The 113,205-nt window shown below is 40.2% G+C and overlaps 6 protein-coding genes across 14 annotated transcripts; 3 read left to right on the top strand and 3 right to left on the bottom strand.

Moving 5' to 3' along the window:
• Window positions 1-4,208: 4,208 nt before the first annotated feature.
• rnf14 (ring finger protein 14) lies at window positions 4,209-11,038 on the bottom strand. Of its 2 annotated transcripts, none has more exons than XM_035905350.2 (9): window positions 10,838-11,038; window positions 10,057-10,215; window positions 9,223-9,284; window positions 8,948-9,101; window positions 8,024-8,409; window positions 7,699-7,927; window positions 7,301-7,473; window positions 5,350-5,480; window positions 4,209-5,237 (listed from the first exon to the last, which is right to left on the bottom strand). In XM_035905350.2, the coding sequence occupies exons 2-9, from the start codon at window positions 10,205-10,207 to the stop codon at window positions 5,174-5,176; spliced, it is 1,350 nt and encodes a 449-aa protein (XP_035761243.1). In that variant the 5' UTR covers window positions 10,208-10,215; window positions 10,838-11,038; the 3' UTR covers window positions 4,209-5,173. The 2 variants fall into 2 exon arrangements, with proteins under 2 accessions (XP_035761243.1, XP_006785039.1); XM_006784976.3 differs by having other exon boundaries at window positions 9,223-9,353; window positions 10,838-11,035.
• A 1,625-nt stretch (window positions 11,039-12,663) lies between these two features.
• On the bottom strand, window positions 12,664-24,953 carry hspa4a (heat shock protein family A (Hsp70) member 4a). The gene is made up of 20 exons (XM_006784978.2): window positions 24,877-24,953; window positions 24,611-24,766; window positions 22,716-22,773; window positions 22,459-22,599; window positions 21,502-21,624; window positions 20,144-20,243; window positions 19,695-19,828; window positions 19,155-19,399; window positions 18,916-18,992; window positions 18,524-18,675; window positions 18,135-18,241; window positions 17,422-17,555; window positions 17,137-17,318; window positions 16,609-16,692; window positions 15,525-15,683; window positions 14,975-15,100; window positions 14,729-14,836; window positions 14,487-14,606; window positions 14,199-14,360; window positions 12,664-13,724 (listed from the first exon to the last, which is right to left on the bottom strand). The coding sequence occupies exons 2-20, from the start codon at window positions 24,715-24,717 to the stop codon at window positions 13,512-13,514; spliced, it is 2,532 nt and encodes an 843-aa protein (XP_006785041.2). The 5' UTR covers window positions 24,718-24,766; window positions 24,877-24,953; the 3' UTR covers window positions 12,664-13,511.
• A 2,000-nt stretch (window positions 24,954-26,953) lies between these two features.
• Window positions 26,954-35,793, top strand: zcchc10 (zinc finger, CCHC domain containing 10). The gene is made up of 4 exons (XM_006784979.2): window positions 26,954-27,019; window positions 30,741-30,902; window positions 31,056-31,097; window positions 33,617-35,793. Exons 1-4 carry the CDS (start codon window positions 26,979-26,981, stop codon window positions 33,858-33,860), a joined length of 489 nt encoding a protein of 162 aa, XP_006785042.1. The 5' UTR covers window positions 26,954-26,978; the 3' UTR covers window positions 33,861-35,793.
• A 920-nt stretch (window positions 35,794-36,713) lies between these two features.
• On the top strand, window positions 36,714-66,215 carry aff4 (ALF transcription elongation factor 4). Of its 2 annotated transcripts, none has more exons than XM_087847416.1 (21): window positions 36,714-37,014; window positions 51,707-51,836; window positions 54,716-55,489; window positions 56,308-56,346; window positions 56,495-56,581; window positions 56,836-56,863; window positions 56,959-57,022; window positions 57,184-57,276; window positions 57,890-58,034; window positions 58,237-58,990; window positions 59,128-59,279; window positions 59,763-59,848; window positions 60,188-60,410; window positions 60,768-60,865; window positions 61,283-61,346; window positions 61,964-62,100; window positions 62,468-62,539; window positions 62,699-62,792; window positions 62,939-62,982; window positions 63,129-63,346; window positions 65,113-66,215. In XM_087847416.1, exons 2-21 carry the CDS (start codon window positions 51,711-51,713, stop codon window positions 65,238-65,240), a joined length of 3,426 nt encoding a protein of 1,141 aa, XP_087703542.1. In that variant the 5' UTR covers window positions 36,714-37,014; window positions 51,707-51,710; the 3' UTR covers window positions 65,241-66,215. The 2 variants fall into 2 exon arrangements, with proteins under 2 accessions (XP_087703542.1, XP_087703541.1); XM_087847415.1 differs by lacking the exon at window positions 36,714-37,014 and adding an exon at window positions 46,029-46,831.
• Window positions 66,216-71,565: 5,350 nt separating this feature from the next.
• shroom1 (shroom family member 1) lies at window positions 71,566-103,501 on the top strand. 4 transcript variants are annotated; one of them, XM_006784980.3, is made up of 10 exons: window positions 71,566-71,774; window positions 90,127-90,167; window positions 92,640-95,550; window positions 95,640-95,826; window positions 96,022-96,074; window positions 96,651-97,271; window positions 97,460-98,050; window positions 98,623-98,725; window positions 99,359-99,631; window positions 101,005-103,501. In XM_006784980.3, the coding sequence occupies exons 3-10, from the start codon at window positions 92,852-92,854 to the stop codon at window positions 101,257-101,259; spliced, it is 4,782 nt and encodes a 1,593-aa protein (XP_006785043.2). In that variant the 5' UTR covers window positions 71,566-71,774; window positions 90,127-90,167; window positions 92,640-92,851; the 3' UTR covers window positions 101,260-103,501. The 4 variants fall into 4 exon arrangements, with proteins under 4 accessions (XP_006785043.2, XP_035761162.2, XP_087703543.1 ...); XM_035905269.2 differs by lacking the exon at window positions 90,127-90,167 and having other exon boundaries at window positions 71,569-71,645; XM_087847417.1 differs by lacking the exon at window positions 71,566-71,774 and having other exon boundaries at window positions 89,842-90,167; window positions 97,463-98,050.
• A 5,577-nt stretch (window positions 103,502-109,078) lies between these two features.
• On the bottom strand, window positions 109,079-111,317 carry sowahaa (sosondowah ankyrin repeat domain family member Aa). Of its 4 annotated transcripts, none has more exons than XM_087846896.1 (2): window positions 110,680-111,317; window positions 109,079-110,484 (listed from the first exon to the last, which is right to left on the bottom strand). In XM_087846896.1, the coding sequence occupies exons 1-2, from the start codon at window positions 111,276-111,278 to the stop codon at window positions 109,659-109,661; spliced, it is 1,425 nt and encodes a 474-aa protein (XP_087703022.1). In that variant the 5' UTR covers window positions 111,279-111,317; the 3' UTR covers window positions 109,079-109,658. The 4 variants fall into 4 exon arrangements, with proteins under 4 accessions (XP_087703022.1, XP_087703021.1, XP_087703020.1 ...); XM_087846895.1 differs by having other exon boundaries at window positions 109,079-110,527; window positions 110,666-111,317; XM_087846894.1 differs by having other exon boundaries at window positions 110,611-111,317.
• Window positions 111,318-113,205: the final 1,888 nt, after the last annotated feature.

Consider the following 113,205-nt stretch of genomic DNA (forward strand, 5'->3'; position numbering starts at 1 on the left):
CAAAGGTAGCCGAAAGGAACAAAACCAGATTTGACAAACATGTGACCACATCTACCTTGGAAATCGGGGACCGAGTGCTGGTGAGGAACATACGCATTCGAGGAAAACACAAACTCGCCGATAAATGGGAGCAGACCGTCTATGTGGTGGTAAAACGAGCTGGAGACCTCCCCGTCTACACCGTTAAACCAGAGGGCGGGAATGGCCCCATACGCACCCTACACAGAGACCTCTTACTCCCTTGTGGGTTCCTCTCTGCAGCCAAGGAAGTGAAACCTGAACAACCAGAACCAAAGAAAAGACCCAGAACGCGACAGACCACTCACAAAGACAAGGAAAGAGCAGATCACCCCTTGGATGAGGATGATATTGTTTCAGTCCACTGGTTTGCAGATAGATCAGTGCCAAATGACTCGGTGTACATTGTCAAGCGAGATGTTCTGCTGACTCATAAATCAAGTGTTGGTCGGGATGATGTGATTGTAGATCAAGACAAGTTGGCTGGTAATACTTCAGCTTGTACAGACACCATATCCGATGTTGTTCCAGCCAGTCCTGCTGACCATAACCAACATTATGACAATCAGATCGCAAGTTATGGAGAAGCCTCGTATGAGGAAGACTTACCTGAAACGGAAAGAGACTTACCTGGAAATGACGAATCTGAAAAGGAAAGAGACTTGCCTGGAAATGACGAATCTGAAAAGGAAAGAGACTTACCTGGAAACGACGAATCTGAAAAGGAAAAAGACTTACCTGGAAATGACGAATCTGAAAAGGAAAGAGACTTACCTGAAAACGACAAATCTGAAAAGGAAAAAGACTTACCTTCTATGGATCGCCCTGACATGAGGGATGAACAAATCCTACTTCTCTCAGACATGTTAGGGAGTGATGAGGAAGGAGAGGACTTGATATTTGACAGGGAAACAGTAAACAAAGAGAGAGATGAGCAAATAAACAAAGAAATTCCTGTCCGACGATCTGAAAGAAGTCGCCAGCCACCAAAAAGGCTAGACTATGCCGAATTGGGAAATCCCCTTGTCACTGTGGTCAAATCATTATTTCAGGGTTTAACCACAGCTTTCATTGACTCTTTAAATGCTAAAGCTGAATTATTGTTCTTAGATGATGCAGTTCGCAGTGGACATGCAAAGGGACTTGCATGAATTCAAGAGGGGAGGGTGTAACCCAGTTCCTAAAATCATCTCAAACAAAAGAGAAGAAAAATTAAAACATTTAATGTTCATTGTTCTGTTCTTACTGTCCCTGTTAATGAAAGAGAAACAAGATCAAAATATTTATTTAAACATAGAAAGGACGCAGATTATATATGATATGCTCTGGTCAAACAAGGGTTAAGTTTTTTCAGAGGGTTGATGAGCTCTGATGAGAGCCTATTGTTTTACTCCACTCCTCGCATGTCAGCCAATCGGTGAAGCTCTGGGCAGCTCTTGTCCCTCCTTAGTACCAGCTCCCAAGTTTTCAGTCTCTTGCTTCTACAGTCAAACAGAGCAGACGGACTAAAACTTTGTTATCGGTAAGCTGGAGAAATTAACATCTAATGAGTTAAAAAAAAATACCATCTAAACTGATATTTTTTCACAAATTATGGTTTTGCACTTGTTGTCGTCAAGGGCAGAGCGAAACCGGAAGGTTTACTGAGCTGTGGCTTCACGTAACGCTGAGCATCCACTCGACGGCGGTAAGCTAAATGTGGCTAATCAGACACGTGATGTGCGGAGTGTGGGTACAGTTGTTGGATGTCTCTGAAACGCACTGTTGTTATGCTAGTTAGTTAATAATCTAAGTTATTAACATGTGAAAAGCTGTAAATGGTTAAAGCAGCTAAAAATAACTTTATGAGAGATAATTGTAAGCAGACCTTATCCTGCTTCCTGTTTAATTTTTGATGTCAATCAGTTGTTTTACTATACTCAGTATTGAATACTTGGAGGTAATTTTTAGTGTATTTCCGCTTGTACTAGTAGGCCTATGGTACAAGTAGGATTAAGCACGTCTATTTAATACTCCTATTTGAGTCCTTGTGTTTACATGTTATTGAGATTGATTATTTGCACTTTGTTCAATTTCTGATAAGCATTTGCATATTATTCCATTTCTTAAAAGGGGTAATATACTTATTTATTTGTGATCATTTATATATATATATATATATATATATATATATATATGTACAGTGAGTATTTTGATGGATGTAATTAATGTTTACAATGAAAATGAATTATATGGTGACTATAATTCCTGAATGTTTAAAACCTTGTAGATAATCTTTAATGTTACTGCAGGTTACAAATAATTGAACCTTGATACTGTGAAATTTTGGATATTGACACTTTGAACTTTGAAACTTGATATTTTAATGTTGTACAACATGACTGAATTGAATTGATTGATGATTGAATTGATGATAGCTGATCTGAATAGTTGTTACTGCACTGTGACACTACTTTAGTTTAATTTGTGAGAGTTATCCTTAAAGGGGACGTGACATATATTTGGCCATTGTTTATAGGTCAGGTTTTTATATGGGACGAATCCAAAGACCAGGTCAGCGATTCCAGAACCCAGAGTGTTCCAGTGTTCATTGGATGGCGAGCCAACCCAAGATCCTAGGAGACGATATACATATACACGCACACTCACACGACTACAATCCTCTACTGTACAAGTAGTACGGTAGGACAGACAATCACACACACTCCTTGTCGGACAAATTCTATTGCCATACACCCGTTTGTCATGGGCCCCACCGGTATCATTTGGACTTAAAAACAAAAAAAAGACTAATTCTTTTATTTGTGCACAATTTTATTTTATTCTATTTTTTTGCTACTTTGGGGGAATTTTTTTTTATACTTGACATTCTGTTAAAACCTATTGAAATACTGTGTTGTTTACAAATTTATTTTACAAGGCTTAACGTCACTAAAGTACTTTTAAAGCCACACAACTGTGTTTGTCTGGTTTCTCTGCCATTCGTGTACCAGAGCTCTAAGAGTCGTTCTCAGTCTTCTGATACTAGCCCAAATTACTTATCACCTTGGTAATTATCCATTGGTACTTTATATAATTCTATGTAAGTGCTACATAAGAAAGTAAACGTTTTTTCTTTCAAGGAAAGTTATTTAATCAGTTCACTTTTTTTAAAACACAATTCAGTACCAGTGTGACATGTTTCCATTCAGGTGTTCAATCTGTGGGCTTTTGCTTACGTGACCTAAGTCAATCTAGAGCAAGTGTGGGCAATACTTTCTTTCCAAAGAGCTGCTTTAACCTAACCACTTTATGGTAAGAGTGTAGACTTTTACCACTCATCTGTACCAGAAACCTGAATTGTGTAATACACGTGCAAAATATGTTTTTTTCTGACCTCTCTGCAGAAACAAGAAAAATATATACCCTACATTTAAATATGACACTGCTGGTCATGTGAAATCTCAAATTCATTTTGTTGTAACGCTGTAAGAGAAAAAGATTCCATTGAAATAATAGCGATGATTTTTTTTTAAAAAACTGAAGCCAACGCAGTCACAAGAGGGGTCACACCAAGACTTTCAATAAAACTTACCACTGTGGAAACAACCCTCAGCCCTGACCTCAGTAAGCAGTGGACAGATGAGCTTGTGCGCTCAGTATCTTATTTCAGGTCATACTGAATAAAACATCAAGTTCATTTTGTAAATTGTTTTCAGGAACCTAAAGTCCAGCGGCTTTCAAGCACAAGACTGTCAGAAAGGAGGACTAAGTCAGTAGCCAACAAACATGCAGTTTCATGGGTACATCAGGTTTCAAAAGACAGAGACGGTGTCAAAAATTCATCCTGAGGCTTCAATATAGGACTTCACAAACCTGAGTAATGTCACAGTACTTTCGTCCATCCGTTATACTGTATATGCACTTTGCCCACAGTAATGATGGCTCATGACATGCGGGCAAAGTGATACACTGCAAGACAGTCATGATATTTACATTATGTTTAGTGCATCAAGAAGTTTTCACTAAATTACTGACAACAGAGGCAAGCATTTCAAATATTAATAACCCGTTAAACTGTTTACACTGTGGTGTTTTCAGTATTACTCTTAAGGTCAGCGTTCAAACCTCAACCTACAGTTGTGTCTATTCATGTGTAGTGAGGCAAGAATTATGCTGGCACCAAGACATGAAATGAAACAGACAAAATGTTAAGTAAGAATTTTTACTTTGAGGAACAGTTAATTGCAATGCAATTCCACATGCTTCTGCAGGTAGGACACATGCTTTGCAGGACAGACCAAATCATTCAGTGCTGAAAAGGAACAGATTTGCTGTAGGGTTCAATTCAGAACAGAACTGCTTGCATTAGAAATTTGCCCTTTCATTCTAATGTAAATGAAGTAATACAATACAAACTAATTTTTGTATCTGTGGATATAATTAAACTATTTGGCCTCACTTTGACACTAATTAGTGGCAACATTAAGGAGTAGATCTATTCGATTATATCATTTCTCACACCAATCCCTGAATGAAATTAAAGCAACACATACCCTAATGAGCAATCGTTAAACCATTGATTCTCAAAAGTATCTAAGCCACTTTCCTCTATTATTTAGTTCTGTACAGAAATATAATAAAACCAATACCAACCAATCCAGTGAAATAAATTTTAACCTGCTTTGACTTTATGCAAGGATTCAGCTAAACTTGTTTATGAAAGACTGCGGAGTAGGCTCTGTAAATAGCACCCTGTGTCTTTGGGAGGCAAGGGGGGTTTAGCCCAGTGACCCAGTCATGTGCAGAAAACTGTGCTGCCAATCAATAACCACATATCTAAGTACCTGTTATTGATGTACAAACCAAAACAGCAATTTTAATGTTACCATTAGCCAAAGTTATGACAGCTGTGTCTTTCCATAATTCTTTATATCGCAATACATGACATGTCAGGTTTACTGAAAAAAAAATGTTGTCATCCAAGATCCCTGACCCGCTTGGAAAAACAAAAACAAAAAAACAAAGACATAATAGTGACACGGTAGGGTTCTGGTGGCTGTAGTTGCACTGTTTGGCCAATGCAGGCATAGTGAGAGTCACAGATGAAGTGGTGGCTATGTGAGAGATAAAGTGCGTTCAAATTGAGCATACAGCAGTGAAGCACTGCACAGTGTCAGTCCTCCTCATCACTCCAGAAGGCATCATCATCTTCATCAGGATCCACACCGAGAAAAAGCCTGCAACAGGAAAGAAAAGATGCATTCACAAACAATACGTAATGTAAATATAATATCAATAAGTCTAACTTGGGGAAGGGGGTTAAAAAAAGAAGAAAAAAAAATCTCTTACTGGTTGTAACAAGGTGAATGTGGGTTGTTAAAGTGACTGTATGGGTTGACTTTGCTGAGGACGCCCAGGCACAGCCAACAGAAGTACTGCTTACAAGAGGTGCAGGTCATTTTGTTACAGCCATCAACTTTCTGAAGAGACACAGAAAAGATACATTAGCTACAACTGAGATAATCTGGAAGTGAACACAAGATGTTTCACAGACAGAACAGAAAAAATAATGACATATGACGCCTCAGTCACTGGCCTAAAGATCACTAGGCAACCTGATTAGACAGTGGTTTCCAGGTAACAAAAAAGGTTGCTCTGCGATTGCCTTGGCTGCCGGCAGATTGCTAGAGTCTCTCGTCAAGGATTTCATAGACTTCAATGAAAGCGCTTAACAACTACTCACCGAGCATTAACGAAAATAAACACGTGACAAAACGCAGACAATGATTCCAGGAGTAAACATTTCCCCCTAGCAAACATGAGTTGCTAGTAGTGATGTGACGTTCTGTATCGAGGCTTCGAAGCTTGTGTCGAGTAATTGAGGGGACGTTTCCGCGAAGCGCGTATCGAGGCTTGCTTCATTTATGGGAGGAGCTGAAAATGATGACGTCCGAAGCCTCGCTGCCCGGCTGTACCACGTGACTGGTTCGTGAAGCGGTTCGAACTTTGCCGCGAGATATGACAGCGATATAAACCCCTCAGACTTCATTCAAAATGTAGGTGTTTGATGAAGAGTTGCGGTTAGTGAGAGTTTGGAGACAGTTTGGAGGTTTATGAGAGTGAGGAGAGAAAGTCAGGAGAGAATGGAGCCAGCTAAGAAGAGGAGGATGTCCTCCCCTGTGTGGGAACATTTTGATTTTATTCCTCCCAACAAGGTATGTAAATTTCTACAGAAGATGTATTTTCATAATACTGATGGTGCAATACAATTTATGTTAAGCTGTCTGTACTTTTGTACAAGGTGAAGTGTTTACTATGTGCCAGGGAGCTGGGATATAACAACAACACCTCATCCATGCTTAGGCACTACAGAGCTTTGCATGAGAATAGGGGGAACACCGATTGTGAAGCAAGACCAGGTGAGCCATCAAATACCATGATAATATAGCATGCTGTAATGTTACTAAATGATATAACAATATTATACAACTGTAATAAGTTACATGTGTGATATTTATATTTGTGCTTTGTTTTTGTTGTCTTTCCTCAGGAGAACAATCTCAAATAGATGAAGACCTGGTTAGCATGGTGATTGAGGACTCCCAGCCATTTAGCATTGTGGAGGACAAAGGATTTAAAAGATTTGTTAAATTATTAAATCCTAGCTATGTTCTCCCCACTCCCCAGAGGTCATAAAAGCAGTGAAAATTTAGTTTTTACAGAATAAAATGTGAACAGGCAGGACTGAGGCCTCAGTGTGTAGCTGTCCATACCTCAACATTACAAAAGCACAACCACTGTCCACACCCCAACCACACCTCACCTCTCAGTAAATGATCATTTCCATTTTAAGCATTTCCAAATGATCATTTTCCATACTGCCAGTATAAATATACACAGTATACTGCCATCACTACAATATACATGTTTTACACACTCCTTTTGTTGTTGACATTTACAGGCTGTGTGCAAAAGGCCACACTCTTCAAATTCATGCCAACTAATATTTTTACGTCCAGTAGGTGTCCTACTAGAGCAAATGAAGCTTCAAGAAGCTTTGCACTGGGGTGAACCAATTGGATGAAAAGCTTCAGTGCTTCATGAAGCTTCATCTGCCCATCACTAGTTGCTAGGATGTCTCTAGGCCAGTACGTTTTAAGGAGCAATTTTTGACTGGTGGCTGCAGTTCATTTTGGAGACCATCTGATGACAATAAACATTCAATTTTACAAAAATCTGAACCATGATGCTCAAGCCAAAGCCACTTCTACTTCACTGTTAACAACAGGGAAAGCCCAACCTGTATATTGGTTCCACAGCGCGGGCAGCATTTGCAGTTCTCACTGAGCCAGTCTCTGCTAAAGGACTCCTCGACTGCTTTCTGGATCACCCTTTTCCCATAGCGTTGCTCCATGAACTTTTGCCCCGAAGCAGTAGCCGACAGGTACTCGTCTCTCAGGTTACGCAGTTCCTCTGTAGGGAAAAAAACAAAACAAAACACTGGTTTGAACATGAAGATGTGTTGATGGCATGTCTTTAAACAAAGAAATCTTCACACCGATGTACAGAATCTGGTGGACAAAGACAACATCTTGATATTGGAGACTTTCTGGTTTCTACTACAAAATTTGTAGGTCGAGTTAACTGACCAATCAGATTTGCTTCTAAAGGAAACTATTAAAGTTTCAGTGGCATTACCTGCACGAATTTTACAGTGGGAGACACCGTGATACCCGAGCTTGCACAGTGTGCAAAAAGCATACTGGCATGCTGAGCAAATGCCCATGGTTGTGTCTGGCTCCATCATTACAGCAGTACCACAGGACTGACGGGGACAGTAGACCACATCAGCCATAAGGTCCAAACTGGACTGAAGGAGCAAACGGTCATATCTGGCAAACAGCTCCTCATCCACGAGCTGTTTCACCTGAAACATAAAGGCAGACAGGAAAGGAAAGCAGGGTAGGCACTGACGGTAGGGTGAGTTGGACTTTAATTGAACTGACTCATAAATCACAAATACCTGTGACGGTGTGGCTAAAGAGGTACATTTGGGCTCCGGGCAGTTAAGGCACTGAACATTGCCATCCCTTATTTGGATCTGGAAGTATTCAGTCATGCAGGCCTTGCAGTATACATGTTGGCACTCCTTAAAGCAGAGACAGTTTGAGCCCAGCTTCTCTACAAAGCAGATTCCACAGCAGAACACTCTGCTGTCGAACACCCTCTGCCGCTGCGCCTTGTCAAAGTCTAGGAGCTGAGGTAGAAGGTCGGCACGCGGGTCCATCAAAAGGACAGTCCTCGGGTCCAGCTGAGAAGACGATGAAAACTTCTGTTCAGACTTGGAATTCATCAATTCTTTTTTCTTTTCTTCTGCTTTTTCAGGATGGCCCGCAAACTGCACCATAGCTAGGACAAAAAAAGCAAAAGACAAATTTACACCATTTATAAACATAAAATGCAATCTGTACATATGAATTACAAACAGAAAAAAATGCCTGAGATGTGAACAATGTGTAAAAGTGTGTGTACCAATGCACATGACAGGGAAACAATTAATAGCTTTCAACCTTCCATCTTTCCAGTTCAACTTTCAGGGGAAAAAAGTGGATACCACCAATGAGATGTTAGGGAGCCATCAGCAAAACAATGAAAAAACTGAGATCCTCACACCCAGAATGCCTACGTGTGCACCAAGTATTCTGCAACTGAGAAGCATCCAAAATGTTCATTTTAGGCTTAGTGCAGCTAAAGCACTGACAGTGTCCATGTTATGCTATTTTGGAATGTGGATCATTTCAGCTAACGGCTAAGAAGACATGGCGAGGTTAAATAACATTAACAAATCTAATGTTTTGAGTCAGTTTGTCCCAGTGTGCATAGTGTGTGGTGTGAGGTATCTATGCTCTAATTTTCACTGCACGGTCGGGTTTTCTTCACTCATTACCTGCCTTACTTCCTCCCCTTATGATTTCAAGAGGTGACTGGATACCCAGAAAGCCCAGAGCCTCTTCTTTGAGGAACTGGATCCATGTGAAAAGAATCACACAGCCCTGATTCTCCTCCCACAGCTCATCCAGTCGTCGGCATAGAGAGCTCATCTGAGGTGAGAAATGTTTTGATATTTACGATGTACTGTTGACTCACAATTTGAATATCCCAACATGTCCAGTACTTCTTGTGGCACAATAAAGGATTATCTGTGTTGTTATGAGTCCGTACCTGTGCTCTGGTCATCCATTTACAGCTGAGAGTGAAGAGCGGTGGGGATGTAGAGGGATAGTCTGCAGGAATCTCAAAGTTGACCACCAAAGGAGGTAGGAAGGAGACATTATATTCAGTTTTATTCTCTCCTGTGATAGACAGAAGAGACTTCATTACATTTCTTATTAGTGCATGATTAGGAGGGAATAATTGAATTAACCCTCTGCACCCCATATTAGCTGTGGATAGCCAAACTCGCATACGATATGAAAAGGTAATCAAATATTTATATAAGGGAAAGTTGAATTTTTAGGACACTTGAGTCCAACATGTTGTTGTTTAGCGAGCTTGTTGTCAGCTACATGGAGACCGGGGAGAATTGCATGTCTAACCTGCTGACACTAACTGTGACAATATCGGTAATAAATAAGTATGTTTATGCAGGTTTTCTTATGTTAAAGTCCTGACTTCAGCATAGATGAGGCTTGAGGTGAGGAGGGGGGTGAGATGGAGGAAGGAGAGAGTAATTCTGTAGGACGCAAATGAAAAGATGAAAATATCAATGTAAAAATCTTAAATGGCCACATGCAGTTTGAAAAAGCTATCTCTAATCTTTGAATAAAACAAACTAATAATTACTTAAGCTTTAATCATGTTTATCACCATATACCCATTGCCATTTCTTTCAGGAATCTGGACTATCTTAATAAAATTATATTAAGGTACAGAGGGTTAGGGTTAGCCCATCTTCTCCAACGCATCCTGAAAAGTGCTTTATTATTATGAAACCTGTCCGATTTTTTCCCCACAGCTTGCTTTTCTTTCTTTGCAAAGCCTACCGGACAGCTGTACCTTTGACTACCACTTTGAAATCTGGAGGGAGCTCCAGACAGAGCTGGATCTCTCCCCCCTGTGCAGACTCTGCCCGGTGAAACTCCTCTTCATCGTAGATACTTGCTAAAGCAAGCAGCTCATCCTCCTGGGCTTCCTTGTCCTCAGACATTTACATTCCTGCATTAACAGTGTGTGACAAACATTTATTATTAGAAATATCATAACAAATCCTGACAAACCGCTAGCACACGTTAATACTGACAGAAAGCTAAAAACCAAAGCAGCAACTTGCATTTTGTCCTCAGAAGCATAACATTTTCCTGCATTCACAGTTTGCAGCTTGGTTAACCGTGGGTTTCCCGGGACTCTTTTTATATAACAATGACTAATCACCTGAGAGCAAAGTACAGTTTCCTGTGATATAACGTCAGATTACCGTAGCTAACGTCATGCTACAGTGTGGCCCAAAAGTTAGCAAGCTAGCTAGAAAAAGTTTACTTATCTATGTCAGACGTATTCCTAACTCCATCCTAATTTAACAGCAACTAAATCTGAACCGTGAGTCAGCTTCAAACTAGAGGACAGCTCCGTAACTATCAAAGTAACTAGGGGAAACCCATCCAGGCTAGCTTGCTGTGCTAGCTCAAACAGTGGCTTCTTGGGGATCTCGGCCGTCCTCTAACTTTCCTTCTGTAGCAGCAACACAACACTTTAGCTCGTCTACGCAACTAAGAATCCCTGCATACGATCCCTAAGCTTCTAAGTACTAATTAGCTATGGAAAAGTCAATGTTTCTTACCTTATGCGGCCAAAGCACTAATGACTCCTGCCCTGACTTCTTTCTGTCATGGCGCGTCACCTTCAGGCTTGTGAGTGTATGACATCTTTACTTACAATTTTGTTATGCTAAGAAGCAGCAACCTCATGGTATTTAAATAAATATTGTACCTCTGTAAGACTGTACGAATCTTAGTAAACACACCACTTCATTAGGTACACCTGTTCATTTACTTGCTGATACTAATATCTAATCAACCAATCACATGAAAATGCAGTGCTTTTAGCCATATAGACATGATCAAGATGACCTGCTGAAGTTCAAACTGAGCATCATAATGGGGAAGAAAGGTGATTTAAAATATTCCCAGTACGAGTATTTCAGAAACTGTTGTTCTACTGGGATTTTCCTACAAAGACATGTCTTGGGTTTACAGAGAAAGGTCTGAACAAGTGTAACCGGTGTGATTCTGCGTTGTGTCTGATAACAAAGGTAAAAGAAAGAAAGGCCAAGTAAATAATTTGCCCACTCCAGCTCCTCTCCCACAGGGGAATTGTAGAAAAGGGCTGGCATTTATTTTTACATTAAACATAAAGTATGGATTTACACGTAACATATTTGACATAAGATGAAACAAAAACAACAACACAAAATCCGACATACCTGATAACAAAGGTAAAAGAAAGAAAGGCCTCCAAGTAAATAATTTGCCCACTCCAGCTCCTACGACCAAATACAAACAGTGGGGAAGAGGGTTACCTCAACCCACCACAACTTCCAAGCTAGCAAGAAGTATATATTCATGCTAGCATTTATGGCGCCTAAAACATATTTATGATACACACATACTACACACTTATAACATCTAACAAAAAACAGGCTTAATAATGACAATAATTGAACTAAAATCACAATCAGAAACATCCAGGTGGCTAAATATGCATTATATGAGCGTTTTACAGTGTTGGGAAAGAAATGACACCCACCTCTCCCACAGGGGATGAGGGGAATTGTAGAAAAGGGAAGAGGCAAAAGGGGTACACTGTATTTATAGGGTTGCACCAAAGAAGAAGAAGAAAAGAATGAGGAGGGGCTCTAACTGATAATGAACATAACTAAAGGCTTGGAGGTCCTAAAAGTCAGGTATAAAAGGAACAGTTTGGGGGTTTAGGACACATTTTGTGTAATTATAACAATGTGATTTATGACGCTGTTACACAAGTAAAACAATATCCAATGAACAGCAGTTCTCTGTAAGTAAATGCCTTGTTAACACTAGAGGTCAAAGGAGAATGTCCAGACAGCCTAAATTTGGTGTAAAAAATATGAAAGCATGGATCCATCCTGCCTCGTATTAATGTTTTAGCCTGCTGGTGGTATAATGGTGTAGTAAGCGCATGGCCCACTAGAGGAGGCCAGGCCCTCCTCACAAAGCATGTTTTTGACTGTATCAGTGGACTGCTGAAGGTCACTTTGTAGGGCTGTGGCAGTGCTCATCCTGTTCTTCCTTGCTCAACAGAGCGGATACCGGTCCTGTTGATTGGTTAAGAATGGCCTTCTGTTCTGCCATCCTGGTAGAGTTGGACTACCTCGGCCACTTCTACGGGTCGGTCAAAAAGTAGCAGCCCTCTCCTACTTAACTGACCATATCAATATTCAAGAAGTTTAAATGGCTTGAGGTTATATTCTGCTTAAAAAGTGTTTAATCTTTTGGAGCAGTGTATTGTGCAAGGTTGTAGGATGTTTGTAGAGTGTTTGCAAAACTACATTTAAAATAAACCTTATTTTCTTTCTGAAAACTGGATGTAGGATATGCAATAACTACTGTGTTCAAGACAAAAAAAAACTTTTTTCAGCTATAAGTCATTTTATTTTTTTTAAATTTTTGCTTCTTTTTGGTGACGTGGCAACAACAGCAACACCCAAAAAGGTGATTTGTTGCACCAGCATTCACTTTTAAGTAAAAAAAAAACAAAAACAAAACAAAACCCCTCCCAAAACAAAAAATTCAAGGCTACCAGAGAACAACAGACACACCAGTGCTTTTGAATGAGAAAAGCTCAACAAAGAAATACTGCATGACAGTAACTTGTTGTATATAGTTCAAACATACGGTACAAGTAAACTCAACAAAAACTCCCTACTTCCACTTAAACGAAATAACATTATAATCCGAAGTTACAATTGTTTGTGGTGGTGGTGGGGGAGCACAATTTTGTCATGTACAACTCTGAACAACCCGTGTTAACTACCAGTGCCTCTGTATGTATACTTAGACTCAGACATACTGCAGTAGTTTACATTTTCAATAATCTCAATTCTCTCCTGAACAGCTATTTTGCTTACAAATTTTTCATATCTGACATTCATAGTTTACATTTGCTCTGGAAATGCTGAAGTCATTTTTAACAATACAGCCCACCAAAGCAGTACAGAGAGAAAGCAGTTTCCATCCTACGCTCACAACCACTGTCATTAAGTAGTCCGTTCAGTATTACTATTATGCAATATTTTTTGTATTCAAACAAAATGAGAAATGGCATGCTGAGGAGGCTGGTTGATGCGTAGTGTTGATTAGAGATGCTGTCGTCTGTGTCTTTGAGAGAGGCTACTCGGTCATCAAGAACAATCTCAGAGGAAGGACAGAACTCTGTTTCAGGAGGAAAGTAAAACTCAGGGGCTGCAGTGGAAACAGTTAGTCAATGTCCATTTCAGGGAGATTTTTCTCTGGCGTTTGTGTCTGCTGTTCCGTGCCCGCGGGCGTCGTTTTGTCCGGGTTGCACGGTTGGGTCTCTGTTCCTTCCTGTCCGTTAACCGGCCCATTCTCCGTCTTCTCCTCATTAGGAGGCTCCACCTTGGGTTTGGGCTTGGGTTTAGACAACACTGGGTTGCAGGATGCATAAAGCTCCTAAAGAGTAAAAAGATACACATGCTTAGAACATGACATCACAACTTTTAAACTGAATTACTTCAGCTCATATCACAATGACAAATTACTTCAAACTGCTTGGCAGATACTACAAGACTGTTGAGTGTCGTTTTTGGCGTTGGGTTTTTTTGAAATCTTCAGATGCTCTTAGGCCGTCAGTATAAGGAAAACAAAAGATAATGATGAATAATGATCTTAATGATTATTAAGGTAAAATAATAATAATAATTCATGTTTATTCTGTTAAGATTTTTTTTAAGTTGATGTTACTTTCCTTTCCAAATAAAGAGGTTGTGATTTGCAGAAGTATACTGGATAATCTTTGCTAATATGTTCATATTTATATTACTGTCTACTAATTGTAGACAATGAGCCCTTAAAACCCTAAGGAAGCCCATAATGAAGCTCTCGTAAAGAGCATGCAAGTGGTGTGTGTGTGCTTTTAATGTCTACCTTAGTCTTGGCCTTGATTTCTGTAACTTTGACCACTGGGTCCACGGTGAGGTCCTGATTGTTCTGCTGGTTCATCTTGCTGTTCATCCAGACCATGGCATCGTTTACCTGCTTGTCCACCCTGGTCACCTCCAGCTCATCCAGATGATCATAGAGCTCATCCTGTTGGGGCACACAAAAGTAAATTTGACAAACGTCTGGGGATTCTTGAGCTTAGTCAGTGATACGTCTGACCTACAGCTGTTCTTAAAACTTTGTATAAAGAGTTCAACAACAAACCCTGGTTACCTTTGCCTTGTAAGCTTCAATTATCTTCATGTACATCTGGATTTGTCTCCCATGCTCCTCAAACGCTTTCGGCCTCTCCTCAGCTTCCACGTATCTGTCATGGATAGGCTGGCCAATTTTCTGTTAAAGCAACATTGTCAGTAAGGCCGCAAAGTTATTCCAAATATCTGTATAGTGAACCATTTTATGTCTTTTTTTCCCTCCCATAAAACTGTCCAGTCATACAATGAGTGCGTAGTTACCTTGAGTTCAGCCAGTTTGTCGATATAAACTTGCTTCTGTTGGTCTTCTCCATCTTCATACAGCCAGTTCTCTGTGTCCTCCAGTTTTAATGAGAACAAATCGCGATCCTGCATGTGAAGATTCATGTTTAACATTAAACGCATGCATTTCATCTGAACTGAAGGTTTACACTTAGTTTAAATTGAACAGAATCCAAATGTTACAGAGACGATCAGTGTATGATGACGTGTCCGGTGTGTACTCACTGCTTCATTCACAAACTTCTCCAGGATGCCGTGGAGTTTGTCCCTCATATCATACACGTACTCCTCCACGTTGTTCTTTGCATCATTCCTTTCCTTTTCCAGCTTATCCTGCATGATCATCTTACCCTGGAGGAGTCACAGTAAAGTCTACATTAGTTTAACTACTTAGTTAAGTGTGCACCAAAAAAACAAACAAAAAAAAAAAAAACACCCGAGGATGAAGCAAGACAATATTTACAATTTCAGGTATATTCCTGATGTTACACATGTCAAAAGAAAAAGAAAAAAAGGTGATATTATGGTTTGATTAACTGATTAATTATCAAATGATCAAGAGTTGTCAATTTTTAGGGGCTGTTAATATGTCCGTTTCTATCTTTTGCTGCTTAGACAAATACATGTAAACAGCTACACTATGGAGCCACTTCTTTAAATGTTAATGGTAACAAGGACAGCTTAACCCAGGGCCAGTGAGCATCACTAGGCATTACTGCTTGAGACAACACTGTGCATGCACACCACACATTCCCTGTGATTTTTACAGCATTACCTCATTTTCCACAAACAAATTTAGTTCTTCTCCGGAAAGCTGCCAGTCCAAGCTGCTCTCTATGGGCAGCTCCAGTGTCTTCGTTTTTACTTTGGGCTTCTTGGCCTGAGGAGGCTGGTCGTTCTTCTTCTCCTGCTGCTTGGCATCCTCTGTCGTTGTCTGTAATAGCAGAGATGAAACACTTTTTTCCCCCACCAGACAAATCAGCAGTATTTGACTTCAGCCTTTTTGAGTACTTGAACAGCTCCAATTTCAAACATGCTTTTGTGTTTCACCAGTTTCACAATTTTACCATCTGTATATTTTTATTGTGCTTTATTTGATAGGTAAATTCTGGCCTCTATTGACTGTAAGTTTCTATATTGTTAGTTTATAATTTCTTCATGAGCCTATGGCTTTTATTTGTTATGTCAAAAGCAAAATTCCACATGATAAAGTATGGATGCGTTTGTCGTTGTAAGTGAGAGGAACAATTATAGTTTTAGGCTCTGGGAATGACGACACTTTTGGAAAGTGATGACACCTCTGACCTTCAGAGGGCCATTTGAGGTTTGCTTAAGACATGGTTTTAGGAGTTAGTCTTTACAAATAGAGAAATTTATGTGTCAGTGGCAAATCATGTTTCTTAAAATACTAAAGAAAATAAAATGTATTGGATGTATTGGTAACCTGGTGCTGGGCGATATGGTTAAAAATTACAATAATGGCCATATCTTGCCAGACATATATTTCACAATAGACACTGCTGGAGTAATACATATCAAATTTTACATTAGCTCTGCCAAATACTTTTTCCCCAGTGGCAGAAATAAGCTTCCATAAGTATCCATGTACATATGTGTCAGTCTATTTTGGGTTATTTTTGTATTAAACACTGTAAATTGTGTCTTTAGGGGAACAAGGTTTGTTGAAGAAAGTGAACTTCTTTTACATTTTAAAGTCTTCGGGTTGCTGTATTTGTAGTACTTATACAGAGCAATCTAACTTTTCTTCTATATGAACGTATGTACCCATGTATGTACACATGTATGTATATATGCATGTATGGGCATTAGGGTTTCCTTATCGCCCAGCACAAGGTTACCTCCATTTCTTCTGTCTCTGTTTTCTTGTCTCCGTTGTCTCCAGCCTGGAGTTTCTGATCCTCCTGGTCCACTTGCATTTTGCTCTGACACACAGCAAAGAAAGAAAGAATATACATACAATTAAATTAAAACAACATGTGCTGCTCTGTTGCTGGTGTCATCTATTAAATCTGGTTTCAGCCCATTTTAAAATGGCAGTCCCCAGCAATTATTCAGATGTTCACGTCAAGGTTTTGGAAATGTTTGTGTCATGTGCACTCCTGTTCAAGACTTGCAATCAGTCTGTATGCAATAGTGTAGTCAGAAACCTTCATTGCTAAAGCTCTTAAAGCCATCTAAAGCTTGTCAAGACAAAATGCCTAAATAATACAGTAATGGGGTGGGGCTAGAACTGGATCACTGATTGAAAGGCTTTTTCAGGCACAACACAAAGCAAACATTTCTCCCATCTCTTCCTTACTCATATACACATACCCTCTCTATGTCATTAGTGTCTAACAATCAGTGCAAAAGCACATAATACACACCTCCTCTTCCTTCACGATCTGGTCTGTTTCCATTGGCTCCTCTCCTTCAGCTGTTTTCACGACTTCAACCAACGAGGCGCTTGATACACTGAACACACCGTGAACGTTCACCCGAACTTTTACCTTGACCTTTGCGCTCTCCCCTGATGCCTGAGGAACCACATTCTGGATCAGAAACTGGCCTGCGGAGTTAAAAGTTAGCACTGATGAGAATACCTGCGCATATATGAACAAATAAATAGAAACTCACAGAACTGCATCTAAATCTGAATGAAGTTGCTGTACCTATAGTGGCTTTAGGGTAAGGCAGCTCCTTGAGATTGTTGTAGTAGGCTTCAAGGCTGAATGGCTCTTTCCGATAGAAGGTCAGTACTTTAGAGAAAGGAGCTGCGTGGTTCTTTGGGAAAACCTCACAATCACTGCAAAAAACACAGAAAGAGCAGGTGATTGAGACAAATATACAGGGACAGGACTTCAGAATGTAAACTCAATTTTCTGTTCATGTCATCGATGGTTTGAAACAAGCTGTGCTAGCTTACAGTTTTTATTCCAACAACGCAACTGGTGAGAGAACTGACACGAAGCCTACCATTTGTCCTCTGAAGGTTTCCACCTACTCAACCACCCACCCACCTACCCACCAGCACTCACCAATCTGTTATTTGGCAACAGTTTATAAAACACATCTGAAGTCTTTATCAAACTCAAAGATCATTTATGAGAGGGTTTTAGGTCTTGAAACAGGATCTGGATGTTATTTAGCAAAACCTGAATGAATCCAGAAAAGATTTTTGATACTGGATCTGCGTGGTACATGGGTGTGGGCAAGGTGTGGCAGAAAATCGTGAAGGCAGTCAACAGTACAAGTTTTTGCTAAGCTTCACACTTCAATATAATAGGAGCAATGTAAACAGGAGGACAATACATTCAAGTATTAAACCAGCTGCATTAAAGGGATGTTTGTGCTACTTTCTGTTAGATTCAAGCCTAAAGAGTACCTGAGTCCTTCCTCTGCAGCTGAATTCCACTTTAGGGAGATGGAGTAAGGGACAACATCTGTAATTGAGAACTCTCTCACTTTGAAAGCTGGTGACAAGATGGCACACTGAGGGAAAAAAACACAACAACAACAAAAACCAGAATTTTAAGGTTAAACTTTTGTGTTCTTCATTTTCAGGCCAAAAATAAAACTCCACACATTTCATTTGTATTTGTGAAACTTTTTTGTTTTGTTTTTTAAACTGTCACCAAATGTTTCACAGATCACAGCCTTCAGCGATCCTCTCATAGGTCTCCCTCCTGGTATAACACAGCTGTTACTGTATGAGTCTGCTGCCTGAGTCACTGTGGGGATCAAAGTGTTTGCCGTGTGACAGGCAAGCTGTACCTGCAGAGCACAGCCCCTGGCCACGGCCTCGTCTGCATTTAGGGTGGTGCTCAGCTCTTTGCCGAAGAATTTGCTGATCCGCTCTTTGATGGCAGGGATTCTGGTGGCGCCACCCACGATCTCAACTGCATATATATCCTCCTTTTTCAGCTCTGGATACAAAAAACAAGAGACAATCGCGAAACAAAGCAGGTTATTTAGGTTTACAAAGTAATACGTTTCATATTTGTTTCATTTTATTTTTAAAGTTGAAAAGTAATGATTAAAGTAAGGCTGACATGCTGCTATTGTCCAGGGGGAAGGGCTACCACAGCAAAGCACATGACTGAATGTGTGAGCGTGCACGTGCCTACAGGGATAGTCCAGCTGCTATTACAGTCTCATGTACTCACTGGCTTGTTCCATGACGCTGCGCAGGGGACCCTCGACTTTGGCCAGCAGCCCCGAACACATCTCCTCAAACTGGCCTCTGGGGACACATGATCATAAATTATTAATAGGTGCAGCCAATATGCACACTATGGAAAACTCCATTAATTTAAGAAACAACACTATTCCCTTTTTAAAATACTTGTGGTTACATGCTATATGCTGATCTTATTCTCTTATTTAATTTAACTTTACTTCTTACCTGTTTAGTTTACTGGAAACATCAATATCATTCATGAAGCACTCAATGTTGAGAGGGAGGTCAGAGGAGTTGGCACTCATCAGCTTCTTGAGCTTCTCGCACTCCTGGTAGAGCCGCACAAGTGCACGGGGCTTGGACCTCACATCCAGCTTGTACTTAGTTCCAAACTCCTCGCAGAAGTGGTTGACAAGGATATCGTCAAAGTCCTTGCCACCAAGGTCTGAGTCAAACGCAGTGGCCAGGATCTAACAGTAGAGAAGGTAAATATATTAGTAGTAGGTAGAAGCAAGTTTAGGTTTTGCCTCTGACGATTTTAGATCCCTCCTTATTTTTCAACAGCATAACCCAGAACACCAACATCACTGATAGTCAGAAGTGTTCACCACTGACCATAAATGCTGTATTTTTTTTTTTACATTTATTTAATAGTCAGGCCTGTTTATTGACATCACAATATCGTAAATATAAGATTAAAACAGAATCCACTTTAGTAAACTTGCTAACTCACATGAGCACTTTCAGTATTTATCCATCACTCACCTTGAGCTTTCCCTTATTGAAGGCACAAACTGACACCTGGTAACCAGAGTGGCCCAGGTCCACAAACACCACTATTCTGGGCTTCTCTTCTGGAGCTGGCAGGTCCTGCTTGTAGATTCCATATGCCAGAGTCACTGCAGCAATCAGACAGAAGCTTCAGGTTATTTTCTGCTCACCGCTGCATCCAAGAACTAATTAGTACTCCAAATTCCAGCTGCACTATGCTAAACTAAATCTGCTCGAACTAATAAAATTGTTACTGCAATGCTGCAAATGTATATAAATAAAATGTAGGGCAGGTTTAATGCTGTGCATCTATTTCCCTGTATCTCATGGTTAAGTTATAAACTAATGCAATAACCATTTTCAACGTGTTTCTGAGTAGTATGAGATTAAAAGCTCAACAACAACACAGCAGACTTAAAGATGATCTAGATGTTTCCATATACCTGCAGTAGTCTCGTTCATCAGTCGTAAACAGTTGAGGCCAGCGATCTGAGCTGCGTCCATGACTGACCGTCTCTCTGCGTCAGTAAAATAGCTTGGTACCTAAGAGCAAAACAAAACAAAACATTACATTACACTAGTCCATGTTTAGGATCAATCTGGGCCCCTCAAAGGAATAAATCACCCATCTCACAAGATTCATAACCTCCCTGGATAAAATTACCAAGTTAGTTACTCAGGGTGCCAAAACAAAACAGCTCCTTGTGGAAAAGATCACAGGCTAAATTTAGCTATTGGCAACAGTACTAATAACATGTCATCCATCTCCAGAGCTGATGTAAACCTTAAGTTTAGGCCCAGTGAAAGTAAGGGCCTCAAAGTGTGAGCTCTGTAACATTACGTAACAGATCCTTATCCTGTGCTAAAGAAACACACGCTTCCCACTCTTCAGCTTCGAGGTACAAGAGACGAAATAAAGCTTTCAGACAAGACGTGTGCTGAAGTGCTCAGGGCTCAAAATGTGACAAGAGCAGGTGGCAAAGCATTTCTACACCTTGCAGGCAGCTGTCAGCCTGCATATTTAACCTGAGCTGGTAGAAAATTCAACAGGATGACATTAATCGCTGGCTGTCAAATGACAGGATGTAAATCTAATGCAGTGTTCTATTCAGGTACAGTACACAAAGTCACTTTATGGCAACTTAAAGCCTCATCATGCAACGTCACTTTCACCAAATAAACAAACAACTCCTAAGACATTTAAAGCTACCTCCATAAGATCTGTTGTTACAAACTTAAGCCTGAAAAACCATCTATTGAGACCAGGGTAACCAGGTGGATTAATAAAAGACCTATCCAATCCTATTTAACACGTCTCATAGAGCTTAAGTAGGGTTGTGCCACATTATATCATCCAAAATCTGGAAGTTTTAACATGATACAAAAGTATTATATGGGAAATCATTGCTGTAGCAACGCCATGTGTTTAGGTCCTCTAGTGCAGACAACAATGAGACAAGCCCAGGAAAGTCTGACAGTAAAAGCCCTGTGTCAGCCTCTAATGATGATTTAGTACCTAAAAAGGAGGTGACTTCAACATCCTCTGACACACCACAATACTTTGCAAAATATGCAAGAAAACTGTTCCCGCAAAAGGTACTTGAGGAAGAAGTCATCATCACAAAAGCTACGAAGGAGCTGGTAATGTGCAACCCAAATGCAAACACGTGAATCAGCCAGGCGCGCTGGCTGCACTCAGTGTGACAGGACGAGCAATCAGTGGATGCAGTTTACATGACGGAAAAGGAGGGCTATAAGCAGCTGGTTAAAAACCCTGAGCCAGGATGCAACTAATGCTTACCGAGATGACACAATCTACTACTGGTTTCTTGAGTGCACTTTCAGCAGTCTCCTTCAGTTTGGTCAGCAGCATGCCAGTTACTTGCTCAGTGCTGAATATCCTCTCTTCTTCCATGTACATCACCTAGAAATTGGTAATGAGGTAAAAGATTACTGTCAGGACAAATCATAGAGCTATCCAGTAGAGTAAGATGTTTGCGGCAGTGTACACAAGACAATTTATGTTAATATTTCCATTAATAAGACAACTCATTAATTATTTAAATGGCTATCTCAGTTCCATTTAGGGTTTTTAAGCTGAGAAAAATATGTATATGTGATAAAATATGGAAAAGATGCAGATTGCAAAGCCTTGTGGTTTAACAGGCAAAACCAGGTTTATGTATTTTGATTTGATTTGATATTTCTTCTGCTCTTATTTATCCTGAGGACTGACATTAATCATCTCCACGGGGACTCTACAACATGCCGCTCTGTGCCTTTGCAGTGTGCCAAGCGAAGCATTGTCATTTATGCACTTGCAATAACTTTGGGTATTTCTGGAGTCTCACAGTCATCATCTGTTAGTGCCAGAAATGTGTACATTTTTCACATTTAGGCAGTCAGCAAAGCGTACGGTTCATATCACCAACACAATTATCATTTTGCCCATAGGATAATATTCCAAGAGACAAAATCCCTGCAGAAATAAATACAACATACTGAAAGTGTTTTTAGGATTAAATGGGAAGATGAAGTAGGAATGCTATGAATCAGAGCAAAAAGTATTACATGACACACTTCTTAGAGCACAGCATGTAGTGAGGGGAGGATGCAACATAGTCAGAAATAAGCTGTTGTATCTACTGTGCGGTCTCTCAGTTAATTTTCTTTTAATGGTCTTTTTTTTCCCTTTTGATTAATTATTTCCCATCAGCTAAGCTGAGGGCAGAAACCTGGTTAGAACATACAGTCTTACTTTTATACCGGTGGCCCCAGAGGGCATCGGTGCCAGCTCGTACACCAAGTTAGACTTGGCCGACTGGATGTAAGGATCTGTGAACGCTCTGCCATGTAATCGCTTGAAGCTCTGCACTGTGTTCTTATAGTTGGTCACCACCTGAATAAAAAAAGAGAGACAAAACAGGAGGAAACAAAGCCAAGTATTAACCACTTTTTACATTTAATTGTAAATAATTCTCCCAAATATGACAGTATCGGTGACTGAATTTTTACCTGGCTCTTTGCAGCTGCACCTATCGAACGATTTCGGGGTCCAAACGATACAAAAGACCTGGACACACACAAGTCAAAATATTAAGCTACATTAATGACATAACTAGCAGAGCTTCACATGATAGTTCAGTGACCAATCTACACTGGTTGCAATTTTTAACTAGTTGATCTCAGCACTTCTCTAAATAATCCTTGTTGAAACCTGGACTGAGGCTCCAGACTGGCTTGTTTAAGTTTTGCGTTGTCTGTACTATATAAACACAGGCTGAAGTGGTGTGGTAAGTCCACTTAAATCACACAGGGCTTGCCTCTCATCACCATCTCTATCAAACACAGATGCTGATGACACAGAGTAAGCGTTGCTATGAACACACAAGTGGAGTGTGGTGATGTCAACAATACAAGTCTCTGAGGAGAGTCACTCAGCGGATGCTGATCTTCAATCAAGAACAGGACAGGAAGTTGTATGGTAAATGGACTGGTTGTTATAAAGTGCTTTTCTATTCTATTTGAGCACTCAAAGGACTTTTTACAGTGGTGTTTGTGAGGTTTATGATGTAGTAGAGAGTAAGTTCACAAATACAGTTCAATATTTGTGAAAAAATGTCCAATATTCATAATTTTTCCAAATTTAATGCAACATATTTATGTGGGCAATAGACAAAACATTGTGCAAGTTACCAGGAAAGTATTTGTTTTCTTTTTACTCGGTAAGTATAAGCCTTTACAGAACAAAGTGTGTTACGAATATTCATGTTTGCCTTGTAAATTTGAATAAAATTAAATAATTTTTAAAAAGTCCAGGTTGATTCACAATAAAGACAGCAACCTAATGATGTATACATATTTCATATAACCATGACATAAAACCCATTTTATATATATTATATTAAATTTTTCTGACTTTCTGACTAGTAGGTGCACATCTAAGCATAAATTGGCCGTTAATGTTTATCTTTTTCTTTCCCTGTTTAATACAAACGTTATAAATAAATTACAATATAATAACTGGTCTTATTTCATTTTATTAATACTCTTTGGCAGGGAATTCTAAATTGTAATGATACATCTATAAATATACCAGTTAATCATTCAAAACCAGTGACAGTGTATAACATTCAATAACGCTTGTGTGCTTTATATTAACGTTGAATTCTTACAAAAGAGAAAATACTGTAAAGACTTTAAAAAATTAGTCACGATGACTGAAATCTAACTAATGGAATTACAAAATGCGCCATGAACCCAAATAAGCAGAATTCAAACAATATTTTTAAAAAAACCCTTTCTGATAACAATATGTTTTTCATGTAATAAATACTATATAACCTTACACCGTTTAAAACATGAAAGGCTAAAAGACATAAAAATTTGCTAGAATATTCCAACAAGAGATTGGCCGCTGTCGTCATCGTACAGAGCATAACGCAAGGCGTACAATTTGCCACACGGGGCACACCGGTTGGTCGGAGTTTACGCCTTGAAGACAAGTACAACTACCTAAAAACGACAGGTGGCAAACACCGCCCGGTCATGTTTTAACCGGCGAAGCCACACCAATTCTCCAAACTGTCATTACCGTTAATAAAACTATGAGCTCAGCTAACTTGCTTAGCTCACCGGAGCTTCATAATCGGTCTTGGAAGGCGGTGTGAGCCTTATGAGTTAATTTCTAGATGGTTCCATGCTCACCATAGACAGGCTGAGAAATGTGTCACTAACTTACACGGAAAAGCAGTTCAATTTCCCAGTAATGAGCACAAATGGTCGCTGAAAGCAGAGAAGTTGCGTTCACGTGTATTACAGTGATACAGGTGAGACAACACTTATAAATGAAAACCTGTCCTGTGTAGCTATCCTTCACAAACTATAATAAGATTTTACTTGGTACTTACGGTGTACATCTGTCGCTGTACTCATTGGCGATTGTCTCGATTCCTCCAGCTCGGGCTACAGCTACATAGCAGCTTTGAAAGCCCAAGTCAAATCCCACCACTGACATCTTCAGCAATATCTGTCTCCTAGGTTTATCTTTGTATACAGTATGATTTCTGTAAAGAAAATAAACCTGTAACTAGATTTTAAAACATAAAAAAGATGCTCCAGTCAAGTGAAGTTGTAAAGCTGCTCTGTCTTAAATACTTCTACTCATAATCCATACCGCTGATTGTTGCCGGTGTCTCTGATGTGTGCTGGCAGTCTGCAGCGGCAAGGTCTGCTTTAACGTCTCGCCCGCAGACATCGCGAGATTTACAGGGTTCTAGCGCTCTCTGGACTTTTCCATATCCACGTGAAAGACGGTTCTCCAACAGTCGATGTGTAGGGAGCAAGCTCCATAAATTTCTTCTTATTTAATAAAAAAAATAACCTCCAAGTTTAAGGTTTACAGTAAGTGAAATCAACAAATGACTAGCTTGATGAATTCTGGAATCGAATCAGGGTGGGGAAACAAAAATAGACTGTGATGCAAAAAGTGATGAAGTCATTTTTTTGTCCCCTTTTGTTTTTTGTTTTTTTGTTTTTATTTTATTAGAAATAAAAAAATGTAAATGACCCAGCTCAGAGCGAAGTTGTGAGGAAAATAAGAAAATATAATAACATTAAACAAATTAATTATAAACAACTAAAGCATAGCAATTTTTAAAGTTGTTGTTACTGAAAAAGATTTGTTTTTAAATACTCCTATAATTCTTAGTAATTTTCATGATATAAAATTACCAATCATTATAAATAATTAGTGTAAAATAGTAGCTGACATAACACTTTTTTGGTTTGGTTTGCAAAAACAAAATGTCATTTATTTAAGAATCTATGAAACAGAGAAGAGAGCTAATGACATGTAAAGGCAGCTCTGACAAATCGTAAATGCAGGTGGGTGTGGTGACACTTGACTGCTGAAAGTGTGCACTGTGTTGGTGACAGATAACTGAATGCTTAACCTCAGTAACTGTTTCCACAGAAAGTGGAAATAAGAAGCTGGGGAGAAATAAACAGAATGTTTATATGCCATTATATGCTGATTGTAAACGAAACATTATTATGTGAGGCACATTTTTTCCTTTAATGTAGTATAAATGAATCACATGTATCACAGTACTGCACTAAACTCTAATTCATTTATATTTTATTTGAAACATAGGAAATCAATGCACCAAGATATTGAAACATGTTCAAACCAAATGGAAATACAAGAAAAAACTGAGTTTGTGAGTTTGTACACATATTTAGATAATGCTTTTGCTGTATTGGTAGGGCATTTGGTATCACTGTCATGCTTTCCAGACTGTATTGCGTGGGGGATCAAACTCTGACTGTGCTTTTCTGCAGTCATAATTTATCAGTTTTAACAAGAACTCCAACACCATGAGATTTACATGACGGAGGAGACTCATATCTGCATTTTGTTTTACAGATTCTGCAGACACTTACAGATTCTGCAGACACTCACAGTTGTACCTCTCTCCTGACCTCTTCTGCACAAACTGATGACGATTCGAACTGATGACGATTTCAAATTTCAAATTACACTGATTTTCAGACCACTTTTTTTTTCTAATTTAGCATACCTCGGGCTGTTTCCCATTCTTAAGAATGGCTTCTTGACACTCACTTGGCACTCACTGAGACCATTTCGTCAAACAGTAGATGGATTAAGAGAAGGGCCAGTGGCCAGGTCTTTACTGGATTTTGTCCTGTTTCTTAAGGATGACTTTGAGATACTTCTCATCTGCAGAAGAGAGCTTTTTTTGTAGTTGTCATTACAATTTAACGACATACAATTTGAAATTGTGTCTTTAATTGTCTGATCTGTGTTGCCACCATACTCATTTATCCCTTAGATGGCTTTTTTATGTTTGAATGATTCATAGGTCAGAGTTAAGTGTCTTAAACAAAAACAAAACATTCCTCCGGAAATGGTTGCATACACAGACTGGACTGAAACGGAGGGAAAATAACAGCGAATGTCCAAAGGAAAACTTTGACAGAATTCAGGAAGCCTGCAGAACCATTGCTCAAGAACACTTAGAATAATATCCTGTTCCTTATAAGCAAAATATCAAGAAAAATGAGGAGTTGCTCAAGACTTTTGCATAGTATTATTAAAAAAACACACAAAACGTCAGGGCTGCTGTGAATTAAATGTTAATGATTACAAATACATGCAGTAGACCTTCCTTACCCATAGGAGGCGATAACGGAGTTGATTGGGCCGGAAATATGCGCTGATTTAATGCCAACAAAGAAGAAAAAGTAACCTGCAACATGGCGACTCCCATGCATAGATTAATAGCCAGGAGGCAAGCGTGAGTATAATATTGTTAATTGACTGTAGCGCTGTGGGTTTTGTATATTCGTGAGTACTACAGGCTGTTGAACAGCAGCGAGGTTCAGCTGCTCGAGCTCCGTGTCAGACTCAGGGGCCGGTGAACAGTGAACGCAGTTCCAGCGCGCCTCTCTGTGCTCCACACCATTATTAGCTTATTTATTCTTGTAGAGGGTGTCTGTTCAAAGCTGGTTGACGCCGTGAAAGCCACTGTTGTCACACTATCTGTTTCAGGAACGACAAATAAAATGTCGGGTGTCTGTCACGTTTCTGCGCTCACTTGTTTATAAAAGTCAGGCGGATTTTTGCCGCATTTTAGTGTCTGTGAGGAAATGTTGAAAATATTTTTGCATTGAATTGTAACACAGGAAACACAGGAATCTCCCGCTGATGCTCGTTTTTTCCCCCAGCCATTTATCACTGGTCTCGAGTTTGCACCTGAACTTATTCTGATACTTGAAAATGATTTCATCTCTTCTTGAGCAAGAAGAACTGCAGGGTGGTGCCTCTTTTCATTACTGTTTTTCTTTAATGAGCATTTAAATTCGTATAGGAATAAGAGGTCAGCCAATCTTCATATACTCTGCATATTTACTCACTGTAGAAAAATCACCTTTAAAGCACTGATAAAGTTAAAACTTTCCACTTCTTCCGCAACTACAAAGCTGTACTTTTGTTCATTAACATTTACAGTTGTGGTCCAAAGGGGTCATGGTAATTTTGGGCTTTTAATGATTGATTTGATCTGTTCTTTCTCTAGGGTGGGATTACTGTACAGTGTACTTCTTTAATGATGTTAAAAGAAAGCAAGAACAAGTTTCAATTTATTATGAAACCCCCCCCTCAAAAAAAACAAAACAGTTTTGATGTTTGCTCAGGATCAATGTCCGCTTTGAACATCTAATTGTGTCCAACTCTTGATTTGAGGGGAAGTTGAAGAATTTGGAAGTAGTCCTCCTCTTTCATTATTCCATCCCCTTTGTGCAATGTACTGGTAGCACTTGCACCAAAACAGCCAGAGAGTAGGATGCTACCACCACCATGCTTGTTCTTAGGTTTAAAAGCCTCACCTTCACTCCTCCAAACATACATCTTGTGGTTGTGGCCAAATAGCACCAATTTTCTGTCTCGTTAGACCATAAAACCTTTCTCCAGAAGGCATTTGACTTGTCCATGTGGGATGCAGCATATTTCAGTTGAGCTTGAAAGTGTTGATTTTGGAGCAGGGGCTTCTCGCTTGATCAGCCCTTGACCCTCTCAGTCTATGGCAATGTAAAACTAGCTTCATTGTGGACAGTGATGCTGATGTTCCAGCAGTTACCGGTTCATCATCGGGATCAAGCGCTGGCGGTTCCACAGTTGTTCCTGGGTGACACATTTGAATAAAATTCCTCCAATACAACTTCCCAGTTTGTGTAAAACTGGAATTCTCCTTTTTACTGTAGATCTTCAGTAAGTTCTTTGGGCTTTAACAGTTCAATCTAGTGAGTAGAGCAGGGCGATATGACCAAAAATATTTATCACAATATACATTTGAAAATTTGCGATAACGATATAACTGACGATATAATTGACACTAGACAAAATACTTTACAACTCCGCAACTTTATTAGTGCAAAAAAAACCATCAATGTATTTTCACTTAAACAAGCAGCTTTTTTAAGTGCATTAAAATAAATATAAAAACTTAACAGTGCAAATGCAAATTCCTTGATGACAGTTTAACCAAAAGGCATTTCCAGTGGAAATTGGCCGACATGTCCTCAGCATAACCATGTATAACAAAACTTCTATGTATATCCACAAAACTTAAAAAGAGGTTATACACACACAATACGGTAATATTATGTTGAAGCACAGTACGTATCACTCCGCGAGGCTCCTGCCTACGATAGCCGTAATGCTCCGACAATCCATCAAGCGGTGCGGGTTCATAGCTTAGCAAAGTCGTACTGAAACATTTGACAGATTTTCGAGCGCCGTGTACCACATAAAATTGTTTCGAGGTCAGTAAACACAACCAGAATTCATACATAAGGCTCACAGAATTATAAGGCGCACTGTCAATTTTCAGACAAATCAAAGGATTGATTTTAAGTGTGCCGTATTTTCCAAACAACACGGTAATAACGACGGCCCGCTAGCATGCTCTACCAAAAATAGTGCTTTGTTGTATATCTGACGGACGAAAGCTAAACCAGTTCCACACCACTGAAGTTGCAGCATTTTTACAAAACAATTCTGGTTCATCCGTTTCATTTAACAATCCACTTTCGCTCTTCTCATTCTGCGTCGCCGCCATGTGCGTATGTAAACAAAGGCACTGCGCATGCTCGTTTTACCCATATTCTATCGCGATATTTCATTTTCTTATCGTTGCCCAACATTACACCGGTATTACCGTGAACGGTATGATATAGCCCAGCCCTACTAGTGAGTGCTGTAAGCCAAATCCTTTTTATGCTGGCAAAGAGAAACTACCACTTGCAGTCAGTCATGATCACTAATGAGAAGTTAATAGGCCTTGGCCTTTCATGTTAAAAGACACTGTAAAACCTTCAATGCCACTTTTTAAAATATTTAAGTAGGGATGGGTATCGTTTAGGTTTTATCCGATACCGGTGCCAAATCAGTACTTTTGAAACGGTGCCGGTGCTTAAACGGTGCTCGAACCGGTGCTTAAAGAATGGAGAACACAAACTTTGTCCAAAAACCTCTCATATTTAGCTGTTTTCCACTTTTTCTTTGGTCATTTTAGCCTTTTTGGTCAGGGTGAAGTTAGTATCTGCCATCCAAGAAGAGAGCCGCATGTAACTACGGCAGTGTTTCCTAGTTCACCTTACATGCATTAATATATTAACGTCGTTAGCCTACTCAACGTAAATTACACACGAACAACATTAAGCTACTCACGCAGAGAAGAACGGCTGCTGCTGCCATCATCATCCGTCATCATTTCTGCTACACTGGCAGGGCTACGGGCCAGGACTGTACTCTTCGGGTTTTTCGGGGACGTTGCTAACTCCGGGACCGATAACAGGCACCACACCCACAGTAGATGTGCTTGGTGTGAGGTCTTGCAGCAAGCTATCAAATATAGCGCATTTCTCGGCTTTTAAAAAAAAAAAAATGCTATGCGTCGCCAGGTGTTTCATCAGATTCGAGGTGTTACCTCCTTTGCACAGTATCACCTTAAAGCACTTGTTGCAGGCTGCTGAGTTTGCATCTTTTGCTGTGAAGTACAGCCAGACTTTGGGCATTTTTAATCTGTAGCTCTGCTATAAAAGAAGGTACGTACGTGGGCCCGCCTACTATCCTCGGAAAGGTAAAATGATTGGCTAGAATCCAAAGTGTGTGACATCTCAGGGAAAAAAAGCACCGAAATGTGCGCTGCTTTTCGGTCTGGTTACTACCGTTTATGTCAGAACCGTGCCATAATGGCACCAGATACCGGTACCCATCCCTATATTTAAGGGAGTGTATGTATATATTTAAGTATGTATGCATACATTTGACACTTTGTGGGGATAGAGAGAAAAAAAAAGAATCCAAGGAAGTAATTGAAAGTCCAAACTTACCATGACATTGACACTCACGATGAGTGGATGTAAACTTCTTACCACAACTGTATGTGACAGCAAAGAGATGTACCCGCAGCCATGTTTATTTACATTCATATTAGCCTTTGTTGTTACATACAGGGAGGCAAACAAACAACATGTACGCTGCCAGAAGTGTTTGGAGATGGGACACTGGACCTACGAATGCACCGGGAAGAGGAAATATGTGCACAGGCCATCAAGAACGACTGAGCTGAAAAAGAAACTCAAGGAAAATGAAAACAAACCGCTCAGCATAGCTGGGTAAGGTGTCTTGATCAGATTAAGCAATTTTATGTACAACAATACCTCTGTGTTAATATAGATATTTGTGCATCAGATTTTTTTTTTTTATAATCACTAATGATGTTCACTAAAAAAAAAATTTTTTTTTGTTTTAAATATTGGTCTCTACAGACCAGGCACAGAAGGCTCCAGTGAGAAGAAAGTGAAAAAGAAGTAAGTAAGGTGGACCAACTGTCACAGCTGATATGATGTTGTTATCAGACCTGCTACAAAGTAGGGTTGCACAATTATTATTTATTTTATTCTTTTTTTTTTTATCGGTACTGAGATCGCAATTTATCAGAACTGTTATTTTAATGGGGAAAATGACGTTTATTGCATTCTCACATATTCAGACCAATGGCTTTTACATCCATGTAGTGTGACTCCTGCTAATGTACACAAACTTTAGAAATCAGTGCATCTCTTAGATGATAAATAAGCATCAAAACTTATTACAAAAAAATAAGAAGGGGACTTCTTTCACCTTTACATTATGGTGTATTCCGGTTAATAAGCAGAGAAATAAAGTGTTCATCTGTCGTAGTCGTAAGTTTTCCCCTCCATTTTTTTTGTACCTCCATGATGTCTGTGAATAAATTCTGTAGCAAAGTAGTGGAACGGGATTTAAGTGCGTGTTTGCGAGCTTTATGAATATGCCAATGGGCCTTGCAGGCTCGCATTCATGGACATCGGAGTTGAGGTTGGACTTGCGTTACAAGAATAAGTCCTGCTTTCCCGATACTGGTCTGTGGAGTTGCACAGTTCATGTATTACATTCCTAAAAAAATAACTTATTACACAAAATGATACTGGGTAACATTTATAGCAGAGAAGAATGGTTAGATTACGGTTTTGCAATTCAACAAGTTTTAGACTGATTAATTTTCGGGGGGAAAAAATCCTATAAACCAAGCGATACGACTTAGTTTGTTTTTGGTGCTCACACTTGGTCACCTGAAAGTTGATGAGGTCACATGGGAACCATAGTTGTGTAACCTAGTGTTAAAATTTGCTCAGCGAGGGATTCCAGGAAGTTGCTGGCATCCCTGAGTATCTGTTTCGGAGCTGCTTCCCTGTTTTGAAGCTTTAATTAAAACCAGTCTGTTTTAAGTCAGTGAAACGTCCCTAAACAGCTCCCTCTTGTGGAAGCTCTTGGTGACTGCACATCACTACATTTGCAACCTTTTCAAATCTCTTAAAGATTGCAGTGTTTTGTCTCATAGCCATAATGTCTAATCCATAGGTGTCAAACTCTGGCCCGCAGCCTAATTACATTTGGCCCGCGAAGCCATACCAAATTACTATTAGAGCTGGCCTACTGGTATTATACAGCTAATATATATATATTGTTTAGTATTAAGCTTTGCTTTTTCCATATTCAGTTTTTCAGCAAAATGTGTTTGAGTCCATAAGAAAAGATTCATTCTTATAGCTGGAGGAATAAATATATTTCAATAAATATTAATGTTAGCCCGCGACTTTGTTCCAGTTTTGAATTTTGGCCCACTGTGTATTTGAGTTTGACACCCCTGGTCTAATCCATCAACTTGACTGTTCTAAATGTCATCTGTGGTAATCTTAAACACTTTGTTTATCCGTTGAAAATGCATTAAAACTTTTATTTTGTTTATTTTTTTAATGGTAGATTCTGGTCTCATCACAGCGATGTGTTAGAAACACCATTGTTGTAGTCCGAGCTGTGATCACAGCAAAAGCACAGTTGTTACTAATAACAAGGCACAATGTCTCTGTTTTGTTCTCCCAGCATGTGCAAAAACAGGACTGTGAAACTGAAGCAGCTACACCAAAACCTGTTGTTTTTTGTTTTGTCTTTTCCTCTTTGACACCTTTGCGTTTCTTACTGCGACAGCCATAAAACAGCCACAGCACTCCTTTCAGCTGAGCACTCTTTATCTTTCCCAAATGAATTAACCTTTCTTCTTCTTTTGAGAGCAATAAGAGTGCCCGTTTGGGTATATTTAACTGAAGATTGACTCAAAAGTTTGCCCCCTGGTGGTAAGGGTGCCTGACACAGCAATTATTCAATGGGTGTAAAAGCATTATAAGAATGTGTGTGTGGTTTAAAAAAAATTGTCACTTGAATGCATTTTAAGCCAGAGTCGACTTGAAAAATCTCTCAAAGTTCTGCTGTTCCAAGTGTTGTGGCTTTCTTAGTTTTGCTTGTTTGTTTGAGGGTCGGAGGGGAGAATGCCATCAAATCCCATCGGTACCAGACATAACAGGGGTATATGAAAGTAGCTGTTGAGAATTATAACACTGTCACTCCCTGCTTGTAAAAGAGGCAGGTAAAGTCGTTGTCAAGTGTGCATCCGCGAAGTCTGCGTGACATCCAGCTGCACCAATTTCCCCATCGTGGAAAAAATGCAGCTAACATGTATTATCTCATCACGCTACACGTGTGAAAGGGCAACTCTGGATAATGTCCCAACCCACATTTTCCTAGAATTCGCGTGTGAGAAAACAAATTGGTATGCAGGTAATGTTCCAGGTATGCAAAATCAGCACTTGTAGTTGACGTTGTGTCCTCTGAGTTCCAGTGTTTGTAAACAGAGTATTACAGCAAGTGAGATGCACCTTAGGGACTGTAACAGGTACAGCCTGAGACCTTTAATAACCAAACCTCTGCTGTTCAGCGTTGGATATTCAGATTTTCCTCCACTTGTTCTCAGGGCTAAAGACTCGAGCGACAGCAGCAGCGGCTCAGGCGGCTCCTCCAGTGACTCATCGTCAGACAGCAGCGATTCCTCCAGCTCCTCTTCAGATGACAGCAGCAGTGACAGCGACGATGACAGCTCTTCCTCCTCCTCATCCTCTTCTTCGTCCTCCTCATCTTCATCCTCAGACAGCTCAGACTCAGGAAGTAGCAGTGATTCGGATCAAGGACCTCCTAAGAAGAAGAAAAAGAAGAAATAAACATTGTGGAATCAGCAGGATTTCTTGTTGTTATTTTTATTTTCCTGATTTTTTTTTTTCCTTATTAAAAAAACCCAACAACAACTGAGTGGATATGGACTAAGGAGAGGAGACACGATGTCACAAAAGAGAGAAATAAAGCAATTCCAGTGTTACTTCTGCTAGTGGGATATTTTCTTCAATTTTTAGGTTTACTAAGGATACAAACTTTAAATATCCAAAGCAACGAATGTGATTAATCAAATGAAATCTTGTGATTTTGTACTTTAGTATATTTTTAGTGAAACTTAATCTGTACAGCTCAAAATCTTTATAAAACAGCAGCATATCTAGAACTGAAAAGACATGATACAACCTCAGTATAAAAGATTATATAACAGTTGTGTTTTAGTCTGAATAAAATTAGTTACGCACACAAAACTCTTGTTGCTCGGGAATTGGATTTGCTTGTTTCACTGTAAAGCTTGTTTTGTTTTTTTAAACCTTTTTGAATTTGCTATTGTAAAATGTTTTATTTTGCTAAAAAAAAAAAAAAAAAAGAAAAACGCATTATATGATTTTAGATATATGGATTTAGGGATAAAATGTCAAATAAACTGTTTTTGTTCACTAGTTTACAAATAAAATATTTTTAAAATCAGCATATAGTCATGTGAAATACAGGTTATTATAGTTTTGCATTTTCTAATTCATTTCATTTTCACTTTATGTTTTTAATTCCGTTCAGTTTCAGTCTTCATTTTAGTCTTTTTATTATCAATATAGGGAGGGTATATGTCAGTTTTAGGAAAACCAAGGATTGCAGTAAAAACAAAGCTGTCTTGATGACATCCAGAGTCTTAATAAACACATCCATCAATGCCTCATCAGGCAAGTTGTAACAATTGTTTTTTAAACTAAGGGTGTTTCCTGAATATGCTTTATTTTATTTTTTAATAAAAGTGTTTAGTTTTAATTTTTAGCTAGCTATAATAACCTTAATCAGGACATAACAAAGAAAAACCCATCTTGTATCAGCAGGTCTTAAAATTATTCAACACAACCTCATATGAACGACACATGACATATTAAATCATTTCTTTATATATTTAACACAACCTTAGCCAAACTACAGAAGCAGTGTGTGGGAAAACCAAGTATACCCCATGATTCAGTAGCTTGTAAAACCGCCTTTAGCAAGAATAAGTTGAAGTAATCATTTTCTGTATGACTAACAGTTGCTTACGTTGTGGAGGAATTTTGGCCCACTCTTTTTTTCTTTCTTTCTTTTTTTACAGTGTTGTTTAATTTCATTGAGGGTTGCCGTTGCATTGTGTTTGTTTATGCTCAACTCTCCTGTCACAGCATTTCATCAGGATGAGGTCTGCGCTTTGACTCGGCCATTGCAACACCTCGATTCTTTCTTTTTTTCCAGTTATTGTGTTGTAGATTTGATGCTTTGCTGTCAATGTCCTCTTGCACAACTCAATTTCAGCCAAGCTTTAGCTGACAGTCACATGGCTTCACCTTTTCCTCAATGACTGCAAAGTTTCCTGGTCCGGTGGTTGCAAAAATACCTCAAATCATCAAACCTCCACCACCATGCTTCACAGTTGGTGTGAGGTGTTTGTGCTGATATGCTAGCTCAGTTCTAAGTTTACAGTGCGTATTATGGCCAAACATCTTCACTGTGCACTGATATGTTTAAGGAGTTTGCTCTTGTGGTTTGTTTAGATGCAACTTTGCAAACTTAAGCTGTGCTGCCATGTTCTTGTAAGAGAGAAGAAGCTTTCTCCAGCAACCCTTCCAAACAAGACATACTTGTTCAATCTTTTTGTAACTGTACTCTCATGAAGCTTTAACATTTAACATGCTAACCGAGGCCTTTAGAGTCTGAGATGAAGCAGGGTGTACTTAGTTTCTCACACGTTTTTGTTTTTTGACTCAATTTTTGATGAATAAATAATAACAGTGTAATATGTCATGTTTTCAAGTTTAACTGAGGTTGCATTTACATTATTTTAAGACCTACTAAGGACCAGATGATATTTTACATTGTGTCCTGATGCCTGAAACCTTAGAACTGAAAACGGATCCACTTCCTTCTTTTCATTCTATGTCCATGTCAGGCAGTATTAGTGGGAATGCTGTTGTCTTCAAAGACAACAGCATTCCTTACAGCCTTAATAAAATCTTGTAAAATTATTGTTTTTGTAGTAATTAAAATCTAAACATAGAGTTTAGCATCCAACACAGACAGTCGATAAGGTTACAGGACACCCAAAAGCTTCTTTGAGCCTTTTAACCAATGTAATGTCAGTTTTTGCTGTGTATAGGCACCTGTAAAGTCAGACATATTATTGCACATCCACTAAAGGTGTGAAGTTGGTGGCAGAGTAAGCCATCACAAAGTAACTCATTGTTTGAAAGATTAAAAATGAATCATATTATTATTTAAAACGTATTTACTTATTAATCATAGACGCGGGCAGCTAAATCTAGATAACTAGGGTGTGTGTTGAAGATTAGATGAGCTATGAATTAAAAGCAGGGTACGGTTTGTCATAACCTGCTGTCCATGGTACAATCAGGGAACAATGAAACGTGATTTCCTAAACGTCAAAGTCTGGTCAACCTTGCGCGTCACTGAAATGCTGCATTCAAACCGAATGGGAATTACCAGTAGCTATCCGAGGGGTACGATAAAAAAAAATAAAACTCGCAACTGCTAAGAAGGCTTAATCGTGTTTTCAAAGACATCGTCAGCGGTGCTGACGTGTTAATTAAGATTTACTTTATGACAGTGTTTACTGTGTTGGATGGTGGGATTGACAGATTTCCGATACCGCGAATGCACCACCGCTTTGCCATCCATGCATTCAGTCCTGTCTGTGGTGGTACCTGCTGGCTGCTTAACTTAGCTAGCAGTCTTACCTATCAGTTCAGGAGTAACAAAAAATGAACGCGAGAGAAAATGATTTTTATTTTGTTTCCCTCTCGATGTGTCGTCGTGTTTTAAGGAAAAGATGAAGACCATCCACTTGGTTTTAGTATTTTAGCCGTTAGAGCATTTTTTTTCTGAATCCGTTTTGCGTGTAACTGGAAGTGGAAAAGACAAAGAGAAAAAGAGCTTTCCAATAGCTAGAATGGTTTGGGCCTAAAAAGAAGACAAGAGGTAAGGGTGCCAACTTTGATGGAAGACGTTAGTTGGTGTTTGACTGCATTAGAGGGTATCTGATATTTGAAGTGAACGCTAATTAGAATTTCGCCAAAAAAATCAGTAGCTTCAGGGCTAGCTAGCCTAGCCTTAATACGCTACTAGCAGGGTCCGGCTAGCTAACGTTATGCTAAAGCAAATATGCAGGTAGTCGTGTAGGTAGCGTGCTAGCCAGTTGCTAATGATTTGGTTAGACATTGTACCTGCTTTGGAGTTCTGGTGGAAGGAGACTTTAATTATTCGATGGATGGGAAGGGTAGATGTTACTTTTATACGTTTCTATGCAAGGAAGTAGGGGAAAATATCGCGGTGATAGGAGTAATGTTTTCGTTCCTGTCATGGCAGCTAACAGGTCATGACGACTGATGTTTGTGTTTAGCCGTGGCTGACATAACTTGTACACCTAAGTTTGCTCTTACAGACGGCGGCATAACTATATGATACTACACGTGCAAATGATAAACATACTATGTTTCCTTTGCATTTGAAATCCAGACTATTCGCTCTCCATTAAAAAGCATCTGGGGAATCAAACAATGGGAGATAAGTGCTACTTGTTCGTACTTTCTGTGCTAGTTTATGGTCGTTTTAGGTAATCATTGGCTGTTGATACTCGTTATTTTTCGCACAGTGACGACGAGCATAAAGTTTTGGTTCGTATCCTCCTCTTTTATTGTATTACTAACTTCTAGTGCCACTCCTTGCTGTGTCCAGTCAAAGTCTTTATTTGCATGGAAAATCAACACTGGGGAGAAGGGCAGCACAGTTAATCCGAATGTATGCTTTGGTTGCGCGAAGGATCAGCTGATGTGCTTTTCTAGGAAGCCATTTTACGTGCCATAGTTAGGGGGGAAGGGCCAGAAAATGCGTGATAAGTCCAGAGTTCCTCTCAACACTTGTCACGGGTAGTTCATGCACGCATGTGGAGGGATAGGCTTGACGCATGGAGACAAGGAAAGTGCAACCCACTGACTTATTATGGTTGGCTGCACTTAGTCGGGAGGGGGGACGAGTTCATGCCCTAAGGTCATGAACTCGTTCACGGCAGGTAGCTGTGAACCGGCTCAGCAACTTTAGTCCGATGGTGGATGGAGCTAAAGCTGTACATGAACTGTGGTTGCAGTTGTTGATTTGTTGTTATGTAGACGTAACAGGAGTGTTGATATTGCCGTCTGATTCAATTATGTCAGAGAAAAAACTCCCCCCCCCCCCCCCCCCCCCCCCCCCCCCCCCCCCTCTCATACAGTGGAGTGAGCTGCAGTACTTGGCTGGTTTAGGACAACTGCTGTTTTATATTCAATAATTTTCTGAAAATACCAGGCAATAGTGCAGTCTGAAACTCCAGCTTCCACTCTAGAAGATAAACAAATATCTTAAATAAAGTTGGGGTTTTTATAGCAAAAAATGGACCTTTGAGAGGTGATTATACACTATGACTAGACTACATTACAGACAGCTTTTAACAAATAATGAGTTTATTGCATTAGTAAATTACACCCCATGTCTCATCGATGTGGTGATTTTCCTCTGGTACAAGGCTAAAACCTCTTTTGTGTGCGCTGTTAAGTAGTTTAACTACAGTGTAGCTCTTGGTTGGAGCTCTTACTGTATTTTAATACACAGAAGGTCACCCACTTGTTTGACTATACAATTGAAATACTCTTAGTAGCAGCTTGAAACATAATGTCATCACCAGGCTTGCTTGAAGAGCTGTGTTGATGGCAGTAAGTTAGAAAGCTGAACTGAAGTGTTGGAGCTACTTCAAAGGTTGTAAATGGAAAATTAATCCAGGTAAAACATGCTATTTTAAACTGTTAAAAATAGCTCATATATGTGTCATGCCTTTGTTTTTAAATGAAAATGTTGAGCAGAGAGATAAGGTTGATGCATGTGACTGTACAATGTCTGGATGTGATAGTCTTTGTTTTGGGTTTCCACACACCGAAGCACCAAAGAAAACCTTAAGCATACTTGACATTCAACTGAGGCTAGATGACTTCTAGATACCAGCTTTGTTAGCTTAAAATAATCTTTAAAAAGGGGGGGAAAAAGGGTTCCTGGAGCAGCGATGTAAACACCTTGTTTGCAGTAATGTGTAAATGTGCTACCGGTGACGCGGCTTACTGTGAAATCCTCTTCACTTCCTGTTTGGGTTTTGCTGTGAGGCTTCAGTTTAACAGTTTCCCCTGTGGCCAAGGCGAAGGGCACACATTCAGTCGAGATGTTATGCGACTTGTTTGTCCGTTCCAGACAGAGCAGTGCGTGCATGTTTTCTTTGGCTTTGGCACACCTATTGTACATTCCTGATGTACTCCACTGTTGTTTTGCTGGCTGGATATTTGGGAAGTGAGCAATGTCTAGTTTCAGACTGTTCAGCTGCAGCCCATTGTACACAATTTCAAATCTGAGCACCTACATTTGAGGAAAATTAATCCAAAGCTTAAAATTGCCTCTTTAGCCACAATTTTAAAGAGAAAAGCTATTCTTCTGTTGATGATAGAAATGGTTTTAAGGTGTTGCACTTGTCTGGTTTATGCATTGTGCAGATGTTACAGCTTTTTAGCATTTACCTTTTCCTCTTTAACCTGACCCAAAGTACAAGTTAATTGTGTGTTCAGCTAAGGTTTGTAAGTTTCATAATCAAATCTTATTTCCTGTACAAAGAGAAGCTTGTTGAGAGTAACTTGTTTGAAGGCTCTTTCTGAGTCTGCCAGCTTAATTAGCCCGAATCTAATCAGACATCAGCAGCTCTCTTTTTATCCCTCAGTACTGTTGCTCACGCAGCAGAGAAATATGCTGCTCACTGTGTCCTGACCTCATGCATCTGTTCTTCAGCTTTTGTTCTCAGCGATGCGAGTTAAACTCTCATGTGGCTTTACAGTCCTGTGAAGGTGAAGCTCATTAAGGCCATTTCATTTCACAGATCTGGCATAGATTGGTGCTGTGAGATACTGCTTTATAATACTATTTTTAAAGTGGAACGATAATAGCCTCAGTCTTTTTCGGTGGCAGCAGTAATATGTCTCAAATAGTAGTGAAATTCATTGCCACAGTATCTTCTTGTTTTGTTTTAAGCAGGATAAGTGCTTTGAAGGAAATAACAAATGGATTAGGAACATAAACAGAAACAAATCCCAGAGTCAGAGGTATGAATTTATGCAATACGCAGATAACATGTGGATTTTGTAGATTTATATTGTTAAGCGTCTTATGTAAACATTTTTCATAAATAATTGTCTACATTTTAGGGCTCAGCTGCCAGTTATTTTCATTATTGATTAATCTCATGGATTTATGTTCTTTTCTTTTTTCTTTTCTTTTTTATAAAATGTTGAAAAGTGCTTTGTATATATTTACACCCATTTCCTTGGTGATGCTTCAAATGTTCACATCAACAAGTGTGAAACCCAAAAAAGCTGAAACCAGCACATTTTTGATTAGAAATGACGAAAATTTCCGCTCAGTGCCCTTATCAAAAATATTTGCTGATTCATTTTTCGACAGCACTTCAGTTAATTGGCTTATTATTGCAGGTTTTCACTCCTCCATTTAACCACAACTGAGCCTTTATTCCAGCTACAAGAGAAAGTTTATTTGGATGTTTGGAGGTTAGTGACAGACATTTCAGCTTTAGATGTAGTGCAGACTTTTCTCTGAGTAATACAGCTGAGACTGATGGATGGGAAATTATTACACAGTAGAGAGAACTGCAGTCTTGTTTGACCTTTTATTAACTTCAGGAAATCTTTGCATGTTGTTATAGTTTTAGTTTGCAAAGTGCCTGCTGTTTTGAAGGTTAAGATTTAGTTTGACTGGATAATTGTAGTTTCTTTAAGGTAAAAAATGACTAAGGAATGGTTTATTCTTCGGTAGATTGTTTCATCACACTAAAGGAAGGTCTGATAGACTTAAGATGGGTAGCTAAAACCTTATGAAATGCATATTCACGAAATGCAGGGCTCGCAAAATCGCTAGCCCGACGTCCCGGGGCTAGCGATTTCTCCAGTCGGGCTACCAAAATCTATCTCTGCCCTGCCCGTCGGGCTATCTTATGCCGGGCTCACACTGCGCGATTTTGTCAGTCGCGCGATTCAGCTCCTGCTCAAACTGCACGATTGACTTGCAGGGGTTAAAAGTTAGTAGGTCACGATGCAGGTCTCACACTATACGGCCCGATGCTCTGATGCGACCCGAGTGCTCACACTGTGCGTCCATAAAATGAAGGTTATAACAGAAATTCTGTCGCTCGCTCTCCCTCTCTGTCTTTCACTCACACAGACACGCACACCACCGCCATCAACTTTGCTAAATTGCTAATGAAAAACATGATCAGGCAGCTGTGATTGAGCAGCAATGTCCATCCAACTATTTTCACGGTTGTTGTGGTCGTGATAATTTTGTGAGGCCACATCGAAAAGGCTCGGATGAGCTTTCCAAAGTTCTACAAATGCCTCCATCGCTTGTGTCCAGATCACACGCTGCAATGCCGTGCTGCGCCGTCTTTTTCGCTGACATTTGTGTTTGCGCGTGCGCAGTGTGAGAAACTGCACCCTCACGACGGTAGCGAGGATTTCAAACATGTTTGTTTCAAACATGTTTGAAATCCTGCAATCATGCGATCATCAATCGCACGACCAAGCGATTGATGATCGGGAGCTGGTCGTGAGGTGTTAATCGCTTCTCGTTACCCCACGTATACTACACGATGCACCACGCACGATGAAGGCCAAAATCGGGCCGATCGCCAAAACGGTCGCACGACTCAAAAATCGGCTCAAAATGGGCCAAAAATCGCACAGTGTGAGCCCGGCAATAGGAAAGAAAAAGATATGTCAATGCTTTTGCATTCTTTCGGAAATGTAGCTGGGTAATTATGTCATTGGCATCGGTGAGCCAGAATTTGCGCTTGTTTTTTGCTTTCACTTTGCAATCGCGCGAACTGTGTATAGAGAGCGACAGTACTGATTGGTGAGTGATGATAATTTGCGCACCAATTCCTCTGACATCGTCTTATCAATCGTTAGCTTACTATGCAAACATGACAAGTGAAATCTCCCGCAGCAAGCTTAAACATGTGAGAGTTTGATCGCGCAGAGAATCGCTGAGCGTTATGTGAGTGCGTGTGTAAAAGCAGCAGGATATATATTTTAGTTCTGCTGAGACAAATAAGACACGTCAGGGTGAAGAAGTGACAGCCAAAGAAAAGCTTACCACAAAACGGAAAAGTTATGACAAATCAGACTATAAGGCAAAAAGAAAGTGCAGCTTTATGGTTTCATGGACAAAAGAATTTCTGTGGCTGCAATATGACGAGCTAAATAACCATAAATAAGTGGTCCGCAGGTGCGCATTCGCTGTCAAAATAAAAAGAGCGCACAAGATAAGAAGTTGCAACGCGTGTTTGCGTACATAAGATTTTCTGGAGGAGGACAGACATTTTTTAGAACTCTTAAAGATGTCGAAGAAGCTCCTTTAAGCAATTACTTTGGTGTTCTTCCACCTCCAAAGAAATGTCAGAAGGAGTCCGAACCACAAAAGAAGCGCGTATTCTCAGAAAAGTGGTTGCAGGAGGTGAGCTGACTTCAAACAAATGATGAACGCACAGATGTGGTGCAGAATGTGCCGTAAAAATCCCACTCTAGCGGACAAAAACAGCCTTTTATATGGACGCAAACGCGCGTTGCAACGTCTTATCTGGTGCGCGTCTTTCATTTTGACAGCGAATGCGCACATGCGGACCACTTATGTGCACCCGTGTAAATAACATAATGTTCTGCCGGGTGTGTTGTTGGTTTTCCCTCGATTTCTGAGTCGACAAGCGCCTTTGTTACTGGGACCAGTAATTTTAAGAAAGGCCCCCATTAGAACCCATGAGAAATGCAAGAAATGCATTATTGCTCAGTCTGCAATATCTTTCCCAGAACCAACACCAATTGCAAATAACATACTAAAAATAAACCTGAGACATCTGTTTAGATCAGCGTACTATGTTGCAAAGAGTGAACTACCACTGGCACAATTTAGCAGTCTTTGCAAACTTCAAAAAGCAAATGGCCATGATCTTGGTTCCACTTGCCTCTTACCTGTGACTTCAGTGGAAATTTCAAATTCAGGATCTGACACAGACTGATTCATGTTGTATTTGAGTTGATGATTGTAATTTTTATACAATGTTGTAATTTGTGTTTTTTTGATTAATGTTTTGTTTCCGTTACAATATTATACTTTAATGTATAATATTGTAAAGGAAACAAAACAGGAAACAAAGCATCAATGAAAAAAATTGCTCTCTTTTTTATTCGGGCTACTTAAATTTATTTTGGGCTACCAAAAACTGAAGAGTCCCTGCCCGAAGGGCTACCAGGGATTTTGAAATTTTGCGAGCCCTGAAATGGCTTCTTTTCTCTCTCTCTCTCTCTCTCTCTGCAGTATAATCCATGTTGCTTAAATATTATTCGTATACTGCTGCTCAGTCTGCTGAGTTTAAAATCATACAATAAATCAGAAGCAGGTTAAAAATGAAAAACCTCTTTACAGGCTTGTTGTGCCTTCTGAAGAGCTTGAATGACGCAGATCTTTTGAAAATGTTGCCAAGATAACTGAGGCTTGGGTGTCATGTTCCACTAATGATGTGGCCTAAAAAGTACACTGAACATTATGTTATCTGTGTCAAACCTGCAAGTGAGAGCATTTCTTTTGTTTCTGAGTTCATGTGACAATGTTTACCTAGGTAAAATCCAAATGAGCTTTCGAGCCTGGTACTTTTTAGCTTTGTTTGTAAGAGTTACTCTAGATTTTAGAGTGTATATTTTACCTACTACTTTACTTTGCCTACTGGATACCTAAGAGCTTTAGAAAATGACTACTTTAAGTGTTTTTTATCTGTTTCACAGTGCCATGAAGAGACTGATTTACCGTTTTGCTCTTGGTAAACAGCTTTACTGAATGTTAAACATAAAAAGCTCCTAAATTAATATGAGTTAATTAGCTGTGTAAATGCACAACAGTCTCAGCACTGAGCCTGTGATTGGTAAATGCTGCCAGTTCCCTCTTATTCAGATAATGCACGCCTGCTGAGTGGAGGCTTTCCAGGCAGCGAGTCAGTTCAAATGCTTCAATCCTGCTTTAATGAAAGGACATAAGCAGTTGTTTAGAGAACATGCCAATCAAGACCCGAGACTTGTTTTGATATGCTAATTGGAGCTAATGTGCAGCCACATAGAAATATTGAATTCTTTTAATTGAAGCGGGAATTTAAGATACTGCCCTCTTCAAAAATTCCTCATCTGCACTTTGATATAAAAGTCTCAAGGAAAATCAAGCCTTTTTCTTTCCTCTTGAAGTGCTGATATAGAAATATGGCTTGCAGGGTTTTCTTAATGAAAAGTATTGCATGTTTTAGTGATTGAAAGTCACTCCAGTTTTTCCCAACACTTCTTCTTAGTCTTCTTGCCCTAGCTGCATGTGATTTTTGCCTGTAGTCCTCACCAAACAGCTGGTATAGAGGGCAGGTTTGCTGCATTTGAATGGACGCTCCCTCTGGAATTCCTGCAGTCAGCAGGTTTGCTTCAAAAGCACTGGGGGTGGTAGTGGTGGTGGCACTGGCTGTCCATCTGCACCTGCTACAGAATACTTTCTGTAGAGCAATCTAAGGTGCTGTAAAGTCCTGGAAACCAGTTATGATCGATGACACTTGTAGTTTTGCTTAACCAAGACTCACTGAACATGCAGTATTTATGTTTTAATATCCAAAATGAATTGATGTGCATACAGCTCATAGCTTTTAATACAAAATTAGAGCCATTTGTAATGTGCATAGTAAACCTTTTGTTAACATTTTCTACTTCATGAGCCTGGTCATTGATTAAATCCTCCCAGGGTAGTGCTTCTATTTATAAAAGTAGAGGGCATATGTAATTGCCAGAAGTGCTGAGAAATGACAGACTAACACACTGTGCTTTCAGATTCAGCATGAATGGGAAATAATTCCAGCCAGTACAGTATCTCTAAGAACGTAAGCCTGATGATACAGACATGCAGCTGTTGGCAGTACTGTACAGCCTTGGTATCCATTGATGACTATTTATATCAGCTGTGTCTATTATAAAGTCCATCAAATGGAGTTTCCCAAAGTTTGGAGGCCGGCCTTCGTTTTAATACTTTAAATAACGCCACAAGCAAACAGCACAGCGAGCATCATTGTGTGTGGGGGAGAATTGGCACAGTCAGTTTAGAATTCATGTAAAACTGTCATAATTTATGAGATTATTGAAGTTGAATTTCTTTGCAATTAAATCAAAGCACCCTCAGATAATGAGGGCAAAACCTTGTAACGATGTGATCAAATTCAGATATATTTTTGTTGAAAGCAATAAATGAATGTTTAACACTTGTACCTAAAAGCCCCGCTCTTTAATGTTCTTGATTAATGATAAACATCTGCTGAAAATCAAGAACAGAAGTGGCATCATTTTGTCAGCTTGTGTACCAGATAAAAATCCTCACAGCTTGCGGTGATGCCACACTTGTCAGCATGTTTCGTCATCATCTGAAAAAGCCTCATGTTTGTTACACCCAGCATGCTGGAAGCCTAAGCGCTGTGACTTTAACAGGCTGCATGGGTGCTTTGCCCTGTGCTCCAGGGCATAGTGGGGGGTGGGGGGAGGTTGTTGATGGAAAGAGCAGCTCTGATTGGCTGGGTTGTGCTGAGGGCCGTGACATCACTTGGAGGAGAGGCTTTGCGGTGTAAAATAACATCTCCTTTTATGGGAGGAGGTGGACTGTGCCATTCTCGGAGAGAGGTGAGATTTATTCCCTTTCTCGCTGTTTCTTCAATGCCGTTTTCCTGTAGATGCTCTAATTGGCCAGCATGGCGGTTGTGGAAATCATTTCCTTAAGGCCAAGCTCATTAATTTCCTTCGCAATAATCCCCTTTTTAAGTTTTCACTCCTTCTTAATTTTGTGTGTAAGAATAAGGTGTAAAAAGGTTCGGTAAGACTAGGTGATCTTTTAAGATTCCTTAAAGATTTAATTAGTCACCCCCCCTTTTGTGGGTGACTAAAGCAAACAAAACAAAATTGTATTTCTATTACAGTGTTTCAGCAGGCTTTTCAAATTGATGGCTTGTGCTCCTTGCTTTGTTATCTCAGATTAAATTATTCCTCTGCTACTTTCTGAGGGGTTTAAAGATTAAAATCAGCCTAAAGTGCTCTCAGTCAAACATCAGGCACTCTTCTATAAAAATAGACATGAGAAATTAGGTCTCTTATCCCCAATTTATCTATTGCATTCACTCCAAACATTTAAATAGCACATATACCCTTGCATTTATTCAATATTAACCTCTTTCTTTCACCTCTTTCACACTCATTTTTCATGCATGCTTTATCTTCAAAACAGAAACAAAAGCTGCTGCTGCTTTCTGTAGCCTTCACCTCGCATGTGACCAACCCCCGCTGTTTGCCGACATGGTATTTCCCGAGAACAAGCAGTCGCCTCCCCTCCCTAAGTCAGAATTGTCTCCACTCCAAGAAAATACACAGTACCTTCCAGTCGAGTAAAGAAACTTTAGTCACATTCTTTCAGCTGGACGCCCACAGATACAGCTAGATTTGAAAAAAGGGGTCAGGTTTTCTTGACTGGAGGTTGTTTGTGTGGAAATTCAGGCTGACAAGTCATGACGAGAATACTTCTGAATTCCTGTGAGATCCTGTGAAACCTCCTCCCCTCCTTTTTCCAATGTTTCAGTGGTTGGGGCCATGGCCTCTCAGTCAGGGTAAGAAATGCAGAGCTGTTTAACTGCTTTACTCATTTCTCTTGGTGTCTGGTTGGACTAAAGCACATAACTTTATCCTATTGTGAATACTTGAATATGACAGATGAGACATGTTTGATTTGCCTTACATAATGGCTGTGTCCCAGAAGCCAGATCTTGTACTCAGTGATACTGAGAAAATCGTGGTTTTTTCCCCCCTGTTTTTTGTTTGTTTTTAAAGATGAGATCTGACTGTTGTGTGGTACTTTAGAACGAGACATACGAGCTGATTCATTTAGGTACAGAGTGATCTGCCTTCAGACTTTGACCTTTTCAGTTTGGCACAGTGTTGAATGGCTACAGTAAACCTAGCTGGCCATCACACCTTGATATTAATAAATGTTCTTTAAACTTAACTTTTTTTTCTTATTGTTAATCCATCTTATTTTATTGGAATAGGAAGGGGAGTGGCTCAAGGTTTGGATTTAGGCTTGGTAAGTCAGGAACATGCCAATCAAAGCTCACCTATGTGTGCATCTTGACTTTAAAGTAAGGTTTTACTTGTTTTGAGCACAACACAAGTAAATGGTGGCTGAATTTATTCTCAATTAGTCACATTTTATTTGTATAGCTTGCACTTTCAGCTACTGATATCTGAGAAGTATATATAGTACACTCTTTTTGGCCTAGGTCAAATTGGAAAGGAAAACCCTTTATTTTGTAAGTCATAAAATTAATCATTCAGTTTGAAAGTGAATAACAATACCTTTGTGACGTGAGGGATGGGTTGATTTGGACGAATTATGATTAACACCATCCACAGTGTTGGTTTAGTTGCTCGGACATGTTGAACACAAAACTGTTTGTGGAAAACCAGCTGTGTGTGCGGTAACAGTTTCACTTCTACAGAAATAAATCCATGCCTTTATTTTGTGGATTTACTCTTCATTCACAATTTAAAAATCTTGATGTGTACAGAAAGGCATGGTGTCTTGCTCGAACTTTTTGTTAATCATATTTCTTAATTAAGGATCAGGGTCTTGGTTTGGTACTCCCTGAGGCCTAGTTTGCGTTTAGAGGCAGGTCTAAGACTAAACTATAAACAGATTGAGTGCAGAGGCTTACCACATACGTGCCACATGGTCATATCATGTCACCAACACTTGTTTTTCATTCTTTTTTTTCTGTTTGGGTACAGTGAGTACTTTCTCAGTTATTCTGAATCCAAACTTAAAAGTTTTCGTGAATAGGACCATGGTAATTTCTCTGAAAGTGTGATATTTTTTTTTTCTTCTAATTTTTTTAAGTCAATGAGATTTTTTGGGAAGAGTCTAAAATTAAAGCGGACTACAATTATTACTAACAATTATTATAAATGTTAGAAGTTCAACAACCAGGAGGCGCAAACAAGACAGTTGAGCCTCCTTGGCTGTTGAGTTTCTCTCGAGTAATACTAAAGTGTCACACCCTTTTTCAAATAATAACAACTAACAGCTCAGGTAAGTTAGTTGGCAGAATGGAAATGAGCTGTGTTTACAAAGGATCCTGCCTGGAGCCTTTGATTATTTAGCACTGTGGCTTAATCACACATGCAGGCCCGCACCCACATTACATCAACAAACTAATTTTTATATATATATAAGTACTAATACTGCTGGAGCAGATTAAAATCACCCTTTATCTAAGCAATCAAATGTGCATGGATGTAAATAAAGTTATGGACAGCATTTATAGCAGGAGGCCATGTTATCTGTAGATGATAATCATAGCTACTTCAGTTTTAGAAAGTTTGTCATGCAAAGTGTGTTGCTAGTATTTGGGTTTTGTGTTTCCAGCCCTGGTTCTTGGCTGTGCTTTAAGTCAAGAGGTGATCATGATGTTAATGGTATGTTTCATGAAATAAAGTTGACTTAGTCGCTTCTTTGTAAGTGTGGCTTAATGAACCCTAGCCATAGTGGGCTAATCCCTATACCTCCTATGAGTAATGCGTTGGAGTTGTCATTACTCATAGATGTCAGGGTTGATGATATAAAACGGTTAAAGGTTGTGTTAAGAAAAAAAAAGGATTGGTTGGGAAATTACTGTTTAGACTAACTGATGAGCTTTTCTAATAGTTCATTCAAAGCTTGACCAGCATATGGTGACAAGGTTTAGTCTGTAACACAGTTTATTTATCTATTTATTTTTTATGATTGATCAGTTCCTCGTAACTCTCAGGTTCCAGTGTACTCTCTCGCCATTTGACTTCCCTGTGTATAAAGAATTTCCTCATCGTTGAGTCAGTTTCTCATCCACTTCTTACATTTTTAGTCATGCTTGGGAAAGATTAGAAAGACCCTGTGTGTAGTTTTGAGAATCTACAAGGAGGCCGGATGGTTGCTGCTTAATCGCACTGTGTCAACAGCCTTACAATCATTGTTGTCACTGGCAGAGCTTGAAGCTGTCGACTTAAACCGGGAGGCGACACGCCTGGATGACAGCGTGCTTGTTTCTATTTTCAAACCTCTGTAGTTGCTTTCTGTTAAACAAAGTGCACAGCAGAGGGAAGTCACATTTGTTTTTTTGGCTCGCTGCACCTATGAGGTGCCTGATTTCTCCTCTACCAGAGCATTTTTGGTAATATTTTAGAATGGCTCTGAGTTGTTATCGTAATAATGTGTACATGGATATATTACATGTCGCAATGATGTTTGTCTCACTGGTGTCAATCCATACATCCGATCAGAGGGGTATTGCCCTTATATGACTTTATCCTCATCTGATTAAATAACACACATTATGTTCAGAAGGAAAACACAGACTACGGGGTGTGTTTATTTATGTGTAGGGACCCAGTGAGTTCCAGCTAGTTTCATAGCAGATAATTACAGTCTATTTTAACTTTGTCATTCATTGCAAGCAAACATCCAGCACACAGTCCACCCAAAATTACCAATATTTTAAAAGCAATCAGGTTCTTGCAGGTTACGAGAAAAAATTTGTGATTTGATTGCTCTTAAATGTGGCCCGATCTTTCATTTTAGTCACACAGTCTGCAATAAACACATTTACTTTCCGTGACTTTATTTAACACATTTAGTCATAAAACTGGAAAAGCCTGACAGTTTTTTTTGTTGTTATTGTTTTGTTTTTTCTTCTTCTTCAAATTAAGTGAGCTTTTGAGTTTGGTAAGTTTAGTAAGTTTCATAGAAACTCATTTTGTAAAAAAAAAGTGTTCTGAGACTGTTATAGATGTTATGAGACATGACAAAAAGCTGTTTTAGTTGATTAATAATTTTGGGATGGCATCTCGTTTGGGTTAAGGTCAGGACGACATGCTCATCTTTGTTTTCTTATGCTTTTGAGTTGTCGCCTTGTTGCTTTCATTATCCTTTCCTAAGCTTTAGGTCAAGGACACAGTGTACTTTCTAAACCATCCATCAGTAGTTGCAAAGCATCTAGGCTCTGAGGTAGCAACTTAGCCAAAACCATCATGCTCTGTCCACTGTGCCTCACTAGTTGTGCATTTTTCCCAGGAAATTACATTTTTGTCTCATTTACCAGGGTTTATTATCCCATAAGGATTATTTTATTCTTTTTTAACCTTATTATATATTTATCGTCAAGGCATTGCTCACAACACCAAGTCTGTTAAGAGGGAAACCTGCAAATTAGTTTGGGGTGATTTCCCTCCTCCTTGTTTAGGAAGAACCGATAGCAGGTGGAGGAAGAGGTTAAACTGTACTACTTGATCTACTATACTGTGCTCCCCAACCAAAAGAAATGCAGCTTTCGCTCAGAGAGAAATGCTTTCAAGTTTATTTTCAGCTTCCAGCATGAAGAGAAAACAAACTAGTGCTAACTGAAACCCTTGATCGCATACAACAATGAATGGTGTAACGTATTGTAATTAGTGACTGCAAGTAGGCACTGAACCACTAACCTTTTGTGTCTGTTTTGTATATGTTGGGGGGGGGGGGGGGGGGGGGGTTGTTGTTGTTTTTTTTTTGTTTTAAATTAACAGAGATGTGTACTTAAAACAGTAATGGGGCAGGTTGAGTTGAATTTGCAGGTAATACCAGTAGTGTTTTTATTGAATACATTAAGAGGAAAATAAGCTAAACTGTTGACGTAATTGTCAAACGCTTGGTGATCAAGCTGACCATCTTCGACATCTGAGATCCATCAGTGCAACATTTACTTTTTGAGATGCTGTTAGAACAGAAGTTAAATTGTTTTTGATAACCTTCTCAAAGTTTTTATTTACATTGTTTTTAAACATGTTAGTGGTTCAGTCAGATTGATTTGTAACCTTTGGATTTACCCAGATCTCAATCATAAATAACAAAGTGCTCACAAATGTTTCCTGCAACTGTTGATGTTTTGAGATAAAAAGTATGTAAACAGCCTTCTCACTGTGTGAAAACATCGAATTGGTAGTTTCAGCTGGGGGCAAATTGTGCTGACCATCTGTACAAGGAGATTATTTGCAGATGAAGTAGGGTACTGCACAGTGTCTAGACTAGGCTAAGCTTATTAGAACCTACTTTCTCCACAGGTCACAACTTCCCCTGTTTATGATACGTGTGGGATTTCACTAATGACAGTTATGTCTGTGCTAACAATGAGTCAAAGCAGAGCACAGCAGTAGTGTGATCTTTCTCAATACTTGTTGTGACTTTATTTTTATTTATTTTTTAAAAGGTAAAGACACAAAAGAAAAAACTGACCATTTCTATTTTTCCAAGCTGACTTTTTAACAAGAGTATATGTTTGCTTAATTCTTCCGCACTTGTCTCCGAGATCTCATTTTCATAATATACTGCCCCTGCAGGCATCCGTGTTCAGCAAAGACATACGCTGTTTGTTTATTGTTTCTTCTCATTATGCTACCTTGTTATTCTTCTGTGTTGATAGCAACATGAACCGTGAGGACCGGAATGTGCTCCGAATGAAAGAACGAGAAAGGCGAAATCAAGAAATCCAGCAGGGAGGAGGAGAGGCCTTCCCAGCAAATTCCCCTCTCTTCCCCGAACCCTACAAAGTGGTAAGTTTGTTCAACTCACGTTCACTTTATCTGGCACGTAAGTGGTTAGTAATATTAAGGGAGTCTGTAATAGTGACTGGAAATGCAAGGTGTCAGACTGTGCATAATAATAATCAGTTCCTGCAAATTAAGCAATTACAATGTGGGAAATTCCTGCACACTATTACAGCGATCTAGTATTCAGCACAACACTGCTGTTTCGGAAAGTCTTGCTAGCTTAAACAAGCACGTTCCAAGAGCTAAACTATTTAGAAATGTAGATTTACATCAACTGAAATGTTAATCCTCTGGATCGTCAGGCAGGTCACACTGTTCATAAGGTGAACTATAGCCCAAAAGCACGTTTAAGGCTATTCTTCTCAGTATGTGTTGGTGAAACTGAGCTGAAATTACAAGTTGGAGGAGAAACACATTGAGGCCTGAAGTCTATAGTTTTTCTCAGAAGTGTTGTTGTCCCCCCAAAACAGTATAAATCCCCCCCCTCCCTGTGGCAAGCATTTAAGGGGAATGAATTCTGACATGTGAATGTCAAGCTTTGTGGTGAGAATAGTACATAATATCAGAAGCTTTTGTGGCAATGCAAATTAGTCATGACTTTTTTTTTTTTTTAAACATGTGTCTTTGGTTATGTGAAGATGAGTGTTTAGCTTCAGGCTCCTTTCTTATGGTAGTTCCCACCAAGTGTATTTATACTGAAGAAAATGGTAATAATAATTAATCTTGTTTACTTCACGTGTGATAAAAAAAGCAAGATATGCTCAGAAAGTGAAGATCCAGCTTCACTGAAAGTAGATGGAACACCAGCAACATCGATTTCAAGAGGAAATTGGTAGGTTTGTGTGCAGTGTTTGTTCTAATCATAATTATGGCTTAAAAGCACAAATGTTTCTACAAAGATTTGAGGTTTGAGTTACATACTTGTCAGATAGTTGTGAGCAGTTCACCAACTCTGCACTAAATACAGCACAGTTTGAAAACACCTGGCATTGGGTAGCTTTTTGGCATTACAGCTGTTGAAAGCAAACTACAGACCAGAAAACATGTCTCCTCTTTGCAGAGCTTCCTCTTGTGCTTGCAGACACACATAGATGTAGGCCAGCCAGCTTCAGGCTCCTGCCCGGCCAATATAATTGTAAAGAGGATTTGAGTTCTCTGTACTGGTCTAATCTTTGCCACTAACCAGATTTGAGCAGATGTAAGTGGCTTCTCTCTTTAGCTCGAGCTGGCCATCAAAGAGGCAGTGAGGAATGTGTTCTGACAGGTTGGGAATTGAAAAGCCACCAGAGGTAAGTGAGGAGTGTTTTGGGCCACAACAAAGATAAAAAAGCTGACATTAAAGATGGAAAACTCCTTGACCTTTACAAAGAAAGAAGCTTTTCACCCGTGTACATTGTGATCTGCTGTTTTCACACACTTGATACTATGTTTAAGAACAAGATGGTGTTCAGTCTTTGCAGTATCAGAGCAGAATTTTGGAACAAGCAAACTGCTCTGTCCAATAGAGTTTTCTCTACTTGTGCGAGTCTTATATAAGCTTTAGTTTGACTTTTCTCTCCTCTGTCATGCTCCACTAAGTGGAAGTTTAGTGTTCTGTATTAAAGGCCATGTGTGCATGCAGCTGCAGCTGTGCCCTCCCAGATGTAGACCAGCACAGCAATAACATTTTTATGGCATAGAGTTCACGCACTCTCTCAGCGGCACAGAATAAAAGCTTATCTATGAAGCCGCATATTGTTTTTCATGTTCTTTTCACTTAGAAAAGCTCCTTAAAAAATAAAAATAAAAATCAAGGAACCCTCAAATTATATGAGGGGGTAGGTGCTTTCACCCTAACGGTTCCAGGATATAATTGGACCCAAAAAGCCAAAGTGACTCAGCAAATTAAAAATCTATTAAGAACGTTTGTGTCTGCCTCGAAAAATAGGCAAATTAAATGTGTGTCAGATTAAAAACAAAAACTTGTGGCTGTTATTATCGGATATCACAAAATGGCAGAAGAAATGTTGAAGAGATGGCGATCAGTGGCTTGTTCTTTGTAGCTTGTTATTGTTGAAGTGTGAATGATTGAAGTTATTTATTTCAGCTTTAAAGACCGTACTGCTGCAGGACTAAGTGTTTTTGTCACACAGGAACCAAAAGGTGAAAAGTGTTCCTGTGGTCATCTTGGAGGTTTCCTCTGAAAGTTTCAGCAGTTGAACAACCACTATACACCATTGTTTATCAAGAAAAAAAAGCTTTGACAGAGTTACAATCTGAAGGTTTTCCTCTCAGAAATTTCTTCAGTTAAACATAACGCAACAACGGTGTGTTATGTGAAAGCAACAGTGCAGTTGCTCAAAACAAAACAGCCTAAAACAAAATTGAAACCAACAGCCATTAAGAAAAATAGGTAATACTTGGCTGCGCATATGTGAGCCAGGCAGCGCAGACAGGAGGTAGTGGAGTGCACGTTATGACCAAGCTAAGTTACATTTCCTGCTGCAGATAACGGCTAGTATTTCTTCACCCTCGGTGTGACTCTGTCAAACAAAACTGAAGCGTGAGGCTGCGTGTGAAACTGGATACTCTACACAGACTTTTGTCACGGGCTGATTGCAAACAGGTCGGCTGGAACTCGTGGCCTCAGAGTGATTGATTATCTTCTGTGGTGGGTGTCTGGGCAGAGCGTAACTGTGTTCGCAGATGGGTTTGGACTGATGTGGGCTCAGTCTGAAAAAGTGAACATTGAGTTTAGGCCTCTCACTGCGCCTCTGTTTTTGGTTGAGCGCCTTTACCTCAAATGTTGAACTTCTTCTCTTTTCTCTGCTTTCCCTCTTTTCACTCGTGTTCTCCACAATAATTATTCTTTTTTGTTTGTTTGCCTCTGCTTCACCCTGCAGGTGAGCAAGGAAGATAAACTGTCCAGCCGTATCCAGAGCATGCTGGGCAACTACGACGAAATGAAAGAGCCAATTGGTGACACCATTCCAAAACTTAATAGTAAACCATCCAACAGCTCGTCTTCCTCTGAGGAGAAGTCGGGTCCACCTTTGTTTGGTGGGGACCAGCGGTGTGGCGGCAGCAGCCAGAGCAGTAAGTGGACCCCTGTTGGCCCCGCAGCGGGCGGATCTTCATCCCAGTCCCAGAAACGCTCAGGACTCCAGGGCGGGCACAGCAGCCAGAGGAGCAACGGAGGCGGTAGCGGCAGCAGCAACAGTAGCCAGAGAGGAGAGGTGCGGGAAAAAAAGTCAAGTAAACACAGCGGAGGGTCCGATCACTCGAAGTCACACACGTCAAGTCCAGCAAAGGGCTCTCTAAGTTCCTCCAGTAGTCACTCGCGGAGCTCTTTGTCTGCTGAGCAGCATCACAACAAGGACCGCTACCGCTCAAAGTCACCGCGAGACAGAGAGGCCAACTGGGACTCACCTTCACGGGTTCACACGTCCTTCCCCAGTGGACAGCACTCAAGTCAGGCCTTTCCCCCATCTCTCATGTCCAAGCCCAGCACAATGCTGCAAAAACCAACAGCCTACGTGCGGCCTATGGATGGCCAGGAAACAGCAGAACCTAAGAGTTCACAAGCGGAAAGCTACACTGGACAGTCGCATAGCAGCACTGTGGGAGAGATGAAGTCCAAGCTTGCCAAACTTAAGATCCCTTCCCAACCTGTAGAGGTAAGACCTGAGTCTCAATCTCATGCTGTTGTGAACCTGGTATGTTGACTATTTAAAGAATGTGCTCTTTGTTTGTATATCACCTCAAGAGCAGCTTTTTGAAGTCTCTCTTAAGACAGATGCCTGTTTGACTGTTGCATGCTGTAATCATTCCTTCATTTTCTCTTAGACCCACAGAAATATATTGTAAGAATATTTCTGCCTTGACTCAAAACAAGAGGTGTCCCTCTGGTGTAACCCTGATTGTAAATGGTAAATGGCCTGTATTTGTATAGCGCTTTTACTAGTCCTGCCTAGGGACCCCAAAGCGCTTTACACACCCAGTCATCCACCCATTCACACACACATTCACACACTGGTGGAGGCAAGCTACAGTTGTAGCCACAGCTGCCCTGGGGCAGACTGACAGAAGCGAGGCTGCCATATTGCGACACCAGTAGGCGGTAGGTGAAGTGTCTTGCCCAAGGACACAACAACCGAGACTGTCCGAGCCGGGGCTCGAATCGGCAACCTTCCGATTACAAGGCGAACTCCCAACTCTTGAGCCACGATCGCCCGTACATTAGAAATGACCTACCAACGGCTTATGTAGAATTTATAGCTTACTATGTCAGAGCAGTGGCACGTGTTTGATTTAATGATGTAATGATTACGTTAAAGGACATCTCAGCTTGTTACACATGGTCTGAATGAACTCCTAGTTCTCACAAAATGCCTATAGGATGACTAATAGGGCTCAAAATGGAAGCCACCTCACACATGCTGTACTGAGATCATGTTGTTTATACATCTCATAAGCATGCTGTTTCTGTCTTTAGGGATCCGGTGATGCCAACTGTGTCGACGAAATTCTGAAGGTACAGACACAACTCTCATTTTAATAGAAAAGCCATCTGCTTCAAATAATTGAATGAACCATCAAGATTACTCACACCTTAAAGCTAATTTTAATGGGGGTTTTTTTTCCTTCTGTTTTCTCTTTTTTCTTTCTTTTTTTAAATTCAGGAAATGACTCAGTCGTGGCCCCCTCCTTTGACAGCCATCCACACTCCCTGTAAAACAGAGCCCTCCAAGTTTCCATTCCCCACCAAGGTCAGCAGCAGTGTCTGTTTGATTAATGTGATTACGTTGTGATGAACTATTTCCATTTGTATGAATCAAACCTTGCATAAGACAAGCAAAGGAGGGTTATTTGGAAGGTTACTTAATGTGATAAGTCAACTTGTTACTTACTGCTTGTATTGAATGTATCATGGCATCTTTCTCATGAATGCAAAGTCATATAATAACACAGATTCATGAAAATAAGTTAACACCTCCTTTTAATTTTTTATTTTTAATTTCAGGATACTCATCCTTTTCCAAGTGGGCACAGTGAGTATCACACACACATAAAATAGTGAAGTAAAGTTAAATGCATATGTTTTAGGCTTTCAATCAATACATATAAATCTTTTTGTGTGTTTTAGAGCGAGGCAGTTCATCAAAGAGCTCGAGTAGCCACCAAGCCAAAGCTTGCGATGACCAGCCCACGTAAGTGCTTCATCTTTGAACCTTCTTTTTCTCTTTTCTTGTCAGTAGTGAGTGGAATAGTTGAACAGTAAATATTTGAGTTAAGAAGCTAAAAGTAATCACAGTAACTCCAAACGACTGTGGCGACATATGAAGAATAACAAATGATTCCCATATCTCAGTAGGTTGGAGGAAGACCTAAGGCTAAGCAGCAGTGAGGACAGTGATGGAGAACAGGACTCTGCCAAGAATGCCTCAAGGAACACATCAGCAAGGTAACCTGTAGAAAACACTTTTTTTTTTAATCTAAGTCCTATGTTGAGACTTACTGTTTTAACTTTGAATCGTTTTCCCGATCTTGAAAGAAAAACTTCACAGCTCGAGTGGCTTTCTTCTTCTTTTAGCCATTTTGTGTCTTGTCTTTATGTGTTAACTGCACCTTGATGACATAGTGATGCCTGAAATTTAAAACCATATTTTTGCTGTACTGTTGGATGCAAAGTATATATACATTTTTAAAACTGAATATAAAACAAAGCTGCTTTCTTGAGTGTGTGGAGAAAGACAGAGAATGCAAATCTTGGGGTTTTTATGCACACCTTGTGGCTTGACAGTTAAAGCACTGAAACCCATGAACTACCCAAGGACTCTTGAGCAGCTACTACACAGGTTGCATTAATCTCCTTATGCTGACTGATTCGAAACCCAGAAAAATGCATACATAAGTATGCAGATTTTTGCTGCGGTAACGAATAATCTCAACATACACAGGTTTTTAGTGACTCGACCGTAAAATACCATTATTGATCACTTAAAATCTTTATGTGGAGGTATAGATGTTTGCTCATACACCACAATGACAATGTTTAATGCTCTCCTATTGAACAGCAATAACAGCGAAGCAGCTGAGCAATCAAGGGATGACTCCAGCAGCCATAGTGGCTCAGAGAGCAGCTCGGGCTCTGACAGCGAGAGTGAAAGCAGCACGACAGACAGCGAAGCCAACGAGCAACCACGGCCTGCCTCCCCTGAAGTAATCATTTTTCTATAACTTTATACATAGCTGTAATACCGCTTGGTTGATTAAGGATTGTATGAACCAGTTTTCACACTGTTCACTTCTATTTTTGGATTAAATATTTATATGGTACTTTCTTCTAGACTCTTATATTTTGTTAGGAGTTCAATCAGTGAGACTGTTTCCTAATTCTGTGCTCCCCTCTGTGCCCCTTCAGCCTGAAAAACCCATGGCAAACAAGTGGCAGTTGGACAACTGGTTCAAGAAAGCCAAGCAGTTCTCACCCTCATCTCCAGTGGACAACAATAACGTCCCACCCAAATTCAAGAAAGATGGCCGAGATAACAGCTCAGGGCGCAGCTATAGTAGCCAAGGAGGAGGGTCAAAAGATTCAGCAGCACCCACCCCAAGCAGGGACCTGCGGGCAGCCCAGAAAGGTGCAGAAGGTGGCCGTGGCCGGCAAAAGTCACCCGCACAGAGCGAGGGTGGCACAAATCCACGTATTCGAGTGGGTAAAAAGCAGCCTAAAAAATCAGAGAAGCCTCCTGTGGTAGAGGAACCAAAGGGAGGTCTGAGAGTGGAGAGTGAGCCGGCTCCAGAGATACCTCCTCATCAGCCCAAAGCTGCTACGAAGGGTTCACGCAAACCAAGCAATAAAAAAGAACCCAAATCCTCGCCGAGGCCCACTACTACTCCCTCCAGCACTGCAGCCCAGCGCAAGCCCAAGGCAGCAACCAAGACTTCTCAGAAATCTCGTGAATTTGTTGACACAGACTTTTCATCATCAGACTCCGAAGGAAACGACAGCATCCCGTCCTCATCCCAGACACCCAAGTACACAGAGAGTATCAGGACACCCGTGTGCGTTTTTTCGCCTGGGGAAGAGAGAGGGCTGCTGTCTCCTCTCAGTGACCCCGAGGACCGCTACCCTGCGAGACAGCCTCAGCAGCAAGTTTTATTAGTCAAGATAGGTTAGTCGAAACTGCTCGCAAGTCTTGTAAAAAGTCCAGAGAATATGTCAAGGTGTAGTGGGCACTGAACCAAATGGGTTTCTTTACTTTGAACCAAATTAAGTATACCCTACCCTTTTCCTTCCTGTTTCCCATAGATCTCAGCTTGCTGTCCAGAATCCCAGGGCGGCCCTACAAGGAACCTGCAGAGATAAAAGTGGAGAGGGAAGACTCTCTCGACAGGGACAGCAAAGACTTCAGCAAACAGAGCTCTGAGAAAAGCTCGAGCAAGGCCAAGAGGAAACACAAGGTAGAGCAAATTTCAGTGCTTTTTGTAAGAAATACATTGTATTTCTACTTGAAAGCAGAGTAAAATAGAAAAGCTTGTTATTGAGTATTCCTTTCACTTATTAAGGTCTTTTTCCCCCCAGTATAGCATCTCTTGGAATAGCACACACAGATTTCCATTAAAGCAAGAAAGTGCATTTGAGCCAAAGAACAATTGACTACATTCTGGTTGAGATCCAGACCTGGATTTAGCGCTGTTAGATGACTGTGCATTTTACTTTAATCATAGCCACACAACTACCAAAGATGGAGAATTAAAATCTTTGTGACTGGATATTTTGGAATGTAACAGTCATTTAGGATAACAATGAGCTGGCATAGTTGAGCTATACCTGCAATGAGTTGGCGTCTTCCGATAATAATTGGAGGCGTGTAACCTATTATTAAATCTGACTTTTTCTTTAATGCACCCTGCTTTTTATTTTTCTCTCTCATCTTTCTTTAGACTAACGAGGAAGGCACAAAGCCAGAGACCAAGCGGATCAAGCTAGAGGATAAATCTACATCCCATCATAAAAGCAGCAGTAAAGAGTGAGTAATCTTAGCTTTTGTCCTGAATATCATTACCAGTAAACCCTCTGTAAGCCAGGAGCCTAATGTGACAGTAGTAGTTAATTTTGCCTTTTCCGATAATCACACAAAAGACAAAATAAACCCTGTAAATTCTAATGAGCATCATAACAGCTTAATGTAGTGAGTTTATTATCCCTTCAAGCTGTGCCTGTTAACCATTATGCTCCATATCTGCATTCTTTGTTTATAATTGCATGAAATGTTAATATTTAACTTTTTAGTTTTAATGTTTTATGTTGAGTACACAGCCTAGTTTGACACAATGCATAATGAAATACTGATTTGAATCCCACTCAGTTCTAAAAGGTCTTCGGAAAAGAAAGAGGAGCCAGTTCCCTCTCCTTCCATGCGGACAATTAAGGCAGAGCATCCCAGTCGAAAGCGGACAGTCAGCCAGTCCTCCACGTCATTGTCCAGCGGGACAGGAAGTGGAAAAGAAGGGAGCCACAGCACCAAGGGCAGCTCCACCTCCAAACATAGAAAAGGAGAGGAAAAAGGGCGCAGCACACGTGACGGCAAGGTAGGCATGAGAAGCCTTTGTTATCACTGATACCTATCAAATGTTGCAGATAGGGCAGACTTACATCTTGCCAGTTGTGCAGTGTTTTTCCCTGAGCAATTTAAATACCAGAGCATGCATAGAGTGGGGAGGAAGTTGTCGTTGAGGGTAGAAAGGGAGTAGCCAAGGTCATGGCTTGCAGTGTGTATCTACAACTATAACATAATCACTGATTTTTGGTGGGATTGTTTTACATTTGTATAAGACCAACCTCTAACTTGTTGTGACTCTGTCCTGTTCTGCAAGTCTGTTTTTTTTTAAAAAAAAAAAAAAGCTGCTTTTTCCCTAAAATGTTATTTTCCCCATACTTCTCTGCAGGAGAAATCCTCAAAGGGTTGCGATAACCAGCTGGCTGTGCCCCCGCTCTCCACGGACGGCTCCAAGTCTCAGAGATCCAAGCTGGTGTTTGAGGACAGGTAAGAGGAGCTCTTTCCACTGTGGATAACCCCTCAGCGGGGCACAGAGAAAGAACTGCTGTGGGGATCTAGAGTTGCCTTTGATGCATAAAGCTGCAGGAGGTTGGGGAGGTCATGAATAGATGTGCCTGCATGCCAGAAAAGTTATGTTAATTTCCATTTTAAAAGGCTCTCTGCTGGGAATCGCTGCCTTTTTAATGCCGTGGTAACGCAACAACATAGTCTTGCTTCTTATTTTCATACCTTTTCACTTCACATTTTGATTTAATGAGATAAAATGTTTCAGGAGTTAAGAGACTTTTTTTTTTATGACATTCTTTCAAAGTTTCTATGTTTAGTGGATATAAAAAGCACGCCACAGTGTCAAGAACACTTAAATGATTTGATTTGTTAAACCTTCTCATTATTCTCTTTCAGGGTCCATTCAGCAGATCACTATTTACAGGAGGCCAAGAAACTTAAACACAATGCAGATGCACTGGTAAGAGCAAGACCCCAATGACTGGTGTAATTGAGAGGACTTTAAAACATTAAATGACATTTTCTATGGTGCTTTATGTTACATATAATAAGATGTTTCCTTTTATGTAGAAAGTGATTTCACAGTGACTTTTTTGTGGTGACTGTGAAATTTTACTTAGTTTTCAAAGCTGCTTTTAGTTTGAGCTCTGCCTGATTTCCTTAAAAATAGTAATAAAAATGCTTTTATTACCGGGTCACTGTAGATGAGCAGGTGGATCTGTTTAGCTTCACGTTTGGTATCTGTTATGTACACTTGCATTATAAAATAGCCATCTCTGTTGGATTATCTTGTTCTTACTCAAAATTTAATTATTTAGTTGCTGTTTTCTTCTTTTCTCTCTAAACACAAAATCAGGATCATAAGCTACATCAGCATAATATTACTTCAGTGATATAATTAGTTTATGCAATCCCAACCAGGTCATATTCAAACCATGTCACTTATCTAATGTTACTGGCCAAAACCATGTCAAATTATTGTCATGTGAATGTAGTTTGTCCTCCCAGTCTCAAAAGAGTGTGTAGTATTTAATCACTATGTGTCCTCTTTATTTATTTATTTAATTTCCTTTGCAGTTTGACCGTTTTGACAAGGCGGTTTTCTATCTGGATGCCGTGGTGTCTTTCATTGAATGTGGTAACGCGCTGGAGAAGAGCGCTCAAGAGGCAAAGTCTCCTTTCCCCATGTATGCTGAAACGGTGGAGCTTATCAAGTAAGGGCACCCATAGCTGTGTTTATCACAGTCAGCAGAATTACACTTTAAAGGAGACCTCCACTGGTGAGAACCACTACATATGAGGATGTAGTTGTTCAAAAAAAACCAAAACCTGTATCTCTGTGCCAAAGGCCAAGCACCTCAGGGCTGCATGAGGCACAAGTTACATAACACACCACGCTAATGGTTGATTTGCATTGTGGGTAATGTGAGCACCAGGCTTTGACAAACAAGTCTCTGCCTCTGTTGCATGGGTTTTGATACTTAGTGGATGGAGTGCTCCTTTAAAAAGTACAATATTTAAGGAGGTGCTTAATTTGCTTCAATCCTTTTCTCCTAAAAACTTGATTATCTCTGCATCCAGATACACTATGAAGTTAAAAAGCTACATGGCCCCAGATGCTACTCCAGCAGACAAGAGGCTAGCTGTGCTGTGGTGAGTACACTGAACAACATCAGGTGGTGGACTCTTGTCTTCAGCTGTCAACTCCAAGTACTCCTTACCTGGCCGTGTAACTTAAACTTTCCACACCTTTCAAATATTTGTTGCTTCTTTCTTTAATTTAGATCAATATTTATCCTTTTTTGCTTCCAGCCTGCGATGCCAGTCTCTTCTCTACCTGCGGCTGTTCAAGTTGAGGAAAGACAGCGCTCTAAAATACTCTAAAACACTCACCGAACACCTAAAGGTACTTTTTATTATTAACTTTATTTCCTTGGCAGACCTTCAAAACCAAAGACGTGCAGTAAAATTCCATGAAAGACGTTTTTCTCTGTGAATATGTAACATGCTTCCTCTGTGTGTACATAATGTTCTTCTTATTTCATTTGCCAGAACTCTTTGAGCAACACCCAAGCTCCCTCTCCTGGAATGGGAAAGTAAGTCACATCCTCTCTTACATCCTTTGATGTATAAAGTAAAGGAGAGGCTCTTATTTGCTGTTCTGTCAAGTGACTCCCAGATTCTCCCTCACAGTGCCAGGAAACTCATTGCCATGTCTGCTTATTTCTGTTTCCTGATGCAGTAAGACGGCAGGTATGCCCTCTCCAGTATCTCCCAAACTCTCACCGGGCACAGCGGGTGGCTACTCAGCAGTCAGCAGTACCAGCAGCACTAGCTCGTCTGTGACCATACCTCAGCGGATCCACCAGATGGCTGCCAGTTATGTCCAGGTCACCTCCAACTTCCTGTACGCCACCGAGGTCTGGGACCAGGCTGAGCAACTATCTAAAGAGCAAAAAGGTATACGACACAAGGATTTACTTGTTAGTTAAAAGGAAGAGACATATGGTCTTTGTTCTGGACTTTTAAATTTATGTTTAAAAGCAAACACAGATGGGATTTAGAGCTATATATCCTGAGCTGCTATTTTCTACATCTTTAATAGCTCAGCAGCAGCAGTAAGGTTTTTCATAGAGCAGTATTTGAACCCACTGTGTAAAGAGATTTGAGTATGGATCTATACAAATGGGCAGCAGGTTGGCTGATCGAGCATGCAGACCATTTTTTGTTGAATTTTTTTCCCCAGCTGCATTTTATGACTCATTTGAAGGTTTTATTTGCCTTGGTTGCAGAAATGTTTTGGTAATGAAGTGTTTTTCCTGTCACAGAGTAGGCCTTGAGATCTGTTTACCAGGCAATGAGTTTGTTCGGTCTGTTTTCCTGTTATTTATTTAAAGTAAAAAAGCTGATAGTTTTGTTTTTTTTAAATGGTTAATGTACTGTTAGTTTTAGTTTTTGTTTTTTTGTGGGGGTTTTTTTTGGCTCTTTCCAAGTTTAAAAACAGCTTCAAATAGGACTAATTTGCTATCAGACGATCTTAGCATGCCTCTTTTTCAACGTTTCTTTCCTCTCATCTCTATTTTAGAGCTTTTATATATTTTATAAATATACAGGAGTCTTGGCAATGAGCTACCAGAACACTTATGTCGTGCCAACAGATGTGTCATTTACTAGAGCAACATTTCTTCAGATTGCACTTCTTTTTCTTATATTACTTTATAGTACATATTTTAATATAATATGAGTGACTGTTGTGAATTGGTGCTATCTAAGCAACTTTAAAAAGAACTGAATATATTAAGATAACAGAGAGTAAATGTGTAGTTAAAGTTCTTTACAATGATGGAAAGGGGAGTTTCCCTGTTCTGACCCACTTAAGATCAAAGTGGGCTGTATCTGGCCCACAATCTAACATCTGTGTTCTAGATTAATGTGCAAAAACGGATTTTATTTATCTACCGATAAATAAAATGTGTTTTCATCTTTTTTTACTTACAGATGTCAAACTGTTTTTTGAATTTGAATCATTGCAATATAGTAATAATGCAAATTTTATAGCTCGAAGCATGTTTGTGATTGACTGAACTTCTGATTAAAAACTCTACTGCGTTTACAAGAAACCCTCGATCGTCCACAGCCCACACAACGTTATCGCCACAATCTAAAGATGGAAAAGTCAGCAGCATCACTAAGTGCACAATTTTCCCTGGCTGTCTGGCCAGTTTTCACCCCCACGTGTGTGTGCGCGCGCGCTGAGTTTGGGGTTTTCCCCTCATAGTTGAGAGGTTTGCTGGACGAGGATTTGAGGCCAAATAGTTTGTCTTTTTTCTTGCAGTTTATGCCTCAGATTAAATCTTCAATAAATCAGGTTTCTCCCCCCCCCCCTTTTTTTTTTTGACTTAGTATTGAGATATTTGTGGAGAGTGAAGATAACAAACATTGGAAACATTTAAACGTCGGGCTGTTCTTGATTGCCTCATTGCTTGGCTGTTTTTGTGTGCAGCTGGGATTCTCAGTCTGTGTCCTTTGGCTGGTTTTTCCCATCACACATGTTGACAAATGTGACAAATTGTGAAAATGTTTTTTGTCTCTACAATCGGTGTACATTAAAACCTTTGAATGCACTTAACTCTGTGTGGTCTGGTTGGTAATAGGACCTAATTTATCAGTCTTCTGTCATTTTATTAACCAGTCTTTAACTCGCTTTCTTTCTCCCTCTTTTCCAGACTTCTTCACAGAGTTGGACAAAGTTATGGGACCTCTGATTTTCAACACCAGCAGCATGACAGAACTGGTGCGTTACACTCGGCAGGGCCTCCACTGGCTGCGCTTGGACGCAAAAGTTAGTCCCTAGCGAGGACTCACTCCCTGCAAGCTGCTTTTCCACACACCCACACCTCAGCCTCTTGTGTTCGGCAACATCTGCTCAGAGACAGACACACAAGCGCACGCACGCATGCCCTCAAAAAAGACAGACACACAAACACAACCCTCCTCTGGTCCTCCATTTACACACACGTGTGATGAACTTCTCAGACATATCTCCAACACTGTGTCCATTTCCTACACCAGCTTGCCAAAAAACAAAAAAAACAAAAAAACAAGACAAAAATACCAACACTGAGCAATTTAGAGCATCTCTCACCTTCGACGGCACCACACAGGGAGAAGCATCCAAACTGCAGCAGGAGTCAGAAGAGCTTATCGCCTGGCTTCACACATATATCGGCATTCTTAAGAAATCTTCGAAGGCCATGTTTTTAATCTCTTCAGCATGGAAGCACTGGGTGAATTATTTATTATGAATACACTAAAACTCTGCTTTGGTTTTTAGGCTACTTTGGCTTTGAACTTTTTATTTGTCTTTGTTTCACCAAAGTACCTCCCATGAACACCAAAGGTGCTTTAAAAATGAAGGTTTCTCTTTATCATTTCTGTGCCTTGTATGTCAGCTACAGGAAAATAGTCACCGGTCATATCTGATTCAATTATTTTCCTTTTCTTTTCACAGTTTTTACTTTTTTGTTTTTTTAACACTTAACAGTTGTTTCAGCAGTTATTCTTGCAGCATTTACTGGGTTTGTGTTTTTTTTTTTGTTTTTTTTGTTTTTTTTTTTATGTATTTGCAAAGATGGTGTTGGTCACCACAAATTAAACCTTGAAGAATCCCACTGAAGATTTAAGTACTGAAGGAAGGGCTACTGTGCACAGCAGATTTCGTGGGGCACACACATATTTATTAATGATCCCTAAGGACATCTGTTGATCGGTGTACTTGGCTCAAAAAGTGCCATTTCATTTTTCAGAATCATGAAATGTGATTGCCCTTTCTAATAAATTAAACGCTTCACATGGCCTCCAGGGGTCGCTAGCGGGAGACCTCAGCAAGATTGATGATGGCAAACGTTGAGATTTTCCGCCTCTTTGAAGCTTCACAATTCGGGGTCTTTGTTTGAAATGTTTTCCCACTCGTAGCGGCATTGTTCATTCAAAAATTTCCTAGAGGACGAGCCGTTTCCAAATCAGTGTTATTCTTTTTTTCTAGGGAACAGCAGGGAGTGTTTAAGTATTGAAGATCATGTCCACATCCAATGCAGTCACAGTACATTTTATAAAAACTGGGTCTGAGTTGCCGCTAATTTGGCTGAACAGAAGCTAATTTATTTGAAGGGAAATATGTCGTCTGGGGAATGGAACTCATCAGCGATGCAGATGATCAGTGTTGTATTTATACAGCAGAGTTTTAAATCTATGATTATATATTTCAAGAAAAAGTATAAAAACCAATATAGATTTTATTTATATACCAACCAGTTTCTTTTTCTTCCTTCTAGCCAAGCAAAAGTATAACATGTCAGACGCATAAAGCAGGGTTACAACAGAGGTTATAAGAACAAGTATTTGTATATGTTCCTATTTAAAGTTGTCAAACTGTAATCGCACTTGTATTACAAGATAGTAGCTGGCGCAGTATGTTAACATTGCGTTGATTTTTAAGTTGGCATTTGGATTTTACAGTAATTCACTTCTGAACATGAACTGTCCATTTTGGTTGTTTCAAGCCCACTTTCTATCAAAATATGCTGGAAATACTAAAGCCTGGACCAGATGGCATTCATTTTGTTTTGGCTGGACAAGAACGTGCCAGAAAGATCTATAATGCCTTTTTTAATTTATTTTTCCCCCTGCATGTCAAGACTAAACAAAATGCTGTTTGGCCCAGGTTTGACCCTTACTTTTTTTCTTGTTCTTTTCTTGTCATTTTCTTTCTTTTACTGGCTCCCTGGCCTTTGTTGTAGGAAGGGATACTGTTATTTTCTCTTACACTTGAAAAAAAAAAAAAGCAAGTCATAGGAGGTATTATTTTAATCTATGCAGGATTTTTACAAAAAAAGAAAAAACTGTTTCTGTGGAAAAAATAATTATATTTTTATGTTTGGGATTCCTCTGTCCCCCACTTTCTTTTTCCCACCTCAGTGAGAAACCTGTTGAACTCAAATCCAATGCCTTTAGCTATTGCAATTTTGTGTACTGGTTTAGTATGCGAGCTTGGCTGTGTGTGTGTGTGCGTTCATGTGCGGGTGCATGGATGTGTGTGTATAGATCTGATTTTATAACCAAACACAGATGGCTTTAGCCATTTTCTACTTAAAGCTGGAGGCCACTTTTCTCATAGGAATTCCTCTGTGGGTTTTGCCAGCCCAGTCAATGTCTTCATACACTGGTACACTTTGTAAGTAGAGGTCAGCGCCTTGTGTTCCCTACACTATCTTGTACTCAAATGTAAAAAAGAAATGAATTAAAAAAATATCCTAAAACGAAAAAAATAAAAAATTTAGCATTAGAGAAAATTTTTAACGATTTGCTACTCATACTTATTTATTTTTCTGCCCCTTTTGCTTAATGTTTCTTTCCTATTTTGCCTTTTTAATGAGCACCGTTTTATGAAATAGGAAGGTGTAAATGTAACGGGGTTGTTCAGGATGAGATTTCATTGTAATTAGTAATTAATATTAATTCTAACTTGAAAGAATCCAGGGTAAGATGAGGGGTTTTTTTGTTTTGTTTTTTTCATTCAGTAGGAAAATGTTAACACTTGCATGTTTCTATTTAAATACAAATGTATAAATTGTAAATATAACATTTCTTTAAGGGTGAATTTCTACTACAGGTTGACATTTTTATTAAATTTAAAAATGCTGTAAATATACTTGTGAGATACTTTATGCACATTTTTTTTCCCTTTGGGATTTTTTTTTCCTTCTTCCAAGTGGTTACAGATTACACTCCTAGTCTGTTAACTCTGTATATCAAATGCTTTCTCAGTCCTTTTTCTAACTGTGCTGGTATTCTTTGTCTTCTGCTTCACTGTCTCAGTATCACGGTCGCCGCATAATCATTAACGTCTCTCGATCCAAGTGCGAATATTTTGTCTTCTCTGTATTTGATATGGAGCTGTGTACTTTTTCATGAAGTGTATATTGTTGATCTCATGGGATGGATGGATGGCATGTGTACAGTCTGTTCTGTAAAACCATGTCTGTTTCTTCCTCAGAGAGAGGTATATTTACTATGTGTCCCTTTTGAACAATTGGTCCAACATGTCTTTTGAAACAGAGGTATTTCTCTACACATCAAAACCAGTTGTAGCAGTTTATACAGTAAGTTGTATAACACCTTTTTTTCTAGAAGTTGTCTCAGAGCCGAGACCAGCAGCATACACTATGTACAATAATCTAAATTGGATTAGTTTTAAGAGAACTGATGATAGAGATACTATATATGATGGATGCAATATGATTAAAGGTACTCATTGAAGTTTGATCTTCAAACTTAGGTAATGTAATTTAAAAGCATTCTTGTGAAGTGAGTATTAATTGTGACTAATAAAAGTCTGTCCTGAATATTCTTTGTATTTTGCCGTATTGAGAATAAAATATATATGGATATGTTTAATAGAGTGCTGTTTCTTTTCTTTTTTTCCTTTCCATCAGCTTTAGATTTTCTACTTGATGTAGTTTAAAATAACTGATGTGTTTTGTGTCTTAACAATTTATAAATTTCTCTTTCATGTTTTGCCTTCGGAACTCTTAATTCATCTGGCATCAACGACCATGCTCTGTTCAAAGTCCCTAAAATAAATGACCTTGCTTTCCTTTTCTGATGCTCCATTTGAACCTTGGCAGGTCCTCCTGGACCACATGCTGTTGCCAGGTCAACAAGCAGTTGAACAGGTGTACTTAATGAAGTGAGCATCAGTTAAACAAGCACAAAACAGAACTGCCTTCTCTAAAGAGTGCATTCTTGCAGGGAATGAGGGCTTATTTTAGTGGACTTTTTGACATATTTTTCACCAGGAACCCATCATGTTGCAAAAAATCAAGCACATCATAAAGGTGGTGATCGGAGCTGTTAATTTAGTCGAAGCCAAATGTCTGAGTCATTGTCAATTTAACAGCATTTTTGCTGATGTCCATGATACCCATGGCCTTACTATCCCACACTGAAGTAATATTTATAAGCTAAGGGGCCCTGCGGACGCATTTCTCTGCGATGACACGCTGACTGAATGTGGAAAAACTGAGACCATTGTTGAAATTGTTCCTATTTTTTCCAGACATCTCAGTCTGTTTGTTAAAAGTCTGGATGATTCACTAAATGCAAATGTTTTCAGAATATCTGTGTACTTCTTTACACAGGAAAGGAACATTTTGGAAATGTAATTATGCAGTGGTCTTTAGTGGCTTGAGCTAAATGAGATCAAATGATACTGTATGTGGCTTGCAAACTAAAATGGGACTAACACCCATCTAGACTGAAGTGTTTCCCCCCTTAAAACAGTTTGCATATTTAGAAATAAGGTAATCTTCCTTGTGCAATCTCAAGAAACACAGTCTAAAAAAGTTGTCTGTGGTAGTAAAGCATAATGAACTCTTGCAATTATTGTTTGTTGTTGTTTCCAAACTCAATATCAGAATGGCAAATCTTGCTAGAATGAAAAAGATAAAACACCCTAAATAAATACAAATACACACAAGTTAGGTCCTGGAGTCACAATATACATTACAAAGTAAAAGTACCCATCTCTCTTGATAGGAGGAAACCTTTCTGCAAACACTTGCAGTTTGAAGTAACTCTTGTGTAATTTACAAAGGCAGACAGATTGGCAACATGTTGCCATCAGTCTGGATGAGTCTTTGTCAATTAGCACAACTCAAGGAGATTCGACTCGGTGCTTGTATGCTTGACAATTTCTCTCTGCAGCAAAAAATCATACCCGACGTGAGATAACTTGAGCTTATTGGATAAAACAGATATAGTTTAACTTTGAGGACATAACTTGCAGTTGAAAAAGAGTTCTAAATAGCAGTATATGTTGTTGCAACACTCAGGATATTAGAAAATGTAAAAAAAAAAAAAAATCACAATGATATCATATTGTGAGTGACGTATTCTGGTCATATTTTGTGGGGTGACTGGTGACTCCCACATCTAGTGAAAATACTTGCATTAAGCAGTGATAATGAACCGTCGTGGTGTGTAATCAGAGAGTGGTGAACCACATATGAAGCTGTATTTGAATTATCCAGCTCTAGTCTCTTTTTACACAGTGTGACATTATTTTATCAACCCTATGTAGTGATGTGTACACCACAGATGGCTGCTGACCCAGGACAAAGCCTAGGCTTCATTCCACAGTGAATGAATTGCCACCAAGTGGCCATTAGTTGCTATTGTCATTGCTGTTATCCTGTCCTTTTTTTTGCTATATTATCAGTGGATTGCCACTTCAGTTGATTGTTAGTCAGACCATGTGACATGCACAGAGGTGATGGATAACTAAAAAGAGACACCCTAAGTGCTTCATTTAATCTTTAATCAGGGAGTTTAAAGGAACAGACAGAACAATGTAGAGTTTAAGGAAAAAATATTGACTGTAGCGTTAGCTTGAAGATAGTTTATAGAATTAAACTATGCTGAATGGGGTCCATAAACTAAATATACCTTTACATGTCCATGAATATGCCTTTATGGAGCTTACAGTAACTAATGCAATCTGAGATCATACAGTGTTTGTGACTCAGTAACAAACGACATCAGAGTAACCTGACTTTCCCTGAATATCTTCGCAGTGAGCTCATGACATCCCAAACCACCCAAATTGTTTGGCCTCAGTAATTCATGTCTTTCAGTAAGATTTAAAAAAAGGTGCCTAGTTAATCTTTCTGTGCATGAAACAAAAGTAGTTTATATAGCTTTGCATGGCAGAGCCTCTTAGAAATGATTAGCTCCTTTCAATCCACATTGCTCTGGCCTGAGAACATTAACTCTTTGTAAAGGCAACTTGCAACATTTTATTTTTATTATTTAGCCACATTTTAAACATTTGTCGCTTCTTACAGATAATTTTATTTTCAAAATCGTTTTATATTTGAAGTTTAGCTTCAGCTTTCTTGCGCCTCTTTCTCTTTCTTTCTTTCGTTCTGTCTGTCTGTCTGTCTGTCTCTTTTTTTTTTATAAATGAAAACAATACAGGGAAATTAACTTTTCCACTGTTCCGCCATTAATGTGTTCTGACCAATAGGATGTCGTGCATTTCCACCTCGCCCGCCTCCCGCCACGTCTAATTGGCCACCTTGGTCCTCCGTTACCTTTCATTCGCTTCTCTCTCCAGGGAATAAGGTAAGCTGAGTGCGGACGGAGGAAAAGGAAAGCTCATTACCAGAGGTTGCGAGACACGCCAGCTAACCATATACAGGTGAGCCGTCCTTGTTAGTTAGTTAGTTAGCGTAACTATCACTGATAAACGAAGAGGAAACCCACTGAAGACAACAAACCAGGAGTAAAGCTACAGTTTGAGGACCGCGAAGGAAGCGGGAATCAGCAGGTACGTTGAGGGTAGTTTAGGGTGGCAGCAGGTGCATCCAGTATCGCCGTGGCTGCTCAGTTTCGGTTGTCAGCTGTTAACCTGTTGGCTTATTAGTGAAAATGTTCGCAGAATACCTGTATGACAGTGACACCTTACAGTCAGACCTCTTGTTGCTGTTGTACAAGTTGTTTTTTGTGTCTGTGGGAAGTTAAAGTGTCCACGAATAAGCTACAGCTGGTCTCAGTTCAGTTTTATTACTGGGAGGTGAGGTCAATAGTAGGATCTGGTGGTATTTAGCAAAGCCCATCTAGGCTGCTTATATCGCTACTTATTTATTTTGTAATACTTAATAAATGTATTATATATGTATGTGTGTGTGTAAATTAGATGTAATTCGTAATCTATACCCTTAACCTTTAAAATGCCATAGTTTTCCTTAGTTTGTAATATGATGAGGTTTTATTTGCGTTAATGTTAGCAGCTTCTTATTAATAGACATTATTATTACTGTTCATGAATGTTAGGTAACAGTGGGAGATAATAAGCAATATCGGAGTTGACAGCTGACTGATAAGCTTGTAATAGATACTGAGGACTGGAAAGAAACAACCCTAAACCCTAACTACTGTTATCACCATATTAAATTGCTGTGTTGTACCTTACTTACTCATGCTTTGGTTGTTGGTTGAAACAAATCAAAACAATTAAAAAAAACATAGTGCTGTCCTGCTCTAACCTCACTTCATTGCCTTAAATTGATACCTAGCGCTCAATTATGCACAAGGAGGGAGGGAGGGGTGGGGGGGCTTTTTAGCTAATGAGTGGAGTATGTTTTATTTAAAGGGAAACTAGACACTGGTGTTTTGTGTTGGAGCTGAAACTGAGGCACTTAGGCTGTGAGGTTGGTCAGATGGTGGGAGCACACTGGCCTCTCTGTGTGCTGTTGTTGCCACTGCTGGAGGATGCCATGCTTGGGGCTGCTGACCTGGCTCAACCCCAGCTACATCCACAGAGCCTGACCTGACAGCAGCACGCACTCAGATATTTGGGTATAATTATGTAGGCGTAATGCATGCAGAGAGATGAGGGACTTAGCCCAGAGGTGCTTGCATAAACACCTGTTGATCCCAATCGGCAGCTAGCATGTGGCAATACAAATATTTGGTAATGGTTGCATACAGGTGGCGGCTTGGACTGTAGCCTGAGTAAGTGTTGTTTGCAGGAAGTATAAAGAAGAAAGAAAGCCGGAAACCAAAGATGGAAGCAAATAGCAGAAGGGTAGCGTTATAAATGAGAGTAGGGTCACAAAGCCATGGGGTGTAAATGTAAACTTAGACTGGGTGTTGAAACCTGATCTCAGTCTTCCCCTCTCTCACTCTCTCTCTCTCTCTCTCTCTCTCTCTTTTTTTAGGGACAAAAAAGTAAAGTATGTAATGTTGTAGGAATTCAACCCTGCATGCGGTATGTTTTTGTTCGACCTGTAGGACATGGTCATTTTTATGTTTATTTTTTTTCCTCGAGCGGTGGAAAATTACTCACACTGCAGCTGAACGTATGTAGTTTTGGATGTTTAAATTCTTTTTGTGACCTTTTATACAACCAACCACTGCAAGATTGAAGCGACTGGCTTGGCTGTGGGCGTGAGGTTATAGTTCACATAGGTTTCAGATTATTTCTGTAGAAACTGAGGTTTTTGTGGTTGATCCAGATGAAATGGGATTACACAGAAAATCTCATTAAATTTCAGAGACAAAGCAGCTGAAAGTAACAGAAATCTTTAACACATTACTTAACAGCGCAGTAATTAAACCATTATCAGCCTTACTTTGAACTTTGCACGAGGCATCATAGTGAAATAATGGCATAAGATGTAGCAGGAAGGTCTCTAAGTTGTAAATCAATGAGAAGCCTGTTAGTTTCTGTTAGCCTTAAGTGGATTGTTTACGTGATGGAAGTGCAGGCTTGATGTAATATACCTTTTGCTTTGAACCTGAATGATGTGAGACTGATGTGTGAATGGCATTGTTGGTTCCGGGAAGATAAATGTATACCGCTGTGAAAGAAAAAAGTGATATCATGAATGAGTCATAGGTGTTAAGTTCACTGGCGTCTTTTGATGAACGAAAGGATTGACGCAGGCATGCTGTAATCAGCTATAAGAAAGAAGTTTAAGAGCATAGTAAGTGGGGATTTTTTTCTAGGGATTTTTGGTCAGTAGGAACTTAAATATCACCATATTTTTTGCGAGAAATAAAGTACTCTGAGATTTTATTGGAAGTATGTCACAGGTAATACTGCAGATAAAATGTGTGTTTGATTTGTCAAAATAGATATGTGCCATATCGAACGAATTCACATTTTCTCTCAGGGAGAATTTGATCCTTTACAACTGTGTTTCGTGACATGTTTTGGTAAGCTGAGGTGGCCCGGTGGTTTCTTTTTTTTTTTTTCCATATATTTTTTTTTAATTTTTTTATAGTACAATACAAACAAATGTTGAACACCCTCACATTCACATACCCATCCATACATCAAACCTGCCTACATCACATTCAAATGTAGAAATGAGCATAGTTCTCACAGTAATACAAAAATACAATGGGTTAGGATAGACAAGATTTTCCCTTCCTTCCCTTCTTCTTTTTCTTCTTTTTCATAAATGTCCTTCACCTCCACTCCCTAAAATATCCATATATGGCTTCCACATATTCACAAAGTCCCATTGTTTGCCCTTGGCAATATATGTTCGTCTTTCCAGGCCTAGAGAGACTGCAATTTCCTTCTTCCAGAGTCCCATGGAGGGAGCATCCATACTCTTCCAACATAGCGCAATGGCTCTTCTGGCTTGAAGTAGTCCATAGTCCAGTAATTTAGTTTTTTTTTCCGATTGCTTAAATTCCCTTGGATATCCGGTGGTTTCTTTTGTTTCCATTTCAACATCCATGTCTTTGTGTTCACAATAACGCAAACCGGTACCAATTATTTGACAATTCCAGGGTGGCTGCTTTCACCCCGTATAGAGTGATTTGTTTATCACAGAAGGAAAGATTTGGGAAAAGTGTAATCTGTGCAGTATCTCAAATTGTAGCGGTCCACGTCTGGCACGTAGTAACCAAGTATAAAAGCAGTGCGTCATTCATTTTAAAAATAAAATGAATCAGAATGTGTTTGTTTGAGGTAAAAGCGAAAACATGTTTGCTGACCAAAGTCCTCAGACACAATGTTATCAAGATTTTAGGGGTAATAAAGTCAGACTTTATTACCTTACAAACTGGACCACTAAAGTCTGACTTTATTACCCAGACTTTATATCTGACCTTATATCATCCAGAAAGAGGTTAGTCTTTCTTAAAGCGTGGGCACATTGTCATGTTGATACTGTAACATATTAATTAAACCCTAGTTAGAGCTGACGTTAGGTGTTATAATGTTTAGTGGTCCAGTTCGTAAGGCTGTTGAAAGTCGTGCCCTTGGGAAGGTCGGTGTGATAATTGAAGAGGATTTTAGCGTGCCTCTGTGTTTTGTATACGTATTCAGATACGCTCACTTGCACTGCAGTGACTTTCACGAGGTCCTGATGAGGAAATCATGGCAGATCAGTTGATTTTTCTTTTATAGCTACCTAAAGTAAGAGCACACAAGAGGAAGAGAAAAACCTGCTTGTAGGGTGTATTCAAGCCCAAATTGCCCTACATGATTAATAAGTAATAAACTAAACAAGGGAAGTCTGTAGGTGTTGTTATTAAGTTGCACCAGACGAGCTGCAAATGGAACATTTAGATACCAAGGTTAGATGCATAACTGGTGTTGACTTTTTTTTTTTTAAAGCATGCTATTATATGATAGACACTTAGGTGAAAATGTCCTTTTGCCTTTAGATGGTTTCTGTGATGTTGGGCAATATGAGGAAACTTAAGGACTCTTCATGATCATATACCTAGTCATAGTTTTGGATACCCTTTCTCTTTGTTTTGTATTGAATCTTTTCTTTAGTATAAAGGGTATAACAATGGTAAAAATGATGGCTGATCACATGTAAGTCTTTATTTTAAATCATCACTGTCTATATGCATGCATACATAAAGATGAAGATCGTCTGAGCGCCCTTCACTTTGACCGTCATCTTCTCTCTCCTTATGCATGGATGGCCTTCCAGACATTTGAGGGGGTCCTTCACGCTCCGTGTTTGAGAAACAGGCAAGGCTGTCCCCATCACCATCCAACAGACTTAAACAGATGGAACCTTTTCAGCTCTTTTTGCTTTCTTTTTTTCCCCTCCTCGTTTCCTGTCTTTTACTCTAGGGCTCTGTTCTGCAGGCAATGACAGGGGCTTATTTACAATGGCTTTGACAACTCACTTGTCTGTAGTTGTGAGCTATGGTCAGATCCTCCTTCTTTTGTCAGAGGAGCAGAAAACCCGTTAAAGTCCTACATAATGGACGGACATGAAGAAGAAAAATGGCTGCCAGTGGTTATTACTGGCTAGGGCGAGACCCCCCTTTGGGGAAGCTGAGAAGTGTGTTCGGTTATGTGTGTGCCTTCCTACTCTGGTGCTCTTGCAGGACCACTCCTGCTCTATTGTTTGGACCTATAAGCCCCTCATTGTTATGTGGTAGTGTCATATGTCATGAGTGCATTTTGCATGTGTGTGGTAAAACATGTGCGTAACCTACTTGTATGGGCAGCTTTTAAAAATACATCCTGAATCTTTTTTTTCTGCTTTTTTTAGGAGCTGTGTAGATAGAATTGTAGCAGCACATAAGATAAAGGTCTTTTACCCTCACAAAGTATTTAAAGGTGCCCCGTGGGGTTGTCTTTTATAAAAACAAAATCAAGGGGCATTTTTTGTTGTTTCAAAGTTGTGTTGCAGATTTCTTCCTCTCTGTCTCTGGATCATTGCTGGATTTTTTTAAATGAAAACCCTGAACTTGTTGATAGATTGAACATAGTTGCATGCATGTGCATCATTGTTAGCATACATTAGACAAATAAACACTACAAAAGTGCTGACATGATGACACACAAGGGCAAAAACTTCACTGGGTACTTTTAATTAGAAGACATCGTGTTATTGCCTAAAAGCAGATTATTCTGTAAATATTTGAACTGACCAATTTAAATTCTGCATAAATAGAGAAAATAATGCATTGCGTTATTTGTCAAGAACAACACATGCAGCAAATCCATCAGGACAAATCCAAATCCAGCACAGCGCTGGACTTAAATGCTGCACACTGATCACGGATTATTACTTTACAGTTGTAAAATCTCTAATGAATGACACTGGGATTACGCTACTGCTTTTTTCACTGTGGTTTTCACAGCGGAGTATTCAGTAAAAGGCAGGAAGGCGCACAGTCTGTGGGGTGTGTGCTTGGGTCTGTGCCGTACCTGCAGGTCTGCTTTAGGGTCCTCTCAGGTTTCATAGCCCCTGATGAAAAGGTGTGGGTGAGGGGTTGTCAGTGAGAACTGAGCTGGCCAGGGACGCATTAATGTGGCTGTGATATTGACTAATAAAAGAGGCCTTTACAGCTGTCCGACATGGCTGGAACTAACCGCTTGATGTCTTTTTTGTGTGTGTGGTTGTCCAGTCAGTGCTGACATAGCTTCAGCACGTTGCACACATCAAAATGATAAATTAGTGTGGGCTAAAGTGATTGTACAGTGGATTGTTTAGTTGACATTCTGCAATAGAATTATGATTTCAGTCATTTGTCATGCAAAAATAAGCCTCTCTGATGACAAAATTTATTGCTGTTCTCTGTTTCATGCCAGTGTGAAATTAATATCTTTTTTTACGTTTAAAATACTCATGATTAAAGGAAAAATGAGTATAATCGTGAGCTGCCCTTCTGAAGTAATTTAAGACAGATTTCTTTTTGATTTTTCTCTGCCAAAAATGGTCCTGTTTAATATTACATGCAATCTGTCTTATTCCTTTGGACCTTTCAGACTATTAATATGCTATCTGACTAGAACAGGCCAAGCCACAAGACAAATATTAAAAAAACACAACCAAGGCATATAGTCAGTATGTAATAGTATATATAACAGCACTGTGAAAAAATACTGTTTTAAGTATTTTTCCATCTTGAATAGCTTTTTTTTTTCAGAGAAGACATTAATGTTAACCCCTGTAGTCACTTCACTCTATTTTTCTGTACCAGGTTACAAAGTCCAAATTGAGTTGCACTGTTTTCTAGTGAAGTTTAATCTCTGTGTGATTTGTTTTAAAGTCTTAACCCCTCCACACCGTCCTCCTCCTTCTCCTTACCCCCTTTTTCATCCCCCACTTTGAGGTAGGAAACCTGCACTGCCACTTGCAACATGAGCCCATTGTGATCAGTACCCCTAAAATTAACCACGGTGGTAAACTTGGTTCTGAGAAAGACTATAGAGATTAGGAATCGCTTGGCTCCTGAGTATGATAATCAGCACTATTATGTTACTGTATGTGTTTCAAAAGCAGGATAATTAGAAGTTAATACCAAGTATTTCACCTTGGCAGAGGCATTGGTATAATGTGAGGCGCATGCAGAGGTGTGGGTGGCACTCTGTAATTATCAGGACATTAGACACACATTTGTTCTTTTGATACACCTTTGTCATGTGCTCTGTCAGTGAAACTACTTAGGCAAAGGTGGGACGAATGCAGAAAACTCAGTTCATGTTGCAACAAAGAAATACTGTACTCCAGATAAAATAATAACTCTGCTTTTAGTTGTTTCTTTTTCATTATATAGTTCTCTGCAGCATAAAGAAAACTTCTCAGAACAAAAGCGCTTAGCCAAGATTACTTAGTTTGAGAGACTTATCAGCCTGTTGAGGGAGCAAATTCTTTGCTTGTGATTGCATTATGATGGGAAAATGGGCTTTATACCAGCTGTCTATCTGGGGCTAGTAAGCAAAGTGCTGTGACTATAACTTCACATGGATACTGTGGTACCATGTGGTTTTAAATTTTAGCCGAGACGCTTGAAGTAGTGTATAGACCTATCAGCTACATTTGTATTAGTATAATTTGCTAACTGTAGATGTGTTTCTGTGTATTTTTATTTGTTATTTGAAATGCCCAGGGACTGCAGATGGAAATTAGCTAGCAGCTAAATCTGGTATAATGCACCTCCTCTCTTAGGAGATTAATGTTTTGTTCGTTTGGACATGGTCCCTGACAAATAAAGTGGAAAATGAAATGAAACTTCTGCTCCTGGAAGGAGAGGAACAAGGTTCACAGATGTTTCATTGGTTCTGGCTCGCGCTCGAACATGCGGTCAGCCCAGCTAGTTGCGGGAACATCAAGCAGGCACTCCTCGCCTTTTGACTCACATAAAACTGCTAGACTCGGAGGTCATGCATGCGGCAGCCATCTTTCTCCACAAACGTCACCTGTCTTTCAGGTTTCAGAGTTGAGTCCCGGCGTTGGTGACAAAACACACAGTCTTCAGGGTCAGTCAACGTTGTTCTGGTGTGGAGAGTCCCCAGGCAAAAGGTAGGAAATGCCTCGTGCTGGGCCTTGTTGCACAAAGAGAACTCACAACTTCCTGAGGACAGGGGTCTACAGGAGATTTCATCTTCTTCTTCTTCAGCCTACACACCAACTGAGTGGTGGCGTGATATTCTATACTGTGTGTGTTGTACTGAGGGAAACTGTCACTGCAGTCATTTCAAAAAGATAAATGATCTACTTCAGGTATGCATCAAAACTGAGGAAGTAGGTATCACTGGAAGTGTTTGGTACTGGTTTGTTTACTATGTGGTCATGAAAAAATATGTGGAGCATGCTTAAAGCTGGGAATTAAGAATTAAAAAAAAAATCTGTCATTAAGCTGCCCACTAGATTAAATGTACTTTGTGTGCATGTAGAGTGGAAAGATGATTAGCAGGGGTGAGGAGGTCAATTTACGGCTTGCTAGATCTGTTGCAATAAAGTGTAGTAGCATCTGATCATGGGTCAGCTTGAGCATTTTAGCTTCTGTTCTTTTTGTTAACTACCTTGAGAGATGTGATCAAACCACTTGTTTGTTTTGTGTGCTTTTAGGCATTTTCAGTTAGCAAGTTAGTATTTTAGGAAGCAGAAAGTTTATTTAGTGTGGTGGCTAAATTGCTCTAATCTTGGTGTCTCTGTACCTGCAATGTTTATGCACGAAAGTACTTCTTTAGATAAACAGGAATTTAAAGTCAGACACCAGATGGTTTCTGACAAGTAACTGCCAAACAGTGAGGTGGTTTCTAGTCATGTTTATGTTCCAGGCACTTTATTCACTTGGTTACTATAGCAGATGAACTGCATCCTTCTCAAAAGGAAATCTGCTGGAAACCCTCACTTGTTTTACACTTTAAGAGGAAGGAGTAGGAGACATGAGTGTAAATAAAGAAGAAAGAGACTGAGTGACATTAGAGCCTGGGATGCCAAGGCTAACAAATTATAGAAATTAAAGGAATAGTAGATTAAAGGGATTAAAACAAGTGATTGTGAAAAGAATAAGTTATCAATTTTTCTGTTTAACTACCTGATTAATTGACTGAGTTACTGCTTGCAGCTCTGCCCGTTAGTCAGGCTCTGGTAAGGGGCCTTCATCTCTCCTTGGCTTAATCCAGTTGTTCTATCAGGGTGGGTAATCCTGATAATTTGCACTCATTGAGCGAAAACAAAAATGTGGAGAATGCTGGCCAATTTAATTTGCTCATTTTCATCTGCCATTTGGAGGGTGTTAAACTGAGCAGGGAGGTCACAGTGGCCAAGTGGGTTCTAGATTAAACATTCAAATCTCCTTCCTCAAAAATATGCTTTGGATCAGATCTGTTGTTCAGTGTCAAGTTGGAGGCAGAGGGAGAAGTGCATATTTACTGTTTGCCCACACAGACTGCCTCTATCTGCCTTCCCGGTTGTTTTGCAATTCAAATCTCCTAATGCAACACTGAGCAAATTTCCCCTTGTTGTCCTTGATGAAGCTGCTGCTCTGTATCTGGACTGTCCTTTTCATGCATCTAAAAGCATAGTGCCAGGTGAAAAGAGGGAGATTAGAGGCATGTCTGCTACTTTCATCATGCCACTTTAGATAGTGATCAAACAGTTTCTTATACGTTTTCCTTTTTTATCCTCATGTTTGTTTTCTCCTTTGTCTCCTTCCTTTCCAGACTTAATGTCACTGACATGCCCAGCAGCAAAAGCTCCATGCGTGAATGACTCCTGTTGTCAGTAAGCTTTTGCCACTGACTGCAGTGACTCTGCATTTATGTGCTCTTTGTGGAAAGGAATTCAACAAAAGCAGGACAAAAACATGTTATTCTACTGGCAGAGTTTATTGGTTAAATATTTTTTTTTGTGCCTGTGACTGGATGCAGGCTTAGTTTAATGGACCGACACAAGCACAGGTGTGCATTCAGGGTGGGTGGAGCCTGTTAGGTAACCAAACTAGGGCTGTAGCTGAATATTTGAATGTTGAGGTTCGTTCATTGCATAAGTGCATGGATGGAAGTTTCAGGATTTGCGTGTTTCTTCTTCTTTTTTTCCTTCTTTTTTTATACATGTGGAGGTACATGCAGTCTTAACTCTGATGCCTTGCTCTCATCACTCTGACATGAAGCCATGATCGCTCTTCTTCACTTCATGTCATAGTTACAAACTTAGCGACTTTTCATAGCGCTTTAGAAAAAAAAGCTATCAAAGGCGTTTCTCACCCCAGGCATGCCTCTCTCTTTTCCTTTGTACAATTTAGAAAGCTGCAACACCCAAAATAAGTGTGTGAAAGAAGAAAATTACAAGCATCCTGTTGCTTTTAACTTTATCCCTGAGCGATAATTTCACTTGTGCATTTAGCCAAAATCACAGCACAACCATTATCTTTATATAACATGTGTACAGCGATTTTTTTTCTTTCCTTTTTTTTGTGAGATGACAACGCAGTAAAAAAAACATGTGACCCGAGCAGGAAACCCACATTTATATTTGTCAGCTGGACAAGCTTCAATAGAAGTGAATGGGGAAACGTGGTAAATATTTATTACTTGAGAAACTGCTGTTACAACAACTCGTGGGAACACTTCTTGTTTTGGTGTGTTTGAATGACAATTGACAATCTTCCAAACTCGAGTTACTGAGTGAGCAAAAACCTTTGTAGGAGTGTGCAGTGCCCTTCCTTGATGCTTGGAACTCAGCAATGAGGGAGTGTATTTACTGTTAGAGTCTGGAATGCAGGTTTTCCCTCAAAACCGGTCTCTGAAATGCTTCTGTTATTTTCTGTGTTCTACAACTGTCCATTCACTACTGGTAATTGCCTCACATTATATGGGTACAAGGGAGCAGTAAGGCCAGACCAGGAATGCTGTTGTCTTGGAGTGCCGTTGGTCATTTAGTACTGTAACCTGACTTTAGCCACTCCAGGAGGTTGAACAATTATGAGAGGGGAAAACACCCATTTCTACTTATGTCCTCGGAGTGTCTCAAAGGTAATAGGATAGTGTGTTGATGTGAAAATCTACGATCTGTGTGGCAGCAGATGGATGGGGATGAGATTTTGGCTTTTCCATGACTGCAGTAACAAACCTTATAAACCTGAGGCTAGACCCGTAGTACGTCCCTGTGTTGCTACTAAATGGCTGACATGGTTCTTAGAAGAAGGGTTGGTAAATTCTGATTAATCAAATAACTAAATCTAAAGTGTGCTTGGTCTCTGCACTAACAGTCATAATTGGTGCTTAGGCATCTTTGCAAATATTCGCCATTGGCACATTGTTAACCTGGCACTTCTGCCCATGTATATTCCCTCAGTAGAGGATTAAATATTTAACGTCATTATGTAATCGGTATTGAAACTAAAACTTTGTCCTTATGATATAACAAAGCTTCACTACAGGCTTGTTTTTCCTGTCTGGAGGTGTCATGAGAACTTTTGGATTGCAAATCGAAATTAAGCCGCGCTGAGCACAGTGGATAGGAAAATGGGCAGTCCCTTTTGTTTGTATCAGAGTATGCCAGATATAGATGGTCTAAACTTATCTTTTAAATCAAATAGTGACCTCATTGCTTTGCTGAGGGCTCACAGTTCTGTGGTCTTCTCTTATGCACTTTTGTATTTGACCAGGAAGTGTCCCGCAGGCTGCCTCTTATCAGATGTTCACGTACTATCTACACAGGCCAACAGGTGAGCTCACTGCCAGTTTAATAGTATGAGTAATATTTAGATACAGCAGTTTAATTAACAACTTTTGTAAGAACCGTGTAGAAATTGAGAATTTCTTCCAGTGGACACTAGAGCACAAGAGACGCCATTGCGAACTAACCATTAACATAACTGATAACTGAATTCTCAGAATGGCCTGAGGTCGGGATGTGATCTGAAAGAAACGACAAGTAAAATTGGGGTTTTGTGTAATGATTATAACAGCCTGTTTGCTTTTACCTGCAGTACATGTTCTCGGTGCTTATCAAGCACATTCCTTGTGCTTCTGCCAAGCTCCCAATCCAGCCAATCAGCCTGCGATAACGCACTAAGTGCCATGTCACCATAAAGGGTCAGGTGTTTGCCCCGCTGATCAATATTGTCATGAGTGTAAAGTCAGCTATAAGAAAAGAATCTACTTACGTTTGCTAATTGGCACTACACGCACGTAGTAAAGCTGAGACTCATGGGAATGACCAGTATTTAGTTGTAAACCAAAGCACTGGATTTAACTTTAAGGTAATCATGGCAGTTCACTTGTAGTCATTTAAAGGTAGCCCAGCTAGTAGTTGATGAGACATTTTGCTGACATCATGATGACTTGAGCACAACGTGTTAGAGATTAGATTTCATAATCAGGGTTTTTGCCCCAGTCCATTCAACGGAAGAAAATCTGCACTTACCCTTAATAATAACTATGTGAAATAAGTAGTACTTCTAATGCTCAATCTATTAAAGTTTAATTATAGAAGCAGATATGTGAGTTAGGCTGAGGCTGCTACTACATCTGACATGTTCTGCAGTAAGGATTACTACAGGAATACACACCTAAATTAACTGTAAGCTCCATGCTTTAAAATCAGAGTTAATTAGCTTCTTAATAAAGACCAGGAAACTGGGGTTACACTGATTTCCATTGTAAACCCTCAGAGAGAGTTAGACTGCAGCTGCTTTTGAAAAACCTGAGAACCAGGTCATATCATGTAGCCTTTGTGCTATAGAGAAGCCCATTAACAGCTTTACCCTGGGTTTACCAGCATTAATGCATTTTATGAGTAGTGTATTATATACTGTCTAGGTGCAGATGCATAGCGTCTTGCATAAGGATTTCCAAATCCTCTGCACTCTCTCTCTGATTATTTTTAGTTTTTGTTTTCTTGTTTATTTCTTTTATGTTGTTCATTAGTAACACATGTCCTCACGTGGTCTTTCCTGAAGATAGTATTTACTCTTATATTGGCATATATTCTTATTTGCTCTTTTTGGTTTGAAGTCGGTGTTCATACCTTGTCCATGACATTGATAGTGTAAGATTAGGGATTGGTCTTACAAGAACAATACATGCTCTGTAAAGTCACTTTCTCTCCAGGAAGTCTCCACCTCTGTGAATTCACGTCCTCATGGTGAAGCCACGTGGTGTTGTAGCCCCAGCAGCAATGTCACCATGTGTGATATCCAGTGTTTGTTATGTGTCTATAGTCAGACCACAGCTCGTTATGTAACATGGCAGAGATGGTCTTTGCCACCAGGCGACACTGAGCTCACTGGTAGAGAATGTCAGCTGAAGACGTGAAAGTGGTCAGTAAAACGTGGCTACATTGTTACTGGATTTTCGATACTCAATGTAAAGCTATTTAGGTTTCAGTATATGTGATCTTTTATATGTGTGTATATCATAAACAGAAGATGTAAGCATGCATGTCTTAATAATAGTTGTGGTGTAGGTATTGGCACCAACAAATCTGTGACTCTTGGATGTCAGATGTGAGTGTTTGATTTTGGGATGGAGAAAACATGGATGAAGGGAAACTGAGTCTCCCCCCCCCCCCCCCCCCTTTAGTTAATAAGTAATAAATAATAATAAATAATAATAAAAATAAAATAATTGGTACCCTGCTTGACGAGTTGAGCGACACGTAGTGCTTAAAGAAAAACAGAGCTGAGCTGGATGAAGATCAAATTATCCTCCCTGTTTAGACTGCTAACAGTGTCTTCAGTGACAGCTGAGAGATCAGGGCTGAGCTGTGAGGGCTGACACTCAGGACCCAAGAAGAATAGACAACTTTTTTCTTTAAAGATAACTTTTTTTATGTAATGAAGGAGTCATTGAGACTTTCCCCACCTCTAACCAGGAAGTGGGTCATTTGTTATTGTGCTTTTTTGTGGTGTTTGTCTCAGCTTCCTGTAGGGACCAGTCTCTTCTTTCTCACATGCTGTCGCCATGGCTCCTTTGTTGTTGATGGTATCACACATTTACAATCACTTTTTATCTGCTGCCCTGCAGTGGTGTCTTCTGAATATTCTGAATATCTTCTGAATATTCTACAAATTAATTCCAAAATATTCAAAGTGGCATGCCCAAACAAAGATTGTCGTCTGCTTAACTGTGATGAAGGTAGGGGTCATAATTGTTATTCAGCAACAACATGAAAGCATGCTGAAAGCATCCTGCCTTGTATCGGTGGTTCAGGCTGGTGGTGTAAAAGTGTGGGGGATATGTCCGTGCCACACAAGCGTTTTTTTAAACACCACAGCCTACATTGAGTATTGTTGCTGACCATGTCCGTCCCTTCATTAGCATAATGCACACATCTTCTGATGGCTGCTTCTGGGAGGTTAATGTGTCATGTCAGCTCAGATCATCTCAAACTGCTTTCTTGAACATGACAATGAGGTCACTGTACTGAAATGGTTTTTCACAGTCACCAGATCTCAATCCAATTGAACACCTTTGGGATACAGTGGAAATTGGATTCATGGATGTGCAGTCAACACATCTGGAGCAACTGTGTGATGTTGTCATGTCAATATGGAGCTAAATCTCTGTAGAATGTTTCTGCCACCTTTTTGAATCAGTGCCATGAAGACTTAAGGCGATTCTGAAGAAAAAAGGTGGTCCAACCTGGTAGTAGCATAGGACACCTAATAAAGTCTGTATCTAAATGATCAGATTATCTTATCAGGCCACAGGCCAACATTTAGTTTATTTAGATATATTTGTAATTGGCTGTTTACTATCTTTTTACATCTGGATTTTGACCTAGGTCAGTATGTTCTCAGATTTTATTACACATACCAAAGACTGAAAAGGATATGGAGCTGAAATTATGAATTTGCACGGCCCATTTTTAGACTGAGGCTCCATGCAGACTCGCCTTCACACAAGTAAAGCCCAATAGTCTGTAGGCTCTTACTATTCTAGTGCAGTGGAATTCCTACAGTATCCAGTTAAACTGACCATGACTAGATCACATTGCAAAGCCCTGGGGGGTCTTTAATACAAAAGTAATTGTCTTCTCAGAGGCCAGTTGAGAGTAGTTTATCATTCTTAGAGGCCTGTACTCATTTTTGAGCCAAGTGCTGCGAGGCACTATGCAGTTCCTGGTTAATCATTGACCAGGAAGGATACAAAATAACTTTGGTGCATGTTATTAATATACACTTATTGCCCTTGTTGGGTTTTCTGTGTGTCTCATCTTTGGTGTTTACGTAAGCACAGCTAAACTAAAGGGATGTTAGTAATTTGCATCTATGCAAACACAAAAGGAGTGTCATAGTTGCACAAACATGCATTCAGTGTTTGGCGTTGCAAACATATTGCTTTGTTTTTTCTATACTTTATTTTTGTTAAAACAACAACAACAACATGAAGTGGACTCAGTGTTGATATTGTCAAGTATTTAGGCCAGATCAGGGCAGGAATGCAGAGCTTATTAGAGTGTGACAGCTTGTCTTGGTCAGCTAGAGATTTTAGCCACTGATGTGAGCACTGCCCAGCAACAGTTTCACAGTTTCTCTCCGCAGCTCTCACTGTTTAATCATTGTGGTTCATACATATGTGTGTCTGACACACGCATACACAAAGAAGTACACTGCTGGTGCTAATGATAACACTGCATGGCAAGCCCCTTTCCTTTTCCCGCAACCAGCCGCTTTGCTCTGTCAGAGCTCAACATACATCCACTTCCAGCTTTTCAAATACGGCTTCCTCCCTGCTTCTGTTTGATTGAGGACAATAGAATGATGCCCTGTTGGTCCTCTGGGAGGCTCTTGTCCAGAAGTGAAGTCATGTTTCTAACTTTTATTTTAATTTGAGCTTGTGTTGAGTCTCTTTTGCCTCCCTGGTAGTTAGGTTTTGTGGATTTCAGTGAAAGGGAATGTAGGTTAAAGCACTATGCGCATATTTCACTGAGAGTAAGTGAAGAATATCTTGATGTCTTGATGAAGGCCTTCACGAGCCAAAAAGTTCTTTGGCTTCTAATTTTGCACATTGAGTCAAAGCTTTGCTCTGTGAGTCTTGGTCTGCTTCTCATCAACTTAAATATCTGTCATTTCTATTTGCTGTGGTTGAACTTTTCTCAGACGGAGTGAATGTTCTGCTCTGCAGGAAGGCTCTGCTCAGTGCTGCAGCTGATATATATCCAAACACAGTGGGAGTTGTGGGCAGTAGTGTCCACATACAGCCCAGGATTGGTTTTCAAACTGCCAATCTGGTGTGCCTTTCTTTTTGTTTTTGTCAAAAGGATCACAAATGTGTAATTAGTATAATCACCAAAGTCAGAAGAAAAAAAAATGATGATAATAATAAGATGTAATGATTTACTGTTTGTGATGGAAAAATCTTTTTCACCAACAGCAAGACAGCAGAGCATGGAAATCGCTTTCCGTAGTCCTTTATCACCCAAGTATCATACAAGTCGTTTGGACTTATTTTTGTAATTTTGTAATTTGCAAAATAATTAGAATTTTCTTGCTAGCCTGAAATTGTTGATCAACTATGGTAATGTCAAGCTGATGGTAAAATCTTAATGTAACTTCTTCCCTTGGTATATTGGTGCTGATGTGGTGATGCTTATCATTCAGCAGAATACTGCAGTGACTTCCTGCGTGTTAACTGCAGGCATATATAAAAGTGACTGTGTGATGTTTTAGTGGTGGTGAGAGAAACAGCCAATGTGGCGGGCATACTGGTGCTTTTACAGTCATTTAAAGAGCACTTGTAAAGTGGGGCCCACCACCGGGAGGGTCAACAGAAATCTTGACGTGTCTACAAAGGTTCAGAGGTTTTGTTGACTTTACAAAGATAAACCTTTTGAATATGGCTTAGCTATGAGCCATATCTGTTATAGAAAGCTGTTAAGTTCATGACAGTGTTAAATAGGACTCATTTGCGGTGGATTCTGGGTAAACTAAGTCCCTTTTCAAAGTTAAAAACTATGCAGACACATGTCATTACTCTGCTTTGAGGACTGTAGCAGAAAATGCTTGCCTTCTGGAAAAATGAGACAACTGCAGTGACATGGTGCTGGAAAAACACTTATTCAGTATTCTAATTAAGAGCAACAGTACCAACAGTAGTTTGTGGGCTCATAACAGAAGCATTTGTTGCGGTCTGTCTGGGGGGGTGTCCATCAACCAACCTGTTGTCATTTTTCTCAGAAGATGTAGCAGGGCCAGCAGGATTAACCGTTTTAATAGCTTCTCCCTTCATATTTGTCTTTCTTTCTTTTGATCTTCTTGGCATCCTCTCTTTTTCTATTTCTGCCTTCTGAGAGTCATATCTGTTTCTCAGAGACTTGGTGGTCCAGTCTCGTGGCTTCATGGTGAAGGTCACGCTGGAACACGTAATCACCAATAAAAGACATTAAAAAAAAGAAAGAATTTAACACCCCCCTCCCATACTTCATTCCTCCCTCTCTAGATCAGCCTAACCTCTCTTCCTCTCATTTGTTGGTTTTATGAATCCCGTCTTCCTAACAAAATAAAAACAAGCTCCTCCTGTGACCATTTCTTTTAAACATAAAAAAAATCTGCTTTTTGAATAGCCTGCAGTTCTTAAATTTTTTACTCTCCCCTCCATCTGCCATGATATAGTCCTAGTCCTAGTTGCCAGGCAGAAAGTGGTCATGAGCTTGTTTATGCGTAACCTCAATATTTAAGGTCAACCCCTTTCATGGATTTCTTTTGTAATCACGTGTGGAAATTGCTTTAAGCTCAAATCTAGCTCAACAATTGACCATTCAACATACTTGAAGCCAACTTTGCTTGCCTGTTTGCTTTTTTAAGTGTTATTATAGTCAATTTTCTCAGTGATAATGCTACAGTTTTACATGCTAATGTTTCTTTCCTTCTCTCAGCATGATCATAAACAAAAGTTAGAGTACATTTACAACAGGTGGAGTCAGCCAGCAGTGAAATTACTAGCACATCGTGGATGTGGCTGACAGTAACAAAGATCCCGCATAGCGGAGCACTAGTGGTGCCAGCCTCAATAGAAAACAACAGTGAAAGCAACAAGGCTCTTTGTACAACACTACACAATCACGCAGGAGTTTTGAAAGATGAGGTTATTGTTGACTCGTGTGACTGACTGATCAGTGTCGTGTTGCAATGCTAAGGTTTAAGTCTTCTCTTAATATTGTGCCTTTTGTGGCCATTTAGGGTTTAATAAAACTAACCTGTTTATTCAAAGTGTATTATTGACATGGTGAACATGCTTTACATTTGTAGGTTTAAAAAGAGGCCACTTGTCTCAAACCAACACAAATACGGCAGTACTGCTGTGTGATATTTTTGTTTGTGTGATGCCCAGTTTATGAGTTTATTAAGAAATACAGAGGAGACTTGTAGAAATTGTGGAAAGAGGAAAATTAGGATGAAAGTGGGGGATAGCTGTTCTTTGTGACTGTTTTTTTTTTTTTCCCTCTGGGGTGGAGGCTGGGAGGTCACCCATACACCCACCCGACCCACCACCATTATCCCCTCCCTCCTGCCTTGGCTAGTCTCCATGTGCCGGGCTCAGGGCCTTGGGAATGAATGGCGCCCGGGCTGTGCTCCGTCTTTGAAGCCAGCCAGGAATGCGAGGCCTCTTTTTTTTTTCCTCCCCTCTCTCGCTCTCTGTTGTTTAGGCGGCCGGCAGCACTAGCAGCTATCTGCAGCAGTGAAATATTCCCTCCGCTGCGCTCATTGTGCATCGGAGAGCCGGACGTCATCGGCTAGCCAATCAGTGGTCCCCGCTAGGCAGCCTCGGGTCTCAGTGGGGGGAGAAGGAACCCGCTAGAAGTCTTCTCTCTAATATCTGGCTCTCCTGGTTACTTGGTCTGGTCCCTCTTTAGAAGACGAACAATGTTCTGAATGAGAAACAAGCATGGAAATCAATTGGCAAATCTTTATTTCAGATTAAACTTAGGAAACACTCTCTTTTTCAGATGGAAATCAGGAAGGGCAGTGACTTTGACTCAGAGTTCTGGTGAGTTTTTCTTTTTCCTTTCTTTCTGATGGTGCTCCCTAAAGTTTATACATTTTCAATCCAATCTGAACACAGTAGAGCTCCAGATTAGTTCCCTCTCCGTTTTGCTGCTGTGACACTTGGTCTGTTTTTCTAACTTGTGTTCAGCTTTCCTGTTGTCATTGTTCACTTCTCTTGTCTCTTGTTGTTGTGGTTTGCGTGTGAGAGTATTTGTCTGGGCCGGTCACCCTCTGCCTAACCCTCCCTCCTTCTCTCCCCTCTGTACATTTTGTCACTGCCTGTCCCCTCCATCACTTCCACTTCAGCGCTCCCCTGTTTGGGAGCCTCTCTCTGTTCACAGTGGAAATAGGATGGCTAGAAAACACACACACACACAAAGGCACACGCAGAGTAACACACTACAGATCAGAAGGCCCTTCATAAACACATGGGATACCCCCCTTGATAATGTAGTTTAGCTGTGAATGGCTCCTGGGAGGTGGGTTTTGTGTATATGCAAAACGGCCACCTCGGATTATCTGTAATGCAGTTTTTTTTAATACCAGGCAAAAAAACCTGGAAACACTGGGAAAAAAATAAATTCTGAAAGCGACTGTAAGGAATCTCAAGTCATCATTGTGGTTTGTGAATGAAACAATTCCCGATTACACAGGAAACAAAATCAGTTGAGCAAAATCTGGTCGCTGGTGAGCCCTAAAACTGGGTTGGTTGGCTTGACTCTGTTATATTAGCAGCATTTGCTTTTGTGTATGCATGACAGGTGTGTGACTATAAACTTTGATGACATAGTGAAAGAAATGCATGCAGGTCATGGGATAGTCCACTGTAACGCTCAAACGCCGCAGTCACTTGCCAGAGCTGGTTTTTGTATGAGAATGAACTGCAGTGACTATATGAACAAATATCCACTGCAGAACTCAAAATGCAGTAAATAAGTATATAAAATCTAAATTTGATTGTTTCTATTCAGTTCCTGATCAAATAGGAAACTGGCAGAATCTGTTTGTTAGCAGCACATCACTCACATAGGCACGTGGCCTCAACATTAAATAGTATATTGTATATACATGTCAGAACAGTTACCTTTAGAGTGGAGCAATTACATGTCCATAATGTTGCAGATAAAAAGTGTCATTTGAAATGGTGTGACACTAGCGGTGCACAGCATCTTCCAGTCACGGGGTCAGGTGGTGAACTTGATAAAATCTGAAAATTTTACATATTTGTAGATATTGCTTCTGAAACATTTAGATTTACATTGAGGGAGAGGATAGTGATCTTTTTATAATTAAATTGTGCATTGATCATTGATTATTATGTTGCTCTTAACATATCATATTTTAGACAGTCATTTGACAAACAAATACATAAATCAAATACTGCGGTGTGCAGTGAATAAGAGGAAAACAAATGTTTTTATGAGCCACTTGTGTATAACAATGCATTATACACCTGTCACATGACTAATCCCCAGGTGCTTCTGTTCTTCTATATGAAATTCCTGACATTTTTTCATGTGTGTGCTGCAACGTGCTCTGCTAGTCTCAGGGAACTTAATTAGAGGTCTTATTGATGCAAAACGGCAGACCCGTTCAACAGGTGGTTAACTGCACTGACCCACAAAACCAAGCTGGCGTGAACTGTAAGAACCCTAAAACAAAAAAAATAGCACGAAATTTGACTTGCTCACATAATAGTGTTAATTTTGAGTACATGTTGAGGCAGACAAAAGTGTAATTGTGTTAAAGGGAGTGTACTTTAACTGTCTAAACTTGTTTGATTGATACTGTTTTAGTTTGCTTTTGATTACAAAATACTATCTCACATGCATTAATAAGAAGAAAATATTAATGTTATTTGCCTGTAAGCCTAATGTAAACAACATGAACACTTTAAACCTGATGCTCTTAGCTCTCTGCTAGAAGAAAACAAATACTAAATCAGTGAAACAATGTATAATTTGTCTTTACATCTTATAAGGGATCACACAGAATTTCCCAACAGAGGAATTTGACCTAGAAATGCTAAAGCAAAGCAAATATTTTTCACTGTTGACTTACTGTTTTCTGACACCCTCCCTGCTCCCCTGGCACAGCTAAGCAGAAGGCACCTTGCAAAAACATACATTTTCACAAACATGCTCTACAGTCTGGGTGAAGGTGGTTTTCTTTCATTTTCCAGTGTTGTTGTTTGTGTAGTTTTCAGCCACAGGACATGCCATGTTGATAATTTACAACAAACTTGCGTGCCATGCCTTGCAAAGCAGTTTAACAGCTATGAGATGGGGTGTTTGTGAAAACTACCCAAAGCTAATAAATAGTCATATCAGCCTTTTACTGCTTGTAGCTGTCTGAGCACATATTTTCTCAAACCACTTCACTCTTGAGCAGTCATTTGTACCACGTTTGTCCTGAAACATTAAGCCTAAGTTGAGTTTTCAGGCCTGTGCTGTGTTTGTGTTTTCTTCCCCAGGAGCAGACTGTTTCATGGGGCTCTGACTACGGAAAAGGAAGGCAGGAAAATGACCTAAATAGTAACCAACGTGACGGACAACCTGGTGCAGATGTGTTTGTGGTAATTTTCCCAGTTTCAACCACAAGGAAGACACATGCATCAGCGCTCATACACGTACACCATATCTACAAATTCTGCCCTTCCCTTCCTGCCATTCGCCCCAGTCCTCCATGGATTCCTACAACTTCCACTTTGAGAGAATGAGCAACGTGGATCTGCATCCTCTGAGCATGCCTGTCAGCCGGCTTTCCCCAGCCAAGTCCAGCAGTAGCATCGTCGACCAACTTGCACACCACCAACACGGCAAAGGAGACTCTGCCTATAGCTCCTTCTCTGGTGGTTCCACTGCCCCAGACTATCCATCTCCCTTTCTTCCAGAGGACCTTCAGCCAAACTCCTTCAGCCACTATGCTGATCTTAAGTATGTAAAGTCCATTTACCATCCGACACAGGTTCTGCAGTCTGACTCAAAGACCATGGACCAGCTCTATCGCTCAGTTGAATCTATCACCCAGGAGTACCGCAACAAAACTAACACTAATGTAAACCACCTTAACCACAATGGCAGTAACAGTGTCCATACCAACAACAAAGCACTCTCAAAAAGAGAGATGCATTTGGGGAATTCAGCCCAAAGTGCTGTCCCTCCTGTCCGTCCTCCTCCAGTTCCAGCACGCCTGGATAGTTTTATAGCTACTAAAAACTTTGAAAACATCCATCATAATAATGCTGAATTTCAGCTCCAGCAGCCTTATCAGAAGGCCAGACCCCAAGTTCGGCAGCACCATGATCTAAATGCCACAAAACCTGAGACAGCTAATGCTGATACGAGCAACTCGGACTTCACTTCTGACCCAGTATACCCAGTTTGGAGAGGCTCTCAACAGCAGCAGCCACAGGCACAGGTGCCACCAAGCTACCGACCCCACCTCCAGCCTAACGATCAGACCAGGCTGCCACTGAACCCAGAATACCTATCCATCAAAGAGAACAAAGCTGCCTCTGAGCAGCAGAAGTCAGCAAACAATCTAAGCCGATCTATTCCTCGAGGCACAAGTCAGCCTGACCACCTGCCAGCCAAAAAGCCCCCGAGCACTGGTGGATGTAATGGAGACCATTATAGCAAAGCTAGTAAGCGCCATCTTGAAAGTCAGCGCAAAAGGGCGCATTCTGCTTACGACTGGCTTGGTTCAGAGCCAGCCCGAGCTGCCAGCCCCTGGGGGAGTAATGATCAGAGTCTTATCAGCGGCAGCAGCATTCAGCACAAGGGTCAATACTACTTTGTCACTGGAGTGTGTAAGCTGTCTGAGTCTGGTTTGAAGACACACTCTCTTTCTGTTTGCGGTTCTGAGGCTGGAAGTGAAGTCTCTACTGTGTTGGAGACGCACAAGCTAAGAGAAAGATGCCACAGCACAATGGACAATTTGTTTAGACCACTCCAAGAGACTTCTCGCTCTTCCAGTGGTACAATTCTAGATGAAAATGATGTTTTCACTTCTGTTACCCCAGGAAAAAATATGATCTCAGAGAGTCGGGAGCAACTTAAACCGTCCTTTAAGCTGACGCAGTCCTCGCAAAGCTTCGATGCCTTAGAAGAAATCGACACAGTGCAGAATCGAGAAATTGGCCGGCACACTGCCAGCAACCCTATATTTTATTGTGGTCCCGAAAGAAGCTGCTCACAATCAGCCTCACCAACAATGGAGGATACATCACTGATTAGCAATGAGCAGTCCAACCACCACAAGAGAGACGATCATGCAAAGAGAGGGAAATGGCAGCCCTTAGGGGATGTTGCAAGTGAGAGGATAAACAAGGAAACAACCCCGCTTCTGTACCACCTCACTGGTGCCAGCAGGGCAGCATTACAGCCCAAGAATGAGCCTGGGATCAGTGTAAAAGGCAAGGAAACAGTCTTAAACAAAACAGGCCAAGGTGATGTGCCAGTAAATGACAGTGAGACACCTCCACAGGGCGATATTAGCAAGAATAATAGAGGTGATGATATTTCAGTTGCCTGTAACACCTTGGATGACTCATTTAAAAAGTACTACAAAGAGAAGCTGAAGGATGCTCAGTCAAAAGTTCTGAGGGAGACGTCATTTAAAAGGAGGGACCTGCAGCTGTCGTGGCCACACCGGATCAGGGAAAAGCCAGAGCTGAGACCTGGAGTGATTCACCGTTTCTCCTCATCACAGGACTCAGAGACTTCTAGCGACACGCTCACTCCTTCTGTCTCTTCAGAAGGGATGGAGAAGGGGAGCATAAAAGAAGAAGACATCAGCGATCACATGGAGATTGGCAAAAAGCATGAAAATGAAAGTGGGAGGCCAACAAATGTTGCCCAGCCACAGGTGGCACGAATTGGAAGCAGAAAGAGACTGACTCCTGAGCAGAAGAAGATGTCTTACTCGGAGCCAGAGAAACTCAACCACCTCGGCGGTGGCCCACACCACTCAGCCTGCCGCTCATTTGGCAATGAAAGCGACGACCTGTTTGTGGATCAAAATGAGGGAGAGGAGCCGCAAGAAGAGCAGGGATTGGTTGAAGCACGGAGGAAGATGTTTGAGACAAGAGGTCGAGCTCTTTCAACCTCGAGCACCTCGAAGACAAACCTAAAACATCTGCGACATCAGGCTCTGGTGGATTACATGGAGCGTAAGACGGGCCATAAAGCGGCCGAACCCCAGCAACCAACGTCTCAGATTCCACCTCCACCCAGACAGAGGCACTCTCTTGGGGAGAAACCATTTGACTGGCCAGGTCCCAGGTCTCTATCGGGGAATTATGAAGCTAAAAATACAAAGAAGAAGCTTAACAGACCCCACTCTGCAGGCCGAATCCTCGATTCCTCCACCAGCTCGATCAGGTACAGCTGAGAAGCTTCTTTTGGTTCTGCCTTTGTAGTGTTGATTAAATCAAGCATTTAAAGTATTCTGTTTAATTTTCACAAAACAGGTATGCACAGTTCTTCTCAGCACAGTCCTGTTCAGGCCAATATGGTGGCCAGCAAAATCAGTCCAGATGGAGAGAGAGCCAAGGTCCTTCTCAGGGAAAGTCTGCATCAGTGGAGAGTCTCTTGGACCAGCCAGAACCACCCAGTTTCCTTAGGAACCGTTCCATATCCACACCGCACACACTTGAGGTAAAGTAGGCACAGAATTCACAGATATATTTAATTAATTTAGAGTCTGTATTGCATTTAAAAAGCAGCAACGTAAATACTAAAAAATTAAAATTAAAGCAAAATATTTCAGGTCATGTTCACTTGGCAGTGTAGTAATTTCTGACACCAGTACAAATTAAATTCAGTGTTTTTGTTCTTTTTTTGGGTCTGCAGGCAAATGAATATGAGGAGGATCTACTACCAGCTAATACTATGGAGACCAGCAGGTATGCACCAGTGCTGCAGATAATTTGGGACACTTTTATTGGGTTTTAGGTCAGAGAAGTATTAGGTCAGTGATGTGTGCACTGTGGCACAGACTATAAAGCTCAACTTGTTTCATTGTGGTGCTGGAAAGTCAACACCAACTTCCTCCAGCTAACCGACATTCCTTTCAAAAGATTTACACATGGACCATAAAAGAAGAGTAATGGACTGAACCAGTTTCAATAAGTTAGCCTACTTCTTGAAATTATGTTGATTTCGACTTTGAGTCTCCTGTTTCGAACATTGATATTTTTATTTTCTAGAAATTATTCATGTTCAGGTAAAATAGTGGCACAGTGGCTAGGACTGTTGCGAGATGTTCAAATCAGACATCCCCATGTCTGCGTGGGTTCTCTTTGGGTACTGCAGCTGGTCGGGTTAGGTTAATTGATGATTCAAAATTGCTTTAGGTGTGAATGGTTGCTCTTCTGTCTTTGTGTTGGCCCCTGCGGGGTACACGTCATTGCAAGGCTTTCTGCTCCAAAGTAACTTACAGTTGCCATGAATCTTTATGTCTGATTCTGTTCTTATTTTAGTTCTGAGAAGATTGCCATTAAGGAATCCTCAAGAAAGTCAGCTCTTGTGGACCATCACCAGGTCCGTGTACCATCACAGAGGGGAAAATCCATGGAAGAGCTTGGGGTATCCCAGGTGACAAAGGTGTCAGCCCTGAGTAAAAGTTCTGAACAGCTGGATCATCTGCGGAAGCATTCGAGTGAGATGGGACGACCAGACTTTTCTGATGAAAGAGAAGCCATGGGGCAGGAAAGAAGGAGGAAGAAACAAAGTGTTTCGGAGAAAACAGGAAAAGAGCCAGAGATTGTTGGTCAGAAGCACACTCAGGGACAGTCACAAAACCAAACCCAGAGGAAAGCCCTGTTGAAGGAGAACTCAAAGGAGGATGCTACAGTCAGATCAAGGAACTCAAGTGGATCAATCTCCCCTATCTCCTCCTCTTCCCCTTCTCAAGCCAAGGTTCATCCTGCGAGTCCTGGATCTCATGGCCCTGTCACAGATGAATGCAGGTCTAGCAGACCGCCCAGTGAGACTTCCTCAAACCCACCGTCCCCTGGAGGTGAAGAGATCACTGAGAGGGAGATTAAATCCACTGCGTCCACCCCCACTCAGACAAAGCTTCCTTTTGAAAACAGGTCCAGGTAAGATTAGACCCCATGTGAAAATAGGTATTGTTTCCATTTTGGGGAGACAAAAAGTGCTAATTAAATGTGCCATACCAGTTTCTTCCTCATTTGAATTAATCAGTAACAGGAAACATTACATCAAAAAAAGATTTTGCAAATTTCATCAAGTGTAAATCTTTATCGTGATTTTTCTTGACTTCCAGCAGAGGCAGCACATCTTCTGTGACTGAATCAGAGAGGGAGCAGTCGGTGAATGAACCAAGCAGTAATGGCCAGCCACCTGATTCAAACCATGAGGTGTCTCTGAGCTGTGGCGTCACCACAGATCCTTTGCTCTGGATTCTGTCACCAGAAGAAGAGGTCAAAGAGGATGTCAAGACTACACCTCTGGCTGACAGTGTTTTCGACTCCACTAGTGCAGTCCCTCTAAAGCAGATGAGTGAAACCTCTGTGTCTCCCTGCACGTCGGTCTCCGACGAAGACATCAGTCATCAGGTGGATGAGGAGAAAGATCCGGTAATGGAAGATGAGAATGTGGGAGAAAACCAGAAGATGGAGGAAAGGGGAACACCAGAGGGAGAGACGGAGGGCCAGGAGACACCTGCTGAGAGACCTAAGTGGGAGGAGCTTGTAGAAGCAGTTGTCGGAGCCGACCAGACGTTAGCGAGAGTGCTCTACCCACTGACCAATCGTAAGACAGCGCTCATGCTAATGGAGCAGCTGCTGTCGGAGGACACACTGCTCATGGAGGAGCACTACAAGAAGAAACAAGAGCAGAATGGAGCAGCAGAAAGGTAAATGTTCACGTGCCAGAAGAAAACACTTCAGGTAAACTCAGCAGTGGTAAACAAAGCAGATGGAATGACTATTTTTCAGTTTACACTCGTGGAAAATAGAAATTTTGCTGGAGGTCTTCTTCACTCCTGAAGAAGAAGTAGTTAACGTAAAGAATGGATAATAATAGCCAAGCTAGAGTTTCCAATGGTGTGCAGCACTCAGGTAATTAGAATTTCTAGTTTGATGGGTTTCCATGAAATTTGACACTAGTTTAAACTGGCTAACGAACTGAGCTCCACTGGTGCTTCTGTTATCTTATGTAACATCTCATGCACGGACACACCTGTATATTTGCTTACTGCTGTGCATGCACTTCTATTTCTGCTAATGTAAGCACACTTCAGATACAAAGAGAATGTGCAGATGCATTTCAGAGTATTTAAATGTGCAGAAAACATTTGGACTTTCCTCAGTTAACTCTGTGTTGCTGTTAAAATATGGCCCGGCTGAAACAAGCATGTCATTTGAGCATGTCTATATTGTGACAGCAGGAATCAAGTTGTTTTAACATAACCAAATTTCATTGCAGTGCTGAAACAGTGGAAGGGTCTGAAGCCTCTCCCTGTACCCCTGCTCCTGACAGTGAGAAATCAGCAGACCTGCAAAGCAAAACTGACATCACAGAGAAGAAGGTAATCATCATTTTATGCAAATAGTGAGTAGTTTAGTTCAACGTGCATTACAGAGCAAGTATAGCTTAATCGTTTTTTCAACATTAAAATTCCTCACGACAAGTAAGAAGAAATAATTCATTAGTTGAAAAACATTCAAGACATCCCTATGAGACCAAAGGTCTGTCTGCTTTATGGGTAAAAATACTCTGTATGTCTCAAATCACTGCTTTGTTAAATGAGTGAAAGCCAGACAGAATGAGCACTGCTTTTATGTGAACAGTTTGAACTGTGGCCTCATTCAGTTTTAATTTTTAAACCAGAGGCTCTGGTGATTTCATATTGATACCATCTGTAAGCTATTTGGCCTTAAGTGGACTATTCAAGCAGCAATAATTCTGTCTCTTATCACATGATATACCGTCTGCCTCTTATCAGTGTCTCCCTCTTGTCTAATGTTTGGCTTAGCAAGTAACTCCCCCCTGTTCCTTGCTGCCATGCACACTCACTGCTAGTACAGTATACCTTCATGGCATGGTTCCACGGCAGGAAATGTAAAAAAACCCCACATTTTTAACTGGTTTATATCCAGCCTTTTTTCACCACATCTCATTTATCTAAAGCGTCTCAAACTCTTCTCTTTGTTCTTTTCAGCGTTTGTTGGCTTCGTATATCGAGGACCGTCTGCGCTCTTATGAAGAGACGCGTGGAGCCCTTCAGGTAGAGGTTCAGGAGAACACAGCCCGTGGGGAAGCGCTACAGGTGCTGGTCCGTGAGCGCTGTCTCCCCGTGGAACTGGAGAGGTACAACCTGTTCATAGGTGACCTGGAACGGGTGGTCAGTCTGCTGCTGTGCCTGTCTGCTCGGCTGGCCAGGGTACAGAACGCCCTGAGCACCGTGGATGAGAACACTGATGCTGAGGAGAAGGTGGGGAACCAGAAACATTGACTCTGACTGGCTGATTCTGCATGCCAACTATTGTGAAAATAACGCTGGATAATTCATTTAGTATTTTTAATTAGCGTTACATAATTGTTTACCAGGGATTGTTTTGAAAACTCTCCAAAATTCTCCAAGTTTCTGCAAAGAAAACCCACAATCACTCAATCCTTCTTACGGCATCTGTTTTTGCCTTTGTTTTGGATTTTCATGAACACATAACAGTCATTCACATTACATAACACATATAATTAAAAAAAAATTAAAAGCATTTTAGATCAAATGATCTGATAATAATTTTTTAATGAACTCTCAAATACACAAGCATGTGCTCAATGTATTTTGATGCCATTCACACGCTGATGCTGTTTACACATAAACACTAAATCATGTGAGTAAAAGCATACTGTCAGCGAGTGCTCCTGAGAGAAATGCTATGTCACTAAGCTTAAAGATCTCAATATACACTGTGGCTCATTAGGAGCTTCTGGCAAAAAGACCACGGAGAGAGAAGTGTGCAGCTGCTCCCATGCCCTCAGCTATACTCTTGTTCTGTTTACTTTAGAACAGCAAACACACCACTTGGGGAAAAGTTGAAGGGCAGCTGTAATGGAGTCAAGGTTTCTCACTTTGTGGAATTTAAAAAATGCTGCTGGGTTTATCTGGGCTTAATTGCCACTTTTCAGCTTATCAAATGTTTGAAGATTAATTTGATGGATCACACTTTGATAGGGGCTTCACTTAAAAGAGTTTTCATGTTGCTAATTTCTTCTCCTAAATAATTTCCGCGCTCTCTTAATTAATCATTAATCCAGTGGCCACGTCACAGGTGCAACACGAGTTCTGGCTGTGCTTTCTTGCCCTCTCTGAAAAACCTGTTTCAGTGTTTCCAGCATAATTTTTTGTATGTTTGCATGGATGCATTAGACCTCTAGATTTTCCCCTGAAAAGACTCTTTGTTAGCCCTGTGCTCTGTAATAGCAGCGCTGAGCGTGCTGCATACTGAGGGCTTGTTAGAGGGCACATTTGTTTTCTCCCTGTTATCAGCAACACTGGTATTTACACTGACTCATCGAAACTCCAACCCAGTTTCGATGACATTTGTAACTACCCTGCCCTCTGTTGACACAAGGAAACACTGCACCCTCTGTCCTGTAGCTGTTTGAAACATAATCGTGCAACTTTCACTCCTCTTTATCTCCTGTCACTTAAAAAAACACCCCAAAATATGAGACAAAATGTCACATGATTGTTTTAGGGATTTATTTTGGTTATCAACATGTGTCTAATAGAGAGGAAATGTAGCCTTTTAACTCTATCACTTAGAATTGATCATTTTTTCTCTTTGTGTTTCTACGCAGCAATCTCTGGACAGTCGCCATCGTCTGCTATGCAAACAGAGGGAGGATGCCAAAGATCTGAAGGATAACTTGGATCGCAGAGAAAACCTCGTCTCCACCTTCCTGTCACGCCAGCTGTCTGCCGAACAGCTACAGGACTACCGGCGCTTCGTCCAGACCAAGGCGTCGCTGCTTATCCGGCAAAAGGACCTGGAGGAGAAGCAGAGGCTGGGAGAGGAGCAGCTGGAGGCCCTTACCGGCAGCCTGGATCTGTGAGGGGGAAGTTTTGGATTTGCTTCACTTACCTAAAATGAGGATGGCTTCTTCAAAATGAGACATGTAGAGACATGTTGGCTTTGTAGAGGTCCAGCTGGTCTCTGCAACCCTTTGCACTCTGTCATGACTGTTTTGGTCATTGAAAAGAGTTTAGCAGAGCTACAGCAAGACCCACGATACCCCTCTTCTATCTATTTGTTTATATAGGCAGTGCATGAGGTGAGCAGTAATGACTGAAGTTGCTTACCTTCCTGTCATCTGCTGAGACTCATAAATGCTCACTGACTCCGCCCACCACTGTTTCCAGGCTTGTCCCACTACGGTACATCTTTTACTTCGAACAGGAGTGAACTGTTTTTGTTTGGGGGATTTTCTGTGTGCCTTGATGATAGCTGAAGCTGTGGAACATTTTCCATTAGAGCTGCTGTGGGGACACTTTTTAGCAATGCAGAAACCCTCCCTTCACTTTTCATTAGTGCTTCAGCCCTGTATCTGCACCTGTGGAAACCTACTATAAGCTTTAAGATTGTATTTGAGCAGCGGGAGGACGCCAGCGAAAGAAAGCAGTCTGAAAGAGAGCGATGTACTGTATCATATCAGTAAAAATGTACAATAGATGTAGAAGATTTAATCTTTTTTTTAATGTTCTTATTTTTAAATGTGTTTCAAATGAAGGCACTAAAAACCAAAAAAAAAATAGGTGAATGGAAAAAAGCACTTTGTAAAAAAAAAACAACTAAATGCACATTTCTTCAAATCAGATTCAAGATCATTTCAAGTGGAAGCCTTACTCCATCCATTTAAACAATATTTCTTCCTGTTTCAGGTTTGTTTTAAATAGGAATGTTGAAGTGATCTTTTTTAAAAGGTACACGAGCGCATCAATCAGCATGAAAAATTGTGTACAAATTCTTTTCCAGTTAATTTCATTAAAGCCTTGATGATTTATACTGGAATAGTTCTTCATACGGAGGTGCTAAGCCTTTTAAAAGCAGATTACACATAAGCAACAATTATATCACTCAGTACTTTGCTCCCCAATGTCCTTTTGTCGCATAGCCGATTCTTGATACTTGAAATGCCTTTTGTTTTAAGTTTTTTAATGAGAAAAATTCGCAATCTTCAATTCAGGCATCTTAGACTGGTTTCCTGTTCTCTACCTCCACAAAGTAGCCCCCTCTAGAAACACGTGATGCTTGTTTCATTTTACACACTTCTCTTAAGTTAAAGGCTGTTTCTGAAAGTACAAACACACTTTACCCGCACATCCACTCACCTTTAACTGCATCACTGTTTCCCCATTAAAATCTGTCAGCTAGTTTTCAGTTTTATACATTTCTGTTCTCACAGAACCTTCAGTCCAACACTTTTGAGAGCTGTTTAATGTTGCTGATCGTCACTGTGTGCGCGCGTGCTTGTGTGTATGTGTCTGTCTGCATGTGTGTGTGTGTGTTGAACAGAAAGACAGAACTCCTTTTGGTATTTGCCGTGTTAACTTTCAGCAAAACTCCTGTGAAGGTGATTGAAATGTCATCGTCTCTCAGGAATCTACACCTGCTGGCTAATATATATATATATATATATCCACACTGTATTGCTTGTGGGTTATGTATGTTATATTTATGGAATAACGACCACAAAGACGCAGTAGCAGTCTCAAAAATTTTAAAAAAGTAAATAAAAAGTGATTAACAATAAATCAGTTTTTCTTAGTAACTGCGTGCCCTTTTACCTTGGATAAATATTTCCATGTTTTTGTGGTAAACAGTTTTTCCACCTTGGCCGCCACCCCTGAAACATTTCTCTGGAGATTTATGACTCTGACCGCTTCAGTTTGCTAAACAAACGTATGCTTGTTTTGGCCTTTGTGCTGACGCAAGGCTGGAGTGTTAGAGAGGCTGCATGCCGTTCCGTTCAGCCTGCTGGAATTCCTAAAGAATCCAAAAGACCGGCATTTTTGGAGAAACAGAAGACCCTTGGCTGCACGAGGATAAATGTTGGTTTTTGCTACTGTACGTGTGCGCGGTTTCCTGAGTCACTGCTTGTTTCTCTCTTTCAATCACAGCTGTGTTTAGCTGAAGGAAAAGGCGGGTTTGATCCAAAAACTGCAGATTTGTGACACTGATACGAGGAGAATTTGTGTTAAAGCCAAGAGAAGCAAAGACATTTCAGTAGGTCCCGACTGCCAGCAGCAGACATTTGTAAACCCACCTCTTCTGGCATGTCTCACACCTGTTTTCTGTCAAGAAGAACAAGAGTTGTTGTTTTGTGCCTGTTTGGAGTTCCAAATTCCATCATGTTTGTAATATTGTGAATAAATTAAGCTCACACTCATTCCTCCTTTGTTTTTTTTCCACCTCAAAGCAAAAAATGGCATATTTGTCTAGGAATGCAAAAAGATAGGATTTAAGGTTGGTGCTACCATTGCAGGATTCACTGTGGGAGACCAGTACAGACATAACATTTTATCTCATTATTTCACAAATGTGAGATCCTGTTTGGGCTTTCAAATCAGAGCTCGCCTCTGCCCTCTACAGGCAGATCAACACATTGTTTCTGAAAGTCCAAATTTTCCTAGCAGAGAACTTCCTATGAGCCTGTTTTGTTCTTAATCTGCATTTTTTTAAATTAAAAAATGATATTGTGGAGATAATACATACATCATCTATGCATGTAAACTAAATATTTTTTAAAATACATTTTTTATTAATGTGGACTACACTCACTTGACACTTTATTTGTTGCTAGTAGCAGGTTGGCCCCCTGTTGCCTTTCAGAACTGCTTTAATTCTTCGTCGAATAATTTCAGCATGGTCAGCTATAATACTGTGCCAAAAATATCCCCCACACCTTTAAACCACCACTAGCAGCCTGAACCTTTGATACAAAGCAGGATTTATTCATGCTTTTATGGCCTTTACACCAACTTCTGATTAAACTATCTGAATGAAATTAATGCTCATCGGACCACGTGGCATTTTTCCAGTGATGCTGGGATTTGAACCCTCAGTGTTTGTTTTTAGCTGATAACAGTGGCAACTGGTGTGACCTTCTGCTATAATGCAGTTGCTTCAAGGCTGGACATACTGTGCATTCAGAGATGCTCTTCTCCATAACTGGCTTCCTATCAGCTCGAAGGCCATTCTCTAAACTATGGCATCAACAAGATATTTTCACCCAGGGAACGAAAATATCCAGTATTTTCTGTTCAATCACCTAAATCACTTACATCACCTTTCTTCGTCATTCTGATGCCCAGTTTGAACTTCAGCTGGTCTGCTTGATCATATCTAAATGCACTGAGGTTGTGTCGTGTATCTCACTTTGATTATATAATCGTGTTAACAAACAGATATAAGGTATACCAAATGACATGAAAGTCTGGACCAAAATCAATAGGAAGATTAACAGAAATATAATCCTATTTAACTGATGGAAAAAAGACTGTGTGGTTTCAAAGTAACACTAACTGATGCTGTCTTCCGCCTCTCGTGTCTTTCAGGCCTCGCTGCTCCCATTTGTTAATCAGTGGGATGCCTTCGAGGATGTCAGCACATGCTTATTAAGAGACACAAAATGAAATGAGCAAAGAAATGGTCGGTTTTGTTTTGGAAAGTGGCAGAGAAATCCCCAGGTGGACGAGAAGAGATGCCACGGAGCACTTGGAGTACTTTGCGAACCAACAAAAACAAAACAAAACAGATTCCCAGAGAAGCAGCGGTGTCATACAACACAACTCTGAGCATCCTAAACAAGCGAGATCTTGTTTCCAAGACGCTGATTGCATGGCAATTTGGTTTAGCATCCTTACAGAGACAGTATAAAGATATACTCCAGACAGCAAACGGGAGGATATAGCATGGAGAAACAGCAGCAGCAGTTCTGTCACAGCGCCAGATAATGAAGAGCCTTGCTGCTGATAATCACCGACTGTATCCACAGCAATGTGGGGAAACAGAAAACTCAAGCATATATTCCACAACCCCCCCCCCCCCCCCCCCCCCCCCTTTATGTAACCAAATAACTGTGTTAAAATGACCAGAAGACACAGTGCCTGCAGGAGGTGAGGAGGATTCTTTATCAAAGTGGGTGACTCAGTGATGTCTCTGCCAGGAGCTCAGATTAGTGGTTTTAAAGCTCACTTTTCAACCTGAACTCTGAACCCTCTGCCCTCAGGAATGTCAGCACACCTTGTGTTGGCCTCCACCTTCTGGCAGTCATTACTCACCTCGGTTATGAAAACTAACAAAGGCTTGGTCTCAGTCTAACTAGGCTGCGGTAAAATGGTATATGGCTATGATTTATTGCCGCTATATATTCCTGCTGACCAGTGTATAATATGAATGCCAGGCCTTTCTCAATATACTCAGTATCCACTTTATTAGGTACACCTGGTCTGCCATAAATGCTTTAATGATATCTATAAATACATTTCGTTGACACCGTCACAGAGGTGTTCGTTCATTTGTATGTTTTAGCATTGAGGTCAGTATTACTGGACTGCTGAGAGGTGGTTCGATCTACAGAGCACCTTACAGACAGCTCTCAGCATAATGTTACATAACTATGATTTTACCAGGATTTACACATTTCCAACAATGCAATGAAAAAAAGTCAAACATTATGGGCCATAATAAATATCGCAAGACTGCCGTGGTGCACTGCCTTACATTGTTAGGAGTCATTACATAATGCAGAGAAATAAATGTGCACTTTATGTGACTAAGGGGGGGTGTTGGCAGGCGTCATTTGTAATAATAATAATAATAATGGATTGCATTTATATAGCGCTTTTCGAGAACCTCAAAGCGCTGTACAGTTCCACTATTCATTCACTCTCACATTCACACACTGGTGGAGGCAAGCTACAGTTGTAGCCACAGCTGCCCTGGGGCAGACTGACAGACTGATTTGTGTTGTTTTATTAAATTTACTGCTAAAATTACAGACATTAGAAATGTGGGTTGTGTGCGATACACCTGCTAGAAGTAGGCTGGACCCCCTATTTGCCTTTAGAGCTGCCTTGGTCTCCATGGCACAGATTCAACAAGGTGCTGGAAACATTGCTCACAGATTTTGGTCTATGTTGACACAATAGCATCACACACTTACTGCAGAGTGACCGGTCACCAACCGGTCACAGCTGATGGCCGCCCCTCCCTCAGCCTAGTTCTGCCGGAGGTTTCTTCCTGTTAAAAGTTCGTTTTTCCTTCCCACTGTCGCCAAACCATTTGCTCATAGGGGGTCATATGATTGTTTTCTCTGTCATATTATTGTTGAGTCTACCTTACAATATAAGGTAGGGTGAATAACCTATTAAAGCACACTTAAAGAAGTGTGATTATTACCTGGGAATACCTGGTAGTTTCTATGTAATAAGCAGGAACCAGAGCTGCAAAGTGGCATGTTTCCATTTAATAACACATTGATAACCTATTAAAGCTAACTTAAAGAAAGGTGGTAGTTTCTAAGAGGCCCAAAGTGTGCCAAGAAAATATCTCCTGCACCATTACATCATTACCATCAGCAGCCTCAACTGCTGATACAAGGCAGGATGGATCCATGCTTTCATGCTGTTTACACTGATCTTATTATCCAGTTTTGGTGAGCGCACACGCATTGGAGATAGGTTTCCTGTTCTTATCTGAAAAAGCGTCACACAGTGTGCTCTTCTGCTTTGATGTTTGACATGTCGTGCTTTCAGAGATGCTCACCTGCATACTTTGGTTCTTAAGAGTGGTCATTTCACTTACTGTTTCCTTCTCATCAGCTTGAAGCAGTCTGGCCATTCTCCTCTGACTTCTGGCATCAGTGAGATATTTTCACCCAGAGAACTGCTGCTCACTGGATGTTTTCTCTTTTTTTCCCATTGCCATTCTCCATAAACATGGTAGTGTGGCAAAAATACCAGAAGATCGGGAGTTTTTTTTAAATACTTGAAACATCCATAACCACGCTCTGTTCAAAGTCACTCACATAAATCACCTTTCTTCTCCATTCTGATACTCCGTTTGAACCTTGGCAGGTCCTCTTAAACCGTGTCTACATGCCTAAAAACACTGAGTTGCAGCCAAATGATTGGCTAATTAGACATTTGTGTCAATGCTTGTTTACATTAAAAACATGTAAAAAGTTAACAAGGATTTGAACAGTACCTAATGAAGTGCCCAGTGAGTGTGAGTGCCAAACTATTCCGTTACAAATTTGCTGTCAGATAGTGTTGTTTTTTTTTCCTTTATGGTTTGCTACAGTAGTGCACTTTTAGGCTTGTAACAGTATAACATTACTAGGACAACATTTAATTATGGATTGCTCTGATTGCTCTCTATGGTACAGTTTAATCCTTAAACACTCATATGTTTATGTGCATTAACAGTTTGACATCAGCTCTATGTGCTGACTCTCCTAGCTCTCTGAACCCGTGTTGGCTTTCCTCCCCGCAGCAGCCACAGAAAAGAACATTTGCTTAATAAAGCCCAGAGGCTGTGAGATGAAACATCATCTTGACGTACAAACAATGTACGCTTCTGGGAAAGTGACATAACGAGACACGCAAGAAGCAGAGGGAGACGAGTCAAGGGCAGGCGAACAGCGGGATAGTGAGCTGGCCTACTATTTCTAAATGTTGCTATTTCTTCCCGCTCTCTCCTGCCTCTCGTTTACCTCCAGTTTGCAGCACACACTGAGTTAAGTGTATGCAAAGCTCGTTCTGATCTTTCAGCCACGCACATTCAATGCCAGATGCTTACCTGGCTTAATCACAGCTGTCTCGACAAGTCAGGAGATGTAGCCAAGCCTGGAGAATTACTTGGCAAATACAGGGGCATAAATGATTTATGGAGCACCTGTGCGGCCTTAATGAATGATACAAGTTGTACCCCCCCCCCCCCCCCCCCTTTTTTTTTTTTTTTTGTTGTAAATTTGATTATGTTACAGTGAAATCCAGAGTCTGCTTCCTTCAGGGGAATTTTTTTAATGCTTCACAGCCTTTAATAATTAATCTATTTTAAAGTGAAGCAGTGAATAGCTTAGTCTTCTAAACCTGCCCTCGGAGGCACAAATATTTAAGTCTCTTCTTTCCAAAACAATTATATTTTTCTCTACTGGAAGTTTAATTCCCCTATAAATTAACACCTCCTCTTTTTTTTTCTGTTCGCGCATGCCTGCTTTGTGAGATCACTGCACTGCATTCATTTCTTGCTCATAAATGAAAACACAGAGCAAGTCAAGTCTTGATCTCAGTAAATGAGTAACAGAACGTCTTCATTCTGCATTCGCTTCCTGTCAGTATGTACGCTTTAGTTTGAAATCAAAAGAAGAATAAGAACGGGTACTTTGACAAAAACAAAAAAAGATCAACCAGATTAAAGTCTGTGGTTAAAAGAAAAACAGCCCGTTCAACATCACAGTGGAAGAGAATTCATGGCACGACTTATCGTCCATGGAAGCTCGATTACATAAACGGACACCTTAATTTTTTTAATGGCATGAACTGGAATACTGGTCTGAACCACTACATTTATTTTTGTTTTGTTAATTCTGGCTATAGTATTCATATAAAAAACATAAACAGAAGAAAAAACAGGAAAAGTGTAAGTACCATCCTAACACTCCATGTATGATATATAAACACAATATGAAATAATCTTAAATTTTACATACTATATACATACTACACATCAACGGGTGTATTTAGAAGTTAAACACTTATTGAGACCTACTCCTTTTTTACAAAAAAGGGTTATTCTCACCTTAAACAACAAAAATGAAGACAAGGCTTCATTAAAACACAATGAAACAACTCAATCACCGAGTGGAACATTTCCTATATTCATTCAGTTTGTTGTTTTTCAGCTGGTCTGTGAAGTTATGTAGTGATGTACTATTTTTTTCCACTTTGTCTGTACAATTGTTCCACATGCTAACTCCTGTGACTGTAATGCTTTGATATTATACATTAGTCCTTATTACCAGTTTGCTGAACGCGCAGATTCCTCTCAGGTGATGATGCTTTGGTCTTAATTGAGATGACTCAGTAGAAAATTCTCTGTACAACTTTAAAGCTCAGTTCAATTGAAAACAGACAGACTAAAGGGGCCACGCCTACAAAAGCCCACACTTGTGTGAGTAATAAGACGACTCACAGGAGCCACCATTGTCTGACATTCACCTCATGCAGGTAACGTCACACACAGCGTCTGCTGACCTCGAGGTTTTTTCAATCTTTTCTCTTTGATCTTAACCACTTAAATGGTGTTTCTATAGAATCCCTCCACATGTTTTTTGTATCATTATCTCCAATAATAACTGCAGAAAGTAGGCTAAAAATAAAAAAGAGAGCATTAACCAAATCCTTTGAAGGTCATTGGTGTGTTTTCCGTCAGGGAAGAGCTTTGCTTTCACATAAAAACATCTGACATGGGCCTGTGCCTGAAGCCGGCGCCGCTGTCTTCTTCCTCTTCGATGGGGTCGTTGTTCAGAGAGTACAGCCCTGGCCGCTGCTTGTGCTTCTTTTTGTGGCCTGTCACGTTTGGTTGAAAGAGGCGGCTTATTGAATGCAGGCCCTTGGAGAGATCCGGGAACAAATCCAGCTCCTCTTTCTCATGCAGGGCCCTGTCCTGTGCCGGCTGGGGTTTGGGCTTACAAAGCATCTCTCTCACAGACTCAGAAACGTCTTTGTGGAGATAGTGGTAGGCCTTCTTGCCATAGTTGTCCCTGATGCTTATGTTGGCTTTGTACTCCTTCACCAGTATGCCAATGATATATTGCTTGTCATGCAATGCAGCAATGTGCAAAGGAGTGTATCCCCCGTGTGTTTTTGCATTGATGTCAACGTGAACCCCTCCTTGCCTGGCTTTTTCGATAATCTTCACAAGCATGTCGCTGTTCCCAGTTTTGGCTGCCCAGTGCAGAGCAGTGAACCCTGACATGAAGTCCTTCTTCTCGGCCAGCTGGTTGTCTCTGAGCAGCAGGCCGTAAACCTGGCTCCAGTGGCCGGCGGCGCAATTGACGAGCCACTGATGCTCTGAGTGCTCCAGGGGAAACATAGAGGGAATCCTGGTGTCTTTGTGCTCCTCTGATGCCTTGGTGCTCTTCGCTGCCCTCCTTAGCTGGGGTGAGCCGGTGCTGCCGCCCCTCTCCGCCGAAGGCATCCTTCTCTTGTCCCTGAAAGCATCCGTTTTTGGGTGTTCTTCGGGTTCATCTGGGTCAGGGTTAAGTTTGTTTCTCTTGTCCCTGAAAGCATCCGTTTTTGGGTGTTCTTCGGGTTGATCTGGGTCAGGCTTAAGTTTGTTTCTCTTGTCCCTGAAAGCATCCGTTTTTGGGTATTCTTCGGGTTCATCTGGGTCAGGCTTAAGTTTGTTTTTCTTGTCCCTGAAAGCATCCGTTTTTGGGTATTCTTCGGGTTCATCTGGGTCAGGCTTAAGTTTGTGGATCTCCACTTTAGTGGCGCTAGGGGGCATCCTCAGAGGCAAGGCATATGGCTTGCTCTTTACAGGCGCATTTGAGCAGTTAATTCCCTTTCTATCCTGCAGCTGGACATCAACATTCAGCGACCTTTTAAGTCGTACACTTGCAAATTTACTCCTTTGCAGTGCTATCTGTATGGGAGAAAGCAGTTCTGTGGGATGGTCACTACTTTCACTTGCCTCTTCCTGATCAGGTTCAGTAACAGCTGATTGTACACCTCCCTGATCCTCAGAGCTTCCAGCCTGCGCAGGTGGGCGCTGCTGCTCACCTGTCAGCGGGATCTTTTCATTTTCAGGCTTTTCCACATGGATCTTTGGACCTTCCAACAAATGCTGATAGGTTTTCCGCAGGACAACATACCGTTCGCCGTCGATTTCTTTCACAAACGCTACATTGTTGACAAAAGTCTTGAAAAGCTCCCTATTCCGTTCTCTTTCTTCGGGATCCGCGGTGTCCACCGACCCTCTGAACTTATCAACCAGGTCGGATTTCTTCACTCTTCCACCCTCCGCTACCAGCAAAGACAGGATGGATTCTTGTGTCAAAATCATTATTAGCGCTGTAAAAGAAAAAAGCGAAAGCTCCAAAAGCTCCTTACAGCTGCGCGGTGTGTTACACCTTTATCCGTGTGACGGTACAGACCGCTTTACCTGGACGCTCCCTCTCCTCCCCACACCTGGAGGAGGCTCTTTCCGGGGAAAGTGAGGACGTGGACAATTTGAATAATGTATGTACATATTTTACTATGAGCAAAGTAGTTCAACATTCTTATGCTCAAAAATTTCGGTAAATCAACAAAGTAGACCTCAGTAAAATAAAACAAAAAGCATCACTTTGTTCCTATTCGTAGGCTACAAGTACATATAAATGATAAGGAGAAAATATTTAGTAATTAGGCTAAAAAATATTGGATTAGGCTCACATGAGGTGTTGAAATGTAGGTACTGTACTCACAAACATGAAATGTGAGGATTATACTTTATATGCAAGGGTTATACTTCAACACTGAAACACTGAAAATATTACACTTTAAATAATATTAATCATAATAATGATAATAAAGTAAAAAAAAATAAATGATAATAATAATAATATACAAACTAATGCAGCCACATTAAAAAAGTAATTTCCCCCTTTTCAAGAAAAGCAAACAAACAAAATAAGTTGTTGTAAACAATTGTGACAATGGAATTTAAAGATTAAAATAATAAATTCATTCATTAATAAATCATTGTGGTTACAATCTAGTTACATATATTTTATAATGAAATGTGGGCTCATTATTAATTTTTTGTATTTTGAACATGTCATATAGGTTATATAATCTGTTACCATCACTGACTGTAAATAAAAGATGGACATAGCAACCGTGACCTCACCCATCTGATTGGAAGCATCATTGTTGTGGCTGTGGCTGTTGTTGCCATCCTATCTTGTTGACTGCTAATAAATTGCTGCAATTTTACTCCACAAACTGAACCAAAGACTTCTTTGATGATTTCTTTTGTCTGTACCTCGCAGCGAGCCATAGTATTTGTCAGATAATTTCACCACATACTATTTGATATCGCCAGGTTAGTTTTGTTCCTATCTTATATATCTTATATCTTCATCATAATGTTGTTCCAGAATAAACATTACAACTGGTCAGTCATGTTGTGTGAGCATTCAGTTAGCATTAACCAAGAAGTTAACTAAAGCTATGAAAAACTATCCCAAGCAAACCAGGATGAGGAACCTAAATGTGGCTAACAGCAAACCTAACTTTATTATTTAATTGCATTAATTAATAAGAAAAACACTTGAAATGCTTAACATTTGTTTCAGAAGAGATTTTTATATAAACAAATGGATTTTTTTGTCCTTTCTCATCACAGTCATCAAGCTAAGACATCACATCAGCATTGTGGACCAACATTATTATAATGATGCAGGAACACCACCAACATGGCCATAACACATCACTATCATGGAAGACTGTGCCTGTCAATCAGACAGCCACACACCTAACTCCAGTATCCACATGGACGAGTTATGCATCTCCCCAATGAAGGGGGGCACTATCCATAGAGGCCAAAAGCCTTTTTGTACCAGCCTTTTAAAATGCCGCTTAGTCACTTTAACTTCTTTTAATTCTCCCAGTATGTGCTCTTGAGATCCTCAAAGACACAGTGCAACTCTTTCTGACCTTCCTTCTATTTCTCCTGATAAAGTTGGGCACTTTAACATCAAGATTGTAATTAATACATACTGACTTACTCATCGAACGAGCTGCAAGTGGCCATTAGAAGAACTGTAGTTTGTGGCATGTGTGAGCTTGACTTTTGAGTACCGGAGGTTTGCCACTTAGTTCTTTGGAAATCCTAATTATTGCAACGGTATCTTATAACTTAACCACTGCTCTTACTCATGATAGTAATACCATTCATTTATCTGGAATAAAGCGAGTTTGGTATACACACATACAAGATACATATT

This window comes from Neolamprologus brichardi, chromosome 10 (genome assembly GCF_056152115.1).
Source record: "Neolamprologus brichardi isolate AB-2024 chromosome 10, ASM5615211v1, whole genome shotgun sequence".
Lineage (NCBI taxonomy): Eukaryota > Metazoa > Chordata > Actinopteri > Cichliformes > Cichlidae > Neolamprologus > Neolamprologus brichardi.

Coding starts and splice junctions, on each gene's coding strand:
- hspa4a (XM_006784978.2), bottom strand. CDS start 24,717: ATGTCAGTGGTGGGATTTGACTTGGGCTTTCAAAGCTGCTATGTAGCT. Junction 19,829..20,143: donor GATGAACGAGACTACTGCAG/GTATATGGAAAC, acceptor TGATTGCTGCAG/TGACTCTGGCATATGGAATC. Junction 17,319..17,421: donor TTACCCTAAAGCCACTATAG/GTACAGCAACTT, acceptor TTAACTCCGCAG/GCCAGTTTCTGATCCAGAAT.
- aff4 (XM_087847415.1), top strand. Junction 58,035..58,236: donor CACGGCCTGCCTCCCCTGAA/GTAATCATTTTT, acceptor GTGCCCCTTCAG/CCTGAAAAACCCATGGCAAA. Junction 59,849..60,187: donor CATAAAAGCAGCAGTAAAGA/GTGAGTAATCTT, acceptor AATCCCACTCAG/TTCTAAAAGGTCTTCGGAAA.
- sowahaa (XM_006785196.2), bottom strand. CDS start 111,278: ATGATTTTGACACAAGAATCCATCCTGTCTTTGCTGGTAGCGGAGGGT.
- shroom1 (XM_006784980.3), top strand. CDS start 92,852: ATGGATTCCTACAACTTCCACTTTGAGAGAATGAGCAACGTGGATCTG. Junction 96,075..96,650: donor AATACTATGGAGACCAGCAG/GTATGCACCAGT, acceptor TTCTTATTTTAG/TTCTGAGAAGATTGCCATTA. Junction 99,632..101,004: donor ACACTGATGCTGAGGAGAAG/GTGGGGAACCAG, acceptor GTTTCTACGCAG/CAATCTCTGGACAGTCGCCA.
- rnf14 (XM_006784976.3), bottom strand. CDS start 10,207: ATGTCTGAGGACAAGGAAGCCCAGGAGGATGAGCTGCTTGCTTTAGCA. Junction 8,410..8,947: donor AAGGGGAGGAAGTAAGGCAG/GTAATGAGTGAA, acceptor TTTTTGTCCTAG/CTATGGTGCAGTTTGCGGGC. Junction 7,474..7,698: donor CCACTGTAAAATTCGTGCAG/GTAATGCCACTG, acceptor TTTTCCCTACAG/AGGAACTGCGTAACCTGAGA.
- zcchc10 (XM_006784979.2), top strand. CDS start 26,979: ATGGCGACTCCCATGCATAGATTAATAGCCAGGAGGCAAGC. Junction 27,020..30,740: donor TTAATAGCCAGGAGGCAAGC/GTGAGTATAATA, acceptor TGTTACATACAG/GGAGGCAAACAAACAACATG. Junction 30,903..31,055: donor AAACCGCTCAGCATAGCTGG/GTAAGGTGTCTT, acceptor TGGTCTCTACAG/ACCAGGCACAGAAGGCTCCA.